The sequence below is a fragment of the Oncorhynchus keta genome, chromosome 6 (genome assembly GCF_023373465.1).
Source record: "Oncorhynchus keta strain PuntledgeMale-10-30-2019 chromosome 6, Oket_V2, whole genome shotgun sequence".
In the NCBI taxonomy this organism is placed as follows: Eukaryota; Metazoa; Chordata; class Actinopteri; order Salmoniformes; family Salmonidae; genus Oncorhynchus; species Oncorhynchus keta.
The window spans coordinates 36,280,479-36,420,760 of NC_068426.1; the positions used below are offsets into that span (position 1 = coordinate 36,280,479).

General features: G+C 45.4%; 4 protein-coding genes and 2 long non-coding RNA genes across 40 annotated transcripts in view; 2 read left to right on the plus strand and 4 right to left on the minus strand.

The window, feature by feature from the left end:
• The window catches only part of LOC118385460 (LHFPL tetraspan subfamily member 2a protein-like), an 84,980-nt gene extending 61,333 nt beyond the window's left edge, over positions 1-23,647 (plus strand). For all 3 annotated transcript variants that reach the window (XM_052521418.1, XM_035772600.2, XM_035772602.2), the window contains 2 exons: positions 8,117-9,136; positions 23,317-23,647. In XM_052521418.1, the coding sequence (XP_052377378.1) occupies positions 8,620-9,136; positions 23,317-23,573 (774 nt within the window). In that variant the 5' untranslated portion in view covers positions 8,117-8,619 and the 3' untranslated portion in view covers positions 23,574-23,647. The remainder of the gene's footprint in view (positions 1-8,116; positions 9,137-23,316) is intronic.
• On the minus strand, positions 14,350-16,238 carry LOC127930777 (uncharacterized). Of its 2 annotated transcripts, none has more exons than XR_008139439.1 (3): positions 16,224-16,238; positions 15,674-15,707; positions 14,350-15,509 (listed from the first exon to the last, which is right to left on the minus strand). It is a non-coding gene; the product is annotated as an uncharacterized LOC127930777 (long non-coding RNA). The 2 variants fall into 2 exon arrangements; XR_008139438.1 differs by lacking the exon at positions 16,224-16,238 and adding an exon at positions 15,806-15,820.
• Positions 23,648-27,220: 3,573 nt separating the features above from the next.
• LOC118385693 (butyrophilin-like protein 2) lies at positions 27,221-30,987 on the minus strand. 15 transcript variants are annotated; one of them, XR_008139441.1, is made up of 7 exons: positions 30,368-30,743; positions 30,154-30,174; positions 29,388-29,723; positions 28,950-28,967; positions 28,411-28,422; positions 27,603-28,228; positions 27,221-27,558 (listed from the first exon to the last, which is right to left on the minus strand). XR_008139441.1 is itself a non-coding variant. In XM_052521426.1 (7 exons), exons 2-7 carry the CDS (start codon positions 30,465-30,467, stop codon positions 28,101-28,103), a joined length of 615 nt encoding a protein of 204 aa, XP_052377386.1. In that variant the 5' UTR covers positions 30,468-30,493; positions 30,752-30,987; the 3' UTR covers positions 27,221-28,100. The 15 variants fall into 15 exon arrangements, 14 of the variants coding, with proteins under 14 accessions (XP_052377386.1, XP_052377388.1, XP_052377390.1 ...); XM_052521426.1 differs by adding an exon at positions 30,752-30,987 and having other exon boundaries at positions 27,221-28,228; positions 30,368-30,493; XM_052521428.1 differs by adding an exon at positions 30,752-30,985 and having other exon boundaries at positions 27,221-28,228; positions 30,368-30,442.
• Positions 30,988-35,926: 4,939 nt separating this feature from the next.
• Positions 35,927-52,515, minus strand: LOC118385461 (secretory carrier-associated membrane protein 1-like). Of its 3 annotated transcripts, XM_035772603.2 has the most exons (10): positions 52,432-52,450; positions 52,101-52,332; positions 44,841-44,918; positions 42,929-43,039; positions 41,558-41,669; positions 41,295-41,423; positions 40,369-40,528; positions 40,183-40,284; positions 39,907-40,024; positions 35,927-39,675 (listed from the first exon to the last, which is right to left on the minus strand). In XM_035772603.2, exons 2-10 carry the CDS (start codon positions 52,155-52,157, stop codon positions 39,526-39,528), a joined length of 1,017 nt encoding a protein of 338 aa, XP_035628496.1. In that variant the 5' UTR covers positions 52,158-52,332; positions 52,432-52,450; the 3' UTR covers positions 35,927-39,525. The 3 variants fall into 3 exon arrangements, with proteins under 3 accessions (XP_035628496.1, XP_035628497.1, XP_035628498.1); XM_035772604.2 differs by lacking the exons at positions 52,101-52,332; positions 52,432-52,450 and adding an exon at positions 46,826-46,990; XM_035772605.2 differs by lacking the exon at positions 44,841-44,918 and having other exon boundaries at positions 52,101-52,515.
• Positions 52,516-54,896: 2,381 nt separating this feature from the next.
• Positions 54,897-61,927, minus strand: LOC127930779 (uncharacterized). Of its 3 annotated transcripts, none has more exons than XR_008139443.1 (4): positions 61,382-61,927; positions 60,316-61,250; positions 58,244-58,475; positions 54,897-55,727 (listed from the first exon to the last, which is right to left on the minus strand). It is a non-coding gene; the product is annotated as an uncharacterized LOC127930779 (long non-coding RNA). The 3 variants fall into 3 exon arrangements; XR_008139444.1 differs by having other exon boundaries at positions 60,316-60,876; positions 61,156-61,927; XR_008139442.1 differs by having other exon boundaries at positions 60,316-61,927.
• A 331-nt stretch (positions 61,928-62,258) lies between these two features.
• Positions 62,259-121,523, plus strand: LOC118385582 (AP-3 complex subunit beta-1-like). Of its 14 annotated transcripts, XM_052521445.1 has the most exons (27): positions 62,260-62,566; positions 69,196-69,271; positions 69,533-69,607; positions 71,211-71,306; positions 71,850-72,010; positions 72,104-72,170; positions 76,363-76,545; positions 77,218-77,373; positions 78,188-78,285; positions 78,416-78,470; positions 78,922-78,993; positions 79,088-79,150; positions 83,610-83,742; positions 84,715-84,824; positions 84,927-85,103; positions 86,125-86,311; positions 87,458-87,588; positions 89,890-90,031; positions 90,164-90,326; positions 96,047-96,182; positions 97,824-97,872; positions 98,087-98,190; positions 104,118-104,346; positions 108,147-108,231; positions 108,573-108,670; positions 109,587-109,725; positions 120,609-121,523. In XM_052521445.1, exons 1-27 carry the CDS (start codon positions 62,427-62,429, stop codon positions 120,760-120,762), a joined length of 3,279 nt encoding a protein of 1,092 aa, XP_052377405.1. In that variant the 5' UTR covers positions 62,260-62,426; the 3' UTR covers positions 120,763-121,523. The 14 variants fall into 14 exon arrangements, with proteins under 14 accessions (XP_052377402.1, XP_052377406.1, XP_052377394.1 ...); XM_052521442.1 differs by lacking the exons at positions 108,147-108,231; positions 108,573-108,670; positions 109,587-109,725; positions 120,609-121,523 and adding exons at positions 105,088-105,165; positions 105,283-105,321; positions 105,400-107,393 and having other exon boundaries at positions 62,259-62,566; positions 104,118-104,385; XM_052521446.1 differs by lacking the exons at positions 108,147-108,231; positions 108,573-108,670; positions 109,587-109,725; positions 120,609-121,523 and adding exons at positions 105,088-105,165; positions 105,283-105,321; positions 105,556-107,391 and having other exon boundaries at positions 62,259-62,566; positions 104,118-104,385.
• Positions 121,524-140,282: the final 18,759 nt, after the last annotated feature.

Below are 140,282 nucleotides of genomic sequence, written 5' to 3' on the forward strand. Positions count from 1 at the left end.
AATGATTTCAAATCCACAAGTTGATATTAACCTATAGATAAGTAGCAGACAGCATGTGTCTTGGTTTGAGGGCAGCGCAGGTTAACTCTCCTGTTGCGTAAAAATGTTGGAACAGTGAGTTCATTCTGACATCCTGCTCATAGAACAACTCACACTGGGGTGACCATTAGAGATATTTTGAACTCACGTGTGGAAAGGTCAATAGAAGGAAGCATGAATTCTGCTCTGTAATCAAAGAGTTCTACAGAAGAGTGTCAGGCCATCTGTCCATGAGCTGAAGCTGAAGTGCAGCTGGGTCAGGCAGCAAAATATTGATCCAAAACACACAAAACAAATCTACATGAAAATGGTTCAAAAGCAACACATATGAAGTTTTGGATTGGCTAGTCAAAGTCCAGACCTAATCCCGATTGAGATGTTGTGGCAGGACTTGAAACCAGCAGTTCAACCCACAAATGTCGCAGAGTTACAGCAGTTCTGCATGGACGAGTGGGCCAAAATTCCTCCACAGCGACGTGAGAGACTGATCAACAACTACAGGAAGCGTTTGGTTGGAGTCATTGCAGCTAAAGGTGGCACAGCCAGTTATTGAGTGTAAGGGGGCAATTACTTTTTCACACAGGGGCAGGGGGTGTTCCATAACTTTATTTATGAAATAAATGAAATAAGAATGTAATTGTTGTGTTATTTCTTCACTCAGGTTATAGAAAACTGGAAAGAGGGCAAATCATTTTTCACAGCCCTGTATTTCCTCACTTCAAAATCCAATCCATTTAGAATTTGTGATAAAACAAAACAAAACTTGTCATTTGGCATGTAGCTCGTGTATCCCTTCAGTTCGATAGATTTTATAGGCATTTCCTTCTGTAGGCCCAACGTGAGCTTGTGTGCTCAAGCAGCGTCTGTAGAGGGAGCGGTCGGACCTTAGGGAGGAGAACTGTGTGACGCTTGGCTTGGTTCCTTTTCTGTTGTGACCCGCAAATGCACATGTAAAAACGGACAAATGGAACACTAGAGTCAAAGCAAATTCACGCTGTCTTCATTTTTTACTAATTTAATCAGGACATATTTGCAATTGCCCGTTCGGGCAGACACAAAGCACATTCCACCAAATAGTTTGACAGTATTAGAAAAATATTTGATCTCTGGTTAAAGATCGAGTCATGCCCATCCCGAGACCAGACATGCCCAGACTTGTCCACTTCTCCTCTCATCACTTTTCTGTCTGTTTCTGTTTCTCTCTGACCCTCTATCCATCTGTCTCTCTGTTTCTCTCTCTGTCCATCTGTCTATCTGTCCCTCTGTCTGTCTCTGTTTCTCTCTGACCCTCTATCCATCTGTCTCTCTGTTTCTCTCTCTGTCCCTTTGTCTCTCTGTCCCTCTGTCTCTGTCTGTCTGTCTGTCTGTTTCTCACTGACCCTCTGTCTATCTGTCTCTGTCCCTCTGTCTGTCCCTCTGTCTGTCTCTGTTTCTCCCTGACCCTCTATCCATCTGTCTCTCTGTTTCTCTCTCTATCCCTCTGTCTCTCGGTCCCTCTGTCTCTGTCTGTCTCTGTCTGTTTCTCTCTGACCCTCTGTCTCTCTCTGTTTCTCTCTCTGTCCCTCTATCTGTCTCTGACCCTCTATCCATCTGTCTCTCTGTTTCTCTCTCTGTCCCTCTGTCTCTGTTTCTCTCTGTCCCTCTGTCTCTCTGTCCCTCTGTCTGTCTCTGTTTCTCTCTGACCCTCTGTCTATCTGTCTGTCTCTGTTTCTCTCTGTCCCTCTGTCTGTCTCTGTCTCTGTTTCTCTCTGTCCCTCTGTCTGTCTCTGTCTCTGTTTCTCTCTGTCCCTCTGTCTGTCTCTGTCTCTGTTTCTCTCTGACCCTCTATCCATCTGTCTCTCTGTCCCTCTGTTTGTCTCTGTTTCTCTCTGACCCTCTGTCTATCTGTCTGTCTCTGTCCCTCTGTCTCTGTCTCTGTCAATTCAATGCTCTATCTGTCTCTTCTATCTATCCCCTCCAACAAACACACAAACACACACACACACTGCAATCAGGCACCCCTGCCGGCTGGAGTCAAAGGCCAAGTGGCCTAAGCTTCAAAGCGGGTCAGTTGGTCCTGCCCTGTGTACCTATCTCCAGCTGCTTCAGACCCTTTCTGCTTTCTAAGTGTTTTTAAACAACATCCATGTGTGTGTGTGTGTGTGTGTGTGTGTGTGTGTGTGTGTGTGTGTGTGTGTGTGTGTGTGTGTGTGTGTGTGTGTGTGTGTGTGCGTGTGTGCGTGTCGGCGTGTCGGCGTGTCGGCGTGTCAGCGTGTCGGTGTGTCTGTGTGTCAATGAGGAATTAGTCTTTGCAACTGGCCGGCTAACGTTTGACCTCTGCCTCAGAGTGTCTCAGTGCTTCATGACTGAGCCAGAATCATTCCTCTTGGCGCTGTTTGAACTGGAGTCTGTGGAGCATCTACAGGTTTTTGTTTCAAGAGACTGACTCAACTATGAACTAGAACGACCTGGCGTCCGTGTCTTTGAGTGTGCGCATGTGTTTGTCCATGTGTGTGTGAGTGTGTGTGTTGAAAAGTAGAGTTAGTTACTGGAAACGTTGTTTTGCATCAAGTCAGTGACTAATCTACTGTTTAGTTAATAAGCACATTTGCGATTGAATTAAAGTCATTCTAATCCTACGCCTGTTCTTATGACCTCACCAGACTTGGAAACACACCACGCGACACACAGTCGCTAGCCACCCACAGATCTGGGTCATTCTGTCTCTTTAGTGGAAGAAGAGAGGAGAATGAAACTGAGGGAGGAAAGCCATGGGGGCTGTTGATATTTCAACAGGATAACAGAGGTCAAAATGTCAGTATGCTGTCATTGTATCATCTCCCTAGCTCAGGCATAATGAATTAAACACACACACTAAGCCCCCCTAAAGGGAGTGTGACCTCATAGCAGAGCAGACTAACCCTCTCCATGGGGGCCGTGTGACCGAAAACGACCAGGAGGTTCAGGGCGTAGGCAGCACACGCGTCACCACTAGGGCTGTGGCGGTCACCAAATTTCGTCAGCCGGTGATCGTCAAGCAAATAACTGTCGGTCTCACGGTAATTGACCGTTAATTAACATAAACACATTTAGCATCTCCTGGCTTCCACACATAGCCTACTAGTTATTTGGCCACTTTAGTTGTGATACAAACCTTATCAAAACTTATAGGCCTATGTGCTCGGCTACATGAGGCGAGCGACTATTCGGGGGGAAAAAATACATTGTTTCTTGCCTTAGGCTGGGCATCATTCACAAGTGATAATATATTATAATATTGTCACCCATCACACTATTCTTGGTTTAATCTGGTCTTTACATATACTACATAATATATGTGTGAAATTGGTTAGGATTTAGCATATACTATTATCATAAACCTGTCATCTATGTACTTATATAGCAAATAGAGAACGCTTTTCCCATGATTCATGTTCATACCAGCCAGGTAGGCTATACTCCTGTTGTGAAGATAAGCAATGTGCTTAATATTTGCTTAAGTTGAGAAATAAATATAGGAGGCCTAGCATATAGAAAGCTGATGGGATCCTCCTCTTTTTAATAGAGGCCATCACTCTATTTTCTTTGCGCAATTGCATGGCCTATAGAAATGTTGCGCAACATGAGCTCATGGGCTGTCATGAAGTGTTTGATTAGATTTTCGACTACATTTGCATTGATGTCGGAGTGATTAGAGGGACAATAGAGTGCTGAGTACCAGGCAGTTAGCAAGTTTGGTTGGCTACTAATGACCATCAGAGCTTGGAGAAGCCTAATTACCGTGGAATTTGACTGCCTGAGTGTGGCAGTAATACGGTCACTGCAACAGCCCTAGTTACCACTGGCCCCTGGCTCTGCTTCAGGCCGCTCCACGAGCCGCTTCGCTCCTTACCCGGCTCCCCAGACTGCCTGGCCCCATGTTCCCCCAGACTCTCCCACACCGGCCCTCCCTCCCACTCCCCACACACTGTCCAGGAACGGGCTGAGGGATTCCCATGAGCTGGTGAGGGAGGGAAGGTGGAAGCAAGGGCGGGAGGGAGAGGGGGAAGGTAGTGGTTCAGGGAACAGAGGAAAAAGGTCTGTGTGTGCGATCATCTCTCCAGTCTCAGTGTTTCACGATACCAGACACAGTTTTACTACTCACTGATGTGCTCAGGAGTCTGCACTCATGACTGGAGTTGTTTGATGGAAAACGCAGCGCTAGTTAGTGAGCCTGCTGAGAAGGTAGAACCTTATGTAAGTGGTGTTCTTTTCAGCACACTCAGGAAAGTGTTTACGACTTCAAAATAAATAAAAATCCCCGTCCTTCCAGGTGGGTGTGTGTGTGTGTGTGTGCGTGACAAGGTGCGTCCTCCTCTGACCCTTTAAAAGTTCCAAGCAGATGAAGTTATGAACTCAGCTCTTGCTCCAGATCCAACATTCCCATATTCACTCCTGGGAAAGGCCGAAATGTCACCCTGGAAGGATCCACTCAGCTGTCAGATGAGTTATGAGAGACTGAGTGATTCCCAGTAGACCCAGATACTTCATTGAGATCCAGAGGCCCAGTGAGAGAGAGGCACAACCTCAGCCTGGCCTGAGGAGGAAAAGCCAACAACACGTGAAGTTGGGCTCATCAACTGTTTAATGCAACGTGTGGTTTCTAAAGCCAGCAGCTTTTACATTCGAGTCGTTTACTGCAGCTTTGATGCTCTGTTGCATGATCTCCTTGCTGTGCTTTTTGACATTAATATGGTGGTTCACATGGACTGCTATGTGTTTTTAGGTCAACTAACAGTTAGATAAAAGAAGACAAGTGAAGCCAGTAGGAAGGGATATATTATTTCCTCCAACTGATGTTGCTCTGGTTTATCTCTCCAAGGCCTGTTGTAGTGCTGAGGGATTAACTGGAATGTTGGTTATTGGTCGGTTTTAAACAACTAATTGACCAACGGCGGTTTATTCCATCCAGTTCGGGTTTTTTTTTCTGTGTGCTTTTCTGTAGAGATAAATCACGTCAAGCCTGAACTGTGGGATGTAATGGGGAGTTGTAGTTTCCAACAGCCCAATATTCTGCAAGGAAACGTGGTAATTAACTACAATGACCATCGTCCATTGCGCACCCACTTAAACTTGTCCGGTCTGTGAGAAGCAGACAAGGAGAGTGAGGAGAGAATGATGGAGAGCAGTTGCTTCACGAGCCTTAAAAATATTATAGTTAATACGTGATACGCGGTAAGGGGCTGTCACTATCATCATGGTGTTATTGTTCCATTCAGTGTTGCTACAGCATTCCACCCACAACATGCTGTAAATAATCAAACCCCAGACAGAACCGACCTCAAAACAACACAAATCCCTCAGCTCTATAGTCTGTTGACATGCTTTATTTATTGTCTATTCGCTTTAAAGGCCATGCTGTGAAACCGAAGCCCTGTGGGTCAGCTATCTGGTTCCAGTTTAGAGATGGTGTGTGGAATGATGTCACGGCTCTTATCCCACAGCCTTCTAGTGATGGTAGTGAATGGTGCGTTGTTAGATAGGAGACAGTCAGAGTGTCACTAGGTTATCTACTCTGCGAGATGACGGTGTTGTTGTGAGATAGAGATAGTGAGATAGGGTTACCCCCGCCTCCTGGGGTTACCCCCGCCCCCCCGCCCCCTGGGGTTACCCCCGCCCCCTGGGGTTACCCCCCCTGACATTGATAGACCTTATGTTCATGTCACTGGGATATGTGCTGGTAGTGTTTTTGTAGCTTTTATGTGATGGTGCCACTGGGGTTCTGTAGTGCTGGTGTTTATAAAATGACTGTGTCAGCAGGGTTATCTCAAGCAGGCTGATTCTAGATCTGTTATGTGTTAGCTCCGCGGTGGTTGGAAAGCCAGGCTGCTATCAGCTGGTAACTGACCGTAGGGCAGCGGTGAGAACTGTTTCATCTGAGACTGGCGTTTGTTTTTTTCCCTCCGTCTGCATCCATTTGTCAAAGAATCCATCATCCCTTCTTTCCACATCTCTCCTCTCTGACCCCGTGAGTCACGGAGCTCTGCGGGGGGAAACCAAAACAGAAAGCAGAGCAGCCGGGTTCCTCCGGGCTCTCCGACATGAAGACACTCAGAAAGGAGAGGAGGCCCCACTTCAAACGAACACTGACACACATCTAGACATCTGTGTGACCAGGCCTTCTCTCTCTCTCTCTGTCTCTCTCTCTCTGTCTCTCTCTCTCTCTCTCTCTCTCTCTCTCTCTCTCTCTCTCTGTCTCTCTCTCTCTCTCTGTCTCTCTCTCTGTCTCTCTGTCTCTCTCTCTGTCTCTCTCTCTCTGTCTCTCTCTCTCTCTGTCTCTCTCTCTCTCTCTCTGTCTCTCTCTCTCTGTCTCTCTCTCTCTCTCTCTCTCTCTCTGTCTCTCTCTCTCTGTCTCTCTCTCTCTCTGTCTCTCTCTCTCTCTCTCTGTCTCTCTCTCTCTGTCTCTCTGTCTCTCTCTCTCTCTCTCTCTCTCTCTCTCTCTCTGTCTCTCTCTCTCTGTCTCTCTCTCTCTGTCTCTCTCTCTCTCTCTGTCTCTCTCTCTCTGTCTCTCTGTCTCTCTCTCTCTCTCTCTCTCTCTCTGTCTCTCTCTCTCTGTCTCTCTCTCTCTGTCTCTCTCTCTCTCTCTCTGTCTCTCTCTCTCTCTCTCTCTGTCTCTCTGTCTCTCTCTCTCTCTCTCTCTCTCTGTCTCTCTCTCTCTCTCTCTCTCTCTCTCTCTCTCTCTCTCTCTCTCTCTCTCTCTCTCTCTCTCTCTCTCTCTCTCTCTCTCTCTCTCTCTCTCTCTCTCTCTCTCTCTCTCTCTCTCTCTCTCTCTCTCTCGACCTCCTCCGTCTCGTCCTCTCCAGGTCTGGCTTTGTTTAAGCCTGACAGGAGGTTGTTGACTCACAAGCACTCTGTCTGTGTATGTTTTATTCACCGATATTCTCGTTCACCACGGCTGCGCTACGCCACTTACTCTAAGAGCGGGGGTGTCAAACTCAATCAGTGCCAGGGCCATATTGGGGGGGAATTTGTGGGCCATTGCCTAACGAAAAAAAAACGTGTCCACAAACTGCGACCCAAACTGTCCGTTGTTTTACGTGGAAAAAATATATCCCTTAAAATATATCCCTTTACAATAGGATTCTGTATGTAACATTTTATTTGAATACATATTAACACAAAAGAAGAGATCAATGATATTTGTCCAGCCTTTGCTGCTATGCAGGTGTGTATAATATGCCGCGACCCGAATCAAAAGGTGTTTAACTCCAAATAACAAGTAACCTTTGCATGGTGATACGCCTCAACATTTTAGTGTCCTAGCTAGGACGGTGGCCTGTGCACACTACTCCTCCGTTGCCCACAGTAAACCCGACACACAAAACGCAGCTTCATTGACATTGAATTCACCCATGCGATGCCATCAGACTGTCATTGAATAAAGTAGACTCTTTTATACTCGCTTGTCCTATTGTCCTTTAGTAGTCATTTATACCGGCGTGTGAGTTCTTTATCTTTTCACTTATTGACAATCAAGATGACATGTTCTGTAGAATACTGCAAGGACCTGTTGCTACTGAAACCTGGCCATTTAGCCTACAACACATTTAAACTTTCGTTCTGGTAGAAGAAGGGGGGCTGGGAGGAGTGGTGGGGGTGTGGCAATACACTGCCGTTTGGCGTGCAGCACGTTGGCAGCGCTTGCTGTGACTTGTCAGTGCAGCGCTTCGCGAGCTGTATGGGAGCGGGCCAAAATGACTTGACAACCCAAAACGTTGATAGAAATGTGTCACAGGCCGAATGCGGCCCGCGGGCCTTGTGTTTGACACAACATTTCTTCGAGTTATGGTTGGTTGATTAAAACTGCTGTGTTGGTCAATGGGCCCGGTTTGTGTTTGCTGATTAAAGTGACATTTTATGCGAGGTTGGGAGGCGGTAAACACGGCTTCGGAAACATTCCATACTGTTACCATACCAACACTGTTAATACAGCATGTCACAGCTATACATTTTTACCATGGTCTGTCATAAATTATGATCACATCCTCACTTCCTTTTCCCTTCTCTCTCTCTCTCTCTCTGTCTCTCTGTCTCTCTGTCTCTCTCTCTCTCTCTCTAGGTGTGTAGTTGGTGAGAAGCCAGCTGGCTGGCCCTGGAGACACGCCTTCACTACGATGTAGAGTCCAGAAGAGAGAGAACGAGAGAGAGAGAGAGAGAGAGAGAAAGAGAGAGAAAGACGAAAGCGATACTGTTTACTCGCTACACACAAGACGGGATAGAGAGCAAGTGAAAGAGGGTGAGTAAGACAGTGGGAAGGACGGAAAGAAAAGAACGAGTGACCGAGCAGAAAGAAGGAACAAGAACCACATCAGGAGGAGATAAGAGCAGAGAAAGAGAGGGACACGGTGAATCATTGACCTCAGGCCCTGCCTCCAAACCAGCCTCTCCCGCCCTCCTCCTCCTCCTCCTCCTCCTTCCCTGCGTTGGAACTGTTCACTCTCTCCCACACCTCTTTCACAACAGGAACCCATTCTTTGCTCTCTCCCTCCACCCGTTCCGCTCTTCCTGAAGTCCCCTGAGGACTTGAACCTTCACCTTTGACCCCACCTGTGTGACCCCTGGATGACAGTCCACCTCTCCCGGAATCAACCCCGTCGAACTTCACTGAACAGACAACACCAGGAACACTTCAGAAGCACTGCAAACGTCAACACCACCATGTGTCACGTGATCGTGACCTGTCGCTCCATGCTGTGGACTCTACTCAGCATCGTGGTCGCTTTCGGCGAGCTCATCGCCTTCATGAGCACCGATTGGCTGGTGGGCTCACCCCGGACACCGGACGCCGTCTTCAGCCCTCACGGCGCCACCGCAGCCGGCGAGGCCTACCGGCCCACCCTGGGCATCTACGGCCGCTGCATCAAGCTGCCCCACCTGCAGCGCGGCGTGCTGTGCGGGCCGTACGCCGCGCACTTTGGGGAGATCGCCAGCGGGTTCTGGCAGGCGGCGGCCATCTTCCTGGCGGCGGGCATCCTGCTGCTGTGTGCCGTGGCATTCATCTCCGTCTTCACCATGTGCTTCCAGAGCATCATGAAGAAGAGCATCTTCAACGTGTGTGGACTGCTGCAGGCCATCGCAGGTGAGGCGGAGGGAGACACCTATTGACATGCACGGGCAGCCCCTCGCGTTGCCTGTGGGGGTCGTGGTTTTCACCGGGCAGTGTAGTAGTTAGTCACAGCTGACTGACTGTTGAACCCCTGGGATGTAGGGAGAGAAGGGCTTGTGAAGGGGTTTGACCAGCCAACATTCAGCCCCCATCTATCTAACCATCTATCTAACCATCTATCTAACCATCTATCTAACCATCTATCTAACCTTTAGTGCTGCTGTCCCATCTCTGACCTTCAGAGTTGAAACATTTACAATCAGACCCCGCTGACCACACACAAACAGGCCCCCGAGAGTGTATTAACTATTACTCCCAGCTGGCTCTCTGTGTGCTCTAGGTGACCATTAACCCTATAGGTCGGGTATCCGGGTATCCGGGAAGCACAGCAACCTTGCTTGAGGTCGTTGCCATGAGCGACGAGGTACCAAATATTTGTCATCTTGAGTCGGCTCGGGGTGACGTCACGTGACCTGTGTGGTGTGTGTGTGTGTGTGTGTGTATGAGTCTCGGGGTCACTGTGACCTGCTGCGGTGAATTATGGGAGGCAGTCACAGGAGAGAGTGAGGTCGTTCCGACTGAATCTCTCTGAGCGTTCATCCCTCTCTCCTCTCCTTCCCCGTGCTTGTTCCTTAGACGGTCAGGGTGAAGTCGCCCTACAGACACATATCTCCTGTAAGATCAATTTGATGTCTTTTCCACACTATTTGTTACGGTTAGAATTTGGGTGATTGCTCCACCGGTGAACGGTTACCACCTAACAGTGTAAAACCCACATTCAGACCCAGTGAAAGTGTCGAATGCAGTCCAGTGTTATTGGAGTCGCTATTGAGCCGTAGTCAGAGGACTTCCACAGCTGGACTGATTAGAAAAGCAGAGCTGCTCGTTATGGGTCTGGGAGGAAGAGGATGAGGAAGAGGAAAGGGGGCGAGGGGGAAAGCAGAAATAGCAGGGAGACGTTTCCTTCATGCCCTCAGCCCCCAGCCCTCAGTCCCCAGCCCCCAGCCCTCAGCCCCCAGCCCTCAGCCCCCAACCCCCAGCCCTCAGCACTCAGCCCCCAGCACTCAGCCCCCAGCACTCAGCCCCCAGCCCTCAGCCCTCAGCCCCCAGCCCTCAGCCCCCAACCCCCAGCCCTCAGCACTCAGCACTCAGCCCCCAGCACTCAGCCCCCAGCACTCAGCCCCCAGCCCCCAGCCCTCAACACCCAACCCCCAGCACTCAGCACTCAGCCCCCAGCCCTCAGCCCCCAGCCCTCAGCACTCATTAAACCCAAAGGGAAAGATGAATCCATTTTGAATGTTATATTGTTTTTGTGCATCTCTGAGTGATGTCCGATCGATTCCCGGGGTCATTTCATGTTTTTCATGTGTATCTGAGTTATTGCTGTTCAAGCAGGTAGAAATACAGCCAGTGTGAGCTAGAATTGCTCACTACACTGGAAGTGAATAGAAATACAACTTTTAGATTGGGAAAACGTCCATCATACATGTCAGATTTCAATACTGGCCGATGTCAGAACTCCGGAGGGCGTCTTCTCTCCAACGAGCCATTGATCATATTTTTGCGGTACTCCTACACTGAGAAATGTGTAATTTAGCAGAGGGTCCACTACCTTTCTCCTATTTGTCTGCCTGGTCAGTCCAGGGTGCTTTACATAGTGCCATTGCACGGTCGTTGTGAACGTAACACTCCACTCTGCGAGGCACATCGGTCTACAGGTTGAATTTGGTGAGATTGTAGACTGCTAAATTGATAGTGCAGTTTGTTTTGGTGATATTACAGCCAACTAGCTACTTCACATGCTGATGTTGTCTTTGGTATCATTGTGTGTAGCTAAGTGTTCTACCGAGCTAGATAGCCCTTCGAGAGAGCATTGCATTGTGGGTTTTGAGCTGCAACAGAATTTGCCAATGATTTTAACATGTTGCGACAAAACCTGATTATTATAACGACAAAATGAAATATTGTTATCACATGTTAGTGTTATTTAACACTGTGAATGATAGGTGGTTTTGGGTGGGTTTGTCCTTCAATGCCCTGGCTACAGGAAGAGATAAGGACCAAAACACACAGCAACACCATATCAAGCAGTCGGCCTGTGTTGACTGGAGAAGTTGGTGTTTTTCTGTTGGTGTTTCTCCTTCAGATGTCTTTCCTATTGACAGTGACACCTCCACATGTCTTAGACCAGAGGGATGGAAAACTCTGTCATTTCTCAGCCAGCCAGCATTCTGTGATATCACTTTATCGTCTCTCTCTCTCTGTATCGCTCTCTGTATCTCTCTCTGTATCTCTATCTCTATATCTCTCTCTGTATCTCTCTCTCTCTCTCTGTGTATATATATCTCTGTATCTCTCTCTGTGTATCTCTATCTCTATATCTCTCTCTGTATCTCTCTCTCTCTCTGTGTATATATATCTCTGTATCTCTCTCTGTGTATCTCTATCTCTATATCTCTCTCTGTATCTCTCTCTCTCTCTCTGTGTATATATATCTCTGTATCTCTCTCTGTATCTCTCTCTCTGTATCTCTCTCTCTGTATCTCTCTCTGTATATATATCTCTGTATCTCTCTCTGTATCTCTCTCTCTGTATATATATCTCTGTATCTCTCTTTATCTCTCTCTCTCTCTGTATCTCTCTCTGTGTATCTCTCTCTCTCTCTCTGTATCTCTCTCTGTATCTCTCTCTCTCTCTGTATATCTCTCGCTGCACCTCTCTTTGTATCGCTCTCTGTATCTCTCTCTCTCTCGCTCTCTCTGTATCTCTCTCTCTGTGTATCTCTCTCTCTGTCTTTATCTCTCTATCTCTGTATATCTCTCTGTATCTCTCTTTGTATCTCTCTCTCTCTTTCTCTCTGTATCTTTCTCTGTATCTCTCTCTGTGTATCTCTTCCTCTCTCTGTATCTCTCTCTGTATCTGTATCTCTATCTCTGTATCGCTCTCTTTCTCTCTCTGTACATCTCTGTATCTCTCTGTCTGCATCTCTCTCAATCTCTCTCTCTATATATATATATCTCTCTCTCCCTCTCTCTCCTTTCCACCAGTCTGACTTCTCTCTCTCTCTCTCTATATATATATATATATATATCTCTACATATATATATATATCTGTATATCTCTCTCTCAGTATCTCTGTATCGCTCTCTGTATCTCTCTCTCTGTATCTCTCTTTCTCCCTCTCTCTCCCCTCTCTCTCTCTCTCTCTCTCTCTCTCTCTCTCTCTCTCTCTCTCTCTCTCTCTCTCTCTCTCTCTCTCTCTCTCTCTCTCTATATATATATATATATATATATATATATATATATAATATCTGTCTCTCCATTCCACCAGTTTGACTTTCCTCCAATCATTATTTCCACTAACTGTGCAGACCGACCGTACCGTAATGTGACCAAGACTGGGATCAGGTGGCAGATGTTTTTTGGTGAAAGGCTTGACCTCAGAGGGAGAGATTGTGGTTGTGTAGCCAGCGGTGGTCACGTCATCGCAACTGGAGTCACTCGACTGGTCCTGACTCTAGTCACCTCATTTACACACACACTGATGTCATACTGGGAAGGTTGTGTGTCTCTGATCGAAATCTATTGGAGATGTAACATAACTAGAAAGGCTTGGCCGAGATCCAGATTGTCAGACCTTCATACCGACCTTGTGCCATAACGGGATGTTCGGTAATACTGAACACAAGGGGGCGCTATTTTCAAACCCCACTGTATCCTCTGTATTGCTAGCAAAGATGAAAGTATTTGCAGGACAGACATCCCAGCTCATAAAGTTATACAAGTAACACAAAAATGCTACTCGCAGTTTGCTGCACACACAGAACAAATATTAGACTACAAAGCTATTGATCCAGGTGGGGATTCTCTGCCGTTACTTAGCGAGGCTTGATTTTGGAAGAAGCTAACCATTTAGCTAGATAGCTAACTAACTAGCTAATAAATTAGGAAACCAAATGCACAAATGCAGAGCATTTAGCACATTTTAGACAGTTAACATAATAGTTATAAGATATCTGGCTGGTAAACATTTAGTTGTGAATTCCATACTGTAACTAGGTCACCTGGCGACCGCTGCACAACAGTGACTCACAAGGCTCCTGTCTCTCGTCACGGTGTGCTTGTAAACGCCACGTGACTTGGGGTAATCCGGTGAAATGAAGAACGTGGCCTTCTTTATCGCCCTAACGTGTTGCGCAAGTTGACAGCAGGTATTTGCTTAAAAAGTAGCAACACATATTCCAACGTATTTTTATTTATTTTTTATTTTAATTCTAAGAAATACTTTCAACGGTATAGTACTGTCACACAGGTGACCTTTGACCTGGGTGCTAGGGCTGGGCTGAGTGATGGCTGATGGGAATTGTAACGCTGACTCCGGTAAACGGACGAGGAAAAACAATATGATACAGTGTGACTGACTGTTACAGGTCAGATGATAATGACTGTATTGAAACAGGCTGATTGTGACGACTAGTCTAGATGTTTCTACTGTTGAGCAAACAGAGAAAGCCAAAGTACAATACTGGCCCGGACTGACTGGAACTCAAATCTCATTACCTAATCAAATGTCTGAGATGTCGATGGATCACGAGCAGTGTTTACAAAAGAGCTGGGTGGGTGAGAGGGGGAAAGAGAGAGAGAGAGAGTTTACAACAGAGGTGTGGGTGAGAGGGGGAAAGAGAGAGAGAGAGAGAGAGTTTACAACAGAGGTGTGGGTGAGAGGAGAGAGAGAGAGAGAGAGAGAGAGAGAGAGAGTTTACAACAGAGGTGTGGGTGAGGGGGAGGGGGAAAGAGAGAGAGAGAGAGCGAGTTTACAACAGAGGTGTGGGTGAGAGGGGGGGAGGGGAAAGAGAGAGAGAGAGAGCGAGTTTACAACAGAGGTGTGGGTGAGAGGGGGAGGGGGAAAGAGAGAGAGAGAGAGAGAGTTTACAACAGAGGTGTGGGTGAGGGGAGGGGGAAAGAGAGAGAGAGAGAGAGAGAGAGAGAGAGAGAGAGTGAGGGGAGGGGGAAAGAGAGAGAGAGAGAGAGTTTACAACAGAGGTGTGGGTGAGAGGGGGAGGGGGAAAGAGAGAGAGAGAGTTTACAACAGAGGTGTGGGTGAGAGGGGGAGGGGGAAAGAGAGAGAGAGAGAGGGAGGGGGAAAGAGATAGAGAGAGAGGGAGGGGGAAAGAGATAGAGGGGGCGAGTCAGGTGAAAGGAAGTGTATTGTAGATAGAGGCTGATAGACATGAATGGAAGGTCCGGTCTACGGTCACGGTGCATATTACTGTAACCCCGAATCAGGCCTTCCTACCGACGGAACAGTAACAACTCCGGTATGACTGTGCGGACAGACATCAGGATAACATATCTGTCCCTATTATTCCCTGATCTCCTATTACACTACAGTCCTCAGTGGAGCAAAGAACACAGAGAAACACTCCCCCAGGTTTCCCACAGGAAAGAAAAACATGTCTAACTGCTGAAACCATTTTCTGAACTCTAGCAGCCGTCCTCCTGCAGGGGATACTAGGTATGCAGGCTTTTGATTCAGCTCTAAGACACCTGATTCAGCTGGCGAAGGTTCCCGAGGAGCAGCGGATGCGTGGAGTTGGTGTAGTTATTCATGAGAGTGTCTTTAGGAGAGTGAGGAGACCCAGTTCTTCACCCTCTTGGCTCACAGTTCTACCTGGCAATCACAGCAGCCTGGAAGTTTCCAGTAAGAGTCCCAACCTCCTCCTTCCCTCTCTCCCTTTTCTTCCCTTTTTCCTGGAAAGCTACACTCTAATATTTGTGGAGAGTTAAATGTGTGGAGAGGCAAGAAATATGAGAAAGACGACACAAACTCTTGCATCTCCCACCCTCTGTCCCACTCTCACTGCCTCTCTCCCACCCTCTGTCCCACTCTCACTGCCTCTCTACCTCACCCTCTGTCCCACTCTCACTGCCTCTCTACCTCAGGCTCTGTCCCACTCTCACTGCCTCTCTACCTCACCCTCTGTCCCACTCTCACTGCCTCTCTACCTCAGGCTCTGTCCCACTCTCACTGCCTCTCTACCTCACCCTCTGTCCCACTCTCACTGCCTCTCTACCTCACCCTCTGTCCCACTCTCACTGCCTCTCTACCTCACCCTCTGTCCCACTCTCACTGCCTCTCTACCTCACCCTCTGTCCCACTCTCACTGCCTCTCTACCTCACCCTCTGTCCCACTCTCACTGCCTCTCTACCTCACCCTCTGTCCCACTCTCACTGCCTCTCTACCTCACCCTCTGTCCCACTCTCACTGCCTCTCTACCTCACCCTCTGTCCCACTCTCACTGCCTCTCTACCTCACCCTCTGTCCCACTCTCACTGCCTCTCTACCTCACCCTCTGTCCCACTCTCACTGCCTCTACCTCACCCTCTGTCCCACTCTCACTGCCTCTCTACCTCACCCTCTGTCCCACTCTCACTGCCTCTCTACCTCACCCTCTGTCCCACTCTCACTGCCTCTCTCCCACCCTCTGTCCCACTCTCACTGCCTCTACCTCAGGCTCTGTCCCACTCTCACTGCCTCTCTACCTCACCCTCTGTCCCACTCTCACTGCCTCTCTACCTCACCCTCTGTCCCACTCTCACTGCCTCTCTCCCACCCTCTGTCCCACTCTCACTGCCTCTACCTCAGGCTCTGTCCCACTCTCACTGCCTCTCTACCTCCCCTCTGTCACTCTCACTGCCTCTACCTCACCCTCTGTCCCACTCTCACTGCCTCTCTACCTCACCCTCTGTCCCACTCTCACTGCCTCTCTACCTCACCCTCTGTCCCACTCTCACTGCCTCTCTACCTCAGGCTCTGTCCCACTCTCACTGCCTCTCTACCTCACCCTCTGTCCCACTCTCACTGCCTCTACCTCACCCTCTGTCCCACTCTCACTGCCTCTCTACCTCAGGCTCTGTCCCACTCTCTGCCTCCTACCTCACCCTCTGTCCCCTCTCTGCCTCTACCTCACCCTCTGTCCCACTCTCACTGCCTCTCTACCTCACCCTCTGTCCCACTCTCACTGCCTCTCTACCTCACCCTCCTCTCTGCCTCTCTACCTCAGGCTCTGTCCCACTCTCACTGCCTCTCTACCTCACCCTCTGTCCCACTCTCACTGCCTCTACCTCACCCTCTGTCCCACTCTCACTGCCTCTCTACCTCACCCTCTGTCCCACTCTCACTGCCTCTCTACCTCACCCTCTGTCCCACTCTCACTGCCTCTCTACCTCACCCTCTGTCCCACTCTCACTGCCTCTACCTCAGGCTCTGTCGCGGTACATTCACATCATTTCCTTGTGTTGAGAGGAGGTGAACGCCCCGGTTTTCTGGGAACCAGGATTAGAATGGCCGGGTCAAAGAGAGAGGGGTGGAGGAGTGTAGAGAAGAGGGTGGAGGAGTGTAGAGAAGGGGGTGGAGGACTGTAGAGAAGAGGGTGGAGGAGTGTAGAGAAGGGGGTGGAGGACTGTAGAGAAGAGGGTGGAGGAGTGTAGAGAAGACGGTGGAGGAGTGTAGAGAAGAGGGTTGAGGAGTGTAGAGAAGAGGGTTGAGGAGTGTAGAGAAGAGGGTTGAGGAGTGTAGAGAAGGGGGTGGAGGAGTGTAGAGAAGGGGGTGGAGGAGTGTAGAGAAGACGGTGGAGGAGTGTAGAGAAGACGGTGGAGGAGTGTAGAGAAGAGGGGGTTGAGGAGTGTAGAGAAGAGGGTTGAGGAGTGTAGAGAAGGGGTTGAGGAGTGTAGAGAAGAGGGTTGAGGAGTGTAGAGAAGGGGTTGAGGAGTGTAGAGAAGAGGGTGGAGGAGTGTAGAGAAGGGGGTGGAGGAGTGTGGAGGAGTGTGGAGAAGGGGTGGAGGAGTGTAGAGAAGAGGGTGGAGGAGTGTAGAGAAGAGGGTTGAGGAGTGTAGAGAAGAGGGTTGAGGAGTGTAGAGAAGAGGGTTGAGGAGTGTAGAGAAGGGGTTGAGGAGTGTAGAGAATAGGGTTGAGGAGTGTAGAGAAGAGGGTTGAGGAGTGTAGAGAAGGGGGTTGAGGAGTGTAGAGAAGAGGGTGGAGGAGTGTAGAGAAGGGGGTGGAGGAGTGTGGAGAAGGGGGTGGAGGAGTGTAGAGAAGAGGGTGGAGGAGTGTAGAGAAGGGGGTTGAGGAGTGTAGAGAAGAGGGTTGAGGAGTGTAGAGAAGGGGGTTGAGGAGTGTAGAGAAGAGGGTTGAGGAGTGTAGAGAAGGGGGTTGAGGAGTGTAGAGAAGAGGGTGGAGGAGTGTAGAGAAGAGGGTGGAGGAGTGTAGAGAAGAGGGTTGAGGAGTGTAGAGAAGAGGGTTGAGGAGTGTAGAGAAGGGGGTTGAGGAGTGTGGAGAAGGGGGTGGAGGAGTGTAGAGAAGAGGGTGGAGGAGTGTAGAGAAGGGGTGTGGAGGAGTGTGGAGAAGGGGGTGGAGGAGTGTAGAGAAGAGGGTGGAGGAGTGTAGAGAAGGGGGTGGAGGAGTGTAGAGAAGGGGTGGAGGAGTGTAGAGAAGGGGGTGGAGGACTGTAGAGAAGAGGGTGGAGGAGTGTAGAGAAGAGGGTGGAGGAGTGTAGAGAAGGGGGTTGAGGAGTGTAGAGAAGAGGGTTGAGGAGTGTAGAGAAGAGGGTTGAGGAGTGTAGAGAAGAGGGTGGATGAGTGTAGAGAAGAGGGTGGAGGAGTGTAGAGAAGGGGGTGGAGGAGTGTAGAGAAGGGGGTGGAGGAGTGTAGAGAAGAGGGTGGAGGAGTGTAGAGAAGGGGGTGGAGGAGTGTAGAGAAGAGGGTGGAGGAGTGTAGAGAAGGGGGGTGGAGGAGTGTAGAGAAGAGGGTGGAGGAGTGTAGAGAAGGGGGTGGAGGAGTGTAGAGAAGAGGGTGGAGGAGTGTAGAGAAGGGGTGGAGGAGTGTAGAGAAGAGGGTGGAGGAGTGTAGAGAAGGGGGTGGAGGAGTGTAGAGAAGAGGGTGGAGGAGTGTAGAGAAGGGGGTGGAGGAGTGTAGAGAAGGGGGTGGAGGAGTGTAGAGAAGAGGGTGGAGGAGTGTAGAGAAGGGGGTGGAGGAGTGTAGGTCAGTGTTCCCCAAATCCTCGAGTACCCCCAGCAGTGCACATTGTTGTTGTAGCCCTGGACAGACTCCCCTGATTCAACTCATTGAGGCCTTGATGATTAGTTGACAAGTTGACTCCGGTGTGCTTGTCCAGGGCTACAACAACAAAGTGTGCTGCTGGGGCTATTCAAGGTCTGGAGTTAGGAAACACTGGTTGAGACAGAGGGCTAAGGGTAGGGGGTTTGACACAGAGAAGGGTGAAATAGGATGCAGGGGTGTGGGGGTAGTGTGGGTTTAGGGGGTAGTGTGGGGGTAGGGGGTTATGGGGGTAGTGTGGGGGTAGTGTGGGGTTATGGGGGTAGTGGGGGGATTATGGGGGTAGTGTGGGGTTATGGGGTTAGTGTGGGGTAGGGGGGTAGTGTGGGGGTAGTGAGGTTAGGGGGTTAGTGTGGGGGGTAGTGTGGGGTAGGGGGTAGTGTGGGGTTATGGGGGTAGTGTGGGGGTAGTGGGGGTAGGTGGGTGTGGGGTTATGGGGGTAGTGTGGGGTTATGGGGGTAGTGTGGGGGTATGGGGGTAGTGTGGGGTTATGGGGGTAGTGTGGGGGTGGGGGTAGTGTGGGATTATGGGGGTAGTGTGGGGGTAGGGGGTAGTGTGGGGTTATGGGGGTAGTGTGGGGGTAGGGGGTAGTGTGGGGTTATGGGGGTAGTGTGGGGGTAGGGGGTAGTGTGGGATTATGGGGGTAGTGTGGGGGTAGGGGGTAGTGTGGGGTTATGGGGGTAGTGTGGGGGTAGGGGGTAGTGTGGGGTTATGGGGGTAGTGTGGGGGTAGGGGGTAGTGTGGGGTTATGGGGGTAGTGTGGGGGGTAGGGGGTAGTGTGGGGTTATGGGGGTAGTGTGGGGGTAGGGGGTAGTGTGGGGTTATGGGGGTAGTGTGGTGTTATGGGGGTAGTGTGGGGTTATGGGGGTAGTGTGGGGTTGGGGGTAGGGGGTAGTGTGGGGGTATGGGGGTAGTGTGGGGTTATGGGGGTAGTGTGGGGGTAGGGGGTAGTGTGGGGTTATGGGGGTAGTGTGGGGGGTATGGGGGTAGTGTGGGATTATGGGGGTAGTGTGGGGTAGGGGGTAGTGTGGGGTTATGGGGGTAGTGTGGGGGTAGGGGGTAGTGTGGGGTTATGGGGGTAGTGTGGGGTTATGGGGCTAGTGTGGGGGTAGTGTGGGGTTATGGGGGTAGTGTGGGTTATGGGGGTAGTGTGGTGTTATGGGGGTAGTGTGGGGTTATGGGGCTAGTGTGGGGTAGTGTGGGGTTATGGGGGTAGTGTGGGGTTATGGGGGTAGTGTGGGGGTAGGGGGTAGTGTGGGGGTGGGGGGTAGTGTGGGGGTAGGGGGTAGTGTGGGGTTGTGGGGGTAGTGTGGGGTTGGGGGTAGTGTGGGGGTAGGGGGTAGTGTGGGGGTAGGGGGGTAGTGTGGGGGTAGGGGGTAGTGTGGGGTTGTGGGGGTAGTGTGGGGTTATGGGGGTAGTGTGGGGGGTATGGGGGGGTAGTGTGGGGGTATGGGGGTAGTGTGGGGGTAGGGGGGGTAGTGTGGGGGTATGGGGGTAGTGTGGGGTTATGGGGGGTAGTAGAATTGAAATCCTACCTCCAGTCCGTCACCAGAGCTGTTCTGGCTGTCAAGGCAACGCAACAACATGTGGAAGCAATTTATGACCTACTTTTCATTTCCGCATTTAATACGATTTCGGTCTGCTCTGAGAGAGATGGAGAAATAGAGAGAGAGGAAAGCTGGTGTCGGCATTGCACTTTTTTTCCCATCTCCTGGCGAAGCGAGTGACTGGGGCAGACAGAGGGAGGGAAGGAGGCTTAGAGTGCTGGTCTGACATAGAGGTGCAGGAGACCTAAGAGGCCATTTATGGCCCCTCTCTCTTTTTATCTCTCTCCATACCCTTCCCTCTTCATACCCATCCCTCTCCATACCCTTCTCTCTCCATACCCTTCCCTCTTCATACCCTTCCCTCTCCATACCCTTCTCTCTCCTTACCCTTCTCTCTCCATACCCTTCCCTCTCCATACCCTTCTCTCTCCTTACCCTTCTCTCTCCATACCCTTCCCTCTCCATACCCTTCCCTCTCCATACCCTTCCCTCTCCATAACCTTCTCTCTCCATACCCTTCTCTCTCCATACCCTTCCCTCTCCATCGCTCTCTCTCCATACCCTTCTCTCTCCATACCCTTCCCTCTCCATACCCTTCTCTCTCCATAACCCTTCCCTCTCCATACCCTTCTCTCTCCATCGCTCTCTCTCTCCATACCCTTCTCTCTCCATACCCTTCCCTCTCCATACCCTTCTCTCTCCATACCCTTCTCTCTCCATACCCTTCTCTCTCCATCGCTCTCTCTCTCCATACCCTTCCCTCTCCATACCCTTCTCTCTCCATACCCTTCTCTCTCCATACCCTTCTCTCTCCATACCCTTCCCTCTCCATACCCTTCTCTCTCCATACCCTTCTCTCTCCATACCCTTCTCTCTCCATACCCTTCTCTCTCCATACCCTTCCCTCTCCATCGCTCTCTCTCTGGCCTTTCATTTTAATCCTATTATTCTAACTGTTTCCTACTGAGATGCAGACGGCTGCAGACCCTCAGGCTGCCTGAGTGATCCACTCCCACTGTAGGGAGGGGAGAGGAGCAGGAGAGGCATGCAGGACAAGTCATGAAATCTCTGAACGAGTGGCCTTACGCTAGTGATATGTGCCTGTAGACATATCGTAGTTACATCGTTCCCAATCTAGACTCCAGTGGACATACAGCATTACTATTGCAGTTCTATTAACAGAGCTTCCAGTAGTAGACTTCCAGTAGTAGACTTCCAGTAGTAGACTTCTAGTAGTAGACTTCTAGTAGTAGACTTCTAGTAGTAGACTTCCAGTAGTAGACTTCTAGTAGTAGACTTCCAGTAGTAGACTTCTAGTAGTAGACTTCTAGTAGTAGACTTCCAGTAGTAGACTTCTAGTAGTAGACTTCTAGTAGTAGACTTCCAGTAGTAGACTTCCAGTAGTAGATGTCTAGTAGTAGACTTCCAGTAGTAGACTTCTAGTAGTAGACTTCTAGTAGTAGACTTCCAGTAGTAGACTTCCAGTAGTAGACTTCTAGTAGTAGACTTCCAGTACTAGACTTCCAGTAGTAGACTTCTAGTAGTAGACTTCCAGTAGTAGACTTCCAGTAGTAGACTTCTAGTAGTAGACCTCCAGTAGTAGACTTCCAGTAGTAGACTTCTAGTAGTAGACTTCTAGTAGTAGAGTTCTAGTAGTAGACTTCCAGTAGTAGACTTCCAGTAGTAGACTTCTAGTAGTAGACCTCCAGTAGTAGACTTCCAGTAGTAGACATCTAGCAGTAGACTTCTAGCAGTAGACTTCTAGTAGTAGACTTCTAGTAGTAGACTTCCAGTAGTAGACTTCCAGTAGTAGACTTCTAGTATTAGACCTCCAGTAGTAGACTTCTAGTAGTAGACTTCCAGTAGTAGACTTCCAGTAGTAGACTTCTAGTAGTAGACTTCTAGTAGTAGACCTCCAGTAGTAGACTTCCAGTAGTAGACTTCTAGTAGTAGACTTCTAGTTGTAGACTTCCAGTTGTAGACTTCCAGTAGTAGACTTCCAGTAGTAGACTTCCAGTAGTAGACTTCTAGTAGTAGACCTCCAGTAGTAGACTTCCAGTAGTAGACATCTAGCAGTAGACTTCTAGTAGTAGACTTCTAGTAGTAGACTTCCAGTAGTAGACTTCTAGTATTAGACCTCCAGTAGGAGACTTCCAGTAGTAGACATCTAGCAGTAGACTTCTAGTAGTAGACTTTAGTAGTAGACTTCTAGTAGTAGACTCCCAGTAGTAGACTTCTAGTAGTAGACTTCTAGTATTAGACCTCCAGTAGTAGACTTCCAGTAGTAGACATCTAGCAGTAGACTTCTAGTAGTAGACTCCCAGTAGTAGACTTCTAGTAGTAGACTTCTAGTAGTAGACTTCTAGTATTAGACCTCCAGTAGTAGACTTCCAGTAGTAGACATCTAGCAGTAGACTTCTAGTAGTAGACTCCCAGTAGTAGACTTCTAGTAGTAGACTTCTAGTAGTAGACTTCTAGTATTAGACCTCCAGTAGTAGACTTCCAGTAGTAGACATCTAGTAGTAGACTTCTAGTAGTAGACTTCTAGTAATAGACTGCCAGTAGTAGACTTCTGATATTGTAGTTCCAGTCCCAGCTGCCAACAGCGTGACGGAACGTCTTCTGGTGTGTGTCAAAGCCGGGGAACCAGTAGGAGGATCACTGCCTTTTCCTACAACGTCATTCTGGAGTATGGAGATGGTCTGCGCAGGGATACAGAGATATTGAACAGAAGACACTACAGCGGCCTGCGCCGTCTCACCTTCACTGGTCACGTGTGGGATTTGGGCAAACGTTTCAACTGCTACTTCAGACCAAGCTTCGATTAGGCTTTCCTCTAGGTTCTGGTGTTGTACAGGGGTGTTGTAACACAATCCGTGTTCTGTTAAAAGTGGAACATTGTACAGTGCAGGGGTGTTGTAACCGAATCGGTGTGGTGTTAGAAGTAGGTCCCGCCCCCACAGGAAGTGGCTCCATCCTCCAGCAGCGAGAGATACAGGAATCTGAGACAGGGTTAGTCGGTCGGTCACTTCAGTGACTTGGCGGGAGGAAGCCCCTCGGGCCACCTTTTCCTGTTGTTCCTGTAACCTTGTGCTGTAACCTCAGGTTCGCGATGCGGGGAGCATGTTTGGGGAAAGAAGCCTTTTTGTTGCCATGAGAGTTGACACTGGCCAGGTGTAGAGTCCCATCTGAAAGGGATGGTGAAGGAAATCATTTTAGCCCCGTATAGTATTTATGACCAACGGGAAGTCAGAATGCTAACGTGTTATTGAAACAGGAAGTGTTTTGATACCAGAGAATGTAGCTGTTAGCTGTTCTGTGGATGGACTTTAGAGAATGTGATGTTGTCATCCCCCACTTCTCTGTAGCTGCATTTAAAACACACATTCAATCAGTCACACACATATGTCTGCTAGTTCTAGGTCTATTTAATGCTTTATATTGTTACTGATGAACTAACGCTGGCTCTCTCTCCCCTCTCTCTGGTCCAGGTCTGTTTCTGATCCTGGGTCTGATGCTATACCCTGCAGGCTGGGGTTCAGACAAGGTGCAGCTGTACTGTGGTCAGGACGCGGCTCCCTACCGGTCGGGGCTGTGCACCATGGGCTGGGCCTTCTACACAGCCATGGGGGGCACCGTGCTCACCTTCGTCTGTGCCGTGTTCTCCGCCCAGGCCGAGATCGCCACGTCCTCAGACAAGGTGCAGGAGGAGATTGAGGAGGGCAAGAGCCTTATCTGCCTGCTCTGAGGCTGACGAGGAGGAATGTCACGTCCTACCCCCCTCGTCTCCACTCTGGGGCCCAGCTGTCAATCAAATGGAGCCCCCCAATATTGTTTACCACTAAGACTGACTCTCTGACCTTTGACCCTGTATTGTTGTTATTGTTGATGTGGGAGAAATCTACAGTGCCAAGCTTTTGACAAACGTGTGTTTCAGTGCATTTCCTCTCTCCGCCACCAGAGGTGCTGTCTGTGTTCTGTGTGTTATTATTTGTAATGTGTGCCAGTACCAGCTATCCTGACACCAGTAAGTTTGTATTGTAAATAAGTGTGCATATACTGTACATAGTGATGATGATGATGATGATGATGATGATCTGAGAATGGTGGTCCTCTCAGCTCTGTTCAGGCTGTGTTTTAAATGATGTCACTCTCGCCTTGAATCCTGGTGCGATGATGTCACGACCTGAAGATCCGCCTACCTGGTGCTAGTCAACTGTAATAACTTAAAATCCCAGATAGAAGTTGCCGCTGGCTACAGATCTAGGATCAGATTTCCCAACCCCAAATCATAACCTGAACCTAATGGGGAGGATCAAATAAGATCTGACCCTGGACCAGCGGTTAGAGGGAACTTCCTGCCAGCGCCAACTTAAGCCAGGTGTGAGTAAATTTACAAGGGAACCACTACTCAGTCCAGTAAACTACTCTCAGACATGGCCTTAGTTTAGCATGGAATCGTGATGTCCTTAAAGCTTACAGAATGTACTGTCAATTGAAATGACCAATGTATGTCTTCTTGGACCCTTGAAATGTATTGATGGGACACCTACACCAGCCATGGTTCACATGGACTGCATGAGCTTGCTAAGAGAGAGCTGTGGTGTGTTTGTTATTGTGTGTGAGAGACTGTGCTTGGTTCCTTTTTCAAATATTGAGATGGTTTTGCCTGGACCGGCCCCATCTCTGATGATCCTAGCCTGGTCTCATTGAGGTCCTCCTCAGCCGACTCCCTATAATCTATGGACAAAAGACTTGGACAACAACACACAAGTATTCATACGAGTGTCTTGTTTCAGGGAGGACTCTTATTCCTGCGACGCCAAGGGAGGACTGTTATTCCGGCAACACCAGCCACAGCGCTGGAGAGAAACTGTTGAAACGTGTGTTGTTCAATGGTCACCCCACTTTCCCAGCACCTCGGGTCTGTCTCTGCCAAACCAATAAAAACAGAACGAGGAAGAAAAGGTGTCCTGAGTTTGAGTTTTTCTCCAGCACAGTTCATATCTGCGGGGCTCTCTAATGTAATGTGTGGAAGGATGGGTGAGGGAGGGAAATAAGTGGTGAGTCTTCACTCACTATCGCCAGCTATAACCTACCCCTCACCACACTCCAGACCTCCAGTGTGTATGTGCATGAGTCACCCCCCCCCCACCACCCATGCATGCACCATGCGTGCGCGCACACACACACACCCACCCACACACACACACACACACACACACACACACACACACACAGAGCAGTTGATGACTTCCAGATTGGACAGCGTTTCCATGTCACTTGACAAATTTCCCTGTTCCTCCAGAGGGCTGCAGTATGAGACTCCAAGCTCCTCGTCTACTGTCAGCAAGTCAGCTTAGCCTGGTTTTACCCCTCTATCGACTGAGACAAAGAGAAAGAGAGAGTCCGATACTTATTTCATTTTGTGTGGGGGAGTTAACCTGATAACAGAGTTATGAAGGCAGCTCTGCTTCCTTATTAAGCCATAATGAGTGTAACACAAGGTGACCCCTGACCCCAGAGTGTTGCTGACTCAGTACTGTCGGTCAGTAGGTGGGGGTTAGAATAGGAGTTTTAGAAACGGCCTTCTAAGACCTGGAGAATCACAGACCGATAAGAATAACAAAATGACACACACACACACACACAGGCCAACAACACACAAACAAACCAACTTCCCACACGCCATGTGTTTGTCCTACTGGTCTTGATAGGAGAACAGTGAAAGAGGAGCTGTGTGTGTGTGGTCTAAATAAGAGCATCCCTGTTGGCTGCCATGTCGCTCATCGTGTTCACGCGCACGCACACACACGCACGCACACGCACACACACAAATCTGTAAGAGGATTTGTACAACGTTGAGTTTGTTTAAATGAGTTCAGATGAATAAACACTGCCATCTTCTGGCCGTCTGGGTAAATAACAGCAGGAAAATCATTCAAAGCAACAGGAAATGGCACTGGACCTATCATTTGAATGAACAAAAGACGAAGACAACCGTTTAATTCACATCTCTTACTACAAATGGGTCCACATAACAAACAATAAACATGCAATAAACATGCATGACTTGAATCCTTTACTGAAAAGATACTAACTGGAAACAATGGTAGGACTCTTTGGTCAGTAAGACATCTATCTACATGTGGGATGAATACAACGTGATTCTTTCTAAATGATCTCTCCTTTAACCCCTTTAACAAAGGAGTTGTCTTTTCCAACCGACCCTTCCTCCTGTTACCCTCCCCTCCCTCTCTTCCTTCTACTCCCGCTACCTTTCCCCCTAAATGTGAGCTACTTCTCAGACTAGTTATGTAGACCTCTTCTAAAGAAATCCCCACTAAGATCTCTGTCGGTCTCAGCTCCTTTCATCTCGCTGGGATGAAGGTTGCCCACTTACCACACACAGCTTGAATCAACGCTGTTTCCGAGTCAGTCCAACGGAATGACGTTGAACCGACATGGAATAGATGTTGAATTGACGTCTTGTCCCCAGTGGGTGTGGTCACATAGGCTCCCACTTTGCTACTACATTGTGGGATAAATCCAGTGTGATTCTCTCTGCCTTTTCTCCTCTCTAACCCCTCAATGAAAGAGTAGTCTCATTCGCTATATCCTTTGTTCTGTCTCCCCCTCTCCTTCCTCTCTTCTGCCTCTTACCTCCCCCTCCATCTCCCAGGTGTCTGTGTGCTTCTTGGCAAGTAGACCTCCAAAACGTTAAAGTCATCTCTCAGTCTCTCCCTCACTATGTCTTTATCCATCTGTCTATCTTTCTCCTTCATCTCTCGATTCTCCTCTTCTGTCTGGCTGCACAACTCTTCTGCATCTTTGTCTGTGAGATTGAGGACATGATACCTGCTCCAGCAGCTCTGGGACCTGAGTGCCAAGGGCCCTGTCCTTAATGTTGAGGACATGATACCTGCTCCAGCAGCTCTGAGACCTGAGTGCCCAGGGCCCTGTCCTTAATGTTGAGGACATGGTACCTGCTCCCACACTTCTATACAAGCTGCTGGATGTCCCTGACTCCCTGCTTGGAGAAACTCCACAATGCTCTGCTCTTTCAGGTCATCAAGCATGGGTGAATAGAATCACAGTGTGTTCCCAACAACCCTCCCCAAACAGCTCCTCCATTCTCTCCAGCACCCCTCTATCGTCCCCTTTTGAGTGCTCCACTGGTAGAAACAGAAGGAAGGTGTGGGATACTGTATACTGGTTGTTGGGGTGGGATAGGCATGAGGTGTGGGATACTGTATACTGGTTGGGATACTGTATACTGGTTGTTGGGGTGGGATAGGCATGAGGTGTGGGGGGGGTCTGTGAGTGGCTTTTGATCATCAGTATCAGATTCCTCATGTCTTGCTCATTGTTAGGAATAATTATGGTCCAAATCGGTAGGTTAGGTACAATATTTATTGAAGGTTATATGAACACTTTAAATAAAAATGGCCAATTGGGGGTCAGAGATCAAAATATGTTTCAACAAAATGATTTTTCAGAAATGCTCATCTCATCTGTTTCTAACGACAGAAAGGATTTTTAGAACAATCTGAGATGGTGGTTGTCAGAAATCCTCTTCCTTGTGCTTTTTTTTGTTTTAGGGGGGAATGACGCTGCAGTTGGACTCTGAAGTTCTCTACTTGGCTGTTCGAGTCCCAGTGCATCCACTTGTCTCTTCCTCTTCTCCACCTCTCTGGTAGTGTCCTCCAGTAGTCTCTCTTCCTCTTCTCCACCTCTCTGGTAGTGTCCTCCAGTAGTCTCTCTTACTCTTCTCCACCTCTCTGGTAGTGTCCTCCAGTAGTCTCTCTTCCTCTTCTCCACCTCTCTGGTAGTGTCCTCCAGTAGTCTCTCTTCCTCTTCTCCACCTCTCTGGTAGTGTCCTCCAGTAGTCTCTCTTCCTCTTCTCCACCTCTCTGGTAGTGTCCTCCAGTAGTTTCCCTTCCTCTCTGATTCGCTGGGTTACAGTCCATTCAGAAAGTACTCAGACCCCTTGACTTTTTCAAAATGCTGTTATATTACAGCCTTATTCTAAAATGTATTCAATCTACACACAATACCCCATAACGACAAAGCAAAAACAGGTTGTTTGACTTTTTAGCAAATGTATTAAAAATGTAAATAAAAAACAGAAATATCACATTTACATATTCAGACTCAGTACTTTGTTGAAGCACATTCGGCAGCGATTACAGCCTCGAGTCTTCATGGGTATGATACTACAAGCTTGGCACACCTGTATTTGGGGAGTTTCTCCCCTTCTTCTCTGCAGATCTTCTCAAGCTCTGTCAGGTTGGATGGGGAGCGTCGTGGCACAGCTATTTTCAGGTCCCTGCAGAGATGTTGAATCGGGTTTAAGTCCGGGTTCTGGCTGGGCCACTTCAGAGACCTGTCCAAAAGCCGCTCCTGCATGTGATCATCACATTTATTCATGTTGTACATCAAGGGAAAGGGATGTGAGCAGAATGACTGAATGTTTCACAAAGCCTCGACTTCTCTATGGCCTCATACTGCAACGCTGGTCTGTTCTTTGTCTTGTGTTATTGGTTATCAATAATCAGAACAGACATATATACCTTTTTACTCACCATATAACCTAGCTAATCGTTCCGTTATCCAAGATGGAGATCCACGAATCATGGTCATGTAAAACAGAATGCAGGCTATTAGTTATCATTGTTACACTCGTTAAATTCCATTTCTGATGTATCACATCATTTGATCAAATACCATGCATAAAATTGGAATGACTGTTCATCAAATTCACTACTAATTTGCATCAAGGGAAAGGGACGTAAAAGCCCTGCGACAGCAAGCAGTCAGTGTTACTGAAACGCTTCCTACTCGGACATCAAGCTGAATTCACGCTGATTCTCAATTCCTTTTGAAGGGTCTAACGCTGAGTTCTAAGGCAGAGATTGTGTTGGAGGAGGCAGGGCTATGTAAATGCAGGACAATTTATCGAGATAAACGGAACAATTGGGAAGAGTGCTGATAAGTGTAGAGTACTCTGCTGTTTACAGGGCCACTAGTTCTGTATGGTATCAGATTGAAACACTCTGGTCTACTATCGGTTCTGTCTTATTGGTTGTCAATAAACAAAGCAGCCAAATGAGTGATCACTCACCAAAGTCCAATCGTGATCCTTCATTATCCAAGATGGAGAGCCATGAGTAATGATAATGGAAAGAATTGAACGTATTAGTTATTATCAGTACCTTCAAATCATTGATTATCCAATCAAATTCCAGGATGATGTGATATGCATCAAAGGGGTGACGAGTGTTCATCACATTCATTACTAATCAGAATCGAGGGACGTGACCAGTTACGCTGGAATGGTTGAAACGCTTTATAGGGTCAGGACATCAAGCTCAAAGCTCAGAGTGATTGTTATATGCATTACTGCTGGTTGATAGTCAGAATCCATCTAGTCCCGTCTCTAACTCCTACTACAAACTCCTAACTACATGAGGAAGTAGCCGTGTGCTGTACAGGGAAACAGACGGGTTGTTATTGTTGCTTAGGTGTATATTAACATGTACTGTAGTTACAGAGCCCTTACCACTAGCAACCTCTAAACTCACTGCAGCCTCCTCCTTCTGTTCTCCATGGACGACCTGACATCTGTACCGCCCTACGTCTGACCTCCTGAAGTCTCTCAGCCTCAGGGACACGTTGCCTCCCTCCAGCTCAGGCGTCATCAGACTGACTCTGCCCTCGTAGCCAACGCTCTCTGTCACCTGGCCATTGTTATACAGGTAAATGCACTCTGTCCCCTTAAACCACCTGATCGTCATGACAACCGCACTGGTTTTGGGGGAGAGGTGACAGTGGAGGGTGACATCATGACCACGACCAACCCTCTCGCTGTCATCAGCGGTGGTAAGTTTAAAGTCATCTGTTCAGTGCGAGAGAAGAAATGTCTTGCTTAATGTCATCATCTTTGTCAGGTACAAAAATACTATCAGTACATTCATGCAATTTTTTTTTTAAATAGGCAGAAAATGACAGGGACAATATTAACCTCTAAAATACAACAAACTATCCCAGGCAGACATATTTATCTGACATAAATTATAAATATAGGATAGCAGAACGTGAATGCTACTATGGGAATTGAAAGTAAATGTTTTGGAGGGAGAGGTCACTGTGGAGAGCGCAGCATCGACTCCTGATCTTAACAAGCCCGTTTCATCCAATGACATTTTTACACACAAATGAGAAATTCAACGTCAAACTCATTTCCCTTCACATACTTGGTTTAGTATTTTTTGTCAAGGAAATGTGTACGAACAGCTCAGAATGAATTCTAGCATGGTGTGACTTACTCTTTACTCTGGACATTTTACCTGCGATAAAAAGAGAAAACATTTATATTTAGACAATTCCACCATTTATTCATCAGACCCCTTTGCATGTATTGTTCCCAAGCAAAATAGATACACACATCTATTCCTTTTTACAGCCCAGTCCTACTGGTTTAAAAACAGGAGTGTTGTTGCGTCTCGTTTTCCACTAGAATATACTGAGATCTCTCCATACCTTTACAGGTCTTCACGTCCTCCACTAGAATATACTGAGATCTCTCCATACCTTTACAGGTCTTCACGTCCTCCACTAGAATATACTGAGATCTCTCCATACCTTTACAGGTCTTCACGTCCTCCACTAGAATATACTGAGATCTCTCCATACCTTTACAGGTCTTCACGTCCTCCACTAGAATATACTGAGATCTCTCCATACCTTTACAGGTCTTCACGTCCTCCACTAGAATATACTGAGATCTCTCCATACCTTTACAGGTCTTCACGTCCTCCACTTCAGAAGGAAAAAGATAGTTGATTTAAATCTAACAACACTGCCTCACTATTCATGAAAAAATATACTGCGCACAAACACATTTTACAGACATATATTCACCACCTTGTTTGTTGAATACTCTGCAGCTCAGGCCTATACAGGAAATCTACAGGCTTTCACCGAAACCAGATACAGCCTCATATAAAGTCCTTCTTCTCTTCTGTATCACGCCTCCCTCCTCCATGCGTGTCCAATAGAGAACTGTAGATAACATGAAGGCGGTGGAACTCCTGTACTTAGCATTTATAACCGCATTATGATACTGTGGAGACCCATCAACGCCTCGGGGGAGCAATTCAGAGCAACATTCAGTCCAGTTCATTACGATCGGATATTAAAGTCTGATAAGTTCTACAGGCTTGGCTCTGAACATTCGAGTTCCAAAGTGCATGATAATGGCAAAATGACCAACTCAACTGAGGACCAACTTTGAACATAGATCCCCCATTTCTAAACTTAACTGTTACCTGCTGTAAGTGATTGAGCAACATTTAGTGTGTGTGTGTGTGTGTGTGTGTGTGTGTGTGTGTGTGTGTGTGTGTGTGTGTGTGTGTGTGCGTGTGCGTGTGTGTGTTTTGTGACGGCAGCTCTGCTTCCTTATTACGCCATAAAGAAGTGTAACACTAGGTGACCCCTGACCCCAGCGTGTTGCTGACGCATTACTGTAGGTCAGTAGGTGTGGTTTAGGAGGTCAAATCAGGCCTTCTAAGACTCGGAGAATCACAGACAGAGATAAGAGTCCCAGAACGCACACGTGCGGCGCCAAGGAACATAAAGTACCATTTCTGTATCTAGGCACACAGGTTAGACGAACATAAAACGCTCTTCCCGGATTATCTTCCCACACAAGATGTGTTTGCACAACTGGTCTCGAGAACCGTAAAAGAGGAGCCATGAATGTTTGAGCGTGTGTGTATAGCGGACAGAGAGGACACACATCCTAATGGGCTCCAGATTACCTTTATTCATCCACTGGTTAGAAATGGAGCACAAGGTGATCACTGTGAGGTGGAACAGGAATCCTGCATGCAGTTTGGCACGAGGCGATGTGATCTCTCTGGTCATCTTTGTTTCTCTCTCTCATCGCTGTCATTGCCAAGTACCTCAACTCCATCAAGAGTTGAGTGCAGCCTACCGTTTTTAAATTATTTTTTATTAACCTCTGACCCCTTCAAGGTCAATTCTTAAACCTTTACCATGTAGCTCTGTCATTGGGGGCCTTTCATTGTTTCCGGAAATCAATACTTTTACAACGATAATCAAATACAACCACCGACTGTTTCCTTGTTGAGATTAAATTGGCGCGTTCGCAGTTCACGCAGAGTTGCCATTTTAGAGCTGCAGCAATGAGCAAACAGTCGGTGGTTGTATTTCATTGTTCGATTACCGTTTTAAGTATGGATCTCAGCAACCAACGCAATGCTACCACAGAGGACAAACACAACTACACAGTGAGGGTTTAAGAATTGAGATTTTTCAAGTATCTGTGCATAGTAACTCAAATGAGTCGAGGATCATAAAATCTTTTTACATTTAAACTCTAATCCGGGCTTAAACCAGAAAAGCTGAATAGCAAACTCACATTTTGTGAGTGTTTTTTCTAGGGCAGGGCAGCTCCTAACCATCATCTTCAATCTCGTCTCATTGATTGGACTCCAGGTTAGCTGACTTCTGACTCGAATTAGCTTTTGGAGAAGTCAATAGACTAGGTGTTCACATACTTTTTTACAACCTACACTGTGAATGTTTAAATTATTTATTCATTATAGACAAGAAAAATACAATAATTTCTGTGTTATTAGTTTAAGCACACTGTGTTTGTCTATTGTTGTGATATAGATGAAGATCAGATCAAATTTGATGACCAATTTATGCAGAAATCCAGGTAATTCCAAAGGGTTCACATACTTTATGTATGTATGTATGTATGTATATATATAAATATATATATACACATTTACCCCCAAAATATATGGGGGATTGGAAATGATGCAGACAATTACATTGACGGAAGCTACAATCTATCTGTAATATTAAAGCTGATCCACCCCCTAAAATATATATATAAAATAAAATGTACCTCTATTCGTGAGTTTTTTGCACTGCTGGGATGGGTTATATAGGCTACACTGCATTACACACTGCAATGGCGTTCCCAACCATGAGCTCCGGCATGCTCTCCTCTTGCCTCTCTTGTGTACTACATTAGCTAAATACAAGGCTAATACGGCATTGAATTTATTACCTGAAAGAGGTAGTCTAGGACATATACTGTATATATATATATATTAAACTTGAACAGGATTACCTACTGCAGTAGGATGCAATTTGAATGGAATTGGTGGAGAGAAAGTAGGGCTGCGAGAGAGTGCACAGATTTAAAGCGATGATATTTGAGCGATAGGCTGTTTTTAAAAAACTGCAGCTGCAATTTAAAATAATATATAATAAGAATATTTCCAATTAAAAAATAAGGAGACCCCCCCCCCCCAAAAAAAGCCAGATGGATACACAGTATGTAAATTGGACTGGCATTCAGTCCTTATACGACTGTATCATAGGCTACGCTGCAGCAAATGTAGACAGACCTACCTACCTGTCACTAGACAAACAGTTACAACGACGAGATGATGGGTCTACCTGCATTGTGAACTGCGCTCCATACTGAGATGCGCCGTCTGTCCCCAGCCTGATCATTGATGATTTATCATGCAGATAGTGGAGAGGGCATAGAGGAGCCAGATTTAGACGTGCATATCATTTCAACAGTTCCGTTTTATGTCATGTTGTTCATATAAATAATGTATCGTCATTTGCCGGTTTCTCAGTTGTTGTTTTTTTCCTGGAAAAGGGAGTGGGTTTGGGCGGGAAATCTTGGTAAATCTCTGTAACTCAGTTCCGCTACTCAACTCTAGTCTCCATGCACTCCTTAAATATCTGTGTCAGTGAAGAGCTTGGTGCGTTATGTGAAAAATCAGAGGTCGAATTGAGGGGCTATGTGAGGGTAGTGTGGCTTTTGTTACAGAAAATGGATACAGTCATGGGCCCCTTGTTAGTTTAGGATTTTTGATCTATAACAAGGCTTTAGTGCACAATGCTTTATGCTAAATACAAGCTGCAAATGTCTATGATATTCAGAGGCTGCGCTACAACCTCCTATAGGAGACACAACATTGACTTTATTTGGGAAGTAGCCTAATGTGTGATTCTGTCACAATCAATTGATGTTAGACGTTTTAATAGGCAATTAAACAACATACTGACTTTAAAATCATCCAGGTAGCCAATAAACAAAAATGAATTATTATTTCACGGCTGTAGCCTGCCATTTAAGAAACCTATTGTGAAGTATGTTATAAACGCAACATAGTGTTGGTCCCAACTTTCATGAGCTGAAATAAAAGAGCAGAGAAATTTTACATACACAAAAATATTATTTCTCTCAAATTTTGTGCACAAATGTGTTTGCATCCCTGTTAGTGAGCATTTCTCCTTTGCCAAGATAATCCATCCACCTGACAGGTGTGGCATATCAAGAAGCTGATTAAACAGTGTAATCATTACACAGGTGCACCTCATGCTGGGGACAATTAAAAGCCAGTCTAAAATGTTCAGTTTTGTCACAACACAATGCCACAGATGTGTACAGTTGGCATGCTGACTGCAGGGATGTCCCCCAGAGCTGTTGCAAGAGAATGTAATGTTAATTTCTCTACCATAAGCCGCCTGCAGTCATTTTAGAAAATTTAGCAGTATGTCGAACCGGCCTCATAACCGCAGACCACGTGTATTGCATTGTGTGGGCGAGCGTTTTTTTTTTATGTCAATGTTGTGAACAAAGTGCCCCATGTTGGCTGTGGGATTATGGTATGGGCAGGCATAAGCTATGTACAATGAACACAATTGCATTTTAAATCGATGGCAATTTGAATGCAGAGATAATGTGACGAGATCCTGATGCCCGTCGTCTTGCCATTCATCCGCCTCCATCACCTCATGTTTCAGCATGGTAATGCACTGCCCCATGTCGCAAGTATCTGTACACAATTCCATGGCCTGCATCCTCACCAGACATGCCACCCATTGAGCATGTTTGGGATGCTCTGAATCGACATGTACAACGGTGTGTTCCAATTCTCTGCAACATCCAGCAACGTTGAAGAGGAGTGGGACAACAATCCACAGGCCACAATCAACAGCCCGGATCAACTATGTGAAGGAAATGTGCGGCGCTGCACGAGGCAAATGGTCACACACACCAGATAGAGTGACTGGTTCTCTGATCCACACCCCTACCTTTCTTCTTTAAAAAAAGAAAAAGGTATCTGTGACCGACCAATGCATATCTGTATTCCCAGTCATGTGAAATCCATAGATTAGGGCCTAATGAATTTAAATTCAGTATATGATAATGTATTTTTTTTTTTTTTTTCACCTCTACCCTCATCTGTGGTGGTCTGTAAATCCACAACCTTCTGGCTACTTTGGCTTCTAATGCTTACAAAATTAATAACAGTTTCTAAAAATGGCATATCTAAGGCTCTAGTGTCTCTCCTAGAGTAAAAATGGCATATCTAAGGCTCTAGTGTCTCTCCTAGGAGTAAAAATGGCATATCTAAGGCTCTAGTCTCTCCTAGGAGTAAAAACAGTAGGTTCTCTGCTATCCACTGTGTTTGCATTATCATTTTGGGTTTCGGGGAGGGTCGGATAAAATATATTTTACTGAAGAGAAAATCTGATTTTCTCCAGGTGTCCATTATAAGTCTCAGTCCCTAACAGGATTACAAATGAAGATAGTTGATCACCAAAAATAGTTTCACTCTGCAACTAACGTATTTTGTTATAACGCTTGCAGAGCTGGTGAGTGAGATTGACTCAGCTTTCTGGGTGTTAAGAGAGGTCGCTAACGTACAGAGGATACTGGTTCAGTCTGCGATCAACTCTGTGGAGGAGTTGAGGCACTTGTCAATCTCTGTCCCAGTCTCGCTCGATCCTGTTTGTTTCCCAAGGTCTGTACCTGTCATCTGTTAAAGACAAAACATTTTATTTAAATCAGCCAATCAAAAAAGATGTCCATAAAACTCTGGGATTATGATCCACAACAAGCTGATCAACTACGTTCAGAACTCCCCTCCAGTTCCTTTGATTTCTACTGACCTCTTCTGGTCTACAACTAGTAGTGCAGCTTCAAACACCATTCCAGAAAAACACCATTCAGAACAAAAGGAGGCTGTGGAGTTGACTTTAGGCTTTTATTTAGCGTTAATACAATATACAAAACAAACTACTCAACATGCAACTTGAAGGAGAGACAGAGCTTCTGTACAGTAAAATGAAATTCAGGGCACCAGCCGACCAGTCGTCAAACTTTACAAAATATACAAACATCATAAAGACTGCTCACTTTCTTTAAATAACTTCAATTTATTCCAGTCAGAAATGAGCAAGACCAATTTCATATTCATTCTCAGTGTTTTCTACTACATACTCGTGTCATCGATTCAAAAAGTACAAGTTAAAGCCACAGTCCATCTCAAAAAAGACGCACAGTTCACGTCGCTTACTTCCACCGACGGACTCTCTCACATTAAGCAGTTGATGCACCCCCCCCCCCCATTTGTTTTCAAGCCAACAAATTATTAACAGGAACATTCAGGTGCCAGTCGTTTAGATTTTCAAGAGGAAGAACAACAATGTAGCTCAGCACACAAACGTTCTCTCACGCGCCGGCACACACACTTTCACAGGCATAAACTCAAGACACTAAACAAACCTCGGAGAGATGACTATCAGTCTAAAAGGAAAACAGGAAGATCTATATATAGATATTAAAAAAGGAGCATAAAAAAAAAATAGCTGAAAAACACAACAGGTATCCTGCAGCAAGAGAACGGAAGATCTCAGCATGTCTCTGCCCTGCCCACAATAGCATTCAACTGAACAGCCAGTTATCCTTGTTAAGACTTCACTTCACTGACACACACACCAAAATGGTATTACATCACATGCCGCCCCCCTCAAAAGGTTTAAAATCACAGGCAGGTTCACGGGTTTACACTCAAAACAAGGAAGTTAGAGCTTATGCATGACCTTCTCGACCAACATGATGACGAATAACATACAACTAAGAGGATGACGCACAGAACAAAAAGATAAACTCAGAAGGCCTAAAACACTTGGGGGAGAGAGAGAATTGCTCCTTTCACTCAATCATACAATGAATACCTCAGGCTAGCAGCGTCGACACATCCATGCAGCATAGACCAATGATATTACTGGGAGATTTCGCCTGTTCTTGGAGCGTTTGGAGACACAGGGATTACTGGACCGGTTCAGTTTAATGCACAGCATTTTAACTTCAAAACAAGACCGTTCCGTTCACTCACAAACCATAGACTTCTATAATACAGAGAGGCGTAGACCAGAGCAGTGTCCTGTAGATCAGCAAGCTTGGTCATGCACGTAAAGAGCACTGACTGAGGTACTGTATATATCCCCAGGTGTAAAACCTAGGCTTAGAGATGAGCCAAATCTCTCTCACTGGAGTCAGTTGTTAGCATACAGCTCAGCTAGCATACATTTGCAGGTCTGAAAGCATCGGGTTTTGGGGGGTGTGGGTGGCTACGTGAAGTGCAACGTTACCACTACAGCAAGGGACAAGGATAGAGGCTGTGACATTTAGGTCGCTGTCATCTGGCTTCTTTGTTTATATTATGAAAGTGTTATTGAGAACACAAGATGTTATCAAAAGGCAAGACTTAAAAGCTACTCCGACAAGGCTGTGCGACAGAGAACGTGAGGGGGAAAAAAATCTAACCAAGACACCGAACCTAATTTCTGAGACATTTCCTTTTTTAGAACACGGATGGGTTTACACTCGCTTCTTGAGATGAATCAGTCGAGACGATTCCCGAGGTGACAACGTTGGACTGCACAGCACTCAACACTACCAGGTCTCACCACCAGGTGGCCTGGTGGCACTCAACACTACCAGGTCTCACCACCAGAGGGGAGACTGGTGACCACTGACTGGTGGCCATATCCGCCTGACTGGCGCAGGGTTCAAAACAAGTGTTTTGTTTTGTTTTCATTAAGTGTTAAACATTTCTAACGGTACTTGGTTAAATACAGTGAATAAATGAGTTGTGTATGTTTATGGATATAGCTACAGCCATTTGAGTGTTGGTGAAGGGAATCGACTTGCATCAGAGGGAGTGACAGAAACTGGATGTGGAACGTACACAAATGTATAGGCCTCGGCATTAACATATAGAGAGACACTAATATCCATATGCGCACACACACACACAAAGGAAAGTTTGCAAACACTTGTATAGTGATATGACTAAGTGGTGTGGGGTCAGACAGACACAGGACAGGAATGTTTTAATAAAGCCACTAGGGTGAGCGGAGTTACAGCCCTCAGGGCAAGATGAGAGGCGGGGGTTGGTGGATGAGACGAGAAGGATAAGACGGTGATGTCCTAAACCTCCAGATTCCACAGGATGTAGATCTGCACTGGGAGCTGGACGGAACTGAAGGAAACGACTTAAACACAAGCCTCTCGTGTATACTTCCTGCTTTCATCTACTATGACATCATTGGGCTCATCCTTCTAGGTCTCATCCATAGAGAATGATAGAGGCCTCTATTGGCCAAAAACCCATTTTAGCATGGGCAGCGCCATTGACTGCTTGTGCCATTTTAAGCCAAGGGAGGGGTTCTACTAAACTATATGGAATTATTTTAAGAGATCATACCAAGGATCACTTTGCTATTTGATTTTGACATTTGAAGACCCCTTGAAGTATATTTTTTTATTAAATTTGTTGAGCCTTTGTGCTCTTAGCCCATACAAACTGATTGAATATCCTTCACTTTATGGAACAACAGTCGCCCCCCCCCCAAAAGAATCGGAAGGAAGTTTATTGAGTCTGTCCTATATCAGAAATGAGAAAGATCAGGAAATATGTTATTTTTTATTACATGCATAAACCCCTTATTTTTGTCACTAAACAGTCTCCATATATACTTCCATAAATGTTTTAAACTGGTACCGGGGAACCTTTAAGACGAGTCTTGTGAGGCCTGTGAGCGTCCTAGAGCAAAACAACCCACATGGATATGATCATGAGAGGACCGCCTTTCCACAGAGGGGTATTGTTCAGAAACTGTTCGGAATCTACAGACAGAAGTTGGCAGATCGGCTGTACCGACCTTAGACGAGGCCCAAGATGGTTTGTGGGGGGTGTGGGGGTGTCGTAGAGCAAAACACCATTGTGTTCGTGAGAGTCCCATCTTTACATAGATTGGTTTGGACTAGAAAACTTTCGGATGCTACGGACGATTTTGTGAGCAGAACCATTTTCAGGATGTCTCTTGGTCGGACAAACGCCGCTCGAGCTCCATCACTTTTCACTGCAGATGCGGAAGTGTGGCATGGGCGCATGCGATGGACTGAGACGCTTCCAATACACCATCTCGCAAGCTTAAACTGACACATTTTTACAGGGATTATCTTATTATGCTTATTATGTTAATGCTAATTAGATTTCCGTGGGGGCGCGGACATCGACAAAAGGGGGTTAAAGAAAATCAAAAATGAGTCAACTGGGTCGGTATTTTTTTTATGGGTTGTAGCCTCAATGGCGCTGCCCCATGCTGTCACAGACGACTACAACGCCACAGATACAGAGCCCTCTACCTCTCTCTATGGTCTCATCCTAGTCATGCGAATAGAGCTAGGTTGGGAGGGCAGGGAAGCTTGAGCTCAGCTCGGGCGGGGGGGGCTGGATTGGACGGAGTGAAGAAATAGTAGGGCGGGCTCCGGGGGCCAATCAGATCTGTTGCTTGAAGGCTCCGCTGGCGGCGTTGGTGGCGGCGGTGGCAGCGGCGGTCTGGACCGTCTTGTTGGCCATGACGCCCGTGGCGAACTCGGCCTGGGCCTTCTCAAAGCTGGCCCCTGTGGTGCGGTACATGCCATGGACCTGGAGGGATAAGAGGGAGAGGAGGGACAGAGGAGGGGAGAGGGTAAGAGGGAGAGCAACGAAGAGAGGAGATTATTGAAATGAGGTCTATGAATACCCCAAGTGTTTCTTCATCTCAAAGAATGTGCCTTTGAGTCTAATCTTCACAAACCTGGTGAACAGCCGAGTCGCAGTCACACCTTATTGATTATGATGACGGATTGTGTGTGTGTGTGTGCGCATAGGGGGTACCTTTTTGAACATAATGAGCGACATGGCAGCCAGGGCAGTGAAAAGAGCAGCGATGAGGATCATGATGATGCCAACAGGGATGCTCTTATTCAGGCCAGTCAGAGCAGAGATCCACCCGCTGTTGGAGAGAGAGAGAGAAGGACAACCAGAGAGAGGATACTAGGTACTGAATCTCTAGCCATAAACAGGGTGAACAACGTAGAGTCCGGGTGATGTCAGAGAACCGTGTCGCCATGTCACTTCCTGTTAAAAGTCTGCGACAGTGACTGCCCTCACCTGGCGCCCCAGCCGGAGATGCCGATGGACTGCATCACGTGAACGCCAAACTGGCAGATGTACACGAAGAAGAATACAAAGAAACGGAACGAGCTGTCACTCCTGGAGAGAAGAAGACACCGCCGTTTAATGAACGACATCGGAATGTGTGTGCGTGTCTGTGCCCGCGCTCGTTTCTACACCCACCTGAAAGCTCCGTAGAGGGGTCTGTACCAGCAGACGAAGGAGCAGGGAGTGAAGATCATGAACCAGAGCATGGCCAGACCAAAGTCCACTCCCCTGGTCGCATCCACACAGAACCAGGCCAGACAGCCAAACATGTTGGCGAACAACGTCCCCGTGTGGACTTGAGGGGAACGACAAACACAATACCTCTGATCAGTTTAAATTAAAACGTTGCAGGTAGAAATGCCCGTTGTGTAGAATAGAGATGTGCATCAGCTCTCTAAGTTACGTTTCTATGTGAAAGGGAGAGAGAGTGCTTGGTACAGGTCCTTTGCCGCATCCCATTCCATCTCTATCTGAAAGGGAGGCCCTGATAGGCTACGTGAGGGTCCTGCCAAGTAACGCTAGCCTGGTGGTGCGCGTACGCAGTCAATTAAATAATTCACACACTGAGCAGAACTCTACCTTGGGGCTATAACAACGGCAGGCCTCTGGGCATTGTGGAGAGTCCGGTGCGCTGCAGTCTACAGACACTTTAGCATATAGCTACAGCGGCAGGACTCTGCACCATACTGAGGCATCTAACACTCACACTCTGGGTGAGAGAGAATACATAACGTGTAGGTAGAGGAGAGTGAGGGGGGGGGTGAGAGCCACAAAGAGGGTAGAGCGAGGACGAGTGAGATGAGAGAGAAAGAAGGCACGGCGTCAAGACAGGTTGGAACTCCCCGTGCCTCCACCCCCCCCCCACCAGTCACCTGACCTGGTCACATAACCAACCACATGACCTAACCATGTGGTGATGGAATTCCAAGCTGTGCTATTGGCCCATGTCTAATACATTTCCTTTATAATCCCGCTCAATGGCCTTTTCATATTTGACAGACTGGCTGTCAAGCAAAATATATATATATAGATGACTTGACAAGAGGGCAGAGGTCACTCACACATCCAGATGTAGTACATGATCTTGACAGTCTTCTGGAACTCCACAGGGATGTCCACAGTGATGTCGTGGTAGAAACAGGGGCCCACGGGGAACTTCTCCGGGAGAGGAGGCCAGTTGTTTTTCCTCCCTGAGCCAGAGAGAAAGGGAGCAACGCTTGAATGATTCTGCCAAACATTGCGTGAAGGTTTGGGCCTGACAAAGCTTCTAGGTAGTTTGCGCTCAAGACCATTGGTTGAATGTTGTGTGAAGGTTGGTGCCAACCTCCTGATGTGCTGAGCGACTGCATCTCTCTCTCGCGGCGGTCTAGCTCGGCGGCCTTCCTCTCCAGCTCTTCCTGTCTCCTCAGCAGCTCTGTAGCCGCCCACGCCTGCTCCTACACACACACACACACACAAACATTACACTAAACCAACAAGCGATATACAGTACAGAGAGATGTTATCCAGGCTAGATCACACTCCTGACAAGTTGTATTTGACCAAAAACATTGAACTTTAAGTCAACTTGAAACTGACATTGAGGCAGCTGACTTTTTGTTTTAGTAATGTGTGTGTGTGTTCAGCAGACTACTGTATCAGCACACAGCACAGTCCCAGTAGTCGTCTCCACCTCCTGTCTTCCCATGCGATTCAGAATAATTCACTCCGCTTTTAATTCGACTAAAAGGCAGATCGCTGTGCAGGCTTCGCTAGTGTGTGTGTGTGTGTGTGTGTGTGCCCCAACTCTACCAAGCAACAACTGCAGAAAGTAATGGCTGTATTTGATGTCATAAGCCACACTACTGACAAAATGCTGCCCAATGCAACTTTTTGATTCATTTATTTTATTTAACTAGGCAAGTCAGTTAAGAAAACTGTTATTTATAACGACGGCCTGGCCAATTGGGTCTGCAGTGACGCCTCTAGCACTGACCTGCAGTGCCTTAGACCGCTCCGCCACTCGGGAGGCCCCAATCGTTAAAAGGTAGGAAGATTTTTTTCAACAGGGCAAGGGACAGGATAGTAGGTCACATGCCTTATTGCCAACTTCCTAGTTGCAGCCTAGGTTGAAGATGACAACGGTTGAGACAACGGGATTCTAATATCCCATATCTCTTTGCAACAATGGAACTAATGCTAGCTCTCAGCGGCGCTGGTAGTTAGCAACAGCGCCGGTCCCAGATTTGTGACGACATCATCTTAAGCTGTATATCTGATCTAGGTCGCAGCATCCTGATATAATCGGTGTGTGTGTGTGTGTGTGTGTGTATGCGTCAGTAGAGGTAGAAAGAGAGGAAGTAGAATAAGGATTGGTCTTCCTGTGCTACCTGTCTGAGGTCTCTCTATCGCTCTCTTTTCAGCTGCAAACACAAAGTTACACATGTCCCTCAGAAAGCCGAGGCGTACAGCCCACATTCATGTTTATGAAGCATCTCTGTGGCTTAGAAGCATCTCCACGCTGTCACAAACAGCTTTTATTAGAGCACGCCACGCTCTGTGGGGAGAGCCTGCTGACAAACCCACCAGAGCGTGGCGCGCGCGTGCATGGTGTTTCTATGGAAATGCAACGCTACATTGAGCCCTCTTTCTTCAGAGGGGTGGAATAGCACGGAGTGAAAGGGTAGAACAGGATGTGAGGCACGTGTTGGGGTACCTGTGACTGGGAGCATGCAGGAGGTTCTTCAGTAGGCTTCATGATGGCTGGTTGTGTGTTGGTGGTGGTGGTGGGGGGGGGCGGCAATTTAGGCGCTGGGCCAGGGTGGACCTGGGAGGAACAAACATTTTTTTTTAAATAGCCAGCGTGGGATTGTTAAACCGTCTCAAACCGTACCCTATTCCCTATGTAGTACAAGCAAACAAGTGTAGCTTGGGTCAAGACAATGTAGTGTACTGAAGGGGGAATAGGGTGTGAACAGGGAAGCAGACACAGTCCGGAATCAGCATCTTCAACCGTTCTTCCGGAACAGAAGCTTTTGAGGAGGGACGAAAAAAAACATAATTAACACCTGTCATCTGGAATGACGTCACCATCGGTCCTTATCGGTGCTTCTGTTCTGCTCTCAATTCAATTCAAGGGGCTTTATTGGCAGGGCAAAACACATGTTCACATTGCCAAAGTAAGAGAGGTAGATAATATACAAAAGTGAAATAAAAATTAAAAATGAACAGTAAACATTGAACTCACAAAAGTTCCACAAGAATAAATACATTACAAATGTCATATTATGTCTATATACACACGGTGTTGTAACGATGTACAAATGGTTAGAGTACAAAAGGGAAGGTTAATAAGCATAAATGGGTTATATTTACATATATTTATTTGTTCTTCACCGGTTGCCCTTTTCTTGTGGAAACAGGTCACAAATCTTGCTGCTGTGATGGCACACTGTGGTATTTCACCCGGTACATATGAAAGTTTATCAAAATCAGGTTTGTTTTTTCAATTCTTTGTGGATCTACATAATCTGAGGGAAATATGTGTCTCTAATATGGTCAAACATTTGGCAGGAGGTTATGAAGTGCAGCTCAGTTTCCACCTCATTTTGTGGGCAGTGTGCATATAGAGAGTCTTCTCTTGAGAGACAGGTCTGCCTACGGCGGCCTTTCTCAATAGCAAGGCTATGCTGACTGAGTCTGTACATAGACTGCTCTCATCAATGGTGTCTCTCACACCTACCCGCCACCTCTCCTCTCACACTATGCAGTTGTAGGGCAGCACTCAAAGTGACTTATCAACTGTATGCAGGATTTTCCACTGTGTTGATCTCACCAACCCCCATTGTCTCACCTCTGAGAAGCAGAGGTTACAGCCTGTAGGTCTGATATCTGATTGGAGGTTAACTTTACAGTAATGCTATTGGTCAACAACTCAGATTGAATCCAAACTCAAATGCTTATAAAAAGGGTCTTCGATTCATTGTTCTTTCTATTACGTTCTCCTGACTTGCTGTGGTGAGATCCCCGTCTCTCCCATGAGCAATTTTTTACATTTTATTAACTAGGCAGGTCAGTTAAGAACAAATTCTTATTTACAATGACGGCCTACCGGGGAACAGTGGGTTAACAGATTTTTACCTTGTCAGCTCGGGGATTCAATCCAGTAACCCTTCGGTTACGGTCGTCCCTCTCATTTGTTCTCTGATCATGCTTAGAATAATGCCTTGTAATCATTTGCAACTTAAGCTTTATGTGAATGTGTGTGAATCCATTCATTTAGCAAAGTAATTAAATACACTTGTATTTAGAATTCCATTCTCAGACATTATTCCCATTGCCTATTACTGTGACGCGACCCCAGCGTTCCGTTACTGTAACGCGACCCCAGCGTTCCGTTACTGTAACGCGACCCCAGCGTTCCGTTACTGTAACGCGACCCCAGCGTTCCGTTACTGTAACGCGACCCCAGCGTTCCGTTACTGTAACGCGACCCCAGCGTTCTTCCATATTGCTAAAATTAATCTTTATGGAGTCAGATACACATTTTAGTAGGCTAATTACGAGTCGCATGAGAGGTTTTACAGTATCCTATACACACACAGGTCAGATATGACTACACTACTCACCGGCTTGGCATCTGTGAAGGGGTTGTACTCTTCCAACCCTGGAGGAGCATTCTGTGTTACTTGGGTTACCGACGGATCCTGCGAGGAGAGGGAACGAGAGAAACTCACTCTTCATTACATATGACACACCGTTCTACAGAATGGATGAGGAGCCTTGAGGGAGTACGTCAACAGGCTACACTCCCCACGTAGTCACCCAAGTCGAAATAATAGACACTCAACTTGACTAGCCTATATGCTGCGTTGACTTAACATTATTAGCATCCTTTAGGGAGGTCAGAGACCTGGCCGTGTGGTGCCAGGACAACCTCTCCCTCAACGTGATCAAGACAAAGGAGATTATTGTGGACTACAGGAAGAGGGAGCACGCCCCCATTCTCGTCGACAGGGCTGCAGTTGAGCAGGTTGAGAGCTTCAAGTTCCTTGGTGTCCACATTACCAAAATAACATAGTCCAAGCACACCATGACAGCCGTGAAGAGGGCACAACAAAGCCTATTCCCCCTCAGGAGACTGAAAAGATTTGGCATGGGTCCTCAGATACCCAAAAGGTTCTACAGCTGCACCACCGAGAGCATCCTGGTTGCATCACTGCCTGGTACGGCAACTGCTCGGCCTCCGACCGCAAGGCACTACAGAGGGCAGTGCGTAAAACCCAATACATCACTGGGCCAAACTTCCTTCCATCCAGGAACTCTATACCAGGCGGTGTCAGAGGAAGGTCCTAAAAATGGTCAGACTCCAGCCACCCTAGTCATAGACTGTTCTCTCTGCTACCGCACAGCAAGTGGCAGCAAAACACGAAGTCGAGGTCCAAGAGGCTTCTTAACAGCTTCTACCTCCAAGCCATAAGACTCCTGAACAGCTAATCAACGGGTTACCCAGACCCCTCTTTTACAATGCTGGTACTCTCGGTTTATAAATCTATGCATCGTCATTTTAATTCTACCTATATGTACAATTACCTCATTTACCTCGACGAACCCGTGCCCCCGCAAATTGACTCTGTACTGGTATATAGCCTCACTATTGCTGTTGTTATTTTACTGCTGCTTTTTAATTATTACTTGTATTTTTTAAAATACCTAACACGTTTTTCTTAATGTCTTATAGCATTGTTGGTTAAGGGCTAATAAGTAAGCTTCTCACTAAGGTCGAGCTGTTGTATTCGGCGCATGTGACAAATACCGTTTGATTTGATTATCGCTAATGGCTACACCGTGATAGACAAACACGCACACAGACAGCGACTTTCCTGCGTTTACAGAGTTGAAGGAAAATATGAATCGCTGATGCATTTTGTTCATGTCTTATGGTAATCTCGGGCATATTAACACATTTTCTAATCAGTTCAATACATCTAGTTGTTTTCCTACTAAGTGCAATACATTTCTTAATGTTGTTCAAATGCGTTTTAATGTCTGGATTCCGTGATTCCGTCCGCGTTCTCTGCTTCGTGGATTTTATTAGGCCCTAATACCCTGAAACTGGCAAAGACGAGATGACTCCAATCATTTTCACCACCACACAGACAGCTATAAATAGGGCAGAGCCCACGAGTTCGAGAACACTTTCCTCTGCTAAGACGAAGGACTCGGTGTGCTGCCGTCACTGGCATGCTGTACTGTAGTGCAGACACAGACACAGTCTAGGCTAATTGTTTTATTTAAATCAACCTTTAGTCAAGCTATGCAGATTCTAGGTTGGAATCAGCGAGTTCAAATGTCAGTTTCATAGGCCACTCCCGTGTGAATCCGGGAGGCTACGAGTAAGATATTTGAAAGTATAGCCCCATAGGCGCACCTCCCGGGACTGCCGCATTGCTTAAGGTGTCTACAGGTGTGTGATGCCGTTCTCTCTGAAACAGAGAATAAAGTAGGGCTTGCAGTGGTGTAGCCCCATCATCCTTGTGTGTGTGCGGTACTGTGCACATGGATACGTGTGTGTGTGTGTGTGTGTAGGGTGCATTTCAGGTGGCTAGCTCACCATGACAAGTTCACGCATGCAGCATCAATTCAGACGGTACTTCAGTTCAGTGCAGCCCTGTCCAATAACTCCAGTAAAGTAGTCCAGTATAGACCGCTACAGACCAGTGTAGTCCAGTTACAGCCAGAACGCTCCAGTATCAGTCAGTCCGTCCCAGTCCAACCCTTCTCCTCTCTCCTTGGCTGTGAGGGTCTGTTGTGACAGAGTATCATATCTGTGTGTAACAGGAGGCAGGCTGTGCCTTGTCCCGAGGACAGGCATGTATGTCATCAATACTTCAGAGTGCATCGTGATACATCTTTAATGTGGTCCTGATGCACAGCCAGATTGACACAGTGCTCACGTACAAGCTCGGTACACCCCACGGAACTACACAACTACAGGATAGGCAACTGCTGTTCACAGGCTACATTACAATATAGATTGGGCCAATAATGAACTAGGCCTACCTGTTGGATTTATGTGAACACAACAAAACTCTCTCTGTTAATATTAGAGATAAAAGGAGGGGCCTCCACTAGAAGCTGTTAGTATGCCTATTGCTCGAGGGGGAAAGCGTCTCGCAAAGAGAAAGCAGCAACGTTGAGAAACATGCGTGTCTGTGTTAGATAGGCCTACAAGTTCTCTCCCTCCACACACAGTACTAGGTTTTATGAACACTATTTATTTGATAAGAGACTACCAGGAAGGAGCAGAAAGTAAGTCAAGGGAAAGCAGCTCATGTAACACTAAGCACCAGCTGTCGCCATGACAGCACCATATGATTTCATGAACTATTGAAGAGAGCCCAGAGTTGCAAGGCATGAATCATTAGGCTTCTGGCCGCAAGGCTGAAACGGGGAGTCAACTAACAATGCCATAAAGAGGGCCCTAACAAACAAACAAAGTTTTTTTTTTTTTTTTCAGGTTTTCGCTCTCATAAATCACACAAGAAAAACGAGAGTTGGATGTTTTAAGTCCCAAACATGCTTAAACCACATCAGGAGAACAAGTTTGAGGTCTGGGGGAAAAAAAATGTAATACATTTTCGGGTGTAGATTACCCTTCAATTCACATGAGCACCAGCAAGAGAGTTGTTTGGTTAGCACTTAGCAGTGTTTGTGTAGCACATATGTAGCAGTTTGCTAAACAAATTGCCACTGGATTTATTAAAATAATCACGTTGTGGTTAACATTTAATTTAGAAGGTATTTGGGAAAGCCTTTCCAACTACCGGAAGATGCTTATCATTATTAGCGTCATCGCTAACGGCTAGGTTACACAAAGTGGTAGACAATCGCTCTCACACAGACATGGGCAGTCCTGCGTTGCATCGTCAGAAAGTTACAGGAAAATACGATTCACTGATGCATTTTGTTAATGTCTTATGATAATCTTAGGCATATTCATTTTCTAATAACTTCAATACATTTTGTTGATTTCCTACTAATAACTTCAATACATTTCATTGATTTCCTACTAATAAATTCAATACATTTTGGAATATTGTTGAATGTCTGGATTTTATAGGGCTCTACCTAACAGACAGTTTTAGAAATATATATATATATATATTTTTTTTCCCCCCTGATAGGTTAGCCTAGGCCTAATACAGGGGATACACAGATCCGGTCATTGAGGACTGCAGTGCCTGCTGGTTTTCAAGCCTTTCAATCACTTTCAGAGAAACTAGGTGTGTGCTGTGCACTCTGTAATGTATTGATCCATGAAGTGATAGGGAGGAACCAAAAAAAATAAAAAAAACAGGACAGCAACCCACTAGGCAGACAGGCAGACACTTCATTCTCTTGGTAAAAGGACATGGGTAACAGACTAAATTACTTGAGATGGTTACACGACAGCCTTCAAGCTCTGAAACCTAACAGTCCTAAAATCTGACCAATCTTGTTTGTTCACACACACACACACACACAGGATTCCCTGGAGACCTGCAGCAGTACAGACGTAACAGAGGGAATAATCGTGTATAGCCCGATAAATAATTGACTGTTTACGTGGTGAGGTGGTCAGTGGCAACTCTAGTGTCGAGTTACACACATTTCTATACAGCAGTTAGGCTAGCTGTGGGAAGTGCACCATTCATTCCTTCACGAACAATAAAACCCATGTTTACGTTCAATTATCGATACTCCTTACACATAAGCATCAACCTACAGACCGAGCCACATCATCCAAACAAGCAAGGAGGAGGGGACCCATTTTCCCAGAGGGCAACTCTGCAGCTTCCTGGAGTGACAGAGCAATGATCAAAGGACCAGAAAGGGCAAAAGTGTGCAAGCGAGCAACCTTACAGTGAGTGAACTATAATTTAATTGATATAGAGAGAGAGAGACAGAGCGAGAAAGGGATGAAGGATAAAGAGAGAATGAAGGAAGGAAGAAGCTTCTGTCTAAAACAGGGAACACCAACGAGTCAGGAAAGTAGCCCAGCCTAAACAACACAAAGCAAATGGAGTGAGCTGTGCTTACGAGGATCAAAGACCGTTTCTGCCTGGTGAGCCAGCGTCTACAAAAAGACACATCTAAGTAATACCATTTTCATAATGAAAGCAAGGCAACATGTCATCTTACAACCGCCACAGCAGCCGGTATCAAAGCGTGATTTCCTGGAAAGGAAATGTTGTGGGATCACAGAAAATGTGACATTATAACAGAACATCAAATGACTGTAGGCATCCATGTTGTTTTGAAGAAATGGCTGAGACTGGAATAGAGTATTTCATCTGTCAATCACAATGTGACCTGTCCTGGATTCCAAGACAACAGCTGGAACGAGGGATGTCCCAAAGAGTGGGATTATCATTCCCAGAACCACTGACAACAAAAGCCCCCCCTCCCTCCCCGCAATGCTTCCATTCACCCGCTCTTCAAATCCCTTGGATTGTTTATTTCAAATAAAATCACACACACATTGCCATAGCATGAAGATTGTGCTCGGACTTCTAATCTGTAGCCTTGTATACAGGGTAAATTAACATGGACATGGTAAATATAAATCTAGCCGGTTTGTCTATATAAAATCGGCAGGACAGAACGGTGGCGTCGGGGATCCAGGACAGGCCACATTGTGAGTGAACTCTAGTTAGAATACCTCATGATAAGCTGTAGACCATACTACTTACCAAGAAAGTTATAATTTTTCGTAGCAGTCTATTTACTACCACAAACCGATGCTGGCACTGAGGCCGCACTCAACAAGCTGTATAGTGTCACAAGCGACCAAGAAAACGCTCACCAAGGTGCAGCGCTCCTAGTGGCCAGTGACTTTAATGCAGGAAAATTTAAATCTGTTTTACCTCATTTCTACTCGCATGTCACCTGTAAAACTAGAGGTGATAAAAACTCTAGACCCAAACACAGAGATGCATACAAAGCTTTCCCTCGCCCGACCATTTGGCAAATCTGACCATAACCCTTACTCTTGCTTATATTCAAAAACTCAAAACAGGAAGTACCAGTGACGTGCTCAATACGGAAGTGGTCCGATGAAGCAGATGCTAAGCTACAGGACTTTTCGGTAGCACAGACTGGAATATGTTCTGGGATTCATCTGATGGCATTGAGGAGTTTACCACATCAGTCACCGGCAACATTAATAAGTGCATCGTCGACATCGTCCCCACAATGACCGTACGTACATATCCCAACCAGAAGCCATGGATTACAGGCAACATCCGTACTGAACTAAAGGCTAGAGCTTCCGCTTTCAAGGAGCTGGACACTAATCCAGATGCTTATAAGAAATCCAGCTACGCCCTCCGACAAACATGCAAAGCGTCAATACAGGACCAAGAACACATCCTACACGGGCTCTGGTGCTCTTCAGATGTTGTTAACTTTCACGTATTACAAAGGGAAACCCAGCCGCGAGCTGTCCAGTGACACTATTTAACTATCTTTTGACTCATCACATACAATACCGTTACTGTTTATTATCTATCCTCTTGCCCAGTCACTTTATCTCTACCCATATGTACATATCTACCTCAATTACCTTGTACCCTGCACATCAACTCAGTACTGGTACACCGTGTTTATAGCCAAGTTATATTTACTCAATGTGTAATAATTGTGTTATTTTATCTATTTTTCTTCTCCATGCATTGATGGGAAGGGCCCGTAAGTAAGAATTCCACTGTTAGTCTCCACCTGTTTACAAAACATGTGACAAAATTTGATTTTGAAGATTAACCTGCATTGTGTCAGTTGGGAATGGGTGTATTTTGGACATGTATAAAGAAAGCTACATTGTTGCCCCATAACTATACATTTTGTCAGTGCCACACAGTCCACTACAAGCAACAATTTGGGTCTGATGAAGTCTCATCATGTAGGCCCTGGGCTAGCTGCCTACCAACCTCAACAAGTTGTCCTTAAATTGAAAAACTCACGTGTAAACATTAGTGAAAGAATCATCAAGAGATGAGGCAACAGTTAACGTTAGTTACCTTTGTGTGAGTAATGTCAGACCCTAGACGCTGCCTCTGTCTACCTAGTTAACTATCAGATGTTTAAACACTTCAGGTGTCAAGCCGGCACCCCAACAACAGATGGGTGACAAGTCATAAAATAGCTAACGTTTGCTAGGAAGTAGCAACTAGAAAAATGATGCCTGGCTGAACAGGACACAAAGTGATAACTCCACAATTGAATGGCAATAAGCGACATCATCATCTAGCTTGGTTGCTAGTTAGCTATAGTTTGTCAATAAATTGCTTGATACAACGTTCTCTTTGTTTAAAGTAACGACTTGCTGAGGTTAAACGTTTGTTAGCAAGTGCTACAGTTAAGCAATAAGGTACGAGGGGGTGTGGTATATTGGCCATATACCACCAACCCCGAGGTGCCTTATTGCTACCATAAACTGGTTTCCAACTTAATTAGAGCAGTAAAAATACTAGTCGTCACACCCGTGGTTTACGGATATACCGGCAAATCAGCATTCAGGGCTCGAACCTCCCCGTTTATAATGAACGTTAGCTAGTTAGCTGGGGCGTAAGTTATTCATTACGCAGCTCATGTTACAAAACGTTTCGAAGCAAACGAAACCGGGAGGGATCTACCTGCATTTGCTCAATAAAAAAAAAACTATCGTTTTAAATGCAAAAGCAACTGTTTAGACTAATGATGGCGTAACTGCTGTCATGCCAAAGGAAACGACTTGACACTGTCATCGCTAGAAAACTAGCTAAATTCAATTAAACATAACTGACATTAGCAGGCTAACAAATTAGCATAGCCAAATGACATACCGGCGAGTTAGCTATGTCACTTACCTGAAAAGGGTTATTGAATTCAGGGTCCGCGAACGGGTTGTGGTCGAAATCTGACATTCTACTTTGATGACTTCTTCAATTGTTAAAAACGGATTTAGTCTCGTTAAAAACAGAATGAGCTGTACTTCAAAACAATGGCTGCAGCCAGCACCAGCTAGTCTGGACGCGGCTTGCTTTGAGCATCAGCAGCAAAATGGCAGGATCTCGGAAGTGATGTCTGCTTTGCTTGTCCCTGTAAAATGTGATCAACATCAATGAGTACCGTTACATGTACATGTACAAAATAATATAATTATTGTGGATTGTCAGATTAAAATAATAGTTAGTGTACATGCTTTGCAGGAAGACGGATTTCCCTATTAATAATGCAGTTTACACGGACACATCTGAAATCAGACCACTTGATCAAAATAAACATTCCATGTTATTTTTTGCAAAGCCTATTTGATTCGGAGGTCGGACACCCCTTCAAATGAGTGGATTCGGCTATTTCAGCCACACCCATTGCTGACAGGTGTATACAATCGAGCACACAGCCATGTAAGTTACATAGACAAACATTGACAGTAGAATGGCCTTAATGAAGAGCTCAGTGACTTTCAACTGGGGCTGTTTTTTCATGGTTCGGGTTCGGCCCCTTAGTTCCAGTGAAGGGACATTTTAACGCTGCAGCATACATTATAGACGATTCCGTGCTTTCAACTTTGTGGTAACAGTTTGAGGAAAGCCCTTTCCAGTTTCAACATGACATGCGCAAAACAAGGTCCATACAGAAACAAGTTCATGGTTTGTTCAGATCGGTTTGGAAGAACTTGACTGGCCAGCACAGAGCCCTGACACTTTTTTCACGTTCATTTTGTGAATTGCTTACCCTTTAATTGTACTTCTGTATTTTGATCAATTCTTCATTACATACATGGAACAAAAATATAAAAGTGTTAGTTCCATGTTTCATGAGCTGAAATTTCCCCCCATTTTCCATATGCACAAAAAGCTTATTTCTCACAGATTTGTTTACATCACTATTAATGAACATTTCTCCTTTGCCAAGATAATCTTTCCACGTGACAAGTGTGGCATATCAAGAAGCTGATTAAACAGCATGATCATTACACAGGTGCACCTTGTGAAGGGGACAAAAAGCCACTTTAAAATGTGCACTTTCGTCAAACAACACAATGCCACAGACAAAGGGGTGCTGTTTCGCACGCTCAATGCTTTATCTTAGATTGATGCATCTTTCTGTCGTTGTGCGTCTCGGTCAAATAAAATATCAATATTTAAATATTTTATTTGGACAAGGAGGTAGGGTGGGGGGCGCCCATTACAGCGACACCTATTACCGGCAATAAATCCTAGACAATAGTGCAGCTCTAGCACCCACTACCGGCTGCTTAGGCTAATAAGAGGGAGGCTTGCGCTACCGGTGCTGACACATGCGCAGATCAAATACACAGCTGGAATGCTGATTCATCTGTTTACATGTCCTAATAATTCTAAAGATTGCTCAGAAAACCAGGTTGTAATCATGCTTGCTTTGTTTCTGACCTTTTACGCCGATTAAGATAAGCAGAGTAACGTGGTTTAATGACTATTGCCATGCTCTGCCTACTGCCATAATCAGTTTAATATTGAATTATTAGTGTGCATGTAAACATACTCAATCACTGGTCAGCTAATCAATGAATCATCATCATTGTAGGGTTATTTTGAGGGCTACATGGAGTATTCTTCAGGGAATTATGAAATGCATTCGACAGTGGCAATGAAATATAACAAAATAGTCATCTCTATATGAGCAATGTACTGTATCTGATGACGCAATCCCAATACCAATTTTTTCTAATTTCCTTCATCTGCACTGATCTGAAAACATGGCACAGGAAGTCTAATATGAATTTACCTTCATCTGTTCAGTTCTCTCAGAAGGAGACAAGGAAGCGATTTCCAATCTATCTAGATGCAGCCTGGTCACAAGAGAAGGGTGACCACAGGGTATCTCCAAGAAAGTCCTAGCTAGCCTCAAGCAAGAGGAAACTGAAGAAAAAAAAACTGGGTAAATCAGTGAGTATCCAAATGTTACAGCACAGAAGATACCGACCCTACCAGCACGCTTGTTTACTGAGCTGCACTGGGTCGTAGCGCAATCATGGTTACATTAAGACACTGTGGAGCCGGCACCAGATAAGTTCAGAAAAAAATATCCCTTTATCCACACTGCTCCATCCAGAAGATTGAAATACTGCTAGCTAGCAGTAGCCACAGCAGCCATTATGAAATACCACATGTTCCAAAATGGTTGAGGTGGCTACTGTTAGCTAGCATGAGGACGAAAAGCGCAGCAGTATTTCAAGCTTCTCGATGTATCAGTGTGGATACAGGTAACATTGAGTACAGAGGCATATCCCATTCCTGTACTGAAGTACGTTTTCCGACCCATATCTCACACCAGGCTTCACTTTGTCTTAATGTAACCATGACTGCATTCTGACCACAGTGCAGCTCACTAAAAAAGCATAACGGTAGGGTCAGTATCTTCTGTTCTCCTTTTGCTGATGTTGGTGAACATGGCTGGCTGAATGTGCTTCTATTTCACAGTCAAATTAAGTCAGCAGTTTGCAGTCATGCCTAATCAAATACTGGTCCATTGCTGCCATCTACAGTAACAGACATTCTTCAGGAAACAAACAGTTTCATTGATGAAACAGTATTATGCTGAGCTCAGATCCAGATGGCAGCGTTTAGAGATTTATCAGAATAATAATAATAAAGAGTGACTTGTGTCCGATTAAAAAAATGAATTATTTTAATCATGTCTTAATGGACTCATTAACCTTTACATAAAATATTCTCTTCTCTCAAGTCAAAGAAAATGGCACAATGAAAATATTTCTTGGTGACATATCAACATGAAACATCAACTAAAATCCAAATGAACAGAGCATTTTTCTTACAACAAATGCCACTGGTATCAGCTGGTTATGACTGCAGTTCCACATCAAAACATCAAAAGACACCAGTTTTCGTGATCTGAAAATGACAAAGAAGCATTCTTCTTCAATTCATCTTCATTGTCAGAGTCCGGATCGGCTTTACACTTGACAGGTGATATCACTAAAGTGACCTCTCCAGGTAAGATCGTCAGAGGGTATTAGCTGTTATTACCAAGATGTGGAAAGACTCTCTCAGTAAAAGTGTGTGTGAACGTGTGTATATGTGTGGCATTATCAGGGTTAGAGAATGAGAGTGTTCCTTTGTCCTAGTCCAGCTGCACTCTAATTGTCCTGGTATAGTCTACAGTGAGGAAAATTTGATCATTTTGGTGGGGGAAAAGCTTTGCATGTACCATACAAGTGTGTTAAACCCCAGAACTGGTCTCTAGTCTTTATTTCTCCCTTCCTCAGGGCAGACTCTAATAGAACACCCACCATCCACTCTTCATTTTCCCCAACCACAACATCCTAAGTGTGTAAGCCTGAGTCAAAGCCCTCAGAGACCAGGACCGAGGGCCATTTATCAAACCTCTCTGGGTTGTCAGGAAGCTGCATGCTGCGCTCCAAGTGTGTGCCAATGGTAAGATCGTCAGACAGGACAATTTGTGAGTGTTGGGGTCCAGAATCACAGGATCTGAGTGGAAAGATCAGAGATACTTTAGTCTTAAATCAGTGGTTGATTTTTTTGTTGTTGTTGGTGTTCTTGTTGTTTGCACCCTCTTCGGTCTTCTTGTTGACCCGACAATGAACAGGTCAAATTCCTAGTAGTTCCCTACTCTCAGTGATGGAGTTAGCTTGTACATTACATAGTAAGATTTGTATGCCCTAAGCCTTCGGCAAAGGCACAGAAACCTGTTGGTTAATGTGTACACCTGGGTACCAAGGCACATACCAGTGATAGTATTTTTCTGAAGAAATAAACTTCAGTGGTAAAAGTATTTACGAGTGATTGGGCACCGATATGAAGAAAAAAAAGAAGACATCAGCTGCATTTTTCCGAGTCGATATCAAGATCATATCGGTTTGTAGAAAATTAGGGCTGTCGAGTTAATGCCATTAGTTAGTCGCAATTTTAGAATTTGCACAAATTTGGCCCTATTTTTTTTTTTTTTCCATTAAAAAAAGCAGTGCATTGAGTTACAGGCATACTATGTTTTGACTGTAAGGGACGGAACTCAATTATCTACATTAAATGTTAATGGAATTTTACCATGAACAACACAAATGTCACTGTAACATACAACTATTAATCCTCCCAATGTTTAAGTAGGCCTACTTTCTCTTATCAGTGCTCTTGAAGTTGAACACTTGTGCACAGCACACACACACACACACACACACACAGCTTTAAGTACTGTTAAAGCTTCAGGCATTCTAAAGCAGTGTGACTATAGGAAAAAAATAAATTGCTTTATGGATACAAAAGAACAAGGATATTTTAAACTTGTCCAACAATGTTATGAAAACTCTGTAGCCATCTGTACTGTTCAGATCATTCTAGTCTTACACTCTCCCTCCCTCCCACACCCGCGCTCTCTCTCACACACACACACACACACACACACACACACACACACACACACACACACACACACACACACACACACACACACACACACACACACACACACACACACACACACACACACACACACACATGCAGCCTAATGTACCTTTGAAGCATCTCTTTGAGTAGCCCAACCTGGTCTCCGAGCATTTCATATTATTATGCAAGTAAATCCAACACACTCCATTTAGTATGATACGTTACATTTCGTATGGTCTGTATTCACTTGTGGTTGTCCATCACCCTTTTAGTATATTTTACAAATTACAATTCGCATTAGATATATCATTTACGAATTATATTACGAATATTATGCATTTTCAAAATGTACAATATGTTACGAATTCTAGCTAGGTGGCTAACATTAGCTTGGCTAGGGGTTAGGGTTAAGTTTAGGAGTTAGGTTAAAGGGTTAGCTAACGCGCTAAGTGGTAAGTAGTTAAAGTTGCTAATCAGCTAAAATGCTAAAGTTGTCGGTGATGAGATTCGAACTCACAACCTTTGGGTTGCTCGACATTCGCGTTATACATCCACCCCGACAAACCACCCTCCTTTTCGCTGTTGTTGAGTAGCCTATTCCTTTTCAGTTCTTCCTGTGCCATCCAAATTTGTGCGTAGCCTAGTCAGTGGTCAAGTTATCAGGTAGCAAGCTAGCTAGGTAACATGACTAGCTGGACAAACAATGTTTATTGTCAAACCCAAAAATACCGGCTTGCGACTAGTTTAAAACGGCCCGTGACATGCTCATGAATTCACCACAGAAAGAAAGAAGAAAAAATATTGGGCATAACTTTTACATGATTTTGGCAAGAGGAAAGGGGTTGTCACTAGTTACCATAGCCACAACGTTATAAACACCACCCATTTCAAATGTTTGTTTTCATGAAAGCAAATGTTTATCATACATTTTTACGATATATAGACTATATCGTAAAAGTGAATGAAAACAAAATTGTGCTTTTTGTGTTTACTATAAATGTAACAGATGTGAAACGGCTAGCTTAGTTAGCGGTGCGCGCTAAATAGTGTTTCAATCGGTATCGTCACTTGCTCTGAGACCTAGAAATAAAGAGCCGCGGCTTTTGTGGAGTGATGGGTAACGATGCGTTGTGGGTGACTGTTGTTGGTGTGTGCAGAGGGTCCCTGGTTCGCACCCGGGTATGGGCGAGGGTAAAGTTATACTGTTTACATAGACACAATAATGTAAAGGCGCAAGCACTGAATGTCGGCAAAGACTATGCATATGCACTGACAAGATAAATGTCTCTCCACCCTTAATGGGAATCGTAGTCCACAAAACAGAACAGCAGGATGTCTAGCTCCCGGCTATCCTTTCTTTGGATTGGTGGATACATCCCATTATTGTAATCCTTTTTTGAATATTTGATCAGAGGTTGTTGACGTCAACCGCCTGTATTCAATGGCGATAAACGCTATGCTACTAGCATCATACCACGAATATGCATAGCCACCTCTAATATAAAGTGTTTTATCTCAAAGTTGCCGTGATGTCATATACAGTGCATTGAGATAGAAGCTATTTTTCAGTCTCTCGGTCACAGCTTTGATGCACCTGTACTGACCTTGCCTTCTGGATGATAATGGGGTGAACAGGCAGTGACTCGAGTGATTGTTGTCCTTGATGATCTTATTGGCCTTCCTGTGACATCAGGTGCTGTAGGTGTCCTGGAGGGCAGGTAGTTTGTCCCCGGTGATGCGTTGGGCAGACCTCACCACCCTCTGGAGAGCCCTGCGGTAGTGCAGTTGTCGTACCAGGCGGTGATACAGCCCAACAGGATGCTCTCAATTGTGCATCTGTAAAGGTTTGTGAGGGTTTTAGGGGCCAAACCATATTTATTCAGTCACATAACAGCCCGCTTGGAATTTTCCAAAAGGCACATAAAGGACTCACAGACCACGAGAAACAAGATTCTCTGGTCTGATGAAACCAAGATTGAACTCTTTGGCCTGAGTGCCAAGCGTCACATCTGGAGGAAACCTGGCATCATCCCTACGGTGTATAATGGTGGTGGAAGCATAATGCTGTAGGGATGTTTTTCAGCGGAAGGGACTGGGAGACGAGTCAGGATCGAGGGAAAGATAAACAGAGCAAAGCACAGAGAGATCCTTGATGACAACCTGCTCCAGAGAGCTCAGGAGCGAAGAACACAAACAAGACAAGGCAGGAGTGGCTTCAGGACAAGTCTCTGGATGTCCTTGAGTGGCCCAGCCAGAGCTTGGACTTGAACCCGATCTAACATCTATGGAGAGACCTAAAAATGGCTGTGCAGTGATGCTCCCCATCCAACATGACAGAGATTGAGATGATCTGCCTAGAAGAATGGGAGAAACTCCCCAAATACAGATGTGCCAAGCTTGTAGCGTCCATCCCATCTGGTTTGCGCTTAGTGGGACTATCATTTGTTTTTCAACAGGACAATATGACCCAAAACACACCTCCAGGCTGTGTAATGGCTATTTGACCAAGATGGAGAGTGATGGAGTGCTGCATCAGATGACCTGGCCTCCACAATCACCCGACCTCATCCCAGTTGAGATGGTTTGGGTTGAGTTGGACCGCAGAGTGAAGGAAAAGCAGCCAACAAGTGCTCAGCATATGTGGGAACTCCTTCAAAAAAGCATTCCTCATGAAGCTGGTTGAGAGAATGTCAAAGCTGCAATCAAGGCAAAAGGTGGCTACATTTTTATTTGTTTAACACTTTTTTGGTTACTACATGATTCCATATGTGTTATTCTTGGTTTTGATGTCTTCACTATTATTCTACAATGTAGAAAATAGTAAAAATAAAGAAAAACCCTAGAATGAGTAAGTGTGTCCAAACTTTTGACTGGTATTGCACATACACACATCAGTATTCCAGCAAATAAACCTTGTGAGGCAAATAAGCCATTCAGTTTTTTGTTGACCAAATTCGACACTCATTTGATCTCCATACAAAAACTCCTTACCCGGTGGGTGAAAAAAACGAGAGAAAAAACGCCACCTGTTGGAGGGAAACAGATTTTCCACCGAAAATCTGGTATGAGGATAGTAGCAAAGCACCTCTCCATTGAATACAGGCGGTTGACCTCAACAACCCTCATCGAGTATTCAAAAAAGGATTACAATAATGAGATGTATCCACCAATCCAAAGAAAGGATAGGCAGGGGCTAGACAGCCCGCCGTGACACTTTTTGGACAACGACTCCCATCGTTAGGGCGGAGAGACATGTATCTTGTCAGTACATCCATAATATGTGGCCTCTCTCCCTCTCTGCTGTAGCTGTATTCCGTGTCAAATTCTGCGCCTAAAAGGATCCGTGCGGAAACACGTGCGCTTAAAATGTTCTGTGCAGTGAAGAAATGGAGACCCGATTAATGGAATAAAAAAAAAATTGTGGCAAAAAAAACACGTCACTCTTTAACAGGTTATTAACGTTAAAAGCCCTATATAACATTTTCACTTCTCTGTTCACTTCCACAGCTCTGTGAAGTCCAGAGAACTGCTTGCGGATTGCCCATTGGGCCAGGTCAGGTTAACAGGAATAATAAACCTATCACGATATGCCTTGCTCATATCAATATCATATCTAATTATCAATATTGATGTCCACCACCAGTATTTACTAAGATTTTAAAAAATGGATACAAACTGTAAGTGACAATCCAATTCCTCTGCATCTTCTCCCAAGCTTTGAACTGCAGATTGCCCAGATGTTTAGCCACGTCAATCAGTGCTCCTGAGACCAGCTGTGTATCTGGATCAGGCAGTGTGCACTGGGCTCTGGAAGAATATTCAGGAGTCAGTGGGGGTTGTGCTGTGGCGGTTCAGAACGCACAGAGAAGAGAGAGACCGGATGCAGATCACTTACCTTTCCATTATAGTCCTGTAGAAGAACAGACTACCAGATTAAATTCTGTTATTTATCTATCACTATTTATCAGTATAAATGCACCAACAAATCATGTTAACTTAGAGCAGACCTGACCTGAAGGTGTCTTAATCTCATAGCTCATCCTCTATAAGCTTCAATTGTGTTTACAAGTGATGACATCTCTTGTCTCATCTGGTCAATCCTATTAACCATTGCTGAAGTCTTTGCAAACGGTTCCTGCCTCAGTGTGTCAAACCTGGCCTTCTCTTCATCTCCAAGAAACTGCGGAAACTCCTTGAATTCATGCTTGATCTCGATCTCTGCGTCTTGGAATTGTCTCTGGAGACAGTGGGAGAACTGTTATTACATTACGTTACTGGAATTCTCACATTTCATCCAGAAAACCAATTCCCTGGTCTGGTTGACGGACTCTGGTCTGATTTTAGCTAGCCACCGGTACAGTAGTGAATGAATCAGTCCTACTACAGAGTCTAGCTGTGAAAAGTTATAATTTAGCCATCTCTATCAAACATTTGGCAACCAAATGCAAACATAATTAAATATTGATCTAATACATTATTGCTGCTTTCTCTTATATAAAACTCAACGCCGTCCTACTGAATGTGAGGCATTGTGGAAGTACAGATGTCTGTAGCTTCTTTGAAATACTTCAGCATCTCCTGTAAGGGTTTTAGTGCTCTCTGGTGTTCACCCTGAAACGAAAAAAACACCCTATCTTACAGTAGAATAATCTGTATACAGTATTTAAACACCTAACATAGAAAATGTATTACGTTCAATAAAAACGGGACTCTGTAAAACGCATGTCTTTACGTCGTTGTACCTTCTCCTTGAGGCCCTGAACAGCTTCGTCTATGGGGCAGCGGTCACGACTCTTGTGTTTTCTAGAAGATTGACACACTAAACAGATGGGCTGCTTATCCTCCAGACAATAGTACTTTAATTTCTCACCACGCAAGAGCACTTTAGACTCTCCTCAAGGTAGGCCTCACACAGGTTCTATAAAACCAGGTAAACAGGGAGGATTACCCATTGAAAATATCTTTCTGCAAACGGAGCATTCCCGAACCCCCTTCAACTCCCAGCATTGCTGCAGATAGACTTTTACAAGTAGCTGTGGCTGCTCCATGGTCGGAGGACAGGATTCTTGAAGACACACAGGACAGGTGAAATCTTCCTCTGGAAGAGATGTTCTGGGACTTGAAGCCATTTCCTCAGCCCCTTCCAAGCTCCTAACGTTAGCTACATGTGGAAGAAGATGTGGGTATTTAGACAGACAGCTTACCATCTAGTTCTGAAGTTTACTTCAACTCCTGTTTCTTGCGCCAACAACATTACAAAAATACTGGACGCTTTCGTTCAGCCCGCACGCGCGTCACTGAGTACACCCCTAAACTCATTTGATTGGCTTGCGGCCAAAGTTACCACGGCAACGGGGCTACCACAGCTGCAAAGTCAGAATAGGCTATCGTAAAAATGTATGAAAATTAAAATGTGCCTTTTGGTTTTCATTTACGGTTAGGGTTAGGCATAATGATAGCAGTGGGGTTAAGTTTACAGTTATGGTTGGGGTTAAGTTTAAAATACAATTGTAAGAGGTTAATTGAACAAATGGGCGGGGTGTATGACTTTGTGACTGTGGTAACTGTGGACGACTGATTTCTCTTCCCCCTGTCATGTGACTTTGACACGAACGTACCCAACTCATACTTCCGGTACTGCGTGGATAAGGGGAAAAGTTGCACGTTCAGGACAAAGTTTTATTTTGCGCTTCTAATTGGCATCATCAAACTGTTAACGACTGTGATTTTGTTTCCGATAGTTTTACTTTATACAGTAAATAATTCTGTACATTTGTGAAACATCAAATGTTGAGCATGTCGACGAACAATTTGTCGTACAACGACCAAGGAGGATCGGATTCAGCCGTGGAGGTTGGTCAGGAGACTACCCCGACCTCCTCCAATGCTGGAGCTGGATTTGGCCTGTTCAGCACCAACTTTAAAAAGTAGGTCAATTAGCTAGCAAGGAAACATTTTATTAACCTACTTGTGTGTAAACTGTTTGCAACTTAATTTGATATCTAAGATGGATGCTAGTGGTAACTAGTTGGCTAGATAAACAGCTGCATCTCTATGGTAGCTTCACGGTTAGAAACGCGTTTGTTGACAGCAAGCAATGTTGCCCTGTGTTTGGAATACATGTTTATATGAACAAAAAAGCAACACGTTGACAAAGAGACACCACGAGACATTTTCTCTAACATGCATATATTTTCCATTCAACAATGTTTTTCCACCGCGCCGTTTTATGTTTGTAGAGTTGTGCGAGGTCAATGTATTCTAAAATGAACTTCGACACGGACATAAAGCTAACTGTGCTATGCACATGGGCGAAGCTCTGTTGTAGTTAGTCTGGCAACTCAAGTCAATTGATGTGGTTCTCCAAGGTCCTCGGTACAACGCCGGTTTTATTTAAAAAATACCCCAGCTTATTTCCCCTCATTGTCATAAACTCAAGTGATTAGGATAAGTGCCAAAAAGTAGCATATAATTGAAATATTGTTTAAAATCCTTGTAAACAACCCATTTTAAATAAATTGGATAAAGTGAGATGAAAAGGAACCGATTACGTGTAAAATGTGCTCTGTCATCAATCAACATCACGTGACGATACCATCAGAGGGCAGTTCCATCACTAGGTCGGCCAGCCTCATCCTGCAGTCATGCTGTGTCTTTTACTGTAAATCAGGGCCTGTATTCACGTAGGATCTCAGAGAAAGTGTGCTGACCTAGGATCAGGTCTATATAGCCTTAATCTTCATTATGATCTTGAATACACGCCCAGTAGTTGACTTACTCAGCTGTAGGATTGGGTTTATTGTAAATCAATGTTTCCCAGTCCGTGGCCTTGGAGTTGGGATCAGTTATAATTTCACTATCAGTAGGTTAGTCTTTCCCCAGCTGGCTCCAGACAAGGCCTCAAGTCACTGTCTTCTCTGAAGGCCATTTTCTCCCGCAAAGTCTCCAACAGTCAGCCATTATCATATGAAAGTTTATTCAACCTGATTTATCACAGAAGCTTTGAATTATCCACTTACTGTTAGTTTGTATGTCTTTCTCTACACCTGGGCCTATTTCCCTTGTAGTCCTATAAGTTCTTGCAGTTTTAACCCGTAGAAAGGTCTCACTGAAAAATGTTTGCGACGTGCTCATGTCATTGTTATACAGTGGAATGTCTACTGGTATGTCTGTTCCATGTAGCCTAGTGCTGCTCTTCATAGCGGCCAGAAGAACACTTTCAACCATCTCTGTCACTGTCGAGCAGTGACTTGCGTCAGCCTAATATTTGAATGTGGTTTGGCCCGAAGTCAATCTCTTAAGTCCTCTCACATGATCAGATGGTTGGTCTGTTCAGCAGCGAGGCAGGGCCAGTAGGCCAGGTCTGGTAATGGAGACTAGATGAGTCTTGGTTGGGCTGCTGGAGCCTGCCGGGCTTGAGGGGTGTAAATGATTCCACTGTCCACAAACTATGACACACAACGCCTCGGCTTTACTATGAGATCTAGTAGGGAGTCTGTCCTATCAGTATCACATCTTAACATAATCTAGGCTTTTGTCAGGCATTCATACATTCACTCGCTCTATATTCACCATGAGCCTAATTCCCTTTATATTATAGTGTTCAAATGAAGAGTTTTTTTTTTTTGCTCTGTACTCCCCAAACTCAAGTCTGACTGATAGCATTGTTTATGAAATCGACCCAGTAGTCCCACGTGGCTCGTGTGGATAGGTGGAGTTTTTTTTTTTTTTATCATATTGGGTACCACCGTTCAATCCTATTATTTCTTCAGGAATTTTATTTATTTCGCCTTTATTTAACCAGGTAGGCAATAATAACATTTTGCATTGTTGCCAAAAAGTTCAATTTTGGTTTCATTTGACCAGAGCACCTTCTTCCACATGTTTGGTGTGTCTCCCAGGTGGCCTGTGGCAAACTTTAAACGACACTTTTTATGGATATCTTTAAGAAATGGCTTTCTTCTTGCCACTCTTCCATAAAGGCCAGATTTGTGCAATATACGACTGATTGTTGTCCTATGGACAGAGTCTCCCGCCTCAGCTGTAGATCTCTGCAGTTCATCCAGAGTGATCATGGGCCTCTTGGCTGCATCTCTGATCAGTCTTCTCCTTGTATGAGCTGAAAGTTTAGAGGGATGGCCAGGTCTTGGTAGATTTGCAGTGGTCTGATACTCCTTCCATTTCAATATTATCGCTTGCACACTGCTCCTTGGGATGTTTAAAGCTTGGGAAATCTTTTTGTATCCAAATCCAGCTTTAAACTTCTTCACAACAGTATCTCAGACCTGCATGGTGTGTTCCTTGTTCTTCATGATGCTCTCTGCGCTTTTAACGGACCTCTGAGACTATCACAGTGCAGGTGCATTTATACGGAGACTTGATTACACACAGGTGGATTGTATTTATCATCATTAGTCATTTAGGTCAACATTGGATCATTCAGAGATCCTCACTGAACTTCTGGAGAGAGTTTGCTGCACTGAAAGTAAAGGGGCTGAATAATTTTGCACGCTCAATTTTTCAGTTTTTGATTTGTTAAAGTTTCAAATATCCAATAAATGTCGTTCCACTTCATGATTGTGTCCCACTTGTTGTTGATTCTTCACAACAAAATACAGTTTTATATCTTTATGTTTTGAAGCCTGAAATGTGGCAAAAGGTCGCAAAGTTCAAGGGGGCTGAATACTTTCGCAAGGCACTGTAAATACAGTAGGGAAAGAGGTAGTTGTTTGGGCTAAATTATAGGTGGGCTATGTACAGGTGCAATAATCTGTGAGCTGCTCTGACAGTTGGTGCTTGAAGCTAGTGAGGGAGATGAGTGTTTCCAGTTTGAGAGATTTTTGAAGTTCCTTCCAGTCATTGGCAGCAGAGAACTGGAAGGAGAGGCGGCCAAAGAAAGAATTGGTTTTGGGGATGACTAGAGAGATATACCTGCTGGAGCGTGTGCTACAGGTGGGAGATGCTATGATGACCAGCGAGCTGAGGTAAGGGGGGACTTTACCTAGCAGGGTCTTGTAGATGACATGGAGCCAGTGGGTTTGGCGACGAGTATGAAGCGAGGGCCAGCCAACGAGAGCGTACAGGTCCCAATGGTGGGTAGTATATGGGGCTTTGGTGACAAAACGGATTGCACTGTGATCCAATTTGTTGAGTAGGGTATTGGAGGCTATTTTGTAAATGACATCGCCGAAGTCGAGGATTGGTAGGGTGGTCAGTTTTACAAGGGTATGTTTGGCAGCATGAGTGAAGGATGCTTTGTTGTGAAATAGGAAGCCAATTCTAGATTTAACTTTGGATTGGAGATGTTTGATTTGGGTCTGGAAGGAGAGTTTATAGTCTAACCAGACACCTAAGTATTTGTAGTTGTCCACGTATTCTAAGTCAGAGCCGTCCAGAGTAGTGATGTTGGATAGGCGGGCAGGTGCAGGTAGCTATCGGTTGAAGAGCATGCATTTAGTTTGACTTGTATTTATGAGCAGATGGAGGCCACGGAAGGAGAGTTGTATGGCATTGAAGCTCGTCTGGAGGGTTGTGATCATGGGGTTGATTTCTGAGAATATGTTGCTCTGTGTAGTTCTCTATCCACGCTGTGTTTGCACCGTAACACTAGATGGCAGACTTGAATGGTAAGTCAGAAAGCAGCGAAGCCCTGACTGAGTTTTTGTTTTCTTTTTAAATGAAGCTATCGTCAATGTATCGTTACGTGCATTTTAATGGCTGTAACCTTAACCCTCTCTTGCACTTTCTTGCTCCTAAAGATATCTATAGGTGGCCTTTTTTTTAAGTTAGTCAGCTTTCTCCAATGAAATGAAACCACAGTCTGTTTGCTGTTTGGATAATGTCATGTGACACAGTCGGGGTCTAAGTCACGTTCCTGTAGATTATCCAGTATTGGCTGGGCTCTTGTTACCTCACGGTCCACTCTACTGCTCTTGCCCTGCCAGAAGCACAGCAACATGTGACTGGCTGGTTGTCCCCAAGTGATCAGCTGCTTCCCAAAGCGCCGTATTATTTCACTGCGGTTCAGTTTCCCATGTTTTTTTTATAGGGCCTCCATGTGATGTCAGATTATGTGTTGGGCTATATCAACTGAGCCATGTCCAACAGCATTATCATCCTGGTTATAAACACTAGAGGACATGACAGACTGTAGTAGGCTAAATAGAGTCAGCTGATTCGAGCTGTTTACAGTGCTTTATCCTACTGGTCATTATGTGAATGAATGACTTCCCGGGCTGGTTGGTTGTAGACTTGCTTGCCAGTTTTGAAAACCTGGAAAAAGAGACTAGGTTGGTTTTAAACATGAAGAGAGACATGTAGAGTTGTCTGGGTGTCGTTCGAACTCTGTGTGGTTCTTCTGTTGGCCCTTGAAGGGCACTGGGCAGGCGTGAAGCATTGTGCTGTGGACAGAGGTGGTGAAAGCTGCTCACTGTTTACCCCGAGGCCGATAAGGCCCTCCCGTTTCCCCTGGAGGAAGTGGCCACAGGCAGAGAGAACCAAACTACCACCCAGCTACACACAGACGCAGAGAACGACAGTACGGTCAGAGGAGAGAAGGAGAAAGTAGCCCCTGTCCAAGAGCTACAGATCCATCAGGCAGGAAACCTCAACCCGTCTCTGGATTGCATTTACAAGCAATGACGAGTCAAAGCCTACTAGTAGCCATTTAAAAGAGGGCCACTTCATCTTGCCACTCCTGTTATCATCTTAGAGCTAAGGATGTGGTGGGCTCTTAATTGCTTTAAAGCCTGATACTTGAGATTTAAGGAGAAGGTGCTGTCAGTCACAGCTTCATTTTACAGAGAGGGAGAAAGCATACCATAGAGTGCATGCGTAGTGTCTGTCTGCGTGTGTAGCAGAACCACTAATGCTAGATCATTAGCCGGCAGGATGGGTATCCGGTGACCGCTACAGTTGGTCGCTGCCTGTGAAGGGCAAAAGCGGGTTTGGAGGGAAGTAGCCACAGGGAACGTTTACAACCAGCTGACAGTCGGGGAAACGTGTGTGTGTGTGTGTGTGTGTGTGTGTGTGTGTGTGTGGAATCGCGGGGACTGTGAGGACAGCTCTGGTGTCTGCTGAGAATGTCCAGCTCACCTTAAAGACCGAACTTCGCCAGGAGGAGCAGCACGCCAATGGAGGCCGCGACGAGACACCCACCAAACGGTACTCTACAGAAGTATCTGATCACATGCTTTTCAAGTTTACGAACTTGCCTAGTTTCCTCATCTCTCTAGCTGATTATTGATTGTGACATTATCGTGAGTGACTTTCTTTTCTCTGCGCCTGGCGACAACTCCCAATATGGTTAATTTGTGTTTTTCATTCGCTCTCTACCCATTCTTCTCATGTTGTTTAATGTGAAACATCTGCCTGGTGTGTTGTTGAACCCATTCAATCCATTCTGATGCAAAAACATTGTTTCTCTCTTTCTGACTGTACCTCTCTCATTGAGTGGCCAGAACCCTTTCTGTCTCTCTCTCTCTCTCTCTGACCGTACCTCTCTCATTGAGTGGCCAGAACCCTTTCTGTCTCTCTCTCTCTCTGACCGTACCTCTCTCATTGAGTGGCCAGAACCCTTTCTGTCTCTCTCTCTCTCTCTCTCTGACCGTACCTCTCTCATTGAGTGGCCAGAACCCTTTCTGTCTCTCTCTCTCTCTCTCTCTGACCGTACCTCTCTCATTGAGTGGCCAGAACCCTTTCTGTCTCTCTCTCTGTCTCTCTCTTTCTCTCTCTACAATCAATGACCTGCTGTGTGGCTTCACATTCTCCTGTGGAAGGTTAAGGGTCGTGTAGGCCTGGCTGGGTTAACATCATGTGAGATTCTGCTTGTTCTCCGGGTTGAAGGTGTTTCCATAGCAATGCTGTGATATTTTGAATGTGTCCGCTTGTGTGTGGCGGTACAGTAAAGGGATGAATTGTTGAAGCGGTTGTTGATAGTTTGAGCATCGTAGACCACGTGGAAGAGTATCCTAAGAAAATAGGTCATTTGAGACCCTGTGTTTTTTTTTCTTCCCTTGCAGTCGTTTAACGTTGATGAAACTAGACTGGTTCTCCTACCGGTATGTGTAAGCTACTCTCTCTTGAAAATGGCTGTTCTATTGCGGAGAGGTTCTCCACATGACTACCAATTTCTAGCAGGAGCCAAGTTTAATGCAGGACATAATGCTCTCCATAGATCAGTATTAGTCTGAGTCTTGGCAGACCTTTGGCCTGTCTCCCACCAAGGACACGGCTGGAGATCGATCCAGTCAGGCTGCATATCTTCTTTTTTTGTGCGCTAGGATTGTAATTTAATCAAATGACTCAAATCTCTGTTATAAGTGTACCACAGTTTTCCAGTCCCAATTCGATGACGTTCTTCAACTCATTTAGCCTCATGAATTTTCCCCCGGTGGAAGTGGAGAGTTCTTGGCTACACCGGTGGAAGTGGAGAGTTCTTGGCTACACCGGTGGAAGTTCTCAGTTGTAAAGAAGGCCGTCCGCTATACAGAATGAAAAAGCAGTGTGGTGATATGAAATAGCCTGCAGCACTTGTTCTGATCTCGTTCTCCACCAGGAATGATGACCTTAAAGAGATGCTGGAGAGCAATAAGGACTCACTCAAACTGGACGCCATGAAGAGGATCATTGCGGTGAGCACCACCTGCACACACACACATTCCTGGCCTGAGGAGTGCACTTCCCGCTAAGTGCAGTGCATTCTCAGTTCAGAGTGTACTTCGGTGTTCCCGTCTCAATAAAATTAGGCCGATTTTGTAAATTCCTAATTTTGAAGAATTGGTGAACAATTTCTAAAGTGTAATTTACAGTGCAGTTCATTGCTGTGGTATATTGTATGTGCAGTGTTAACAACACATTGAATACTGTTAAACATGCGAGGGATGTGTCCACAGCTGATCGCCAAGGGGAAGAATGCCTCCGAGCTGTTCCCAGCTGTGGTGAAGAACGTGGCCAGTAAGAACATAGAGGTATGAGTTCAATTCTATTTGCATAACGTTTAGTAGATTCTATCGAAGACGAGAAGACGAGATGGATGAGGTCCCTCCCACTGCCAGGAGGAGACCACCGAACCACTACCTGGTAATATTGATCAGCAGAATAAACAGGCTGTACGAGGGTGTGTGTGTGTGTGTGTGTGTGGTGTGTGGCAGCCCATGGTAGGGAACTGGAGCATGTGGGTGGGGGTAATTGGCAGAGGAGGGCCTGTGGCCACGTCTCCTCTCTCCCTTCACACACACCAGATGCTAGGGTAGTGCTAGGTCCCTCGCTGTGGCTCTCTCTCTCATGCTCTCTCTGTCCTCCCCTCTCTGCGGGCAGCTCAGTCACTCTGTCTCTCTTGTCGTCCCTCCCCCCTCTCTGCTGCTGTGCTGTGTGTTATTGATTGTCTCTAATCAGAAAGCAGCACTGGAGGACACAGAGTATTGACGGACTCGTGTGATTTAATATCAGGATGCTTTGTTTACTTCGACCAGCGCTAGCAACAACAACCTGAGACTTGAAAGCCCTGAGGTGTGTGTGAGTGGGATGGAGGGCTATATGGAGAATGGTTATTGGTATTTGATAACTGATCAAATAATGGAAATGAAATCATTAGCATATTTGATTACTATTCCTAATTTTGAGCATCTATTTTCTGCAACGTTTTTGATAAGTGATTCCCCTCAGACAAGGCCAGATGGGTTATGTCCCCTCTTAGACTCAGTAATGATGTTAATTCACCCACTAATCACAGCAATGATGATTGAAAACCACAGCTGTACGCCGAATAACACTGAAGTGAACCAGGGCCAACCTTTAAAATGGATACTTAGAGATGTTGCCGGTCCCTTTATCAACATCCACCAGAGTCCGATCAACTTGTGGATGCTATTTGTATGCGTCTGTGACTGTCGAGTACGAAGGAAGTATGAGGTCGTTTCGTGAGCCGACGCTAACTGGCGTCAGCGCAATGGCCGTAAGTGTATGGCGTATCTGGCAAGACGCCCATAGACTCCCAGTCGTTGCGCTAACGCTAGTTAGAAGTTGCGCTAGTTAGCAACTTCCTTCATACTGGAGTCTAGACTTGGAGACATAAAAATGGTATCCACAAGTTCATCTGCCTCTGGAAGTAGATGAAGGAGCTGGCAGGAGGAGTGTGGGGGCTGCACTCATTCATACTCATTGCCAAAATCACAAAGTATCCTTTTTAACTCAGTCGGACACTGGACAAATATTAGCTCAGTCTCCGCTACGTGTGAGGAGCGAGGAGGGGGACGAAGGCAAACAGAAACATTCTGGAGTCAAATAAAACATTTTACCTCATTCTCTGCTCTCCCCGAAACGACATGCCATCCAGACTAATAATATCCAACAGGAACACTTTCAACCTCTGCTTTCCCCCCCTCTAAAACAACCAGCCCAAGAAATACATCCGAGGTCGAGCCAAAGCCTCATTCTCTCCACTGTGTCAAAGAATAGTATTACCGAAACCATTTGGAATGTGTACTGAGCTCAACCCAAAAGTGAATCTATAGACTTGGGATTTCTTCACTAAATTCAACGTGTGTGTGTGTGTGTGTGTGTGTGTTCCAGCTGAAGAAGTTGGTGTATGTGTACCTGGTGAGGTATGCAGAGGAGCAGCAGGACCTGGCTCTACTGTCCATCAGCACCTTTCAGAGGGCCCTCAAGGTAACACATGTGGTGTATGTGTGCACAGCAGGCTTTGATGCAGAGTGTTTTTCTTTTGTGTTTTACCATTTTGAATTCCCACACACTCATACAGGTCTTGAAATAAAGTGTCATGTTTGGTATGTACGTGTATAAAGGTTGTGTGTGTGTGTGTAGGGCTATTGAGCCATTTAAAGAGAGGCTCTGTCTCTCTGTAAGTTCTGTGGACAACAGAGTTGTGTTTTTAGACAGCCCACCCCGTCACCCTGATGTGTCTCAGGACCCAGAGCTGGAAAACCCATTTCAGCCCCTGCTAGCTCTACACCATGCTTCACTTCCTCCCTGTGTGTGTGTGTGTGTGCGGTACTGTATCATGTCTTCAGTATCTCTTAACCCAAACCACATGAGATTTCTGTCTCTAGTCCTTTTTCTTTTTTTCTTTGACTCTCCTCACTCTGTCTCATTGTGTACATCTTTGCAGAAGTGTGTGTGTGTGTGTGTGTGCACTCGTGAATGTGTGTTAAGATAATCCTTATACCCCCCCCCCCATCTGTCCTCTACCAGGACCCTAACCAGCTGATCAGAGCCAGTGCTCTGAGGGTTCTGTCCAGTATCAGAGTCCCCATCATCGTTCCCATCATGATGCTGGCCATCAAGGAGGCTGCCTCCGACATGTCCCCTTACGTCAGGAAAACATCCGCCCACGCCATCCAGAAACTCTACAGGTTGTGTGTGTGTGTGTGTGTGTGTGTGTGTGTGTGTGTGTGTGTGTAAAGCAATGGCACTGGGAGTTGACTCTTTCCTTTCCTTCTCCTTAGCCTGGATCCAGATCAGAAGGAGCACCTGATAGAAGTCATTGATAAATTGCTGAAGGACAAAAGCACTGTGAGTAAAACCGGCTCCCATTACCAGCTAATCCATATAAGTTTTGGGACGGTCACATGTTTTAATTGAAAACATAAATGACTAAAACCAGATTCTAAAGTGTGTAGAAAGATAAGGGAGCTATGACATTTATATATATTTTTTACAAGATTTATCTTTGAGATCACCGTAATAAAAAATAGACGGTCAGGGAGAATCTAAAATTCCCCAAATTTCATTACATGGGGGGCCCTCATTATTTGAGTCACTCGGATGGTGTAAGAACATGGCATAAATCATGGCAAAATCTGTAGAATTGCATGAAATTAGGTTTAAAACAGCAACATTTTGTCTCTGGTGCCAAGAGGGCCCCCTCCCCGACTTTACCACCAGTGTTTCCCCACAGATGTTCCAGCAGCGGAGACCGCATGATATGAACAAAGCAGTAATGAGGATCGATTTAAATTGTATTCGCTCTGAATCAGTTTTCATCTATTTCATTCATTTGATATCAGACGGGTTCAGCAGTCGGCCCTTACTCAATGCATTCATTCAAACCAAATCCATGACGTCACTGGTCTACTAGGTGCAGTACTCCCAACAAGCCACCAGAGGGTAGTCCAGTCCAACAGAACAGTTCCCCGCCCCATCGCCCCTCTCTCTCTCTCTCTCCTCTCTCTCTCTCCTCTCTCTCTCTCCTCTCTCTCTCTCCTCTCTCTCTCAGCTCATTCACCAATGCCATGCTTTGTTAGCGCCCACTTAAATCCACACATCTTCAGATGCTCCTAGTTAACTGTCGATTTAGAAAGGCATTCTCTCACTGATGCTGGTGTCACCTTAATTTGCTTTCTAAGGCCAAGTTGTTATTTTTTCTCCTAGATTAGCCTGATGGCATTCTCCAACTCCAGTGTTTGAAGCACAAATACAGCGTCTCCTTCCACTATTAGGCTAATAGATGGTGCATATTCTCCAGAAGGTCACTATAAATGCGTATGGTCACTATAAATGCATACGCTCCCATAAAGGCTAGTTAAAATAATGTAAATTGTGCACGTGCTGAAGTTAGCATATAGAATGCCCTGTGCATGTTAGTAAATACAAGCCATACACGGTCTCTCTATCGCAATTAGTTATTCATTGCATGCATCTCTCATTATATAAAATAACCCGTAGCACTAAGGGAGGGGGGGCAGGACCAGATGCATAGCATATTTAGCTTCAGTCACTAACGAAGATGGATGATTTCTCCCCATTGAAACACTCTCTCAATGAGGCTGGCTGGCTGGGGGACACCGACAAAGGGCACAGTCACACAAGTCCGTGCACTGTGTTTTGGACTGGAAGAAAAATATTAATAAGACCGGAATGCTAATGTCTTTTTATATATATATATATTTTTTTTTTTGTGTGTCATGATTTGTTATTAGAATTTCAGAGAGCTTCTATACCAATTTATTTACTGCCAGTTTTACCCCTTTGCTTTCTGCCGGTGATCTATCGTGTTGTGTTTGTCCTGTTGTTCAAAGGACATCTGCATTTATATGGATAAAATTCACTTTATCTTGACCAGAGCATCATAAGAACCATCTTTGAATGTATTTTACAGATGCCTTGAATTACCTGTTTTATCACCGTTCATCCCACAGTAGTATTTCAAATCAAACTTTATTTGAAGTGCATTTACACAAGATGTCATACAATATACACTTGGCAGACTAGGCTTTTTATTTATTTTGCCTGGAGGAAAAATAAAGCTTTAAGCTTATATTCCCCTTCACTTTGAGATAGGAAGTTGCTATCATTCTGGAGCGTGAGAATCACAGGCTGACCATGTAGATATGGACTGTGCCCCCATGAGTGTCTAGGGCAGTATATAAAGCTGAGGTGTCCCAAACATGCAGCCCAGGAGCCAAGTGTGGCCTACAACCATCCGTGTCCCCTACCTGTGCCCCAAAACTAGCCTCCACGCTTATTAGAAATGATTGTACTTTGTAAAAATAAGAATTATCACCCAGGTGGTGTAGTCAGTTATGTTGGGTAAGTATATTTGGGGAGAGATAAGAAATATATTTGGCTGTCTCTGTTGTTGCCTTCGTGACATTGGCCTGAATAGTGATGGCCCCTTTACGCCAAATTAGTGTGACACCCTTGGTTAAAGACAGGGTGGTGGTAAGAGAAGGGGGGGGGGGGTGACACACAACACAACACAGGAGGTTGTGCAGCTGTTTTCCTGTGATGAATCTATTATCCAGCCATTACAAGATAAATGATCGATCCCTCCCATCCCGCCGCCCTGCCTCTCCCTGCACCTCCTGCAAAATTGAAATGAGAACAGGGAGGAGTGTGTGTGTGGTATGATTAGAGGCTAGGTGGGATGCCCATTCATTTAAGAGGAGGGAGGAGATGGAAAAGGGGGAGAGGATAGAGCGAAGGCAGGGAGGGTAGGCCGACCGACCCTGCGCCGTGCCATCAATCAAGGCGGCGCGCCGTCTCTGGCGTGATGACCCAGCACTCGCCGCCTCCCTGGCGCCCTAATTAGAATTCATGACAAAATAGATGCAAGGAAATGGTTTGGGCCCTTCATAATTTTATACGAAATGTATTGTTATTAGAGGAACCATTTGCTTAGTGTGATTTTTCCATTACTGGCTTGTCACGTAGTGTAGATAATATGGTGGAAGTGGATGGGGGAGGGAGGGATGGTTGTGGACTCCATAGATTGGGGTGTCAGTTTTGTTGATGGCGCGTGTAGTTTACCTGCGTCTAATGGGGGAAGTTGAGAGGGAGATGGGGGAGGGAGGGATAATGCACAAAGAGGCGGAGGCAGGCCCAGAGACACTGTAATAGGCTGAGAGAGAGAGACAGATGTCGAAGGCAACATAACACAGGGCTGAGATACTAGGAACCTCTGTGTATCCATTGATGCACACAGGCACAATTTTCGCAAAGTTCCTGTTCACTCCTGTCAGTACTTTACTCCAATATAAGGGCTATGCACTAGATGAGGTTTGCGGAGTTGGAACTTTACATCAAGCATCTGTTAGTTCTGAGACCAACCGCGCTGTGCATGACAATTAAAAGCCACACATACATTTCCCAACTAGGCCCCTTTCCAATTATAAACCACAAGCACATCCGTTAAACTCTGCTTATATGAGGTTTCTTAATTGCTTGCTAAACCAAGTGTTTAAACAATGCCTCGGTTTTGATTTGTTTCGCCCATGTTTTTTTTTTTTAACTAACAGCTTGTTTTTTTAATGTATTTTTTTTAAATGTAATTTTGGTTGCATAGTTAGGCTAATTCCAAACACGTATTTTACCTCACACCTTTTTGCTATGGTTTTTTACCAGTCATTTAGAAGCCTACTCCCTAAAGCTGTCCAGCTTGTTGAATGATTGGCGCTTCGGGTTCCCAGCTCCCCAGTTGTCAGAGGGCCTCAAACGCATACGCGCGCACACACCTACGCAATCAATGCAGCTGCACGGCATGGATGATGGGTAAATGTACAGGGTTTCCACAGGGGCCACCAGGGGCCAGTCTTTTCTAATGGGAGAGACCGGATTCTGCTACCCCTCTCCTCGCCGACTCCTGCCTTGTCCCCCCCTCGCCTCTCTGCGTTAATGCCGTTTGCATATTAATACACAGCCATGTCAATCAGTCAGTCTGCCAGCTAGCAGCGCTACAGGAATAGAACACGGACCAGACAAATGGATTTTTCTCCCAATAAAATGTACTTGATTGCCTCACTCTCTCCCCTCCATTCTCCCATTTCCCCCTTTCTCTTGTCTCATGAATAGAACATTCAATTAGTTATGAGCTGAAGGAAAAATTAAAAGTCTGTGGTGAAATGTTTTGGCTGTGTGTGGGCGATTTTAGAAGGATGCCTTTTACCATGGTGATCCCAAATTAGATTTGTTCAGTAAAGACTTTAAATGTGGTAATTTTCCACCCAGTTACTCCTCTCCTGTTTGGTGCCTGGCTCTTAGCTATAATCTAACTGTTCATAAACAAAATTCTTGCTCTTAGATCATGAAGTACACTGTCTTTCTAACCAAGACGTAACCCGGCCTTTTGGTAGGCTGTCATTGTAAAATAAGAATACACAAACAATGGTCTCAGGCTAAAGCAGGGCTGCCCAAGTTGGATCCTGAGAGTTACTGGGTGTGCAGGCTTTTACTCTAGCCCTGCAGTAACCCAACGTCTCCCCTATAGCTGGTAGCGGGCAGCGTGGTGATGGCCTTTGAGGAAGTGTGTCCCGACCGTATTGACCTGATCCATAAGAACTACCGTAAACTCTGCAACCTGCTGGTGGACGTGGAGGAGTGGGGTCAGGTGGTCATTATCACCATGTTGACCCGCTACGCCAGGACGCAGTTCACCAGCCCCTGGAAAGAGGTGAGAGATGGGAGGAAGAAAGATGGCGGGGGGGTCAGGTTAACACAGCGCACCAGCCTGTGGAAAGAGGTGCGAGATGGGGAGCGAGCGTGGCGAATTAGTGGTTTGTCAGAACGGCGTCGTGTGGCGTGAGCTCTAATGGACGTTTTTTTTTTTTTTCTCATTTAGATTTGAGATGATTGAGATGTAGTGGCTTCTCTTGAACGTCTCATCAGTGAACAAGGAAAGGGCTCAGTTAGGGACTAAACACCGGATATCTATCAGACATCAACACTGAAGTAATAATGTCATTATTGCTTCAGTGTGACGAGTGAAATATAGCCTATAGTAAATTCATCAAAAAAGACTAAGGAGACATTTGTCAGTGTGTTTTATTGTTTACTATGAAGTTATTTCAATAATGAACAAAGCAACCCTACGCAAGATGTGCTGTCAGTATCCATCTGTTTTGTCGTTACTTGACGAAGGTCAGAGGAGCAAAACGTTAGCGCGGTTAAAAAAGTGATAGTTAGCGAGCGCACTTCTCCAACACACCTGCAAGCAACTTCTAGGTGTGCGTATGCATCTGGTTTGGGTTGGCTAGCAGGCGTTGGCTAGCAGGCGTTGGCTAGCAGGCGTTGGCATGTATGCGGTGAATAACAGAATGAAAGACAGTGTGTGTGTGTGTTTCAGGACGGTCTGTTTGATGAGAACAGTGAGACGGCGTTCTATGAGTCTGATGAGAAAAAGACGAAAAATGGGGACGAAAAGAAGTCCTACGTGATGGACCCTGACCACAGACTGCTTCTGAGGAACACCAAGCCTCTACTACAGAGTAGAAACACTGCCGTGAGTCTCACCACACACACACACACACTGCTCTGAAGCACACTGGTCCGAGACTCTCTCTCTCTCTCAAACCGATGCATAAACACACACACATCCAGTGTTGACTGCTGTTGAACCTGCTGGCTGTGAGGGATACAGGCAGCCTTAATGAAGGCGTCTGAGCTTGGGGTTCTGTTGTCACTCCTTCCACACGGCTGTCTCCGGAACCGAGGCTGAGCCACGACTGATGCTGCACACACACACACAAACTGAGCAGGTCTCCATCACCCAGGAGACTTAAGGTCTGTGCGCCAGTGTAGCAACGGGAGGAAAAATGGTCCCAAATGAGCATGTTGATTTTTAAAATGTGACGTGTTTTTTGTCTTTTTAACAGAGAGAACGCGATGCGGCCCTCCGCCGTACCGTCACGTCTTCCAAATGTGACTCCTCAGTCCTTACTCTGGCTGTCTGTTACCTTCCAAATGACAATTCCTCACATTACAAAAAAACGCATGACTTTGGTGTTGCCATTTGATATATGGAGCTTTTTAAAGAGCTTTGTGTCCGGAGGGAGGATGAAAGACCCGTCCTACACGAGGAGGAGATACAGCACTGCCTGATCCCAGGTCTGTGTGTATCGTCTTGCCGAATCCTAGGGTCTGTGTCGCCAAACAATGGCGTGACAATGACCACAGGACTCGGCAAGACGGCACAAATTCAACGGGGACCAGGCTAGATGGGGGCATGACTGGAGTTGAGAAACTACCTCCTGTATTTGAGGCTCGAAGGGCCATGTTAGAGGGGAGGGAAAACCTGTTTACGTCTGTCGTTTCAGGTGGTGGTGTCAGTAGCTCAGCTGTACTGGCACCTGGCTCCTAAACACGAGGTCGGCGTCATCACCAAGTCACTGGTCCGACTGCTCCGAAGCCACAGGTACAACCCCAACCCCTCTCTTTTACGTGTCTCTTTTTCTTTCTCTTCTCTCTCCCTCTCTGTGTGTCTCTGTTGTGAGGACAAGAAAAAGGGCCCTCCATAATGTTTCCCCTCTGTCTCTCCCTGTCAGAGAGGTGCAGTACGTTGTGTTACAGAACATCGCCACCATGTCTATCCAGAGGAAGGTAAAGGCTCTAAACACGACTCCTCTCTTCAGTCTCTGCTGCGGGACAGATAATGGTGTGTGTTACTGTCTTACTATCGGAGTGGCTGACCGTATTGTCTGGACGCCTCGGGAGCTTAACCACCGTACCTTCATCGCCAGACGTACTGTAGCACATGCTCAGAGGAGAGACCATTCTCGTCCCGTTGTCTGTGGTTATAAACGGCATGGTCGACCATGTTGCACGCACTTTGTCTGTTGTAAACGTCACGATTGTGACGATGTGGACTGCTGACTTCAGTTGTGACTATAATAAACGACACGTTGGGTGAACTTTTACGTCGGTTTTGAACGAATAACATTGCAGTGTTACAAAGCGGTGGGCGGAGCCGGGCAGTTTAATCCAGTCCCGCCCGGCCTCTGCCTTTTTTATATTATGAAGTATCATTATGGTTTTATGTTCTCCCTGCCAGGGCATGTTTGAACCTTACATGAAGAGTTTCTATGTGAGATCCACAGATGCCACTCACATCAAATCGCTCAAGGTAAGTGATGACCAAGCTAATGTAAAAGTAAACCATGAGATGAGGTCAGGTGTGTGTGTGTGTGTGTGTGATCAGACCCATCTTGTCTCCCCAGCTGGAGATCTTAACCAGCCTGGCCAACGAAGCCAACATCTCAACCATCCTTAGAGAGTTCCAGGTAAGTCTCTGTCTCTCTCTCTCTGGGTTACATTCTGTCTCAAATTCAAGCTGCTTTAATGGCATGAAAAACATTGCCAATATTGCCAAAGCAACAATGTATACAATATACACTGCTCAAAAAAATAAAGGGAACACTTAAACAACACAATGTAACTCCAAGTCAATCACTTCTGTGAAATCAAACTGTCCTCTTAGGAAGCAACACTGATTGACAATAAATTTCACATGCTGTTGTGCAAATGGAATAGACAACAGGTGGCAATTATAGGCATTTAGCAAGACATCCCCAATAAAGGAGTGGTTCTGCAGGTGGGGACCACAGACCACTTCTCAGTTCCTATGCTTCCTGGCTGATGTTTTGGTCACTTTTGAATGCTGGCGGTGCTTTCACTCTAGTGGTAGCATGAGATGGAGTCTACAACCCACACAAGTGGCTCAGGTAGTGCAGCTCATCCAGGATGACACATCAATGCGAGCTGTGGCAAGAAGGTTTGCTGTGTCTGTCAGCGTAGTGTCCAGAGCATGGAGGCGCTACCAGGAGACAGGCCAGAACATCAGGAGACGTGGAGGAGGCCGTAGGAGGACAACAACCCAGCAGCAAGACCGCTACCACTGCCTTTGTGCAAGGAGGAGCAGGAGGAGCACTGCCAGAGCCCTGCAAAATGACCTCCAGCAGGCCACAAATGCGCATGTGTCTGCTCAAACAGTCAGAAACAGACTCCATGAGGGTGGTATGAGGGCCTGACGTCCACAGGTGGGGGTTGTGCTTACAGCCCAACACCGTGCAGGACGTTTGGCATTTGCCAGAGAACACCAAGATTGGCAAATTCGCCACTGGCGCCCTGTGCTCTTCACAGATGAAAGCAGGTTCACACTGAGGACGTGACAGTCTGGAGACGCCGTGGAGAACGTTTGGCTGCCTGCAACATCCTCCGGCATGACCGGTTTGGTGGTGGGTCAGTCATGGTGTGGGGTGGCATTTCTTTGGGGGGCCGCACAGCCCTCCGTGTGCTCGCCAGAGGTAGCCTGAGATGAGATCCTCAGAACCCTTGTGAGACCATATGCTGGTGCGGTTGGCCCTGGGTTCCTCCTAATGCAAGACAATGCTAGACCTCATGTGGCTGGAGTGTGTCAGCAGTTCCTGCAAGAGGAAGGCATTGATGCTATGGACTGGCCCGCCCGTTCCCCAGACCTGAATCCAATTGAGCACATCTGGGACATCATGTCTCGCTCCATCCACCAACGCCACGTTGCACCACAGACTGTCCAGGAGTTGGCGGAAGCTTTAGTCCTGGTCTGGGAGGATATCCCTCAGGAGACCATCCGCCACCTCATCAGGAGCATGCCCAGGCATTGTAGGGAGGTCATACAGGCACGTGAAGGCCACACACACTACTGAGCCTCATTTTGACTTGTTTTAAGGACATTACATCAAAGTTGGATCAGCCTGTAGTTTGGTTTTCCACTTTAATTTTGAGTGTGACTCCAAATCCAGACCTCCATGGGTTGATAAATTTGATTTCCATTGATAATTTTTGTGTGATTTTGTTGTCAGCACATTCAACTATGTGAAGAAAATAGTATTTAATAAGAATATTTTATTCATTCAGATCTAGGATGTGTTATTTTAGTGTTCCCTTTATTTTTTTTGAACAGTGTACATTATAATTTTATTACAAACAACAACAAATGGTAGTAAAATTAAATCTGAAAATAATAACAATAAAATGGTAACAGTCAATAGTAGAAATGTAATATATAGTTTCATACTTACATTTTTTTAAATAACTTATAACTAAATAATGGTCATCTTCACCATTTATATCAGTACTACAACTACTATCATCATTACCACTACTACTACCACCACCATCATTAAACTGCTACCATTACCATTATCACCCATACCACTACTATTTGGAATGGTCATCAACAACAATAATAATAATTAATAATAATAATAATAGTAGTAACAATAATGGTAATAATAATAATAATAGTAACAATAATGGTAATAATAAGTACGTTTCTGCTTACTATGCAGATGTTATGATTCAGTGTCCCTATGGCAGGCAAATGCATATTTGGCTGCAAGAGGAGCCATTGCTCCTTCGCCCATGAGTATTTTTCGTTTTTCCGCTGGGTGTAATAAGTTCAAATTTGGAATAAATGTAGTCATTTCTGTGAATAATGAATCTCTGTGAGGAATATTTATCACAGTAAAGGAGAAAGTGCATCTCTGTCATGCAGTGACCACATACACGCTCCTCTTTGGGTAGCCATGTCTTTTTATGTCTGCCGGTTTCTATTGCCAATCGGTGGTCACTCAGCCTGTACTTGGTAAGGATCTGTCTCTGCTTCGTATCTCTGACAGGGTAGAGATAATCAGCCAATTCATATTCTCTGTTTAGGGTCAGATAGCAATTTAGTCGGCTTTGGGATTTTGTTTCGTTTTTCCAATGTTGTAAATATGATTCCATTGATTTGTTCATGATTTTGCTGATTGGAATTCTTTCTTTTGAAGCAGTGCTGGTGTCAGCTTGGTTGGTGAGGTCCAACACCAGCTGACTGAGAGGGCTCGTTTCTGGGCTCAGCTCTTGGGTTTGAAGTGCTTTAACTTGCAGACTTGAATTTCGACTTGAATTTAGATGTAGCCAAAATTTTAATGATCTTTTCTGTATTTTCATTACTACTGGAAAGCGGCCCTACATGCATTAGTTGGTGTATTTCTCTGGATTTGTCGAATTGTAGAATTCTGCATGTAGGGCTTCAATTGGATGTTTGTCCCACATTTTAAAGTCCGTTTATTGAGTGGCCCCCAAACCTATTGGTAGGATTACATATTTTGGTCCAAATTCTAATTGGGATGTTGATTTTGAATGATTTCATTTTTATTGCATACATTGCTCTGCGGGCTTTTTCTTTGAGTGGATTCACTGCCATATTAAAGTTTCCCGATGCAGATATGGTCAGACCAAGGTAGGTGTGATTTTTAGTGTGTTCAATTATGGTGTTGTTCAGGGTGAATTTATATTTGTCCATCTGACATGTTTTTGGGGGGAAAATCATGATTTGCGTTTTTTGTAAATTTACTGCCAGGGCCCAATTATGGAAATATTGCTCTAGAATATTAAGGTTCTGTTGAAGACCTTCTTTGGTTGGTGATAGAAGTACCATCAGCATATAGCAGGTATTTCACCTCTGTCAAATAGTGTGAGTCCTGGCGCTGGAGAATGGTCCAACATGTCTGCTAATTCTTTGATATAAATGTTGAACAGATTTGGACTCAAACTGCAGCCTTGGCTCACACCTTGACGTTGTGAAAATAATTCTGTTCTTTGGTTTTTGATTTTTATTGCACACACATTTTATTAAGTCATACACCTTACCACCAAGCCCACTTTGGAGAATTTTGTGGAATAACCCTTCCTGACAAATATAATCAAATGCTTTTTTAAAGTCGATAAAGCAAGCAAAAATGTTGCCCTGTTTTTGTTTTTGGTGGACGTGTTTATTAATTCGTGTGGTCAGTAGTGCGATGGTTAGGGAGATTTGATGTTTACTTAATAAATTTTTTTCTTGAAGAAAGGTTTGAATTCTTGAATTCAAAATGCTACAGAAAACCTTTCCCAAGTTGCTTTTTACGCAAATTCTCCTGTAATTATTGGGGTCTGATTTGTCTCCACTTTTGTGGATCGGGGAGATGAGCCCCTGGTTACAGCCAGAAGTTAAAACCATGTTGAACAATTTAAGCACAGCATTTTGCAACTCAGGTGTGCTCTTTTTCAGCATTTCATTTCTGATGTTATCTAGACCACAAGCCTTATTTGATTTTATAGATTTGAGCTTTTCATTTAGTTTTTGTTTGGTTATTGGGTAATCTAATGGAATTTGGTTGTTTTTAATGACTGATTCAAGGAAGTTAAATTTTTCTTTAATATCTAATTGGTTCTGTTGTAAGTCTTTTCGTGGGATGTTTTTGTATAGATTATCAAAATAAGTTTTCCAAATCTTGTATGGCTAATTCTTGTGGCTTTGTTGTGTTTAAATGGTTCCACATGTCCAAGAACTGATTTTGGTCAATTTACGTTTTCAATTTCATCGTGTCTTGTTGGTATAATTAAATTTCTTGCGTTTCAGTATATGTTCATACTGTTTCATAGTATTCATATCGTAGCTCTGGGTTGTTTTGCTGCTTATGTTTTTCATTTGACATTTGTCTTAGGTGTTTTCTAATTGTTTTACATTCATTATCAAACCATTTTTCAGAAACCTTTTGTTTGTCTGATGTTTCATTCTGTCTCGTTTTGATTCCCTAACATTCTCTCTCTCTGATTCTGTTACATTCTCTCTCTCGCTCTCTCAATATCATTTTCAGTCACTGGCAGCGGCTCCACATATATTATCGCCTTTTTAGATACAATGAATGGCTCCACCTTGTGCTTTGATTTGAACAGACTTATGTGAAGAGCCAAGACAAGCAGTTTGCAGCCGGTACCATCCAGGCCATCGGCAGGTGTGCCACCAACATCTCTGAGGTGACAGACACCTGCCTCCAAGGACTGGTGCTGCTGCTCTCCAACCGAGACGGTACGGAACCACTGACCGATTGATTGATCGATCGACTGATTGGTTCTCTTTGTCCAGAGAATCAGTCGATCGGTTGTCTTTGTCCAGCTCCAGTTCATAGTTGGATATATGTGTCAAACCCTCTCTTTTGTATATATTGTTTTAACCTCTTAGCTGCGAAGTCTCCAGTTTGAGGCACTTGCGTGGTTCTGGTAGTATTTGTTCAAAATGGATATGTGGCCACCATAGCTTGAAGTGGCTTGCATTGAGCGGTAGCCCTGATTCTCATGGACAGAGGATTATGTCTCTTCTGTCTGTGTGAAGCAAGGTGGTGACCTCTGACAACACTGTCCAACACCTGGCTGAATCCTTCTTCACAGCCACTAACACTGCATGTGCCTGGAATCCTTACACCCTAACGCAGCAGGAGAGATTGGTTTTGTAGCTGTAGCTTTTTTTTTTTTGTCAGGGACAAGATTAATATGAGATGAAAGGTGAGTCCCTAACGAGTTTAGGAAGCTAAGCGAGAGCTCTGGGAGACGCGATGGGGGCAGATGTTTTGCACGTTTTCTCTAACACAATATACAAACATGTATTTTACAGTTATAAGGAAGGTGAAATCTTATAGTTAGTCATTTTATAAATTGATTATACTATATATAGTAAATGTAATTTCACGCCTTTTTCATACTTTTGTTGAATAGGCAATACATCATATACAATATTTATTATGTTTGTACTGTGTACTTCAGCTTGTGTCCTCAAGTGACTACACCTCAGCAATTTATTTTAAAAATTACCAGAAAGGTGAGATTTTTAACCTTGGAGTGTGCAGCAACAATCCCCCAAAAAGTAATGATTTATCATGAGGGCCACAAACAATAGCTAGTAACTGTTTATGGCCCTTCTCATGATAAATACTAACTTTTGGGGGATTTCGTATATATTACATTTAGTTCCATTTTGAAATGGAAATGTATCGTCTCCTCACAGAGACGGTGGTGGCTGAGAGCGTGGTGGTCATCAAGAAGCTTCTCCAGACCCAGCCCACCCAGCACAGTGACATCATCAAACACATGGCCAAGCTCTTCGACAACATCGCTGTAAGTCTACCATGACCTCAGTGCGTCTGTGTACTTGCTCTTGCGCCCGAGCGAGTCGGGACTCAAAATGCCCCCCCCAACTAACCCCTCTTGTGTGTCAAGGTGCCGATGGCACGGGCCAGCATCCTGTGGCTGATGGGGGAGTACTGTGAGAGGGTCCCTCAGATCGCCCCCGACGTCCTCCGCAAGATGGCCAAGAGCTTCACCTCCGAGGAGGACATCGTCAAGCTGCAGACTGTCAACCTGGCTGCCAAACTCTACCTCACCAACTCCAAACAGGTACGTTAGCCTACGCTAACAGTAGGTACACCGAACAGTCGAGTCGGCAGTACACGTCGCAGCGTTATTCTGCCCTAACATAATTCATCTTATTCAACTGTTATTGTCATGGAAGTAAATAACGTCATTAGCCTTCAGTTTCTTGTTATTTGGCTCCCGCAATTGAATTCTCCCCACTTCCTTCAGTGCTTTAACGTTGCACGTCGTGCCATTGCCTTGCCTCTGTTTGGTAACTACAGATCCGTTCTATCGGATGCAGAGCATTATGGCGGCCAGGCTGGGTTTATGACCACACTGCAGATGCTGCCACTTCAAATGAGCACGTTATTAGAAGAGAGTGGGATGGTGAGAGGGCTGGGAGGGAAGAGAGTGGGATGGTGAGAGGGCTGGGAGGGAAGAGAGTGGGATGCTGGGAGGGAAGAGAGTGGGATGCTGGGAGGGAAGAGTGGGATGCTGGGAGGGAAGAGAGTGGGGTGGTGGGAGGGCTGGGAGGGAAGAGAGTGGGATGCTGGGAGGGAAGAGAGTGGGATGGTGAGAGGGCTGGGAGGGAAGAGAGTGGGATGCTGGGAGGGAAGAGAGTGGGATGCTGGGAGGGAAGAGAGTGGGATGCTGGGAGGGAAGAGAGTGGGATGGTGAGATTCGAGGCGGACGGAGAGGGAAGAGGTTAAGGGGGGTGAAGAAATAGAGGGAGGTGTGAGAGTGGTATAATGTCGACCTTCTGGTGTCGTAACTCTTGGTTTTTATACCTCCCTGAATAATATATGTTAAAGGCAAGTGCTCCCCATCTCGGACCATAAACCCACCTGGCACAGAGAGAGGTTGTCACTCAGGGGGAGCAGACTGGAGGAGACCAGTGTGTTTGTATGATGAAAATGTAGTAGGAAGCACCATACAGATTCATGAGCTTACCTTAATGGAGCTTACCTTAATGGAGCTTACCTTAATGGAGCTTACCTTAATGGAGCTATGTGCTTCTTTTTTTTAATGTTGGATTGGCGGCGTTGTCTCTCCCAACATCCAGACCAAGTTGTTGACCCAGTACATTTTGAACCTGGGGAAATATGACCAGAACTATGACATCAGAGACCGCACGCGCTTCATCCGCCAGCTCATCGTGCCCAATGAGAAGAGCGGCGCACTCGGCAAATACGCCCGCCGCATCCTGCTGGCGCCCAAGCCGGCGCCCGTCCTCGAGTCCACATACAAAGGTACCTTTGGAAGTAGTGCACTAAATAGGGGATAGGGTGCCCTTTAGGTTGTCACTCAGGGGGAGCAGACTGGAGGAGACCAGTGTGTTTGTATGATGAAAATGTAGTAGGAAGCACCATACAGATTCATGAGCTTACCTTAATGGAGCTTACCTTAATGGAGCTATGTACCTTTTTTTAATGTTGGAGACACACGGGTGTTTTTAATATGCTGGTGTGAGTCTGTGAATGGCAGAGTGTCCAGGCCCTCATCCGCCAGCTCTGCCCTCTCTCTCTCTCTCTCTCTCTCTCTCTCTCTCTCTCTCTCTCTCTCTCTCTCTCTCTCTCTCTCTCTCTCTCTCTCTCTGGCAGAGTGTCCCCTCTCTCTCTCTCCCCCTCTCTCTCTCTCCCTCTCCCTCTCTCCCCTCTCGGCTCTCTCTCTCGGCTCTCTCTCCCTCTCTCTCTCTCGGCTCTGATGAGATGGGTGAATTATTACCTGGCTAATGATAACCTTTGAGATGCAGATAACACACACACACACAGTTAACTTGAATCCAGATGAGTGAAAGACAGAAGCAGCCTCCGAAACATTATTATTCTGCAGTGGTCTCTGCATCTACTAGATGTTTATGGAAAACGTTACCACTCCTGTCATTCTTAATATTCACCCTTTTAACTCTTGATTTCTTTTCTCCCTCTCTGTTTCGTTAGAGAAGGCCGACCTCCCCAGGCACTTTGACTGATTACACCTCCTATATTGACCATTAGGGAGGGAGAATCGTTTTACTCTTGTGCGTGTGGGCTCCTGGACCCTTTATTAAACAGCAGTGTGTGTATGTGTGTGTGTGTATACAGTGACATTTCAGAGTGTTTAATGCCAATTACTCTCTGTCCTGCTGATTGAGAGAGCACTGCTGTGACATTGAGACCCCTGCCTCTTTCTCTACCCCTTTCTCGTCCTCCAATGTTACTCATTATGTTTCTCGTCCCTCTTTTCTCCCCTCCTCCAACCCCACCCCCACCATTTCCCCTTCGTCCTCTCACCCCCCCTCTCTCCTCCAATGTTACTCATTATGTTTCTCCTCTGACATATTCCCTTCTCTTTGTCTACCCTTTTTCCTTTACCTCCTCCCTCTCTCTCCGTCTTCTCCTCTCTCTCTCTGTCAGACCGTGATCGTTACCAGTTGGGAACGCTGTCCCACACCATCAACACCAAAGCCAGCGGCTACCTCGAGCTCTCTGATTGGCCTGCCGTGGCTCCTGACCAATCCGTGAGGAACGTGGAGGTGATTGAGCCGGTAAGGATCCATCTTTACTTCTACTACCCGTTCCCGCTCATCACCCAGGCCCTACACCAAGGGTGGCCGTGGTCAATTCAGACATCTTAATGCAGCCCCGTGTTGATACACTATGAACACAAGCGTATGTGGACACTCCTTCAAATTAGTGGATTCTGCAATTTCAGCCACACCTATTGCTGACAGGTGTATACAATTGAGCACAGAGCCATGGGAGCTCCATAGACAAACATTGGCAATAGAATGGCCTTACCGAAGAGCTCAGTGACTTTCAACGTGGCACTGTCATAGGATGGTACCTTTCCAACAGTTGGTCAAATTTCTGCCCTGCTAGAGCTGCCCCGGTCAACTGTAAGTGCTGTTATTGTGAAGTGTAAACATCTAGGAACAACGGCTCAGCCGCGAATTGTTAGGCCACACAAACTCACAGAACGGGACCATCAAGTGCTGAAGTGAGTTCAAAACTGCCTCCGGAAGCCACCTCATCAAATAACTGTTCGTTGGGAGCTTCATGAAATGGACTTCCATGGCCGAGCAGCCGCACACAAGCCTAAGCTTACCGTGCACAATGCCAAGCGTCGACTGGAGTGGTATAAAGCTCACCGCCATTGGACTCTGGAGCAGTGGAATGGCGTTCTCTGGAGTGATGAATCACGCTTCACCATCTGGCAGTCTGACGGACTAATCTGAGTTTGGCGGGAGCCAGGAGAACGCTACCTGCCCCAATGCATAGTGCCAACTGTAAAGTTTGGTGGATGAGGAATATTGGTTTACGGCTGTTTTTCATGGTTCGGGCTAGGCCCCTTAGTTCCAGTGAAGGTAAATCTTAATGCAACAGCATACAATGACATTCTAGACGATTCTGTGCTTCCAACTATGTGGCAACAGTTTGAAGGCCCTTTCCTGTTTCAGCATGACAATGACCTATCCCAACATCAGTGCCCGACCTCACTAATGCCCGACCTCACTAATGCTCTTGTGGCTGAATGAAAGCAAGTCCCCGCAGCAACGTTCCAACATCTAGTGGAAAGCCTTCTCAGAAGAGTGGAGGCTGTTATAACAGCAAAGGGTGGACCAACTCTATATTAATGCCCATGATTTTGGAATGAGATGATGAGCAGGTGTCCACGTACAACACCAGTCAAAGCTTGCCCACCTACTCATTCCAGAGGTCTAATTTATTTTTACTATTTTCTACATTGTAGCGTAATATTGAAGACAAACTATGGAATCATGTACTAACCAAAAAAGCGTTAAACAAATCAAAAATATTTTAGATTCTTCAAAGTAGCCACCCTTTCCTTGACAGCTTTGCACACTCTTGGCATTCTATCAACCAGCTTCATGAGAAATGCTTTCTTGTAGGAGTTCCCACATATGCTGAGCACTTGTTGGCTGCTTTTCCTTCACTCTGCGGTCCAACTCATTCCAAACCATCTCAATTGAGTTGAGATCAGGTGATTGTGGAGGCCAGGTCATCTGACGCAGCACTCCATCACTCGCCTTGGTCAAATAGCCCTTACACAGCCTGGAGGTGTGTTTTGGGTCATATTGTCCTGTTGAAAAACAAATGATAGTTGCACTAAGTGCAAACCAGATGGGATGGTGTATCTCTGCAGAATGTTGTGGTAGCCATGCTGGTTAAGTGTGGCTTGAATTCTAAATAAATCACTGACTGTGTTACCGGCAAAGCACCCCCACACCATCACATCTCCTCCATGCTTCACGGTGGAAACCACACATGCGGAAATAATCCATTCACCTACTCTCTGTTCATGAAATTTTCCGAAGTGACTGACTTTCATGTCATAAAGTAGTGATGGACTGTTGTTTCTCTTTGCTTATTTGAGCTGTTCTTGCCATAATATGGACTTGGTCTTTTACCAAATAGAGCTATTGTCTGTCTGTATACCACCCCTACCTTGTGTTGTGACAACTGATTGGCTCAAAAGAAAGAAATTCCACAAATGTACTTTTAACAAGGTGCTCCTGGTTGACAGAATGCCAAGAGCGTGCAAAGCTGTCATCAAGGCTAAGGGTGGCTACTTTGAAGAATCTCAAATATAAAATATATTTTCATTTGTTTAACATGTTTTTGGCTACTACATGATTCCAGATGTGTTATTTCATAGTTTTCATGTCTTCACTGTTATTATACAATGCAGAAAATATAGAAAACCCCTTGAATGAGTAGATTTGTCCAAACCTTTTGACTGCTACTGTACTTTTTGTTTCAATCTTTCCTTACTTCCTCTTACTGTACCTCCCTTCCTCTGACCTCACTTCCTAATCCGTTGCCAGGTGAAGGAGTGGGCTCCGTCGCCAGGGAAGACTGGAAAGTCCAAGCTGTCCAAGTCATCAGATGATAAGTTCTACTCTGACTCTGGAGAGGAGAAGGGCTCAGGGAGCAGTAGCAGTGATGACAGCAGCAGCAGTAGTGAAGGTCTGTTTGACCATGTGTGTACCATAAAGTATAATGTTATTTTGTTGAGGGCTTGCAATGCCAGTCAAGGTTGTATTCATAATCGTACGAGATGAACGTGTGTGTGTGTGTGTGTGTGTGTGTGTGTGTTAGAGTCAAGCAGTGAGGCGGAGAGCGATGAGGAAAAGAGCAGTGAAGAGTCCGACAAGTCCTCCAGCCAATCAGAGAAGAGTTCCAGTGAGTCTGACTCTGAACAGAAGAAAACGACTAAGAAACCACCACAGAAGAAGACAGTCAAACCAACGGCCAAAGACAGGTACTATAATGAATTATTCAACACGTATAGTTGCGGTTAAGTATGTTGGCACCCTTGTACGATTCACTATTTTAGTGCTGAGGGGCTGGTGCTTTCTGAAGTCGGCTCAGTCTTTGAACAATCGTCACGGTTTTTGATTTGTGTTTCGATTCATATATTTTTTTGCAATAAATGCATTAAGTCAGTTGAATTCTGTAACGACACAGAAAACTATTAATATTAATAAAAGCCCATTGCTGCTTATCGCTTTTTTTTTTTCTTCACATGACTTTAATAAAATAGTTTAGTTGGCTATGTTAAATAGCTGTTTTAGTATGATGGTGACTTTTAGTAGCAGTTTCATTAATAAAAGTAATGACTTCTCATCCTTTATCACATGACTTTAATAAAATATTTCAGTTGTGTAATATTACATTTATTTTCGTATGATGACTTTGGTAATTCATGCCGAGTCATCACACCTCTGCTCAGGCAGTAGCAGCCACCATCTATTGCTCTGCTCCCCAATGAGTCATCCTAGTTAGGCTCGCTGGCTGGTGGACGAAATCACTATTTTAGTAGTTCTTCAAAGTACATAAAGCATACCTTCAAACCTGTTTGTAAATCCAGCTATCAGTCAATTCGGTGTATTATTGGCTGGAGATGGGGCTACCTCACGAAGCAACTGTTTCCATTTCTGTCCCACTCCCCCATGTCACGCTCTTCTCTCTTTCTCGTGTGTCTGTGAAGAAGGCTACGTAATGGCCATTGTAGTTAACCACGTTTTTCTGCGGTAAACTTTGTTTAAAAACTACCGACTTCCTACTAAGTCCAACAACCGTGCTTTGAGCTCACAGAAAATACCAGAACTAAATGGAATTAGAATCATTGAACAGGCGTTGGCCTATTTTATTTTGTTTATTTTTATTTTATTATTATTTTTACCGGAAATAAAACGACATTTCAGCTAATCGCGCAGCACTATGTTTATTCAAAATGTTGAAATTCAAACTTTTGGTTTCCATGTGTTTTTGTTTGATTTACAGCTGCACAGGACCAAGAAATTCAAATGAATTTGGTTGGAGGCAAGTGATTTTCGTTTACTGTGTAATTCGTCTCCCCTGTGGTAAATAGCCGTTCAACTAGTTTTGAAAAGAGGAACTTTCTGCTTTATTGTGCTCCATTGTGAAGGGCTCTCATAACGGCAGTGCAGCTGTGGATTGGTCATTTAGCTTCCTGTTGGTAGCAATGAATGAGATCTGAGACGTAACTGTTGAACACAGACACACACTGGCAATTTTTGTCCCTGACACGTTCTATTTCATTCTCTCACACAATGCTCTCTCACACGTGTACACACACACACACACACACACACCCTACCTGCTCGCGCTATGTGACAGGCCGGCAGCTGACCCTGTTCCCTCCATTAGAGGGTGTAATTAGACCAGCTCACCCCAGTGCTTCCACACACGCACGCACCCACACATGCTATACCCACTATCCCACACACACTATCTCGCTCTCAAACACACACACACACACACACAGTAATTATCCCAGCTCACCCCAGTGCTTCCACAACAAACACAGCATAATGCCCTCATTACGGCCCAGTCATTCCAGGCAGGGCTTAATCAGGCCCGCTCTGATTTATATCGCTTTTTCCTGTTCGCAACAAATGAAATCTGTAGGCCAAATTAATACTGGCTTCTCATCATCGGCCAAGTTAAAAAGCCAGTTACCGTCACAATTCTGCTCGTTAATTTAACAACTGAAAATCCCAGGCAGCCCGAGTAAACACTCATTATCAGGACAAATTGGAGAGAGAGAGAGATGGAAAGAGAGAGAGCGAGGGAGGAGGATGAAAAAAGTTTCAACGAAAGCGATATTAAATTAAGTGGGCAAACCAAAACAGATTGATCTTGGTTGTTCTGACAGAGTTTTAGCATGAGCTCCAGCAGACTGCAGTACGTGGTGGGGGGTGGAAAGGGTTTTGGGTTAGAGTGCCTTTAATGGGTAGATGTATAACACGTTCCCCTTCTTATAATGAAACTTTTCATGTTTTTTTATATCGGGAAAAACCCTAGTTAATGTTATATTTCAATCTGTGTCAGTCGGAACCCGCGGTAGGGGAAACGGCGCCACCGTCTGCCCCAGGGCCGTTATGTTTTTGTTTTTGTTGACGAAGTGGAGGTGAGGAGCATCGCACAACGTGATCTCCACATGTCTTTTCAGTACATATTCTTCTGTTTGATCACATGTGCAATGACGTCGGAGGGGGGGAAAAAAGCCCGTGTTCATTGTTCGCCGTAACTTGTTTGTTATATAGCCAACGGTAGTGGCAGTTTCACCGCTAAAGATTCCATATTACCATTTGTTTTCCTCCCACGGAATAACCCTTCAAGATGCACTCCCATCATCTCACAGGTACATATAGAAGACACTCGTGGAGTTTTGGATGACGGTTATTGTCCAGCCAATTACTTTTGGCTGCAACTCCTGGCTACATGTGCTGCCCATAGAAAGTCAATGATTTAATAATGGTTTAATGGCATAACGGGTGGACTGGCGGCCATTGCCAGTGTAGTAAAAAGGGGACCACAAAAACCCGTGAACCCAGACAGATGGTGTGATGGGTCTGCAGCAAGAAAGATGTTGCATAAAGTTCACTTCAGCGTACTCCGTTGCAAGTGTACCCATAGGCTAAGTTGAAGATGACAAATGATGTGTTTTCCACCTAGCCCATAGGAGCACAGCAGGAAGTAAAAGCAGGAAGTGCACCCATCAATCTGTGCTTTTAAAAAATATATATAAATTATATAAATGAACAATTATTTAAAGTAAAGTAATGTAATGGGTACATTTTCTCCAAAGACCAGATGCTTTTCAACTTTCTATCTCCTTGCTTATTTTACTGTCAAGATAGAGCGCCATATGTTAGTCTAGAGATACCTTCGGCCTTGGTTATTAGGACTCTACCTTTTAAAGATAGTCCCTCTGTAGCCATTGATTTAGCTTCTTCTGTTAAATTGTTTTTAATAAGATGGTTAGAATTGAGTAAGCCTCTAGACTTCTTCTGATCCTTTGTAATGGTTATGCCTAAATATGTAAGTTCTTCTTTTACTGGAATACCATAATATGAAGGTGTCACACCATCTTTGACAGCCATGAGTTCACATTTCTTAATGTTAAGATATAGACCAGACGCTTTGGAAAAGGATTGTATCACATTGATCGATATGGGAATTTGGTTAGCGTCTTTCAGAAAAAGTGTAGTATCGTCAGTCAGCTGGCTTATAATAATTTCTTTACCAACTATGGAAATACCTTGTACAGGACTATTATTTAAAGAATTTGCAAGAAGTTGGGTGATTTCATAAAAACAGGTACGGAGAGATAGGACAACCTTGCCTAATTCCTCTCTTTAACTCAAATCTAGGTGAAGTGCCATATTTCAATTTGATAGAGCTGTTACCATTTGCAAAGAGTCTTAATAGCCTTGCAGAAAAAATCCCCAAAGCCAAGTCTCGCATGGGAGTGGAAGAGAAACTGATGCTCTACTGTGTCAAATGCTTTATAAAAATCTAAAAATAATATGAAGGTATCCTCAGTTATTAGGTCTGAGTAGTCAAGTATGTCTAATACTAGTCTGACATTGTTAAAAAGATGTCTGTTCTTCATAAAGCCAGACTGTTTCATCAATGATTGCATCCAGGACTTCTTAAATTATTTTTGCAAGTAGTAAGTAAGTAATATCTTAGTCATTATTAAGAAGACAAATTGGACGCCAGTTATATTGTATAAAAATACTTTTTTGTTTTTAGATGAGCAGCACTTCTTTTTTTAGGCATCAGTGTTATTAACCCCTGACTCACTGTAGGAGGGAGAACATTGTTTTTAATACTCTCTAAAAAAAAAAGACTTCAAATAGGAAGGGAGCTACTTGTTCAGAAAATAATTTGTAAAATTCTGATGTAATTCCATCAACACCTGGTGATTTATTGTTCTTTAGATGTTTGATAGACTCTATAATCTCTTCAACTTTGATGGGTTCATCACACTGTTTAGATTCTATATCACTGATAGAGTGAACATTATTCAGTGAGTTAAAAAACATATCTGTGGATTCCTGACAGTACAAAAGAAATAGGATGAATTCTGTTCTCCCTCCTCAATCCATTTTTAATAAATAATTATAATAAAGACCCCTTCTGCTTTTAATCTATATATATTATCCAGTTTATTTTGTAACTCAATTAGTTCCATCTTCTCCTCCCCCAAGAGGTCGGCTGGGGACCTCTGAGAAAGGGAAGTTATCTTAATGATCACCTTTTCCTCCTCAGCTCTTCTGGTCTTAGCAAGAATACTACCATATTTTCTGAGGTATTTGGACACCTCAAATTTAAAGAGCTCCCAGTTCTTGCAATAAGATTTTTTCACAAGCCCTTTCCCAAAAGTGTGAGAGCAGATCTTTAACCTCAAATTGAACTATATCATTATTTAATAATGAGCTATTTATGCTCTACCAAGGTTAGGATCAGGGGTAAATATTTTGATATCAATAGTACAAATATTTGTAGTAACACACTCACTGTCAATACATTTGGATATAAGCTGAAAATTCCCATCAATCTGTGCTGTGATTTGTTGATTCAACTCCTCTGACGAAACGAAACCGCGACATTCCGTTGCACGAGCCACATCCGTTAACTGTAATTCAAATGAAAATGTTAGATGGAAATGATTGCCTCACACTACCAGGCAGCCATTGCGAGTTTACCAGTCAACTTGCCAGGGTTAAGGGGTACCAAGCCAGTTTTACTCATTCTATTTCTGTGTGATGTTGCTGCGGTAAAAGGAGGGGGGGCGTTGCCTAGGCAACCGACGACTTGGAGCAAACAACACCTCGCTGGTTTCAGCTCGGAGCAACAAGTTGTTATAACAGTCAGCCACACGAATGTCCATCCCGACGTCCCACAACAACATTTACATTTACATTTAAGTCATTTAGCAGACGCTCTTATCCAGAGCGACTTACAAATTGGTGCATACACCTTATGACAACCAGTGGAACAGCCACTTGCATCTAAATCTTGTTGGAAGGGGGGTGAGAAGGATTACTTACCCTTACTTACCCTATCCTAGGTATTCCTTGAAGAGGTGGGGTTTCAGGTGTCTCCGGAAGGTGGTGATTGACTCCGCTGTCCTGGCGTCGTGAGGAGTTTGTTCCACCATTGGGGGCCAGAGCAGCGAACAGTTTTGACTGGGCTGAGCGGGAACTGTACTTCCTCAGTGGTAGGGAGGCGAGCAGGCCAGAGGTGGATGAACGCAGTGCCCTTGTTTGGGTGTAGGGCCTGATCAGAGCCTGGAGGTACTGAGGTGCCGTTCCCCTCACAGCTCCGTAGGCGAGCACCATGGTCTTGTAGCGGATGCGAGCTTCAACTGGAAGCCAGTGGAGAGAGCGGAGGAGCGGGGTGACGTGAGAGAACTTGGGAAGGTTGAACACCAGACGGGCTGCGGCGTTCTGGATGAGTTGTAGGGGTTTAATGGCACAGGCAGGGAGCCCAGCCAACAACAACAACAACAAAAAGACGAAATCACAACGGTGATTTTATTTCCATGACTGTCTTCAGCCATAACCGTCGGTTATACAGTAATTGTACCAGCCCCCAGTTGTATTGTGATTAGGCAGTTGTAGCTCTCTGACGCCCTTTCGTGTTATTTCTCCCCCGTGTCAGTGATTCGGACGAGAACGGGAACGTTGCCACAGAAACCAGCAGTTCGTCTGCAGAAGAGACCTCGTCTGGGTCCGACGCAGACTCCCACTCAGGCACCGAGCACAAGAAGAAAACCAAGTCTAAAGCCAAACTCAAGGTGAGACATCCAACCGTGAGGGCAACCGCTTGCTTGGGGGCTTCAGTTTTAGCATGGTTAACACCTCCAGAAATAACCCCTGGTGGGGGTTTTCCTTTATCTGCAGCGGATTTGAATTGAGGCCATGGTCATGAGTAGATGAAACTCTGTTGACTTGTGTCCAATCTGAGCTCTTCTCCACACTGTAAATAAGAGTGTTTGAACCGGCCTTCTGTTTTGTCATAGTACAACGCTGTATAATGTGTTAGCGTGAACCGTGGGAGAATCTCAATTGAATACTCCCTCGCGTCCTCTCTCCTCACCACCTTCTCTCATCCCATTGGAGGAGAAGGTCAGATGGGAGGGACTTATTTTTGAGAAGGTGGTGAGGAGAGGACGCGAGGGAGTATGCAATTGACATTCTCCCACGGTCTTTCTCTGAGCTGGCGGAGGCCGAGAAATCAGATTCTACACAGTGGAATAGAATTTGGTCTGCTTCTTTGCAGTGTCGTCTTCCCCATCTACCCCCTGTCTTTTCCTTCACTCATCCTTCCTTCTCTGACCCTCCCTCTTTCGTTCTCTGCTATGAAATTCTAATTTTGCATCCTTTGCTTCTGTGACCTGTGTGTCCATCATTTCTTTCACCTCGCTCACTCCGCCTGCAGACAAGGGTTCCTTCTCTATTACACCGCCACCAAGCATCAATCAGAGACGATCTGATAAGATACGCCCTCGAACTTCATTGTTTGTTTTCACTATTACACCTCTCTCTCTCTCTCTCTCTCTGTCCGTTAGTGGATCCCGCAGTAAGCAGAGTAGAATTTTACGGTTCTTTTATAAGATGTGAACAGGGCTGTGGTTGGTTAGGAGGGCATGGAGAGCGAGAGAGGGCCGTAAAAGCGCTCGTATGTTTAATAGCGTTTTTAATGTTGTCCGTTTTGTAGTGTAGATCTGGCGACGCACATCCTAATATTCCGAGTCGCCGTTTGACAAGCCTGGCCTGGTGGTTGGAGGTAGAGTCACTAGAGTGCATCAAGTTGTGACGGGACGCACCTCATGGCTGGCCTATGCAGATCAGAGACACGCTTCAGATGTACTGTGTGTTTGTGTGTGTGCACAGCAGCCTGAGAAATAGAATTGATCTCAAATTGAATTTTATGTACATAGCAGATATGTTTAGAAATGTCATGTTACATTGCATAGACTCTGTCAGTCAAATTTAGGTAGTGTAGACTACACCCCCCCCCCCCTTAAACAATACATACAGTGGTGACTTCCAATATTCTGCTTGTCATCTTATCTCTCCTCCACTTGTTCCTCTATCTCTTTCGTCTACTTCCAATATTCTGCTTGTCATCTTATCTCTCCTCCACTTGTTCCTCTATCTCTTTCGTCTATATCCTTCATTCGTCGTGCCGTTCATGTTGAAACATGTATCTAAAAAGGGGGGAAACTGTGTATATGTTCTGCTATACCGTTCTGCACTCTGCCAAGTGTGTTTGACTATAAATGTATTTCCCAATCCGACTGAGACCGAAGGGTCGCACATCTTTGAACGAGTATTTATTTTTGTTACCCAGCACCTGTTCCGAGCCGGTGGACATCTGTATATGCTCTAGAGACAGTTTTTGTTTCTCACGGTAGGTTTCTGGTTCCCCCTAGATGGAGGTGAAGTCAACGAAGGAGGTGTCCCTGTTGGATTTGGACGACTGTACGTTTTCTGTCTGCGCTACAGCAACGTAACTGTGAAAAATACATCCAACTGTAGTCATCACAATATTTCCAGTGGGAATTAATCCTATTTCTGCCGTAAATGGCATTATATATATATATATATATATAATTCAATTCAGCAGACACTTTTATCCTAAGTGACAGTAATGTGCGCATACATTTTACTTAAGGCTGGTCTCTTTGTCCTGTAGTCACTCCTACACCAGTGACCCGGCCCAAGACGTCTGTCCTCTCCCCCAGCCTGCTCGGAGACCTGGAAGGCCTGTCTCTCTCCAACAACTCCTCCACCATACAGGTGTGTGTGTGTACTGTCTGTGTTGGTTTGTCTATCCCTCCCTCTGTGTGTAAGTCCACTGGGTCCTGTGTGTCTGGTTGACAGAGCTTAGAGAGAGCATTCAGTAGTGTGTCTCCTGAATGAGTCTAGTCTCTCCGGGGGCTGAGATATCTCCTGAGGTTGGCTGACTCTTTTTCTTCTTCTCCTCCCTGAGCATATTTAGTACTCCTCTCCTCCTCCCTATCCCTCCCTCTCATCCAGGTGCAGTGAACGTGCACTGCTCCGATGCCAAACTCCGTCCATCCGTCTCTCTTTCCACCTCTCTGTCGCTCTTTCCCTGTCGTCCCTGCACAGCGTGTCTGTGCGTGACGCTTGACCTTTCTCCCCAGTGTAACAACTCTGTCTGTCTTTTGGTTTGAGATTTATGTGCGCGCGTTGGCCTCGCGCTAGTTTAGCTGAGGACCGTGCGTGACCAACCAGTCGGCAAATCCATTAGAGAGCCGATATGTCCCCATAACGTCGCTGTACGGACCCGTAAAAGTCCCGTTTACTTTCCTTATCTTAGCTACAAAGAAGTTCCCTCATGTAGCCAGTCTTTGTGTCCTTTTTTGAATTGTTCTGTCATCACTCATCTAAGGTGTGTGTGTGTGTGTGTGTGTGTGTGTGTGTGTGTGTGTGTGTGTGTGTGTGTGATTGACAGCCCTTCCGAGGCCTGTCTGTATGCAGAGTAGTGTGTGTACTGAAAGGTGAAAGCCCGGGCAGTAATGGAGAATAGAATTGCAGATTAAACAGGGTGCTGTTTTCACATCAGCGTCTGATTTGAGAGTCAATCCTATGCATACATACATGATGGCCATCAGGATTCATAGACTGGGGGGTAAATAACCTCAAAACCCTCTATTGCTACTTACTTTCAAAAGCGTACGAACAGACACACACACACACACACACACACACACGAGCAGTGTCACCCACCCACTCACTCACTATCTCGCTCTTTCTCACACACTTACCCCGGTGTCTTTTCTATATCTCACCAATCCGCCCGCAGAAACGGTGTGTGTCTCAGCTGAGCGCTTCGGCCCTTTTTTAGAGAATTACTGCCTGGTTATCAAAGATATTTACATTAACCCTGGTCACCGTCTCTGACCCCCCTCTCTCCTCTCTCCCCCCTCTCTCTCTCTCGTCCTCTCTCCTCTCCCCCTCTCTCTCTCTCTCTCGTCCTCTCTCCTCTTCCCCCCTTCTCTCTCGTCCTCTCTCCTCTTCCCCCCTTCTCTCTCGTCCTCTCTCCTCTTCCCCCCTCTCTCTCTCTCTCTCTCGTCCTCTCTCCTCTTCCCCCCCCCCTCTCTCTCTCCTCTTCCCCCCTCTCTCTCGTCCTCTCTCCTCTCCCCCCTCTCTCTCTCTCTCTCGTCCTCTCTCCTCTCCCTCTTTTTCCCTTTGTCTCTCTCCCCTTTCTCTCTGTCATGCTCCCTCTCTCTAATAACATTTTGACATTAGAGGATCTCTCAAATGCCTTTTTAAACCAACCCACCCTGCCACACACCCTCTGTCCGTCCGTGTGTGTGTGTGTGTGTGTGTGAGGGGGGGTTGACTGAGGCTGATAACTTTTCATTCATAATTAGCATTGGGCGAATGGGGCTGCGTTGGGGGGAAATTGAACTGTCAGCAGCAGGGCGCGGGCCGTTTGACCCCATCACACCTGGAGGGGGCCATCATAATTTGTTCATTTGGTGCCCATCAGACGGGCCTCTCCTCCCCCGTCTCCCCTCTCTGACCTCCTCCGGTGTGGGCGCGATGGGTTAAGGTCTAATTATGAATCAGCAGTGGGCCGGGAAAGGCTGGAATATAGCAGCCCTGCCCTCCACACACCCCTACCTGCCACTCTCTCTCTCTAACACACACACACACACACACACACACTGGCGGGGTATAAAGAGGTTTAAATGCCCTGTAGGAAATGGTGCGATATGCAACCGGTTGGTTTTGATGGGATGTGGCTGGGTGAGTGTGTCGGTTGTCTGTCTCTGAATCAAGTACCTGATGTAAAGGCTTCAATTGAACTGGTGTTCTGTGCTGTAACTATCCATGCTGGTTTGAAAGTAACCAGGTGAGTCACTTAAAATAAACAACAATTACAATCAGCCACACGTCCCTTACACCCCTTTCTCTTTCTCTCTCCGTCGCACAATCTCACAACGTGATGAAAATCCTCTTTCGGATACTAACAAGCCGCCAGTGTCACCAAAGCAGAAATGGATTTTCAATACGTCCTCATACATCTCCTAACACTCTTTCTCTTTAAATTGGACATCTGATGCGTCCACGTGCTCGCCATACGCCCGGTTACGGTTAGCCCCTTTTTGAATTTGTCAGCGGGATTTTCAGGTCATTTACCAGAGAGGGTGCTGGGAGGGAGTGAGCGTGTGTGTGTGTGTGTGTATCCGGGCTCTTGAAGGTGACTGGCGTGTGTGTATCATCCATCACAGTAGCATCCTTTAAGTTGAGACCTAATAAAGCCTCTCAATCAACTCCCCCCCCCTCCCCCCATTGTCAGCTTCCCTCAAGTCCAGGAGAGACAAAAAGAGCGACACTGTGTGTGTGGAGTCAAGGTTACTTCCCTAGCCTGCTGTTATTTACACTTTGGGTCTGGGGGATGCCTCCGGGGGGTGCGTTAAGCCGTCACTGTCCGTTGTGTGAAATTGGTGATGATAAGAGCTTTAAAGCCCTGTCCTATCCTGCATCCCTCCCTCTTCTCAGGTTGTGTTAGACAGGACCTTGAGCGCGGGTTGGAGGATGTGCTTGTCAGGAAGGTAAATCTGCTTTGTGACGGGGTGGCAGACATTACAACCAGCTTTATCGACAGCGACTGCTCTGACACGGACAAAAGTGGCCCGATAAATTCCCCTCGTTGGCGTGACGGGCGAGTGTGAGGAGGGCGCCGCGCCGGCAAATGTTTGTTTGACCCCCTCCCTCCCTGTCTGTGTCCAGGATATCTGAGGGTACGCAACACAGAAACGTCAAGGCTGACTGTTACCATAGGTTTGAGAACCTCTTCTGTGTCCTCTTATGAAGATTACCACCTCTTCTACTGTGTTTTTAAAAAAAAAAAATGTGTGTTTTTTAAAATTTTATTTAACAAGGCAAGTTGGTTAAGAACAAATTCTTATTTACAGTGACTGCCTACCCGGGGAACAGTGGGGTTAACTGCCTTGTTCAGGGGCAGAACGACAGATTTCTACCTTGTCAGCTCTGGGATTCGATCTAGCAACCTTTCAGTTACTGGCCCAAAGGTCTAACCACCAGAGCCTGTATTAAGACCCTTTGACTGTGATTAGCCTGTTTCTGTTTACTAAAGTAAGCAGTGTCATTGAACGCAGAGTCAGTTGGGGACCCGAGACGGTAACGCCCCAGAGACTGCACTTTTGACTTCCAGTTCTTCAGCACCCGGTTGCATTTCAAACCTGATTCTCCACACTCACACGCCATGACAGTCCTGAGAATGTTTCACACACATCTCTTCTCTCCTTTCGTCTGATCCGCCCACCTCCTATCTCCTGTCAAACAACGTGTTTCTGACACCTCTCAAAGCCGGGTTTGTGTGTGTATTCCCATTTCAGAACTGAGGCGTTATATTCGCCCCCTCGTTCGACACGTTTATTTTTCTTGGGCCCGTTTTATCTTGCTTGTTGACACTTTTGACGGTTGCGTTGTGAGATTTCTCACACCTTTCTATTGTGTCCCCCCTCTCGAGCTCTCTCCTCCCTGGCTCTCCTTTCTATCCCCTTCCTGGCTCTCCTTTCTATCCCCTTCCTGGCTCTCCTTTCTATCCCCTTCCTGGCTCTCCTTTCTATCCCCTTCCTGGCTCTCCTTTCTATCCCCTTCCTGGCTCTCCTTTCTATCCCCTTCCTGGCTCTCCTTTCTATCCCCTTCCTGGCTCTCCTTTCTATCCCCTTCCTGGCTCTCCTTTCTATCCCCTTCCTGGCTCTCCTTTCTATCCCCTTCCTGGCTCTCCTTTCTATCCCCTTCCTGGCTCTCCTTTCTATCCCCTTCCCCCTGGCTCTCCTTTCTATCCCCTTCCTGGCTCTCCTTTCTATCCCCTTCCCCCTGGCTCTCCCCTTCCCCCTCACTTCCTGGCTCTCTCTCAGCTTGTCGAGTTAAAGGCGTGGCAGCCGCAGGTGTAACGGTGGGATTTGGGCGATAACTACTCGTTTTAGTGTTCTGTCACTTTACTTAATCATTAACGCGGTTGATATCCGTGTATCTGTCTGACAGAAGCGGGGAGGTTCATGTTAAGTTGCTGGAGTTATGGGCGTTCTATAGCCTAGTTAGTGTATATATAGCCACCCCGCCTTTATACTCTGAAGGCAGCTTGGCTGTCGTGTAACAGTATAATTTTAAACCGTCCCCTCGCCCATATCCGGGCGCGAACCAGGGACCTTCTGCACACATCAACAACAGTCACCCACGAAGCATCGTTACCCATCGCTCCACAAAAGCCGCGGCCCTTGCAGAGCAAGGGGAAATACTACTTCAAGGTCTCAGAGCAAGTGACGTAACCGATTGAAACGCTATTTAGCGCGCACCGCTAACTAAGCTAGCCGTTTCACATCCGTTACAGTCGCAACGTTGGTTGTAAAATTACTGCATCTGAGCTCCGAGTGTGCAACTCTCTCCTTTTTTCTTTTCAAGTGTTCTACTCCGCTAGCCAACACCTCGCCGAAACAGGTGTGCGTTTGTTTCGAGTCCTGATAGTTTGACCGTTGTGTTTCTACTGCATGGCTGGGCTGAGTGTCAACAGGGCAGCCTTTTTACTGCTCATGAGGCTTGAGCCACAAAGCAGCAGAGTTTTACTCCCCTATTCGCACGAAATGCTACTTTTCAACCCTCCATTGGAAAGTAGCTTTTTGATTTTGTAACCGTTGTTTATGGCAGGGTCGTTTTGTGCCTACGCCAAGTTACGAAACCACTTCGGTTTATTTGTTTTGGCTTGGAGCTTAATTGTTGTTGCGCCCGTCTTCGCCTGTGACGCAGTACGAGTCATCTACAACACGTCGGCCTCGGTGCACGTCCATGTACAATGCTAATGTAGGGTTGGTCCTCTTGAGTCGAGAGGAGGCCGACGCCACTGTCAAACGGACGAGTCGAGAGAGAAAGAGTCGCGTCGAGCCGGTTTATGCACCGGGAAAAAGAATGAAAGGAACAGAGTGAGAGCGGGACCATGCTAATGCAGGGACCGGGAAAATACAGAACAAGCAGAACACTCCAAAGGACAAGGAAAACCACTCCACTTAAACCCAAGAATGTCTCTCAAGTTTCTTCTCCTCCTGGCGCGGTGTTTTGTCCTGCCTTTCTGTGCTATGGTAATTCCATTTTCTGCCGGTGAAAAGGTAAAAGCTCTGTTTAATGGAGAGTTGAATGGCAGGCCTCTACTGTTCCCATTCATTAAGCCTGAGCAGTCCTTCAGCCTGCCATCAGGCCCACTCACTACTAGTCTGCCTGATTGGGGAATAATACCAGTAATAACACTATGTGTTTTTATATGGGGCTTTTCTAGAACAGTGGGATGGGCCCTTTTCAGGGGAGAAAGGTTGTGTTTTAATGAACAGAGCTAGGCTTAAGTTGTCAACAAACCCTCAGTTCTTTTGCGGTCGAACCACTGAGTTGTAGATGGTGAATACATATTGAGTGCTGGGCCTACGCTATCGTCCAGCAAATGAAAAGAGTAAGTAAGTATTTGTATGTGTACCTTTTACAAAGACCATGTCGGTGAGTTAGCAACCGACCTTTTTTAAAGATCATACCTTCTCCCTCGTGCCTGTCCTCTTGTCTGTGGTCCCGGTGAGTGGTTACATGGTTTTGTCTCAAAGCAAGTGCCTGTCTCGCTCTCTCTGTTTTCTCTCTGTATCCTCACCCCCTGTCCTCTTTCCTGTGCCGCCCTCCTCCTCCAGGTGAGCTGCCCGGCGTTTGTCCCCGAGAAGAGCCATGACCTGCTGCACCGTATGACCGGTAAAGGTCTGTCAGCCCAGTACCAGTTCCCCAGACAGCCCTGTCTCTACCAGCCCACCATGGTCTCAGTCCAGATCAGCCTGACCAACACCACAGACCACCCTCTGGAACAGATCCACGTCGGAGACAGGGGCCCCACAGGGCTCGACATGCACTGCTTCAATACTATAGGTGGGTTAGATAACATAATACACTGCTTCAATACTGTTGGTGGGTTAGATAACATAATAAACTGCTTCAATACTGTTGGTGGGTTAGATAACATAATGCACTGCTTCAATACTGTTGGTGGGTTAGATAACATAATGCACTGCTTCAATACTGTAGGTGGGTTAGATAACATAATGCACTGCTTCAATACTGTAGGTGGGCTAGATAACATAATACACTGCTTCAATACTGTTGGTGAGTTAGATAACATAATACACTGCTTCAATACTGTAGGTGGGTTAGATAACATAATACACTGCTTCAATACTGTAGGTGGGCTAGATAACATAATACACTGCTTCAATACTGTAGGTGGGTTAGATAACATAATACACTGCTTCAATACTGTTGGTGGGTTAGATAACATAATACACTGCTTCAATTCTGTTGGTTGGTTAGATAACATAATGTACTGCTTCAATACTGTAGGTGGGCTAGATAACATAATGTACTGCTTCAATACTGTAGGTGGGCTAGATAACATAATACACTGCTTCAATACTGTAGGTGGGTTAGATAACATAATGTACTGCTTCAATACTGTAGGTGGGCTAGATAACATAATGCACTGCTTCAATACTGTAGGTGGGCTAGATAACATAATGCACTGCTTCAATACTGTAGGTGGGCTAGATAACATAATACACTGCTTCAATACTGTAGGTGGGCTAGATAACATAATACACTGCTTCAATACTGTAGGTGGGTTAGATAACATAATACACTGCTTCAATTCTGTTGGTTGGTTAGATAACATAATGTACTGCTTCAATACTGTAGGTGGGCTAGATAACATAATGTACTGCTTCAATACTGTAGGTGGGCTAGATAACATAATACACTGCTTCAATACTGTAGGTGGGTTAGATAACATAATGTACTGCTTCAATACTGTAGGTGGGCTAGATAACATAATGCACTGCTTCAATACTGTAGGTGGGCTAGATAACATAATGCACTGCTTCAATACTGTAGGTGGGCTAGATAACATAATACACTGCTTCAATACTGTAGGTGGGCTAGATAACATAATACACTGCTTCAATACTGTAGGTGGGTTAGATAACATAATACACTGCTTCAATACTGTTGGTGGGTTAGATAACATAATGCACTGCTTCAATACTGTAGGTGGGTTAGATAACATAATACACTGCTTCAATACTGTAGGTGGGCTAGATAACATAATACACTGCTTCAATACTGTAGGTGGGTTAGATAACATAATACACTGCTTCAATACTGTAGGTGGGTTAGATAACGTAATACACTGCTTCAATACTGTAGGTGGGTTAGATAACGTAATGCACTGCTTCAATACTGTAGGTGGGTTAGCTCCTTTTTGTCATGTAGTGTATGTGGATACCTGCTCGTCGAACATATTCCACAATCAATGGCATTAATATGGAGTTGGTCCCCCCTTTGTCGCCATAACAGCCTCCACTCTTCTGGGAAGACTTTCCACTAGATGTTGGAACATTGCTGTGGGGACTTGCTTCCATTCAGCCACGAGCATTAGTGAGGTCGGGCACTGATGTTGGGCGATTAGGCCTGCCTCACAGTCGAAGTACCGATTCATCCCAAATGTGTTTGATGGGGTTGAGGTCAGTGCTCAGTGTATGGACCTCTCTTTGTGCATGGGGGCATTGTCATGCTGAAACAGGAAAGGGCCTTCCCAAAACAGTTGCCACAAGGTTGGCAGCACACAATTTTATTATTATTATATTACAATTTTCTAGAATGTCATTGTCTACTGTAGCGTTAAGATTTCCCGTCAATGGAACTAAGGGGCCTAGCCCGAACCATGAAAAACAGCCTAAACCATTTTTTATCGTCAACCAAACTGAAGTTGGAACCGTGCATTCTTGAAGGTGGTGTTCTCCTGGCATCCGCCAAACCCAGATTCGTCCGTCAGATTGCCAGATGGTGAAGAGTGATTCATCACAGAGAACACGTTTCCACTGCTCCATAGCGAAATGGCGGTGAGCTTTACACCACTCCAGCCGATGCTTGGTGTTGTGCCTGGTGATCTTATGCTTGTGTGTGGCTGCTCGGCCATGGAAACCTGTTTCGTGAAGCTCCCGACGAACAGTTCTTGTGCTGACTTTGCTTCCGGAGGCAGTTTGGAACTCGGTAGTGAGTGTTGGAATAGTGGCGTATTATGACAGTGCAACATTGAAAGTCACTGAGCTCTTCAGTGAGGTCATTCTACTGCCAATGTTTGTCTATGGAGATTGCATGTCTGTGCACTCAATTTTATACACCTGTCAGCAGCAACGGGTGTGGCTGAAATAGACAAATCCACTAATTTGAAGGGGTGTCTATACAGTTTTGTCTATATAGTGTGTCTTCATTCATAACACACACACGCACATCCCTCTGAGCCCAGACATTAAAGAAAAACAAAAGAAAGGGGGGGCCAAGATGAAACGGTGTGCGATCAAGCGCGTTAAAAGCATCAATTGGCTGTGGATTGATTGGGAATTGAAGGAACTCCGGCAGCCAAACACTGGGTAATTGGGATCGATTGAGCTTAGAGTGTGGGTGTGCGTGAGAGGTGGAGTTGCTTTTCATATTGAGCAGGAGAAAGTGAATGCAGACAGAATACCTTACCCCACAGTGTATTTAACCTCATGAAGACATGTTACAGACGAGCGCTTGGCTATTCCTACAGCAGCATAGCCCACAATGTGTTACAATAGATCTGTCTCTTCTATATGTCAGCATCTACTGGAGTAAAGTCCACGTTTCTCTTAAAACTCAAATGGAGAGGGAGAGAGTGAGACAAATGGGAAGATGGTGATGGAGGGATAGAAAGCAGCTTTGAGAAGAGTGGAGTGAAAGAGAGTGTATGATGGCTCTGGTGTCCAGGGTCCTCTCCTCTGACAGAGTTCCGCTCCGCAGAGACACAGAGAAACACTTGGTTGCTCAGGAGACCGTGGAGGATCCTTCTCTCTCCTCTTGGCCTATGACTCCCTCTTTCTCTCACCCCTCGGTCTCTCAGATCTCTCTCTCTGCTTCATCTCTCTCTGCTTCATGTCCCCCCCCCACCCCCGGTCTCTCAGATCTCTCTCTCTGCTTCATCTCTCTCTCTCTGCTTCATGTCCCCCCCCGGTCTCTCAGATCTCTCTCTCTCTCTCTCTCTCTGCTTCATGTCCGCCCCCGGTCTCTCAGATCTCTCTCTCTCTCTCTGCTTCATGTCCCCCCCGGTCTCTCAGATCTCTCTCTCTCTCCCTCTGCTTCATGTCCCCCCGGTCTCTCAGATCTCTCTCTCTCTCTCTCTCTGCTTCATGTCCCCGTCCCCGGTCTCTCAGATCTCTCTCCCTCTGCTTCATGTCCCCCCTGGTCTCTCAGATCTCTCTCTCTCTCTCTCTCTCTCCCTCTCTGCTTCATGTCTCCCCCCATATCCCTCTTCCTCCTTTATACATATCCATCTCCCCCCTCTTGCACTATTTCTCGCTCTCCTCTTTAGACCCTGACATTCTCTTTGACAACCCTGTTGTTTTGGAAATATGCTACTCCTTCATTTTTTGTGTTCTGTCTTTCGTCTCGTTGCGGAGGATGAGATTGAAGGATGGATTTGTCACACGCGGTGGCCTTGCTTTGTGAAGTAGAAAACACAAGTGCCGTCTGCATGCCTGTCTGTTCCACTCTAATGACCTCTCCCTTTCCCTCTCTTCGTCCTCTGCCCCTTCCTCCTCTGCCCTTGTCACTCACTCCTCTCTTTTCATCCTCCTCTCCTTCCTTCTCTCTGTTCTCAGAGTGTCTGCTGCCAGAGGCCTCAGTGACTGTGTCTTTGGGCGTCGACTTCAACGACTCTACACAAGCAGCCAACTTCCAGCTGTGGTAAGATACTCTGGCGTCGAGACGTTTTTAGACAGTGAGGCTGGAACGGCTATAGCCTCTTCTTCCTCTGTCCTATCCTGCTTTTCGTCCAGCTGTAGAAGGAACCTCTCCTCATTTTCTTCTCTTATCCATGTCTCTGCTCTGCTCGCTGATCAATAGGTTGATCAGAGAACCTGTTTGGGACCGAGCAAATCAATCTTTCCTAAAATGCCAATCGCCCAGTGTGTTTTGCATGACGATCACAACGGAGATGGAGAAAACGTCAAACACACACACACACACACACACACACCTAATTTCAACGAGGGGCTTGTTGGTCTGTTGTCCTGTTTGTCCATCAGTACGAAGGAGGACCAGTTCAGTGTGTCCATCCAGCCTGCCGTAGGAGAACTCTTCCTACCCGCCACCATGACCGAACAGGACTTCCGCAAGGAGCAAGGTAAGTTATCATACGCTGTTAACTCCCCAAAATAAATACATATCCGAATCATTATCTTACACAATCAGCTGCATTATCGTCACCGTGATCATTTAGGATTAGTCACTGTGAAAGATGTGTGCCTTAGTCCAAGCAGCAACATATGTAGTGTGTAGGTAATGGCTTCGTAAGTGGGGCCAATAATGACTGGACTGCTTTCTATGGAGGCTTTCTATCAATTGAATCAATAAGAAACATTCTACTTTGATTCGCCTCCCAAGAGTGGTTGAATATCTTTTACACACACGCACACGCACACGCACACACACACCTCACTCTCCTGTGAATATAAGAGGCATTGAGAGAATGCAGCACTCTTAAGTGCCTGCTAAATGCCTTCCTCGTCTTGTTAATTCATTAACGAATCTTCATTCACTATAGTCCTATTCTGGGCTCTCCTCCTCATAGCAATCAGAGGGAAGAGGATAGGAGACCGAACGGCTAGAATTAACCCGCCCTTCGCTTTTTAAAGATTATTATTTCAACCAAACCACTTTACTTCTCTTCAGGTGGTCTTTAGAAACAGATTTGTTGTTATTTCGACCTGAATGGGGTATTTTCCCTTGGCTAACTTGTGCCCCCACCACCCCACTCACTCTAAACTCCATCCCTCCCTCCCCCCAGTCCTCATTAAATGCTCTTTCTGGAGAATTGGGAGCTCTTGTGTGGTCCAAAAGTGCACTTTCTTTCTTCGTCTCCTTCACAGTCAAGCTCTTCAGAACTAGGTTCATTTCCTGTCGTTTGTCACAATCAGACTGGCTGTGTGTGTTGTGAACAGTTAGTTAGTGAGGATTCTTCTTCCGCGCACCTGCAGCGCAACCTCCTCGATGTGATGCGAGTGCATCATTTCACTTGTTTCTGTTTCTCACCCAATCAGGGAAACTGCTGGGCATGAACGAGAGCTCGGCAACCATCACCATGGCAGCAGAGAACACGACCCGCCAACCAATCAGCAGACAGGTGGCAACCGTGGCCAACCTGGGAGTGGTTCCATCCGGTCAAGACAACATCCACAGGTGAGATGTGTGTGTGTGTGTGTGTGTGTGTGTGTGTGTGTGTGTGTGTGTGTGTGTGAAGGCTTGTTGTGTAATTGGTGTACACATGGTGTGCTAATGAGCTTCCTCCTCCGTCACGCACACCCACACACCTGACGGATAAATACCCCTCCCTCTGGCTCTTTCTCTCGCTCTCTTTCCTTATGTCTCTTTCACTTCCTCTCTGTCCCTCTTCCCGTCTCTCCTTTTATCTTTCCCTCCGTCTCCCACTCTGTCCCTCTTTCACTTTATCTTTACCTCCCTGTCTGTCTCTCTATCCTGGATGTCAGTCTCTCTCCCTCCTTTCCTTTGTCTCCCCCGTCTCTTTCTGTGTGAGCGAGAGGATGAGTAACAGGGAGGGCAATGCGGGAGAGGAACCGAAGGGGATGGAAAAATAGAGGGGGGTAGAAAGGGTGAGGGAGATGATAGGAGACACCAGCACAAGGTTACAGTGAGCTGGGAGGAGAATCAGTGGAAATCAATGTTAGCCGGTGGGAGAGGCCTGCCTCCAATAACCCCATACTTCATTTAGAATAACCAATAGGACAAATGACTCTGGACTATCAATCTCTGTCTCCTGGCTGGCTGACGACTGGTGAGGAAGCTGCACTCTCCTCACCGTCCCTTAATGATGACACGCTCTCTTCTGGTCTCACAATGATGACCTGGGCCTGTATCCACAAAGGGTCTCAAAAGTTCCTAGGAATTCCTGTTTACCTGTTTTTTTAAATATTTTTTTTGGAAGACAAAAAAAATCCCAGCTCAGAGTTGGTTTCAGGATGTTCAGACAACCGGTTCAGACAAACTGAGCCAGGAGTCAAATCACCTCCGAAAAGTATCTCAGCTGGTTTAACCACGACAGTTTGAGGTATCGCAATGGAAAGGTGGCAACCAAAGATACAAGGAGCATCTATATGCCTCTTCCTCTGATCGAAATAGAGTCTCTGGTGCTAATTGACAGTGTTCCAAATGATGGGGAATAACCAATCCCGATGAGGCATCGCCAGCTTGATTGTGACTGTACATCCAAATGTTGCGATGGTAAACCGTTTTATATCATTTTCACCTGACACGACCACTTTGCCAACTCTTAATTCTTGGTTAATATGTTGGCATGCATAACCTTTAAAAATGTTGGTGTGGCTGGCTTTCGGGTTAAGCGAGCAGTGTCTCAAGAAGCAGTGCGGCTTGGCAGGGTTGTTTCGGAGGACGCACGGCTCTCGACCTTCGCCTCTCCCGAGTCCGTACTGGAGTTGCAGGGACTGTAACTACCAATTGGATATCATGAAAAAGTTTTTAAAAAACAGCAATACCTTATTAAGTATTCAGACCCTTTGCTATGAGACTTGTAATTGAGCTCAGGTGTTTCCATTTATCATCAATGTTTCTACAACTTGGAGTCCATCTGTGTTAAATAAAATTTATTGGACATGATTTGGAAAGGCGCACACCTGTCGATAGAAAGGTCCCACAGTTGACGGTGCATGTCAGAGCAAAAACCAAGCCATGAGGTCGAAGAATTTGTCTGGAGAGCTCCGAGAGACCGTATTAGGGAAGGGTACCAAAACATTTCTCCAGCATTGAATTTGCCCAAGAACACAGTGGCCTCCATTCTTAAATGGAAGAAGTTTGGAACCACCATAACTCTTCCTAGAGCTGGCTGCCCGGCTAAACTGAGCAAGCTGGGAGACTAGTCGGGATTGAGGGAAAGCTGACCCGAGCAAAGTACAGAGAGAACCTTGATGAAAAGTCTCAATGTCCTTGAGTGGCCAATCCAGAGCCCAGACTTGAACCCGATAATGACCATTATGTTTGGAGGAAAAAGGGGGAGGGTTGCAAGCCGAAGAACACCATCCCAACCGTGAAGCATGGGGGTGGCAGCATCATGTTGTGGGGGTGCTTTGCTGCAGGAGGAACTGGTGCACTTCACAAAGTAGATGGCATCATGAGGGTGTAAAATTATGTGGATATATTGAAGCAACATCTCAAGACATCAGACAGGAAGTTAAAGCTTGGTTGCAAATGGGTCTTTCAAATGGACAATGACCCCCAAGCATACTTCCAAAGTTGTGGAAAATGACTTAAGGACAACAAAGTCAATGTATTGGAGTGGCCATCACAAAGCCCTGACCTCAATCCTATAGAACATTTGTGGGCAGAACTGAAAAAGCGTGTGTGAGCAAGGAGGCCTACAAATCTGACTGTTACACCAGCTCTGTCAGGAGGAATGGGCCAAAATGCAATATCAATATCCCTTTAGATAAAATGATAGTTGATGATAGTTTCCGGATTCGACCATATTAATGACCAAAGGCTCGTATTTCTGTGTGTTATTATGTTATAATTAACTCTATGATTTGATAGAGCAGTCTGACTGAGTGATGATAGGCAGCAGCAGGCTCGTAAGCATTCATTCAAACAGCACTTTAGTGCGTTTTGTCAGCAGCTCTTCGCAAGCACAGCGCTGTTTATGACTTCAAGCCTATCAGCCTAATGGCTGGTGTAACCGATGTGAAATGGCTAGCTAGTTAGCTGGTTAACTACTTGGAGTAGTTATTCCCCTTGCTCTGCAAGGGCCGCGGCTTTTGTGGAGCGATGGGTAAAGCTGCTTCGAGTGTGGCTGTTGACAATGTGTTCCTGGTTCGAGCCCAGTTAGGGGCGAGGAGAGGGACGGAAGCTATACTGTTACACTGGCAATACTATAGTGCCTATAAGAACATCCAATAGTCAAAGGTATATGAAATACAAATGGTATAGAGAGAGAAAATCCTATGAATACTATATTAACTACAACCTAAAACCTCTTACCTGGGAATATTGAAGTCTCATGTTAAAAGGAACTACCAACTTTCATATGTCCTCATGTTCTGAGCAAGGAACTCAAACGTTAGCTTTTTTACATGGCACATATTGCTCTTTTACTTCTCCAACACTTTGTTTTTGCCCTATTTAAACCAAATTGAACATGTTTCATTATTTATTTTGAGGCTAAATTGATTTTTATTTATGTATTATATTAAGTTAAAATAAGTGTTCATTCAGTATTGTTGTAATTGTCATTAAAAAAAATTGGCATATTTTAATCGCTATCTGCTTTTTTTGGTCCTCCAATAATCAGTATTGGCGTTGAAAAATCGTAATCGATCGACCTCATGTGTACGCCAAGGAATTTGACGCTCTATCGGCAAGTCTCTGTTGTGCAGCACACATGAGATGATGTTACACTTGTATGCAAGTCACTACTAAATATTTGCCATCAGATATCTTATGGTTTTCTGCCAGAAGTCAAAGAGCTCTGTTTTGGTTGTCATTTTTACCCCTGTGCTTCAAACTAGAGGTTGTTTTTTCTCCTCTGTTCTCAGTGTACACATGTTGCCCTTCCTTCAGAAAAGCATCCATCACTACTTTGTTCATTTGCAGAATTTCTCTCGTTCACTTTTTCTTGTAAATGCCCACACTCACCGAACATTTTATTTGGTAGCTACCACCTATGCTTGTATAACTTTATGAGCTTTTCAAATTCTTTAGCTAACAGCATCTGTGATTTTGCTATTCGCTTGTGCTGATTTGGATAGCATTCTGTTAGTCCTAATGGGATTTTCTAGCGTTTCTAGCGCCCCCTTGTGTGCTATGCCGGTAATATCATAAATTCCTGTATGAGAGGAGGATGGAATGACAATATGAAAATCTGGATACCACCAAAGCCTACCGAAGAGCCTCCCCTTCTGTGTCTGCAGAGCTGAAGGGGTCAGGTATATACTGTAAGGTTAGATGGAGCCATCTACGGTTTCCTTCAGATCTGAAAATCCCAAATGGAAGGTTGTATCTCATAGGTGGGGTTATGTCTGCTGCACAACTACTAGTGCTCACAGACACAGACCCACAGACTAATACTTACAAACACACACAGTAGGAATGAGAGGGATCGATATGAGTGGATACACACGCTGAGAGCTCATTGTGGAGGTCACTTTGCATTAATATTACTATGATGGAGGTGAACTCCACTAGGACCCCCTCTCCTCACCACCTCCCCCCAGGGACAGGCCTCTCTGGCCTGGGCACCAGCACATCCATGCCTGGGGGTCAAGGTTTAGAAATAATGAACTGAAAATGGTATCATGTGATACCATTTTATATTCTTTTGTGGTGCTTTACTGCATATCTCAGGTTCTTTGGTGTGTTGAGACAACACACACACACACACACACACACACACACACACACACACACACACACATCTACCTCTCAGACATGTAGTCCCATTAATCACCAGCAGGGTGCAGCCCTGTTGTAACCGAGGAAACCCTACCCACCACTTCAACACAGCCCAATTGATTGCTGCAAAGGAGGCTGGCAATAAATCAAGCAGAAAAGCAAATGTAGAAAAAGCTGTTCTTGTTTGTGTCTAAACAGGAGGAATAGAATAAATCTGCTCTATTTTTCACTCAGTTTGAAAATAAATGTGATTGTATTTGTATGCTTTGGTTGGTTAGAGACCTTCATTTCTAAAAGTGCACCTTTGTAATTGTAAGCTATGTTTTCGCTTTGCTTAAATATAATCGATTCATATATCCAGTTTTTTGTTTCCATTTGGTGATGACTGATATACGAAGTTAAATACAAATAAACGTTTTGTCCTATTAAATGAGATGAATGAGGATGTTCAATATGTTATTCCATTATTTAAATGATCATAACTGTCGTCTTTATTTGATAATACCGACAATTTGCAGTCTAAAGAACTTTCTTGGCGTGATAATATTAGTTTTAATATTCTGTCGGCTTCCAAATTTGTGTTGGGTTTGAACTTTATTGCTGAATGTGCAACCAAATAAGTATAGCTGTGAGCTGCAATGAACGGGGTTCACAGGAGGACAAAGGGGAAAACCAATATAATTTGGATAACAAAGCACGATCATGTAGGAACTATCGTCCTTAATGTGCAACCAGTGGAACCATTACCGTGTTTATCTCTCAATACCACAAGGATGATGCCAGTTAAGTTTGGTCTGTAGGTCTGACGCAGGTAATCGTTCTTAAAGGGTTGCGATTATATACCAATTCTGGGGTCCATTTGACAAATGGTTTAGGTTAAGATTTGTGAAATATTTTCTATATTGGTATACAGTGCATTTGGAAAATATTCAGACCCCTTACCCCTTTCCAAATTGTTACTTTACAGCCTTACTCTAAAATTGATTAAATCATTTTTGCGACCATATTAATATTTTTTTTTAAATACTGAAATACCTTATTTACATAAGTATTCAGACCCTTTGCTATGAGACTTGAAATTGAGCTCAGGTGCATCCTGTTTCCATTGATCATCTTTGATGTTTCTACAACTTGATTGGAGTCCACCCGTGGTAAATTCAATTGATTGGACATGATTTGGAAAGGCACAGGTCCCACAGTTGTCAGAGCAAAAACCAAGCCATGAGGTCGAAGGAATTGTCTGTAGAGCTCCGAGACAGGATTGTGTCGGCACGGATCTGGGGAAGGGTACCAAAAAAATTCTGCAGCATTGAAGGTCCCCAAGAACATAGTGGACTCCATTCTTAATTGGAAGAGGTTTGGAACCACCAAGAGCTGGCTGCCCAGACAAACTGAGAAATCGGGGGAGAAGGGCCTTTGTCAGTGACCAAGAACCCGATGGTCATTCTGACAGAGCTCCATAGTTTCTCTGTGGAGATGGGCGAACCTTCCAGAAGGACAACCATCTCTGGAGCACTCCACCAATCAGGCCTTTATGGTAGATTGGCCAATCCGAAGCCACTCCTCAGTAAAAGGCACATGATGGCCCACTTGGAGTTTGCCAAAAGGCACCTACGGACTCAGACCATGCGAAACAAGATTTTCTTGTCTGAAGAAACCAAGATTGAACTCTTTGGCCTTTAACGCCAAGCTTCACATCTGGAGGAAACCTGGCACCAGGTTCCATACGGTGAAGCATGGTGGTGGCGGCATCATGCTGTGGGGGTGTTTTTCAGTAGCAGGGACTGGGGCACGAGTCAGGGTTGAGGGAAAGCTGAATGGAGCAAAGTTCAGAGATCCTTGATGAAAACCTGCTCAGGATCTCAGACTGGATCGAAGATTCACCTTCCAACAGAACATCGACCCTAAGCACACAGGCAAGACGACGCAGGAGTGGCATCGGGACAAGCCTCAATGTCGCTGATTGAACCCGATCGAACATCTTTGGAGAGATCTGAAAAAAGCTGTGCAGCGACGCTCCCCATCCAACCTGACAGAGCTCGAGAGGATCTGCAGAGAAGAATGGGAGAAACTCCCCAAATACAGGTGTGCCAAGCTTGTAGCGTCATACTCAAGAAGACTCAAGGCTGTAATCGCTGCCAAAGGTGCTTCAACAAACTACTGAGTAAAGGGTCTGAATACTTACGCAAGTGTTAAATCAGTTTTTTTTTTATATATATTTAACATTTGCAAAAATGTAATTCTGAGGAATTGTGTGTAGATTGATTGGGGGGGACTATTTAATCCATTCTAGAATAAGGCTGTAACAGTGGAAAAAGGGTCTGAATACTTTCCAAAGCCACTGTATTGCAGTGAATTATGGGACTTTAATCAAATAAACTCATTTGAGATTCATTTAAATCTACGTACCAAATATGTTCAATATGATTTTGTGGTTTTAGAATTCTTCTTTTAACACGTTTGTTCTTGACTCCTTGTGCATTTGAGCGTGTCCACCTGTGTTACTGCGTGAATTTGGTAAGGTTTAGGAATTGTATTGATTGTGATGTGCAAATTGAAATACACAACAAGTGTATACACCCTTTAGTTAATTGGGACTCTCCAGAATTTCTCAAGGCAATTTGTCCAGAGGCGACGAGGTGAGAATAGGACACATTATGGTTAATTTCTTATAGGGTGTGAATATATTATGCCACTGTTGCCAATCTAAGGTTGCGGAGACTTTTATATTCGCACAGACGTTTCGCAAATTCGGCATGTCCGGGGTCACCGTTTTTAAGTCCCGAAAAAAAAAAAAATCACTTTTTGTGAAAATGGTTAAAAAGTTTATGTACCAAATTTCATGTCCCCATGTCCGTTGGTTCAGTTCTTACAGCCCTGGTCTGGTGTAGCCTGGCCGTTTGTTAAATGCGGCAACTAATGCTTCTCAAGTTCTTTTTAGAGGCTAATTCATTGAGTCTATATGTGAAATCTATAGGTACAGGCCATAAAAATCAAGTCTAAACCATTAAGGGATACTATGGGATTTTGGCAATGAGGATGGATACCGTTTTTTATGTCTATGCGTGCAGTTTGAAGGAAGTTGGTAACTAGCGCAATTGCTAACTAGTGTTAGCGCAATGACTGGAAGTCTATGGGTACACTATATAGCATACAGCCATGCGATCTCCGTAGGCAATTGGTAATAGAATGGCCTGACTGAAGAGCTCAGTGACTTTCAACATGGCACCATTATAGGATGCCACCTTTCCAACAAGTCAGTTTGTCAAATGTCTGCCCTGCTAGAGCTGCCCTGGTCAACTGTAGGTGCTGTTATTGTGAAATGGAAACGTCTAGGAGCAACAACGGCTCAGCTGCGAAGGGGATAGGCCTGACAAGCTCCCAGAACGGGACCGCTGAAGCGCGTAGCGCGTTAAAAATCGTCTGTCCTCAGTCGCAACACTCATTACCAAGTTCCAAACTGCCTCTGGAAGCAAAATCGGCACAAGATCTGTTTGTCAGGAGCTTCATGAAATGGGTTTCCATGGCCAAGCAGCCGCACACAAGCCGAAGATCACAAGGCATAATGCCAAGTGTCTGGGGCTGTTTTTCATGGTTCGGGCTAGGCCCCTTAACGCTACAGCATACCATCACATTCTAGACAATGCTGTGCTTACAACTTTGTGGCAACAGTTTGGGGAAGGCTCTTTCCTGTTTCAGCATGACAATGTGCACAATGAGGTCCAAACAGTGTAAAAGAACTTGACAGGCCTGCAAAGAGCCCTGACCTCAACCCCATCAAACACCTTTGGGATTAATTGGAATGCTGACTGTGAGCCAGGCCTAATCTTCCTACATCAGTGCCCAACCTCACTAATGCTCTTGTGGCTGAATGGAAGCAAGTCCCCGCAGCAATTCTCCAATAGCTACTGGAAAGTCTTCCCAGAAGAGTGGATGCTATTATAGTGACAAAGGGGTGACCAACTTCATATTTACTCTGTCTATGGAACCCTGACCTGTTCATCGGACGTGCTACCTTGTCCCTGACCTGCTGTTTTTGGCTCCCTTTCTTTCACACCTCCTGTCTTGACCTCTGAATGACCCTGCTGGTCTTCTATGAACGCTTTGCTTTGCTCCCTAAAAACAGTGGTAGCAATGGTTATTTATGAACATAACCAGTAACAATGTATGTGTGAGTACTCTCTCTCCCCAACCCTGCATTAGTTAACACATCTGTCCTTGTGAAGTTGAACATATCCACAAAATGCAAAGCGCTTTGAGCACCTGGAAAAGCTCTATATAAATCCAACCAGGCATAATTGTGAACAATCTCCGAGCCAGTTGGTTGTGGTTGGTGGCAGACTGAACGTTGTTCTTCCGGACCCAGCCTAAGGTTGAATGTAAAGGTGAAGCCCACTTAGTGTTTGCATGGTGGAGGAGAATGGAGGGAGGGATGGAGGGATGGAGGTGCAGGGGAGGCAGATGGCAACAGGGTGAGGCTCTTTCCACTGAGGAGAAACACAGATAATTGGAGAGTGATGCTTAGCGGCAGCCTGGCGATCGATGCCAATCTCCCCTCTAAGTCCAGGGGTTATGATTTTCTTTTCATACGCTGCAATTAATCCAGTGTTTAGCCCCACACACGCCTGCCTGAAGAGAGCACGGGCATACCAATGACCTGGTTTAGACCATCACCCCTGCTGATCGTTCTCTCTCTGGTTGTGTGTGGAAGTAAAGAGTTGGGTCACGTCTGGTTTGTAAATGGATGCTCCTCGGCTCTCCACTGTGTGTGTGTGTGTGTGTGTGTGTGTGTGTGTGTGTGTGAGAAATCAGAACCAGGCAGCATCCTGCCCTGAGGCCTTCAGCACTGAACTAATGGATCAAGTAATTGTCCGCCACTACCAAACTGACCGGTACAGAGAGAACACACAAACCAAACTCTCTTAGAAGTAAAGTACACGCCATCCAGTGACAAATCCAACAGTCTTCCCTGGGCTGCAGTGTTCCAACCAGTGTCTCCAGAGAGAGAGAGCGAGAGCAGCCTCAAAGAGCAGCCTCAGGGCAGTGTTAGTGTTAATGATAGATTTATATCCTAAACCCATTAACAAAGCCACAGGGACCACACACACACACACCTCAGGCTGCTGGCATGTAAAGAGGCTAAAGCACAGAACACATTGGCTAGGTAGGACTTTTTAAAAACACTAGTTTGTGCAATTACATGTTCCTGTGATAAATAACAAAGTTGGCAAAATTACATATTGAGGCCTATACAACTGCTGAACTTACATCACACTTTTTGGCTAATACTTCATATTTAACAATAAGAGGAAAGGGAAGAGTGGAGGGAGGGCAAGATGGGTGAGGGAGAGAGGGGCTAGGGATTAGTGGTGTTTTCAGTGGAGTGTGTATCCTGTTGAAGTGGCTAATATTTTAATTAAGTCTGAGAGGACTGTGAGAGCTGCCTGATAAACTCCCTCTCTTCTGTTGATGGTAATTTAGCCACTCCCCAGAGGCACAGCCAGACACACTACTGTGTGCGTGTGTGCGTGCCACAGTGTGTGTTAATTGGTGGTCGTGCCGTTTATCTGTACCCGGAGACGATGACAGCTGGTGACCCCTGGTCCTGCCTACAGGCTCCGCTCCAGCTCGATCTGCTGTGAGGGGCTCCTCTCTCCTCTGCTCTTTACTGGGGTATTATCAGGCCTGAAGGAGGGTCTTTGTGGGCTGGTTGTCAGTCCTAAGAACGGTTATTTGTGAGGCCTAACCAGGGGCACGCAGGGGGTCTTTGTCCCAGGGATGTAGTGCTAAACGGAGGCAGATGGCTGGGTGGTGTCAGCCTGTCAGCCACGTGGGGCTCTAGAGGACCAGAGGGAACAGGGGAGAGGGGGCTCAGCCCAGGCCTGTCACCCTAAATAGGGGCTGGGTCACCCCGGGTCAGGGCCCCTGCTTGGCTCTTGTTAGCACCCTCAATGGGCACCATGTGCACCCTATTTTGGTCCCCTGTCTGCGTGGCTGGTGTCCTAGGAAACTGGGCTGCTGAGAATTCTCCCAGGGGGAAGGAGGGGTGGGGGCTGTTCCTCAGGGGCCCACACTCTCACTGGGGGAAAAAGGGGTGAATGTGTTTGATTGACAGAATGGTGTGTCTCCTCCCTAATGGCTTTTTAGTTAGCTGGATAATAGACTCTATTTCTCTCTCTCTCTCCTCTCTCTCTCCTCTCCCACTCACTCACACACCTTACTAATGCTGTGTAATTACAGGATTTGTCATGTTTTGGAATGTTTCTTAGTTGAGGATTTATGATGGGCTCGGTGCATCGGCAGCTGGCACCCACATTGATTTTTAATTTCATGCAGTTTAGTTATAGGTCAGCTATTCAGCCTTTGGTCCCTGAACTTGGAGTACGAGCCCCAGATTAGACTAAATGTGTGTTCAGTAATTCTCTCTTTCTTGTATCCAGTCAGTCATGTTATCCTGTATCTACTCATTCCTGGAACCATTTCTCGTGTACTTAGTCTGTCCTGTTACCCTGTCTTCTACTGTATATCTGGTCCGTCATGTTACTTGTTCTGTAACCCTCTCTCATATATCTATTTGGTCGTGCTACCCTGTACCCCTTTGTCCAGTCTGTGTTGTAACCCAGTCTCTGATCTCATGTTCCCTGTAGGTTTGCTGGTAAGACGGCCAGTAGTGGAGCTGTGGTGCTGGTGACGGTGGAGCTGAGGGAGTCGTCTGCAGCTCTGATCACCATCAACACAGAGAAGAGTGTCATGGGCCCCATGCTGCTCCGCGACCTGAAAAGTGCCCTGGCCCGGGCCTAGAGCGCCCCCTAGCCCCAGTCCTCCAACACACAGAGAAAAACGCCGCTGCCATGATGACATCTCCATCTCATTCATCCAAAAACACACAATGTCTTTCTCTCTCCCGATCTCTCATCTCCTTCCTCTCTTGCATTCTGTCACACACACACACCCACTTACATGCAGGCAAGGAGATCTCAGAACGGCTCCAGAAACATTTTTTTTCTTCTGTTATTGCTTAGAGAAAAGCACTCCTAGATTCCTTATAGCTTTATTTAAATACTGTTATTGGAGTTTGAAACCTCCTGAAGCGTTTCAAGAGCCAAAAGCCCAGACGAATGAACTACCATGATGCTATATAGTGTATGACATTGATATAAACAAGATAGTGCTTTTCTTTTTAGCTGAAGGTAGCCTAGCGGTTAGAGCGTTTGGCTACTAACCAAAAGGCCGCTGGTTGTCATACCCCATACCCCATATTTGATGTGCCCTTAACCCTGATTTGCTCCTAGGGCGCCGTACTACTATGGCTGACCCTGTAAAACAACACATTTCACCCCACCTATCTGGTGTGACAATATTTTTTTTAAATCCACTGTTACTGTGCCTCATCCATTCCAAACCCTACTGTTGTTTCCAACGGAGCAACGCCTGTGAAGTGCCTTTATAAATGAAGAAAGCTATATTTGTTTTTTTAGGGAACCAAAAATGTGTTCATCAATCATTGAGGTCTGTATCACTATTGGTGAAAAGAACTGAGTTAATTAAAATGGTTAAGTGAACGAACAGTGTTTTGTCTCTTGATTCTTGATGGCGGTGCATGTGCTTTGGGTTGGTGTGTAGTGTTGTGGTGCAGTGTGTTCGTGTGTAGGGTTACTTTATAGAGTGTGTGTGTGTGTGTTGGGTTGCGGTGCTTTGGAGTGCAGTGTTACTGGCTGTGTGTTGGGATTGTGCAGTGGTTTGTCTGTGGGTTGGATTAGGTTGCAGTGGTTTGTCTGTGGGTTGGATTAGGTTGCAGTGGTTTGTCTGTGGGTTATTTAGGTTGCAGTGGTTTGTCTGTGGGTTGGATTAGGTTGCAGTGGTTTGTCTGTGGGTTGGATTAGGGTGCAGTGTTACTGTCTGTGTGTTGGGATCGTGCAGTGGTTTGTCTGTGGGTTGGATTAGGGTGCAGTGTTACTGTCTGTGTGTTGGGATCGTGCAGTGGTTTGTCTGTGGGTTGAATTAGGGTGCAGTGGTTTGTCTGTGGGTTGGATTAGGGTGCAGTGGTTTGTCTGTGGGTTGGATTAGGGTGCAGTGGTTTGTCTGTGGGTTGAATTAGGGTGCAGTGTTACTGTCTGTGTTGGGATCGTGCAGTGGCTAGTCTGTGGGTTGAATTAGGGTGCAGTGTTACTGTCTGTGTTGGGATCGTGCAGTGGCTAGTCTGTGGGTTGAATTAGGGTGCAGTGTTACTGTCTGTGTTGGGATCGTGCAGTGGCTAGTCTGTGGGTTGAATTAGGGTGCAGTGTTACTGTCTGTGTTGGGATCGTGCAGTGGCTAGTCTGTGGGTTGAATTAGGGTGCAGTGTTATTGTGTAGTGGCTTTGTGTGCGTTGTCAAATAAAATGGTATATGTCACATGCACCAACTACAACTTTTACATTGAAATGCTTACTTACTAGCACTTTCCCAACAATGCAGAGTTAAAGTAAAATTTGCTAAATATATATATATATATATTTTTAGAAATAGTAACACAATAAAATAACAAAAACGAGACTATATACAAGAAGTACCGGTACTGAGCCAATGTGCAGGAGAACCAGGTAGTAACGAGGCTATATAGGAGTACCGGTACCGAGCCAATGTGCAGGAGTACCAGGTAGTAACGAGGCTATATAGGAGTACCGGTACTGAGCCAATGTGCAAGAGTATGAGGTAGTTGAGGTAATATGTACATGTAAAAGTGACTAGGCAATCAGGATAGATAATGAACAGAGTTGTGTGTGTGTTGGAGTGTCAATGTAGTGTGTGTGCATAGTCCATGCAAAAATAAAGATGTCAATGCAAATAGTACAGGTAGCCATTTGATGAACTGTTCAGCAGTCTTATGGCTTTGGGTTACTGGTAGAAGGTGTTCAGGAGCCAAGCAGTTGCCATACCAGGCGGTGATGCAGCCAGTCAAGATGCTCTCAATGGTGCAGCTGTAGAACTTTGATGATCTGAGGGCCCATGCCAGTCATTCAGCCTCCTGCGGGGGAAGAGCCGTTGTCGTGCCCTCTTCACGACTGTTTTAGTGTGTTTGGACCATGATCTATCCTTAGTGATGTGGACACCAAGGAACATGAAGCTCTCAACCCTCTCCACTACAGTGCTGTTGATGTGAATGGGGGAGTGCTCGGCCCTCCATTTCCTGTAGTCCACAATCAGCTCCTTTGTCTTGCTGAGGGAGAGGTTGGTGTCCTGGCAGTCTGACCTCCTCCCTATAGGCTCTCAATGTTGTCGTGATCTGGCCTACCACCGTCGTGGAGTCGGCAAACTTAATTTATGGTGTTTGAGTCGTGTACGGCCACGCAGTCGTGAGTGAACACTGAGTACAGGAGGGGACTAAGCACGCACCCCTGAGGGGCCCCCACGTTGAGGGTTAGTGTGGCTGATGTTTTGTTGCCTACCGTGGTCAGGAGTGAGTTGTTTAGTCCCAGGGTCCTGAGCTTGGTGGGCATTATGGTGTTGAACGCTGTAGTCAGTGAACAGCATTCTCACATACAGTGATCAGCCTTTCATGGCTACAGATGTGAGTGGTACAGGGTGATAGTCATTTAGACAGGTTGCCTTGGCGTTCTTGGGCACAGGGACAGGTTGAAAGTCTCAGTGAAGACACTTGCTAGCTGACCAGCGCATGCTCTGAGTATGCATCCTGGTAATCTGTCTGAATGTTAACCTGTTTAAAGATCTTACTCACATTGGCTATGGAGAGCGTGATCATGTGTAGAAGGTATTTAGCTCCTCTGGTAGGCTTGCGTCACTGAGCAGCTTGCGGCTGGGTTTCCCTTAGTAATTCCTAGTAGTTTGCAAGCCCTGCCACATCCGACGGCGTGGATCTTAGTCCTGTATTGACGCTTTGCCTGTTTTGATGGTTCGTTGCAGAGTGTCACTGGGTTTTTTAGAAGCATCCGGATTAGCGTCCCGCTCCTTGAAAGCGGCAGCTCTGGCCTGTTCGGTCGGATTACGGTGCAGTGTGCATTTGTGGTTTGCGTCTGGCTGCGTTTTGGGTCCGAATGTAGTGTGTGTTGGGTTTGGATGAGGTGTTGCTGAGTGTGTTGAGTATGGGCGAAGTGTGTGGTTTGCATCTGGCCGTGTTTTCCGGCTCATAACCGAGGTGTCTCCGAGGGCTGTAGAGAACACCTGTCAGATCATCTGTCAGCGCTGTACCGCTAGCATCCATCACCTCTCCCTACGTACCCATTCCACCTGCCAGCTGTTCCCAGCACAAACACACACCATGGCACATCATACACACACACACCTCGACAGTAGATACACACACACACACACACACGACAGGCTGCATTCCCACCTCTACATACGTATACCCCATTGCACGTACACACATATGCACTACAATATAAACGGTACTAACACACACTAATGCCGTCTTCCCCTTGCACAGACAGCCACACTGGGTGCTGCTACTGTAGCTGGCAACTGTGGGAAAACGGCTTGATCTTCCATTATGGTGCAAGCCGTTAAGGCCTACTGCAGCCGTAACTTACAGCTCACTCTGAGCTACAAACACACGCGTTGGCATATAAATCTGGAGCTTTTACACTCCCGGCATAGTGACGTTTTTATGTCACATTTAGAGAGGGAACGGTCTTATGCTGATACACGCCGACTCGGGCAGCGAGGGACGAATGTGTTTCACTCTGCTGTCGTCTTCACAAACACACCTCCATCACCACTCTGTTGGTCCTAATGGAACTAGACCATTAGGCTGGAACACATAACAACCCATTCTATCTATTCTGTCGAACATTAGGCATGCTATCAGGGCTATAAGTACCCCGGTCGGTTTCTCGTTGGTTTTAGAGTTGCTCTATAAATCAGCTGTATTCTTCCAACACCTACTGCTGGTTTGTACATGGACCTAGTGAGGCTGAGCCGAAGTCATGTATGTTTTGCCTTCCATATTACTCCCACTATGAAGAGAGTCACGGTGTTGTTATGATGAATGTGTTTTTAAGATGCGCTCATGTTCAAATTCACTTTATCCGCAACTTATAGGAATCTGCTTTGTGTGAGCGGCTGAGTTTGAACTGGGATTGACTGCGGGTCACAAGACTGTGTAAGGCCCGCTTCAGTTATGTGAAAACAATTTCCCTTCGCGTTCGGTCATTAGGGGTGGCGTAGAAAAGAGCCTCTTAGTGGTAGAGTTGTTTGACTAATGGAGTGTGTGTGTTTGAGAGGACCTTACATCTGTACATTGACTAGATTGGTATTTCCCATTAAAACACAAATCATGAAATATGGGAGAAAGAGAGTAGCCATTTATCATGTGATAACAACCAACCAAAGCTAACTCAACTAGCAAGGTGGCCGACTACCACACCCATGTTCATTTAATTCATCAGAATGGCTGCATGACCGGATTCTCTGGACGCTTCTTCCCGATCTGAAATAATCATACCTTCTGTGCATGTGCTCCTTTACGTTGAAAGGCATGTTCTTCCTTGTCTGCTGTTACTCTAATGGCCTATTGCAAACAGTATTACAAACAAGCAGGACACAAGTCTAAGTAGCGATTTAATGTTCTACATTTTTTTCATATTCATTTTATCTATTTATTTTCACCTCAATAAAACGAACAGTTATTTCTGGCGAGTTTGCTCAATTTAAACAGGATAGCGACATAACGCCCGTAGTTATGTTGATAATGGTTTTCATCTGACCAGCTACATGGTCTGACTCTGATTACTGGAACGTAAACAGAGTCCTAATTATACCAGGCGTCGGTGGCTGTTTGTCTCCTTGTTGTGGTCGCCATGGCAACAGTGCCACATCTACTGTCTCAAAGTTAAGTCGTCTTCCCTAATTTGATGTAGGCAGCGGCTGAGTTGTGTGATTGTAGCTGGTGGAATGGAAACGACATGGAGAATAGTAAAACTGAGCCTTCATGGTCTTGTATTCAATGTCTTTGACTGAGTGTTAGCCCTCATAAGAAATTGTATATAGGCTGAGGTGGACAAACTAAGCGTACACACAACTGCTAGTCTAGCTTGTAGGCGTGTGATCAGTGTGATCCTTCTCCCAGGTTGGCACCAGCTATAATGGGCTGGGGGGGGCTGCCTCTCTCCCTCCTCACCCCTCTGGTCGGTGGTGACAGCTTGATTTTGTGCTCTCTCAGGGCGGCAGAGTGGCGACATGAGGGGCCTGTTAATATGGACTGTTCGTGGTGACTGGGGGGGTGGAAAGAGAGGCTTCCATTTAAGGAAACCACCTTTCTTACTGCCAATTTGAGGGAGGGAGGGGGGGATGGGGTAGTGGGGGGGGGGGGTAGAAGGATGGATAGAAAGGGTCCCAGACAGACAGTAAAGGAAACAGCTGCCTGACCTGAGCAGAGAAGGAACTTCTAATTAACCACAGTGTCTCCCTCTGCCTTCCTCATCTGATGACAGGGAGACAGATGTGCCGACACACACGCTAAGGCACCTTCACTAGCAGCTTTGCATGTCACTGATATACGGTATAATACGGGGTCATTTCAAAGCCTAAAACTGGACTGAAAGGTGACGTTTGAACCTTTTTTTTAGGTCTTTATACGTACACTAGCAGAAACGGGGCCTCCTCTCCAGACTCCTTCCTCACAGTCAGACCTCCTGCTCTTCTTTCCTCACCAACTTCCCTTTTCGCTCCATCCTCTGATTCTCGCTGTACATCAAGCCATCTATTACAGCAGCTGTATTTGAAGTTGTACATTGAACGTCCCTCTCTTTCAATTGCATTTGTTTTAGCCAGACTCCCCGCATTGACTTCTCCTAAATATGATCACAAAGTCAAGGGAAATAGTTGCAAACAGGAACTCACACTTTTAGGCAATGCGTAGACCATTTACAAACCACAATACTTAAATGTTGATTTTATTCATTTGTGAGGTAAAGTGAAACAGTAACAGAAGCGCAATAACAGAATAGAGTGTAATGAATACTGTGTGTTGGAGGTAAGTGGAAAATGACATATCTACACCAAATACAATCTTCTGCCCCAAACCCATCTCTGTCTGTAACCAGGGGACCCCTGGGGATGGTGATTGTGGTGATTAGTCTTAAATGGATGCTTCACTGCTATTGTGTCTCTCCTTTATTGTAATTAGTTTTTTTTCTTCTTCCCAGCACTGAAGTTTATTTTAAATGCTGCTCTGAAGCGTGGAGCCTAATGAACTACATGTCCCCCCACAGAAATGTTCAATCAGCTCCTTGTTAGAACCACAAGACACATTCAGGCTTTCAGTACTTTAGATTTTCCCACTGCTACTTTTCGTTGCGTTCGCAACATATCTATCTGCTGTGTGGAGACGAGTAGGGGAGGAACATGTTCTGTTAGAATAAGGGGGTTGATGGAGTGCGTGCATGCGCAGCGGCCCATGCACACACACACACACACACACACACACTGATGGGAATGTCCATGAAGTGAAAGAGCAACCCAGTCTCATGAGCTATACGTTCAATGTAGAAGAAAAACAACATCGAAGTAGTTGCGTTTTAATCCCCAAAAAAAACACACAAAAAAATCAATGTCAATGTAGCGTGTCAACGTTCCTGTTATAACAGACGTGTAAACCATTTAGAAAGTACAAGTTCATGTGAAGTGTTCCCGAACCCAGGTATTTGAGGAGCAGCATGCAGTCAGGTGCGGTTCTCCCTCCCCCTCTCTCCTGCCCGTGTCTCTTCTCTCTGCTCTCTAAGTGACTGCACCATGGAAACACAGAACGCCTTTATGATCGCTCTATGTAAGACCCCCCCCACCCCACCCAGTTCTTAATTAGCGTTTGATTGTGCTGTAAAAATCAACGGAGTGCATTAGAGGGATCAACGCAGTCCAAACGGAGACTGGCTTCATTAACGAGGATGGGGAAATAAAAAGCTCGAGTGTGTTGATTCAAGCCGAGGTAAACACATTTTGTGCCTCACCTCCACACTCACTTTATTTACTGCGACCATCACTTATTTGCAAGCAGCGGGGGATCTCAGGCACGAGGCCCCTGACAGGTTAAAATGACTTAATGTAAGGTAATAAGTTAAAAGGGGTGAGAGGAAGGTGAGTGCCTTTTAAAGTGCTTGCCTGTCCTATTCAGGAGCAATTTGGGCCCATAAAGGCTCGCACTAAAACAGACTCCGTCTGACGTAGTGGAGTGTTAGCGACACAAAAGACACATAAACCTCTGTGATTCACGCTCACAAAAGCCCCTTGGCGGTTCTCCTGTCCAGGCAGGCCCCTAATGAAGACCTGTATTTCACAGCACCTACACAATAAAGCGGAGTGGAGTGCTCAGGGCTGGTACTCTGCCCGGCCTATACAAGCACTTTGCATCTGCCTCTTCCTCACTCTTGACTCTAAAAGCCATAGCAGGGGGCGAGATAAGACACAACCAGGCAATATCTATTTGGGTTGATCCGCCATGTTGCTTTTTAAATTAGGGGACTCATTGATAGACAATTAGGGTTGTTACGGCTCTGACCTGAGATACCGAAGTGTGTGTGTGTGTGTGTGTGTGTGTGTGTGTGTGTGTGTGTGTGTGTGTGTGTGTGTGTGTGTGTGTGTGTGTATGCTCAAGAGCCAAGGTGAAATTCAATGTTCTCCCAGGTTTCTCTCCTTATCGGGAGATGACTTTAAAAAACGGCCCCTAGGGGCAACGGTAAGCGCTATTACTGTCAAGCAGACCAGCAGTTTGCTAGGGCGTTGTGGACAGGGATGGATGATGGGCATAAGATGCGAGCTCCGGCTCCGAGGGTCGGTTTCCAAGTCCTAGGCACTCGTTTTTATTTTTGGGGTCTTAATCCTGTCCCAAACCTTAACCCTGAACTTAACCATTCGGAACGAATGCCTAAACTTAACATTCGAAATTGTACATTTATGGGCAAACGTTGGATTCTGAAGTGAGACTGTGAGAGCTTGTTTGTGTGTGTGGTGCGTTTGTATTTTTTAAGGATCCCCATTAGCTGCTGCCAAGGCATCTGCTACTCTTCCTGAGGTCCACCCAACAACTATCTTTTGGTATTTGTTTCAATAGTCCATTGGTTGACATGGTCCCAAAATGTTTTGCTTGTTTAGCCGTCAAGTTTTCAAGATATGTAACTTACAAAATACAGAAATCATTTCCATGTGATGCCTTTTGCATCATATGGTGCTACGTTTTGCATTATGCGATGCAAAATACATTATACAGGGACGATTTCGTATCTTGGAAACGTGATTTGGGTGAAGTTCTCCTTTAAGGCAGTTATGTACAATTGGAACATTAACATATATATATTATATATACTATATGTGCCATTTAGCAGACGCTTTTATCCAAAGCGACTTACAGTCATGTGTGCATACATTCTACGTATGGGTGGTCCCGGGGATCGAACCCACTACCCTGGCGTTACAAGCGCCATGCTCTACCAACTGAGCTACAGAAGGACCAACATTACATTTCACAACAGATTTCACAACACATTAAAGGTGTGCCCGCCGGTCACTATTCCAATACCACATATCTACAACACAAATGTGTGTGTATAGTGCGTGTTATCGTGTGTGTAAAAGCAGGAACAAAAGGTACAGAATACTTTAATTTGCACCAAAGGAAATGAACAGCTTATTTTATGAAAGAAGCACATGTCTATGTTAATGTAAGGCACATGTTAATTCAGAGGGTATTTTCTTTCTTGTGAACTGAGAACACTGTAGTGTGGTCCTTCTGTGGCTCAGTTGGTAGAGCATGGCGCTTGTAATGCCAGGGTAATGGGTTCGATTCCCGGGACCACCCATACGTAGAATGTATGCACACATGACTGTAAGTCGCTTTGGATAAAAGCGTCAGCTAAATGGCATATATTATTATATTATTATTATTATTATTATTAGTGTGACTGGAAGCAGCAATGCAGTCAGAACCATGGACTCTTAAATGTTTAAACATGTTTCTTAACCAAATGTCTGTTGTTTTATAGTCTATCATTGATACAACACGACAAGAAATGAGGGACAACATGATTTTTCGTTCCATATTATTAAGCGTGTGTAAAGATGGTCAATTTTGGTCAATATGACAGAGCATTTGACATTTTGAGTTAGGCACGCTATGAATGGTGAGAAGATTACTCGAAATTATATTGGGAACAAATCATTAGCCTACTATAATTTATAACACAACAAGCTCTCACAGTCTCACTGCTGAATTATCCAAATGTCTAATTGAGAAGGTTAAGGTTTTGGTTAACCTTTCGGTTACTGGCCCAACGCTCTAACTGCTAGGCTGTCCACCTTCTGATCCAGAATGGTTAAGGTAAGGGTTAATGTTTGTGATAAGGTTAACACACAAAGAAAATGTTAAACCAACATACAACCTTCTGATCCAGAGTCATGAGATCACGCCCATCATCCACCCCATCCACAACACCCTTGATGGTAATAGCGCTCACTGTTGCCACTAGTGGCCGGTTTTGAAGGCATTTACCGATGTCCTCAAGACATGGATAGACGTCCAATTTCGAAGTCACTCGAGTGAACTGCCTGTGGGAACAACCAGCTCAAACAGTGCCAAACCCATTCCAAGCACAACCACCCACCAACCTCGCCAGATCAGAATATGTTTTACAAATTGCCTATTTGTGTGAAAACTTTAGAACCGATCCAGCAGGGGACTAGGCTGTATAGCGTGTCCATGGCGGAGAACTCCGTTTTTAGCATGGAGCGGCTGGAGATTATGTCACGGAAGTGCGCGCAGTCATTAATATACCTCCTCCCTGCTCCCTCTCTTTTCAGAGGCGTGAGGCCTCCCGTCCCAGTGCCTCCCTCCATCCATGCAGCTCTCATCTGAATGCTAATGTCCTATTTAAAATCCACCCTCGCGCGCGGGGATGGGGTGTGTAGGGGGGACTGAATGATTCTTCTAGAAACCACAGATGTAGAGTATCAAACCCTGGCTGCTGCTGGCCGCTCCTCGTGCTCTGTCGCATTCAGGACCAATTAATTAACCCGCGGGGCGAGCAGGTACCCTACTCCTGCGGTGGCCACAGGCGGTGGACTTGCTAGCGCTCTCAGATTTAAATGCACATCTCATTTTCACGCGATGAGCACGCGATGAGCACAGCCAGGCACTTTTGTGTAGAGGGAGAGAAAAAAGCACAGTTTTGATACCCCTCCATCCCTCCTTATCCACCCCTTAATCCCTGAGGTCCATGGCCTGCGGTTTCGAGGATCTCAGAGGCGGCTCGTGGGACGGTCCAGTCGATCAGCAGTTTTGGAAACGCTTTTTAAAGGGTTCTATTGTTCTCTCCACGCACCCGCCTGGCTCTCCATAGAACGGCTCAAATAGAAAGTGACTGGCCTTTAATTGAAGTGGTCGGTAAGCAGTTGTCATATGGAAATATTTGAATAGAGATTATGTACGGCACTTCACTCAAATCCACTCCGTTTAGAGAATTAGAAGTAACCTATTTGGAAGGGCAGCGGCGAAGCCAAGGGGATTATATAAATGGACTATATTCAGACAATTAACACTTTAACGAGATCAGGAACAGGCTGGTTAACATTTGAAAGGAGTTCGGGGCACTTCGGTAGAGACCGTCTCGCATGGTGAATGACAGATGTGTCATAATAGCCTACCAGGGATTACTCGCTTTAATAGTTGTAATTTTGTCACTCATCACGCCTATAAATCCTGTTTCCAAATCACATATAAATGGCCTACCAGAAAATAAATCCACTGTAGCCTAAATAAAACAGTAGCCATATTGAAAAATGTTACTAATCGTCAATTTCATCTAGTTTTTATTGCAAATGATTTCATATCTACTTTTCCAAACAACAACAAGGAAAAGAGGAAACAGCAGGCAGTGTAGTTTACATCGGGTTTAGTTTATATGGCATCCCTAATCATGGCGTTTCCAATTGTATGATTTATGTTGGGTCTCTAAATGTAGGCTATGATTAGGGGGCTTGGTGGTGGCGAGGCTTGGAGCCGAGTGCAGTTTGGATGTCTCCATGAGGCGATGCAGTAAATGGGCGTTTTATTTATTGCCGTGCCAGGGCCCCCCTTAGCGGAAGAGCGCTCTCCCAAATTGAAATATAGCGGAGTTTACTCTCCTGATTAGGGCCTCACGCAGCCCAAGGCTATCATCAAACAGAGAAGCCCCGCGCGCTCTGACACCTAATTGCGTGTGGATTAATGTGGTCGAGAGTGACAGCGGTAAAGCCTCAGTCTCATTCCCTCCCTCCTCTCCACCCCTCGCTCCGACACAATAACCACCAGCCAGACAGCAGGACCCTACATCGAGGACTGGCCTTTTTGATAAGGACTTGTGCTAAAAAAAAATCCTTGGGACGTCAATACTCAAAACCCTAACCTTAACCCCTACCCTTACCCTAACCATAACCATAACAATAACCCTTACCTAACCCTAACCTTAACCCTTTACATTTGAACTTCAATGGGGTAGGGACGTAATAAAACGATTAATCCATCTCCGATGGATCATTTATTTGATTAGGCTACATTACGTTTTGAGAAGCGATTATGAACATTTTTAAATATAGGCCACAGTCGGACCCATTGTATTGCCAAATTCTGTGAATGGCCTCTCCGAAAAGGCACACGTTTCCCAAGAGCCAATGTCAGGTGTCGTGTCAGGAGACACTTGAATGCTCAGATGATTAGAGTACATTTTTCTCTATACATGTATTTTTAAAGACGGTGATATAAACAGCACTTGGGGGGGAAAGACGTTTCAGATCCAACTCTGACCCGCCACTGTTATGACAGGTTCCTTCATTAATTCAGCAATCTATAACAAGATGATTAAAAGCAGGCCCTACGACCGTAATTACATAATCAACTTAGAATATTGTTCGCTTCAGAGCTCGAGCCAACCGAAACGACTGCATGCTTACACGTGCAATATTGTTATTTTGCTACTTTTGATTCAGAGTTGTTTATTGTGGGCACATGGTGGAGATCCCAAGTGGTACATTTTGTGTGTTGAATCATCAAAAAAGGCAAGCGGGGTTGCGTTCAATTCGTTGAACCACGACCAGCGACAGAATTGGGGGCTTGTCTGATGTTCAGCACCACACGGCAGTGGACAGCGACGGTCTCAGGTGAAGCTGCACATTTTACTAGCCTCTCTGGAAAACCCCATTTAATGGGAGAAGAGGCCTACACAACCAGAAGGAGTTGGCTCCCGGTGCTACTCTTTTCATCCATAGTGGCTTAAACCTCCGAATTGTAAAAAAGGAATAGGCCTATATCTGCGAATAATTGCAACAGACGTCTCCAGTGAAACTGCATCTACAAATAGCTCAAGTTCATTGAAAAGCCATTCAGGGCTACCCTGCCTGCCTCTGCCCCTCCGGGTGAGAAACACCGTTACGGAAATGAACGGAAATGTGTCAGCGGCGCGCGGCCCTGGAGGAGCTCACCTGAGCGTTGCTGTGCAAACCGGAGAGGGCTCCCATAAAGTCGCGGCATGCTGTGACCTTTACCGTAATTCATCAGGCGCCGCGGTGACAGGGAGGCCCTTCACGCGCCGATAATTTGATTACTATAACATCTGTAACATCAATAATGTCTGATGAGATTGTTTTGCGCAACCAAACATGCAGAGGCCGTAAAAGAGAGAGAGAGAGAGAGAGAGAGAGAGAGAGAGAGAGAGGAGAGATGGGTGTCATATCGTCATTGGCTTTGAAGCCACGGCATTAGGGCACCTAGCCATTAACGTTGAAGAGGGTAGGATTTTAAAGGTGACGTCTTCCTCAGACGATGATGACGACAACGATGGTTATGATGATGATAGTAATGATGATGTAATGGCACACGTCATGAAAGTGTGTGTGTGTGTGTGTGTGTGTGTGTGTGTGTGTGTGTGTGTGTGTGTGTGTGTGTCCCATTATGCATGAATCTAAACTGTTTGGCTCGGCAACAATTAAACATTTATCCAAACCAACATTAATCAATTAAGCATTATGCCTGATTACCATCAACATGCTCTAACTGCCATGGACAGACAAGGAAGCATCGGACAAGAGCAAACTAACTAGCCTATCCCCGCAAACCAAAGTGCATTGAGAGCGTGCTGCACTCGGGTCTTATTTTGGGCCTCATTGTGCGCACGTGCATCTCCCGAAGCCCAGTTCCCCGGCTTCCCCTCACACTTAGAGAGAGAGATGTGGCGGATATAAATGTTTTGCCTAACTCGAGGAAACATCGCTGCCGCTAACCGATCGCCGGATCCATTAAGCTAATTTATTAAACGCAATTTGCCTTGTGTCATTGGGCTGTGTAGCGCTGCAGAGAGAGAAGGTTGAAAACGGGGAGACAAGGGGCCGCTGGCGGGACAGCGGGGGAACACGGTTCTGACACACAGAATTAGAGGCGAATTAAGAGCCTCAATGAAGAGGTGGTTCCAGGATAAACACAGAGGAAGAATAAGCATTTCACTGTAAGGTCTACCTACACCTGTTGTATTCGGCGCATGTGACACATGGCATCTGATTTGAGAAGCGATAGAAAGAGAGGAGGGGACTGAATGGCTGTTCAGGTTTTACCAGAGGATGGGTGTCAAACACAGAATAGCCTCCACCTGTAATATATTCAAATAGCCTACATAGGCCTATGCTATTAGCAATCGGTGACATTGGTCCGTCTTCTGCAGCCTGTAAACCTGCATGGCTTTATTCAGTGACTTTAGTTCCTGCAGGTATAGTCTATTTTTCATAGCCTACTTCAGAATCCTGGATACATATCCACTGTGACTTGAGCTCGTGCTTGGCAGCGTTCCCACTTGCAGGTAATCAGAATTAGCACGTTTCCCTGCTGGCTAATGTGGTCCTAGTTGTTTTCCCCACGCATACAGCATTAAATCATCCCGCAGTTTGTTTTGCAACTCCCTTTGTTCTGCTCGGAGGGTTCCACTCATGAGGGTTCCCATCGCTCTGGTTCCACTGTTAGGCATATTTAAGGCGCTCTGTAACAAGGCTCCTGCCTCATTTTTCCAAGGTTGCCTTATTTGTTGTGCAAACCCACACCAGCTTTTTGTCTCAGCAGTCATAACTGTTAATGTTACATTGGGTGTTTGATATTTCATCAGTTTAACCAATATTGTTCCGAGATAACGAATGTAAAATGAAACCGCATGGAACGCGTTCGAATTCCCTCAGAAGGTTTCAAGGAGAAGAGTAAAACAAAATCCCATTCACCGTGGCTATTAGCTTGGGTGATTTATTTTGTGTATGTCAGAAAACAAGAAGGCAAGAAACAGAATATGGGCTTTATTTTTCTATTACCAAACATTACAATCGTATTTCCATCACTGCACCGTTAAGTAATTTGCGAGAAGAAGAAAAAAGCCGATGGACTCTGGCGGCATGCTCGTGGCATGTGTTTAAACCCATTACTTTGCCTTTTAATCAAACCGCGCGCTCGTGTCAAAACGCGCTATTTTCGCAATGCATCTCCTCGCGCTCGTTCCAATTCACCAAGTGACCTTGAAAATGTTTGCTCTCCTAAACGTCTTCTCCCGCTCCTTCCTCTCTCTCTCTCTCTCTCTCTCCTTCCACCCTCTCTCCCCCTTTCCTCTCCCTCAGCCTCTCCAAACCTCTCATCCATGTCTGCCTACCGGGGAAATACACATCCGTGTGAAACGGGAGAGCGCGTATTGGCAAAGTAATCTATTTTATAAGGTGATAATGATAGCGATGATGGTGCACGGGGAAGAAAGCTTGGCTGTCTGTGTATGAGAAACTTCGAGCACACTGACACTGCAACAGACTGTAACAGACTCCTTCCCGCCTAAACTAAAGTGCCATATCGAAACCAGAATTCATTCACACCTTGAGCCTGAGTGCCTCGAGTCTACATTTCACGAGTTTAATCGAGTTATCTAGATGTATTTATGTTACATAAATCATGATTAACAGAAAGAATTAGATTAATATTCGCCATAATTGTTCCACCGATGTTATCACCCCAGTCTCCAGGCCTTGATAATGGATGGGCCTACTATATTAGTATATTAGTAACAATTACACTGGTGATATCAATTGATTTAACCCGAGCGGACATGGGTTAGTGAATTCAAGCAACGCAATGTGAATTAGGCTTATAGAATATACTTTTTTTTGTCTGTACGTGGTTCTCAGTGGGGATAGCTAGTGTGGGCCTATTGGTATGTTTCACACCGACAAAAAACGCGCCTCTAAAATAGGCTATTGTTGTTCTAAGAGCTTGCCATGCACGGTTTGTGTGTGTGTGTGTGTTGATAGGGAGGGGGGTAAACAGCAACATTCGGCCATATGATTTATCGCAATCCGGGGAAGGCAGCTCCAGTTTTGGGCCTGCGCTGTCCTAACGCATTTCGCCTCAGCCATCAACCGTGATTAAACGCCTGCTGTTGCCGGGAAACAAAACGCGCTAATCCAATATGTATTTCTGACATATTAAATATCACCCAATCCCCTGACATCACGCGCCGCTTTTCCGCGGGATGGAATTCTAAAACATATTTTTCTAATTTATGGACGGACGATAAATCAAAATTAAGCTTGCGGACAACGAAATATACATCAGTGCAAACTGACGCTGAAGCAAGCTCATAGGTATATAGGCAACGTGCCCGGAGACAGCGGGAACATATGCTCTGTTTTGTGGTAGCAAGCTGTGTGTGAGCTGAGCCGAACTATGTTCTGTTCTGTGGATACACTTGTATGCCGAGGCCACTCTTGTTACCTAGGAGCAGATGGTTTCTCTTGAAACTCGTGTGTTAAACTAGGAGGTTACTGCAGTCCTAGTCCTACCTACATCTGTAAGAGACCGTGACAATATATCTTGAAGGTTAATGTCATTTCATATTGACATTAATTAGGCTTACTGAAATATCAAATGGGAATCCCTCTTAAAATAAGCGAAAGGTCAAATAAAAAAAACGTCCAATGTTTTTAGAAAACCTCACCGCAGAAAAAGTTCAGATGCTTTGAATTGCCTCCACGTTTCAGGGGAAAAAAAGGCTATTAATCCAGCTGTTTTGTATTTAGCCTAATTCATTCAGTTGCGTTGTAATGTATTAAGGCATAAGCATCAACACGTATTTTTGTGAGACCGGTCCCTACACACAGGCCCGAGTTAGAGGCAGGGGGGAAAGGAGGGAAAATCAAATGGTGTAAACGTTATCATTGGAGAATGTCTATAGAGCCCTGAAATAATGCATCCGGATATAGGCTCATACCCACAAACAAATAACAAGTTAGTCCAATATCATGGATCCGTATTAAGCACAGTGCTTTCCCTTTTTCAGTAAAACGATACAATCCGCAGAGAAGTGCAGTTTCCTTCTGTGTAATATAACACACTCAGCACAAACACACTGCTAAACCTCTACTACAGATTTGTCACTGATGTTGAGATAGATCCCCTGGCCTACACTCACTTTCTCTCTCCCTCTCCCTCCCTCTCTCTGTCCCCTCACCTCAAAATGTTGTTACCATGATGACAGACACCAAAGAGCACGCGGCGGGGTCCACTCTCCCCCTCCGCCACTGTCCTCCGTGCGGTGTGACACTCATTGTATGTGACTCCTCAATTCCGCTGCTTCCCCGAATCTCCTGCCCATTCCTAACGCGCTGTGAGCTATCTGGGCAACTAGCGTTTTTTGTCGCTTCTCTGCCCACTGTGCCCAGGTAATGGATCTTCCGGACCCGTCTGCTTTGCGGAAAATATCAGAGAAAGACGCATACACACATGCCGGAAATGATACAGGCCCCATCAAAAGGCAGAATTGTATTCCATTTGTTGCATCTCTGCCCTTAAGGTAACCGAATTATGCTAAAAATGGCCTCCATATTAGTGGGCATGTTTAAAAATGATAAGCCTGCTGTGAAGTTTCTTCCGTTACCACAATGACCCATTACAGGATAACGGAAAGGCGAACCTGGGGAATTGTTTATAGTGGCCTTTAATGAATGCATAATGATCGCATTTCATGCTTCCTAATGAAAATAAAGTATATTTTCAGGCGTACAAAGTTTGTGGCCAGTATGGCGGGTAATTCGCGTAATGTTTTGTTATTGATATTTATGTAAATAATAAACTATTCTTAATTCAATCATTTAAGAGAGATGAAAACGTTTGAATAGCACACGGGAATTCATTTAGCTTGTGGAAAATGAGGGCGACAGTAATTTTCAGCACCATGGACAACATGCGTGAAAAAAAGAGACGTAATTCCGGCTAAATTTGCTCACTCAACTCTCGCATTGTGTAGTCATAAATCATTCGGTGTTATTTGAATGCTTTTGAAAATAAGTCAACGTTTTTCCACAGTAACGGGACTTTCATACGCTCTGTCATTCGGCTGAACTATTGGACTTTTATTCTTTGTAATGATGAATTTAACCGAGATGTAAACATGACTGACTCTTGGCCTCCAACCTGAAACTATTTTCTCGTATCTCTAGATCTTTTCTTTTCTCAATATTCGATAAGGGTTATTTCTATATCTACATGCCAAGCCTATTATGTTGCGTAATGAAAATGGAGGAACTTTTAATGTGAGATGAGCAGTTGACGGATAACCGATTCATCGGGCAGTTGAACATGGAATGATGATATTTGTCCCCCAACGGGTGTTCAAAAAACACATCACAATGTAATTGCAGAAAACAAAAACAGTAGGCCAGCAACAAGATAAATAGAGAGAGTAGAGTGAAACATGTAGACATTCCTATCTGTTCAGCGACTTTCATGTCAGACAGCACCATTTAAAGGCGACGTCAGAGACGTCATGTCCAGAAAATGAATGCTTGCTTCATATATAATATTCATTTCCCTGACAAATTGCCTTCCTTTTCCTAACATGTTTCCCCATGGCTCCACTTACCTTCTAGGAAGCAGGGTGCTATTTTCTATTTTGCCGTATTTGTGAAGCAAGCCATAACAGCGCAAGCTCATTATGTGATGGGCAATTTGCATACACAATACAAGTAATTCCTTCCACTTCCTATTTTCTTATTTGTTTATCAATCATTTGTGTGAATTACAAATGAAAAGTCCTCTGAATAACAGAAATGGTGCAGGACATTCACTAAGGGCCTATATGTCCTGAATGTGGAGTCTTTAAAAAAAAGTGTGTGTATGTGTGATCCGCGAGCATAAATACAGTTGGAGTAGGAAGTTTACATGCACTTAGGTTGGAGTCATTAAAACTCGCTTTTCAACCACTCCACAAATTTCTTGTTAAGAAACTGTTGTTTTGGCAAGTCGGTTAGGACATCTACTTGGTGCATGACACGAGTCATTTTGCCAACAATTCTTTACAGACAGATTATTTCACTTCTAATTCACTGTATCACAATTCCAGTGGGTCAGAAGTTTACATATACTAAGTTGACTGTGCCTTTAAACAGCTTGGAAAATTCCAGAAAATTATGTCATGGCTTTAGAAGCTTCTGATAGGCTAATTGACATCATTTGAGTCAATTGGAGGTGTACCTGTGGATGTATTTCAAGGCCTACCTTCAAACTCTGTGCCTCTTTGCTTGACATCATGGGAAAATCAAAAGAAATCGGCCAAGACCTCAGAAAACAATTGTAGACCTCCACAAGTCTGGTTCATCCTTGGGAGCAATTTCCAAATGTCTGAAGGTACCACGTTCATCTGTACAGACAATAGTACGCAAATATAAACACCATGGGACCAGGCAGCCGTCATACCGCTCAGGAACGAGACACATTCTGTCTCCTAGAGATGAACGTACTTTGGTGCGAAAATTGCAAATCAATCCCAGAACAACAGCAAAGGACCTTGTGAAGATGCTGGAGGAAACAGGTACAAAAGTATCTATATCCACAGTAAAACAAGTCCTATATCGACATAACCTAAAAGGCCGCAAGGAAGATGCCACTGCTCCAAAACTGCCATAAAAAAAGCCAGACAACGGTTTGCAACTGCACATGGGGACAAAGATCATACTTTTTGGAGAAATGTCTTCTGGTCTGATGAAACGAAAATATAACTGTTTGGCAATAATGACCCTCGTTGTGTTTGGAGGAAAAAGGAGGAGGCTTGCAAGCCAACGGACACCATCCTAACAGTGAAGCACAGGGGGTGGCAGCATCACGTTGTGGGGGTGCTTTACTGCAGGAGGGACTGGGGCACTTCACAAAATAGATGGCATCATGAGGAAGGAAGATTATGTGGATGTATTGAAGCAACATCTCAAGACATCAGTCAGGAAGTTAAAGATTGGCTGCAAATGGGTCTTCCGAATGGACAATGACCCCAAGCATACTTCCAAAGTATTGGCAAA

What these genes read in the sequence shown, in the direction of transcription:
- LOC118385582 (XM_052521433.1), top strand. Translation starts at nt 62,427, where the DNA reads ATGTTGAGCATGTCGACGAACAATTTGTCGTACAACGACCAAGGAGGA. An exon ending in ACCTCACCAACTCCAAACAG is followed by an intron (nt 85,104 to 86,124) that starts GTACGTTAGCCT and finishes CCCAACATCCAG; the next exon opens with ACCAAGTTGTTGACCCAGTA. An exon ending in ACAACTCCTCCACCATACAG is followed by an intron (nt 98,191 to 104,117) that starts GTGTGTGTGTGT and finishes CTCCTCCTCCAG; the next exon opens with GTGAGCTGCCCGGCGTTTGT.
- LOC118385693 (XM_052521420.1), bottom strand. Translation starts at nt 30,620, where the DNA reads ATGGAGAGATCTCAGTATATTCTAGTGGAGGACGTGAAGACCTGTAAA. An exon ending in GGACGTGAAGACCTGTAAAG is followed by an intron (nt 30,175 to 30,367) that starts GTATGGAGAGAT and finishes TTTTTATCGCAG; the next exon opens with GTAAAATGTCCAGAGTAAAG. An exon ending in TAAAATGTCCAGAGTAAAGA is followed by an intron (nt 29,724 to 30,153) that starts GTAAGTCACACC and finishes CGCACTGAACAG; the next exon opens with ATGACTTTAAACTTACCACC.
- LOC118385461 (XM_035772603.2), bottom strand. Translation starts at nt 52,157, where the DNA reads ATGTCAGATTTCGACCACAACCCGTTCGCGGACCCTGAATTCAATAAC. An exon ending in CCTTCACAGATGCCAAGCCG is followed by an intron (nt 43,040 to 44,840) that starts GTGAGTAGTGTA and finishes TGTTCCTCCCAG; the next exon opens with GTCCACCCTGGCCCAGCGCC. An exon ending in CCCCTCTACGGAGCTTTCAG is followed by an intron (nt 40,285 to 40,368) that starts GTGGGTGTAGAA and finishes TCTTCTCTCCAG; the next exon opens with GAGTGACAGCTCGTTCCGTT.